The sequence below is a fragment of the Microtus oregoni genome, unplaced genomic scaffold (genome assembly GCF_018167655.1).
Source record: "Microtus oregoni isolate MIOR12 unplaced genomic scaffold, Mior012 000046F_ref0000063, whole genome shotgun sequence".
In the NCBI taxonomy this organism is placed as follows: Eukaryota; Metazoa; Chordata; class Mammalia; order Rodentia; family Cricetidae; genus Microtus; species Microtus oregoni.
The window spans coordinates 16,965,158-17,081,748 of record NW_024543220.1 but is presented as its reverse complement, the minus strand read 5'-3'; the positions used below and the strand labels follow the sequence as shown (position 1 = coordinate 17,081,748).

Below are 116,591 nucleotides of genomic sequence, written 5' to 3'. Positions count from 1 at the left end.
CGGTGACCCTGGGCAGACCGCTGCTTGTTCTGACTCTTTCCGTGCACTTTTCTCTCGGGTCAAGGTATCTACCTTGGCCCAGACAGGGGACAGGCAAGGACAGACTTGGTGGTGGCATCCAGATTCCATGTGCCCTCCAGAGGGTGCTGCAGCCCAGAGACCCCTTTCAGTGCTGTCCCTCTGCCACTGGGAAGCTTGTCTCCCAACCATCCATGTAGATACCTACAGTGGGAGTCCCTGGGAAGAGGGTCTGTCTGAGTGACAGATGTCTGGTGACCCTCCAGTGGATACCTCGGAAAGGTGTCCCCTGAGGAGCAGTTCTGGGAGGCCTGGTTCACTGTAAGGTTCTTCATAGAACTGTGGGCTCTGTAGGGAAGGCTTGAACCTGGTCCAGCAGTCTGGGTAGATGCTGCTGCCAAGGGGCCTTGAATGATGGAGGAGCGCCCTGGAGCGGAGGCACAGCTGGGCATGTATGTGCCAGTCCGTTCCTTTCCCATACTGAGTTACGCCCTAGTTAATGAAGAAGGAAACATTTTTTTGATGTGAGATGTTCTTCTGTATGTGTTGCTCTTATTGGTTAATCAATAAAGCTGCTTTGGCTTATGGCAGGGCAGAATATAGCCAGAATGGAAGGGAGAGATAGATAAATATAGAGAGAAGGCAGAATCAAAGAGATGCCATGTAGCTGCCAGATGCTACTGGAACCTTTCCGGTAAGCCACAGCCCTGTGGCTAATGCACAGATTAGTAGAAATGAGTTTACTTAAGATGTAAGAGCTAGCTAAGTGTAAAACACAGCATCTGCTTTTAAGTGCTATGGTACACAGGCTAGGAACCAGGATGGAGATTTAAAAACACACGCACACAGACTGAGACACAGGGACATGGATCATCCTTGATACAAGAGTGCCAACTTAATTTGTCCTCAGGGGCAGTTTACATAGGGCTCTAGCCACGCCCAAACTCTTGGGAATCTTTCAGCTGCAGACCCACCCTTGCCGTCAGTGTCTTGTGCTCAGAGCAGCTGCAGCAGGGTGGTTTTTCAAGACCAGGAGGATTTCTCTGTGTACCAGCTCTGGTTGTCCTGGTACTTGCTTCGTAGGCCAGGCTAGCCTCGAACTCGGGTCTATCTCTGCCTCCTAAGCTCTGGGATCAAAAGCACGTCAATGCTAAATCCATATGGATGGTTTTTGTCCTATGAACAGCGCCTGGTTTTCTGAGTGCTTTGTCTCATAGAGGAGCCTTCCCATTTCTACTGCCTCCATAACCCTCCCTGAGGTCGACTGAGAACCCTTCTCGACCCCCTCCCCCCGGACATGTGTCACTTTCTTCTGGCTGATGTTCAGTAAGTTCCAATCTTACAACATCTGGACCGTGGCTGGGTGCACGTGTTTTCCTCCTGAGGTGGAACTGGGCAGTTGTACTGGGCCACAGGTGCCCTGCTTTAGACACAGTGAATGGCAGCGGGCTTTGACAGTCCCAGTGCATCAACCTGAGCGAGGCCCGAGGAAGCCCACTAGCTCTGGGGGAAAAAGGGACAAGAACCTGCTATGTCCTCTTCAAACATGACTGAATTTTCCAGTCCCTGGCATGATAGTGGTTTCCAGACAGGCCTACATTTATAGACACCAAGTCAACATTAGAGACAAAGTTGAGGATAAAAACATATTTCTTTTAATTGCTCTTGGCTTTGATTTGTACTGACAAGCCCTGGAGAAACCAATACAATTTGATCGTAAACAAACTACACTGTGGGCAGTTGGTGATCCAGAGAGAACACAAACCTACTTCCCAGGGAGGCCACTACTTCCTGAGTCCTCAGGCTCCCTGTGCTTCAGTTCGGAAAGGGGACTGTGTCCCAGCACTAGGGAGGATGAGGCAGGACCACCAGTGTGGGGCCACATGGGATACATGAGAGCTAGTGGGGAGCTGGGAGAAAAAAGAAAGTTTGAAATTAAACTGTAAAAATGACCATATCCACACTCCTAAGACCATCATCTTCCCAAGTGCTGTTTAGGTCACCAGCACTAAGATCTGCTTCTCCGGTCTCCCCGGCAATTTTACTTGAGGAAATAACACACATCAAGGACAACCATGGCATCCTAAATGTACTCCTTCACGTGGCAGAGCCTCCGTGTTTGTGCGCATAAGAAATAAAACCAAAAATCTTGGTCTGGCACAGCAGTGCCCACCTGTAAACCCAGCACCCAGAGGTTGCCCTCTGCCCCGGGAGTAATTTCGGCAGGAATTACATGTGCTTCCAGGATGCTCACTGGTCCCTGAGGATGGGTAGCTAGCGTGAAAATACTGCGGATGTTTCTACCACCGCTGCCTGCTGCTTCACAAAACTTGGCTATATAACATAACTTTAAAATGAAAAAAAAAATTACTGGACATGTTGAACTTTGTAAATGAAAAGCTAGCGGCAGTTGCTGCCTTAACCTTAATCTTTTCTACACAGGTTTTGTTTTGAGTATGACTGTCAAACTCAGCACACTGTGGTCATGCCACCACAAGTTACACTGCACACGACCTATTCTGAGAACAGCATAATATCTCTATTTTTTATGGCCTATTGATATACTTCATTACTGAGCAGGCAAAAGACAAAGTCATTTCATTCCTCTCAGGAATGTTATCCATGAGTCAGTTGGTCCAACAACAGGAAGTGGACCCCTCGACTGTGTTTAGGAGTAAAGCCAGAGGCAGACGTAGCAACTCTGCGATCCCTGCAGTAGTGACCTGCCATCCTCTACTGGGGCTTCTGCACAAGGGTGCACAGAGTAGGAGGTACCTGGGCATACCCTGAGCATAGGGCAAACTGATAGCACTTTGAATGCTTGGGAGCCAGGGCCTCAAGGCAAAACCAGGAGGATCTGGGCCTCTGGCTGTGCTCCTTCCTGAGAGGCTCCACCCTTCAGACCCAAGGTAGTTTCCTTAGACAAGGCCAATTGCCAAAGCAGGCTTTGCTCTGAAAAAAAAGTCAGATTTGTTTCAAATGGAAGCCTGAGCATCTCCCCGGGATTCTGCACTAATGCAAGCTCGAAGAGTTGCAGAAAACCTGCGGATGCAGGTGCTTGTGTTCTAGGTAACAGAGCTGTCAGCACATGTACTTCCAGGCAGACAACTTCCTGTTCTGCCAAGAGCCTGGGGTCCAGACAACACTGGGGAAAAAAAAAAAGCAGGTGCAGCCAGAGAGGCCCTGGGCTCACTCACTAAGCTTGAGAACTATGCCCGAGGCCTGGGAAACTGTGCTAGTGTGGGCAGCAGCCTGGGGGCACTGGCCCTCCTGAAAAGACACTTTGGGCTTGCTATAGAGGTAGGAAGACAGGGACAGGTCAGGCCGAGGAGAAAAAGCCTCATGGACAGAGTGGCTTTTCTCCACCCCGCACCTGTCCACCCCGTGCTGGTCACACGTAGAAAGGCTACACTATTGCTCATTCAAGAGAAACAGCCAAACGCCCACAGAATCCACAGAATGGGCCCGCAGCTGACATGCTTTCACAAGGGCAGACTTAGACGAGTAGCCGGAACGGCACCGACTGCGGTAGTGCAGCAATGGGCACCGAGGAGAGGGGCTCCTTATATCACATCACTTAGTCCTCCTCTGAGTGCGTGCATGGACTCAGACCAGAACCATGGCCCGCACCTCAGGCAAGGACGGACAGGGACAGGCCTGGAACATTTGCCCCGTTCACGGGGATTTGTAAAATAATTAAAAAGCCCACATTTAAAAGTTATAATTTATAGAATATCCAGTATAAAAGCAGTCCTTAAAAAGGGATGCTGGCTCTCAGAAAAAGTCCGCAGCCCTTGGCCTTCTTTTCGGAGTGGTGGCTGGTAGCTTCATGGTTGACGTAGGAGTGCTGGCAGGGGAGCTGGTTGGCGTCTTCAGCACTCCGTGCAGCGGCCTCTGCTCAGGGTTAAAGGCCACTCTGGAGAGGCCTGTGGGGCTGACCAGGATACTCTTGTCTGTCTTCTTAAATTCTGTCCGAAGGAAAGGTTATTAGTTGGATGGACAGAACCAGAGAACACCGGGACAAATGGCTTCTCACCTCACCCCTTTCCTGGTGGCCTCAGGAGGCCCCAAGAAATCTTTCCCCGCCTTTAATCCCAAGACTTGGGAGGCAGAGGCAGAAGAATCTCTGTGAGCTCAAGGCCAGTATGGTCTACAATGAGCTCCAGGAATGCTACAACTACACAGAGACACCCTATCTCCAACAAAACAAAACACCCTGAAACCTCTCTCTTCCTTGGCACCCATGCCGGACTGCTTAACTGTCTGACCCCGAAATAGGCAGGGACAGGAGGGTCTTCGGCTACTGGAGAACCCTGAGCTGGCTCCAGCTGGTTGGTCCCAAGGAAGTTTCCCAGAAGCCAACCCACTCACCTGCAGTCATGTTTCTATTCAATCCAAAGGTGACTTTCTTGGAGCTGGAGGGTGTTTTATTCAGCTGCAGAACAAAGGAGTAACCATGGTAACACAGGTGCTCAGCCTCCTTGTCTGGGAATTTTCTGAAGAACTTACCCAGGGAAGGCCCTTGCAGTCTGTTTCCTGACCTGCACACATACAAAGGCTAATGGGGCAGCATGCTATGACCTAAACAGACTCCACTACCAGACTTCTGCCCATGGCCGTCACATTTTACAGATGCCCAGATTTTTCAAATGGATACCACATTCCCAGTGAAAAAAATAAGGATGTTTGGAATTCCAAATTTACCACCCAAAATGATAAGGACATGTTAATAATCATCATTTATTTTGTCCCAGGACTTAAAAAAGTTATTTATTATTAGGTGTATGGTGGATATGGATGTGCATGTGACTGTGTGTGTGTCTGTCAGAGGACAACTTCTGGAAGTCAGTCCTCCTCTTCCACCTTGGGCTCTGGGGATTAAACTCAGGTAGTGAGACCTGGGTGGCAAGCAGTTTTACCAGCCAAGCTATCGAGCAGGTCCAGAATGTCTAAGCTGCAACTTGTAGCTCACAGGCAACTGGTTAGATTAGACTTAAAACGGGGTCTAATTTCAATGGGCAATTGGTATGAATTTAAAATCTTTGCTGGAGATAGCACCCAAGGCCGTGAGAAGTACTGAGAAAATGCTCTACTGCTGGCACCCCATCACAGACCAAAATCCCCAAACTTTTGTGCAAAGGACCTCAAATTATTTGATTTCCCAACACGCTATCAGAATTAATGGTGAGCCTTTCTACTTGAGATGTCCCTAGAAGCCTGAGCCCTCCTGAGCTCTGCCTCCTTCTAGAGTTTGGGGCTCATCCACATGCATGTGGTCAGACGAGGAAGCTGGGCCCTGCTAGTCCCCAAGTTCCTTGCCAGGTAGACTTCATCACCTGTACCCAGAACTCAGTTCGCCTGTCTGCATGCCCCTGTGGGGGTGTGCTATGGAGGGCTCACCTGGACAGCAGGACTTTGGGGACGGATGGCAGAGCTGCTTTTGGCTTTCCTGAAGAACAGGGGCTTTGGTAAGAAGTGGGTGTCAAACTTCACAAAGTCATCCTCCGTTTTCAGCGGCTTTTTCAGAGTCCTGATGCTTTCCTGTGAAGATGAGAAGTTGGGAGGAAGGAGAATCATACCACAGGCACCTGGCCAGATTCACACCCACAGGGAAAGAAACCAGAACAGCATAGCAGAGAAGTGCTAGAGGCTGACCCACCCTAAGCCCCTTAGCCCACAGTTTCTTTTGTCAGCTCTGCCAGAAACCCTCCTGCTCAGTGGAGCAGACTTCACTTCTGGGCCCTGTGCCAGCAGGGATCACAATGTTGGGATATCTGCGCGAAAGCCCACTGGTCTAACCTTAGGCTCTATACCCCAGAGCCTACAGATGGAGTAAGCATCCCTTTCAAGGTCTACCTGTTAAGCTCTCACGTTTCTATCTGTGCCCAGATATGTGGGCTGCATGTGTAGTGTGGCTTTGGTTTGGGGATCCCCACATCTGGGAAGCTGAGTGTGGAAGCACCATGTGGGTTGTTTGGCTGGAGCTTGGTGGTGCCCCCTTGCTGAAGCATGCTTTTTGGCATGCTCCAGAGCGACCCTATACCAAGAGAGAAAGCAGCGACTTCCCTTGGCCCCAACTAGTTAGCAATCATCCCAATTCCAAGGGCTATGAAGTAAATTCGTGCCTCTACTAGGGCAAGGCTAAAGGCTGAGATGATATGCCAAGGCTAGCCCAGTGCTGTGCTCTCCTTCAGTAACCCTTTACTGGCCAGGAACTCAACTTCGATACATAGGCACCGCAAAGCAGTATGTGTAAGCACACACTGGTGCTGAACAGGGGTCACATGTTTCCCTGGACAGCCAGGGAGTCACTATTTTGGTGGCTTGGTGGCCACAGCAAAGAACACATGGTAGTGGGTTTGCCACCCGGACTTAGCCAGGCACAGAAGCAGCATGCTTCCCAGATATGGCAAAAACACAAGAGCCTGGGTTGCCCTTACAGCTCCAGAAGTCTACAGAGGAAGAACGCCCTGTCATTAACCTGAGAGTCTAAGAGCTTCAGGCTTCCTCTCTGCCACAGGGGCTAGACCGAGAGAGCAGTTTTGAATGGAGGCTTGACTCCGACAGTGTCTTAGCTCCATGCTTCCTGTCTGACCTGGCGAGACATCAGGTCTGTGAGGGAACAGGTAGACATATGGTGCCGAATGGGTCACCTACACTTGGCCACCTAGACAGGAACCTGCCATCTGCTTGGTGAGAGCTGTTCTAAAGCAGTGCATTCTAACCCTTGTGTCCCCTAAGTCTGGCTGTCCCTACGTCCTAGCCCTAGCAGACAGTGGAGTCCTCTGAGCATACCTGGTCAAGCCCAGCACTATGTTCTGGGTACTTCCCCCCTTACCAGAGCTGGGATCTGCCCGGCGCTGGACTCAGTCACTCTGTTGTGTTCCACCAACTTTGACATCAGCTTCATTTTCTTCTTCTTTTTTAAAATTGCTGATTTTTTAATGGACAGATCATGGAGGTCAAGACTGCAGGACACTGTCTTCTTCTGTGGCCTCTTGCACAGGGGCAGGATGGTCTGGCTATCTTTCTCTTCGCTAGGGCTTGTTGGGGTACCTGCCTTCTGCACAGTCAAGTCACCACTGTTGACAGGGACAGCCCCGAGTTTCCGTTTCCTCTTCCGTTGGACACCTTCTGAGGAAGAAACTTGGGCAGCAGAGCTCTGGGGCCGGTCACTGCTAGGATCATTCTCTGCTACATCCTCCTGAGACAAAGGGGTAGATTTCCAAAACTCTCTGTGGGCCCTCAGGCTCTTCTTTCTTGGCCACTTCCTTTTCTTGTGCGTGGGAAAGATGGGTGTTGGCTCGGAGCTGTTCTCTTGGATGCTAGCTGTGGGCTCTGCTGCAGGCCCAGTCACACTTGCCTGTGGGGTCTGCCTCTTGGCATTGTTGGGCTCAAGGTCAGTTCTATCTGCTGGGGGCATGATAACAGCACCCAAGTCCTGAGTCTCAGCCTGAAAGTGGCTCTTCTTCTTCTTTTTCTTTTTCTTCTTGGGAATGTTGCCTCCATTGTCCTCTTCACCATCAAGAGAGACTGTGTTTCCTACAAAGATGCAGACCAATGAGTGTGCCAGCCCTGCTGGTGACTCTTGGGCAGCCGGGCAGCCAGGGAGCCAGGGTGTTTACTTATTTTGAGATAGGGTCTCATGTAACTCAGAGTTGCCTCAAACTTGCTATACAGCCAAGGCTGCTGTAGGAAACCCTGGTTGTCATGACTACCTCTCATGGGTGATAGGAATACAGGTGTACTGTATCAGCGCACACTCCTTTAGAGGCAGGGTCTCACCAGAGTTGTTAAGGTCTTGAATTAAAATACCCCCATTGGAGGGTTGAGCAGATGGCTCAGCAGGTTAAGTGCTTGCTGTCAAAGCGAGAAGACTTGAGTTTGGATATACAGCACACACATACAAGCTAAGTGTGATGGCATAATGTGGACCTGTAACCCAAGTGCTGGGGACAGTGTGTATGTCCGTCCAAGGTAGAACAGGTAGATCCCTGAAGCTCAGTCTAGTCAAGCTAATGGAGGAAGACACCTACTGTCGACCCCTGCCTGGCCTTGGTGTTTGTGAACCTGCATATACCCGGCACATGTATCTGGACACTTGGCCCTCTGTTTGGGGAGGCTGTGGAACCTTTGAGAGGTAGGCCTAGCTGGAAGAAGTCCTTGAGGTTTACAGCCTGGCCCTGTAGTTTCCCCGTCCCCTTTGCTCCTTGGCTTGCCTACGCTCTTTTATGCGCCTGCTGCCATGCCTTCCCCACCAGGACTGACTGTACCCTGAATTATAAACCCACACAAGCTCTTCCCCCTTTAGGTTACACTTCCTGTCAACTGTGCTCACAGTAGCTCAAGCTGGCCTCAGGTTCCTGACTGTTGAGATTCTAGAGCCCAGCCAAGACTACTCTTTGGTGGTGTTGGGGACGGCACTAGGGCCTGAGACACACTGAGAAAGGTTTCTGTCGCTGAACCCACTTCCAGTCCCTGGATCTTGCAACCTTCACCATCAGACAAGTTCTGACCTCAGCTAGTTTTGTTAACCGGTCCCACTTCTCTCCTCTGGTGATCCGAAACCTTCAAGCATATCTTGATAGAAATGTGTAAATGGCAAGAGGTTTTCAATCATATGTTTTTCAGTATTTTCAAAACTTATTTTTACTTTGCTTCATATGTATGTGTGCTGCGTGTAGAGGCCAGAAGTGCTAGATCCCATTAAACTAGAGTTACTGACAGTTCTAAGTTGCCATGTAGGTGCTGGGAATCGAACCTGTTCTCTGTAAGAGTTGGCAGTGCTCTTTAGCCTCTGAGTTCTATCTCCAGGCCCTAATATTTAACATACAGCCGGGCATTTGGTGGCACATGCCTTTAATTCCAGCACTCGGGAGGCAGAGGCAGGTGGATCTCTGTAAGTTCAAGACCAACCTGGTCTACAAGAGCTAGTTCCAGGACAGTCTCCAAAGCTACAGAGAAACCCTGTCTCGAAAAACCAAAAAAAAAAAAAAAAAAAAAAAAGTTAAAATACAAAAATTATGTTTATTTTGTGCATGTGTAGGCACACGAGGAGGTGAGAGGGCAACTGTGGGATTCAATAATCTTCTGCCATATGGGTCCTGGGGATTGAGCTCAGGCTTGGCAGTAAGTGCCTTTATCTGCTGAGACACCTTGTTAGCCCAGGCTTCCAATAATTTTAAAGTCAGAAGACACACACACACACACACACACACCCGATAGTGTTTGGAACCCTATTCTCTCCCTGTACCATTCAATAGCACACACCTCTGCACAAACGAGATCAGAACAGCGGCTGCACAGAAAATAACCTCTAGGACCCCTGAATACAGGTGACAAGGGTGTGGCTTGGGCAGTAGGTGGGGCCACTGGCAGTGGGACCAGGATCTAAGTCTAATGCATGAAGTGATTTTGTAGAGCCTCAACCTAGGCACGTGTGTGTGTGTCTTGGTCCTGTCTCAACAAGGTGATGGGACAGACAAAGTGGACTTCCTAGGGGAGGCCTTACCCTCTCTGAGGAACAGATAGGGGGTGTATGGAGAGTAAATTAGGGGAAAGGGAAGATGAGGGAGGGGGCCGGGATTGGTATGCAATAACAAATAAATAAACAAAATTAATTAATAATTGTATAAAAAAGAAAATAAGAGAACCTAGGGGATCTGTGGATGTGATGCTGCTTGCATGGTATCTCAATACTCTGGAGGTGCAGGCAGATCATGAGTTTGAGGCAAACTGTGGCTACATAAGAGGGTTCTATTTCAAAGAACAACCCCCCCTCTCCCAACCACACCACACCAAACCCCAAAACACATAGAAACATTATGCTACGCCAGTAATTCATAAGAACACTGGCTCTCACAAGTCCCCAGACCTCATGGCCCAGAGCTACCCAGGTGTGAGCAAGAGGTGAGTCTTTTCAGGCCCGAGACTAAGACTTTGCAGCTTACCTTTCTCCTTGTCCAAGGCAGCTCTCTCTAAAAGCTTCTTTCTTTTCTTCTTGTCCTTCCTCTGACTGAGGGCTTGACCATTTTCATCAGCACTAACGTCCTGAGCAAAACTGAGTTGAGCACTATTGCCTGGTAGGTGGCAAAGGGACAACGGTCAGCTTCCAAGGCCCTTTTGCGTCTGCTGCGGGAGCCCAGGTCCTGAGCTCCTCGCTTACCCTCCAGCGAAGACTCCCCAGCCTAACTTCTGCTTCATCACCTGCACTACCAACTGCTTCTCCAAGCGAACTCACGGCTCTTGGCTGGAAAACACACTGATGATGACTGCCAGAGCTTCTCAGGTTAGTTGGCTTTACATCCCCCTGGTTCTATGAGCTCACAAGGGGCAGGGAAAGCTGGCTCACTGGCCCGCTCAGATTTACCAGGCTTTTAGCAGCTTACCCTGGGGACATGTGTCCCAAAAGAAAATGAAAGATACTGAGATGCCAGGATTTTCTTCTTGACAAAAGATTGTAATCGTCCTAGCCTAGCTTAAAAAAAAAAAAAATCTTTGAGTGTTTTGCCTACATGTATGTTTGTGTCAAGTGTGTGCCTGGTGCCCACAGAGGCCAGAAGAGGGCATTCACCGGATCTCTATGTGGGCTCTGGAATTGAACATGGGTCCTCATAAAGGGCATAAAGGGCAGCCAGAGCTCTTAACCACTAAGCCACTTCTTCTGCCTTCCCTTTCCCCATTAAAAACTTAACTGTAGAAAGCACCAATAAAAATTCAAATAAATACCATATCACCCACACACAGGAAACACCAGATGCATGGAAAGTGGGTGCAAAGGGTCTTCCCTTGGGTATGCCATGTGAACCTAATTGTGGTCTGTCCCCCGTGAGTCACTTTCCATGAAGGCCTGAAGTCCCACTTTTCAGAATCTGGCCGGGAGGCCCTTGGTGGGTGTGCACTGGGTGTGACTCACAGTTCGACTCTTCTTACCTTCAGAGGGGTCCCGGAACCTGAAAAGGAACACATGGAGTTCAGAGTGGTAGACACAAGTCCTGGACATAAGCAGGAATCTGAACGTGCATTCCCCATCCTCTCCTCCACAGGGGAGGCTAGGGGACAGCTCTACCTAGGGACGTGATGGGTCAGGAAGGAAGAAACCCAGAACAAAGGCACCTTCAATCCACCAACACTGCAAAGGACACAGTGGCTAGAGTTTCTCCTGGCACACAAGACACCAAGAGTGCCAGCATCTTCCCCACTTGTCTCTGAAGGCAGACAGTCCAGTGCTACTTCTGTTCAGGAGACATTGGCAGAGGGTTCTCTTATGCAACTATATGCATTAGGCCAAATAAACAAGCTGAGGATACGAAGGAGGTCATGGGGCTGGGCTGGGTTGCTGGGGTAGGCAGGTAGGATCCAGCATCCACACTGGAGACCTTGGCACACATTTAGTGACCAAGCTATGAAGTATAGGAAGCTATGAATGCTATTTTCCAGAGTATTCTTTCTTTAAAAGCCATGTTTTGGTATGTATGCCTGTCTTCACGTGAGCATATGTGCACGCAGACGTCAGATCTACGTGCTATCACCCGGGGCCGCTCTCACTTTCCACACAGAAGCTGGGTCTCTCACTCGAACCCAGAGCTTACCATTTGTAGCTAGTTTGTTCTGAGGCATTCATACCATAGAGGGCCAAGGTCAGGCCAGTGCCTGCTAACCCAATGAGGTGAGCAGACAGCTGTCATTCTCATGCAGTCAGAACACACCTACTGGCTTTTTGGCAAATCATCTATTATGGCTCCATGGTCCTAATGACACAGACGCTGACTACCAGATGACCCGACCCCTTTGGCACAACCCTGCTGGGAGGTGAGAGTGAAAGTGGCTAACGGAGCCCCTTGGTGTGTTGACAGGTGACATTCGAGGAGTATGCTGGCACCACCACCCTACAGCCGTATGGGTGAGCAGGGCTGCTTCCTTCCCTGGCTTAAGTTCACATATGTGCTATGTAGCTAATGAATAAAATTCATTAGCACACTGCACACGAAATAAAAATAAATACATCTTTAAAAGAAGAAGAAGAAAAAAGCATGCAGGAGAGCGCTGGCCCACAGTGCTATGGCCATGGGCTCTCAATCGCTGCTTACTTTCTGATCAGTCTGAAGAGCCGCTTCCGGTTGAAGGGAGGGGTGCTCTTTGAGTTGGCTATTTCCAAGAGTCGATCAGCAACAGCATTTAAATCAAACTACCAAGAAGAGACAAGACATATGAGTGGTAGCGAACCAATCTGGCCTACCAGAGCCGCCTTCTGAATGTTCTTGGGCGTGAGTAGTTCTCTCTAGACTGTGGTTTCATACATAGGGCAAAATTTGCCTGATGAACTTATATTCCTCCTGGGTTCTCAATCTTAGAACTTCTAACACTCGTACTTTTTCAAAGTATAACTGGGGAGGGTGTGGTGGCACACACCTTTATTCCCAGCACTTGGGAGACAGAGGCAGGTGGATCTCTGTGAGTTCAAGGCCAGCCTGATCTACACAGAAGTTCTAGGATGGCCAGAGCTACATTATAAAGGGACCCTGTATGAACCATTGATCGACTAACCAGAAACCAAAACTGGAAGAGTGGCATTGTGGTGCAAACCTGTATTCCCAGCACTTGGGAGGCAGAAGGATTGCCATGAACTCCAGCCTAGACTATAGAACAAGATCCTGCTTCAAAAAACAAATCAACCCCCCCCCCCAAGCAATGCAGCAGGGCCAGTGCTGCCACACCAAGGAAAACAGGCAGCCACGGGCAGAAAACGAGCATTAGTGCCTTTCAAAATTCTTAATTGTAAAATGTCTGCTATATATCATTAAGAGCTTTTCTTCTAGAAACACAAACATGAGAACTGAGCACCATGTCCAGATGTCCAGAGTGACTCGCCCCTGTGGCTAGGGAGACGCCAGGACAGAGATGGTGGGGCTTTCCTTGTACCCCAAATCTCAGCTTCCTCATTCACTCCAGGGCTCCAAGTCACCTCTGACCAAAGAAAGGAAACCACTAAAATCCCCAAGCACAGGACGGTCACAATAGTGTCAGTTAGCTGCTGACACTAACCGCTGTACATCCCAGCCTGTGACTCTAACAACAGTAGCAAAACCCACTGTCAAACAGCTGCTCCCATGGCCCTTCGCTGCTAGCCCCAGCCTGGCTTCTGCACACTGGAGGGCACAGGCGCTAACACCCACATGCAGTGTCCATATCAAGTGTTTGTTCAGGACAGCCCAAGTCACGTTCTTTTTTTTTTAAAAATATTTATTTATTATGTATATAATACTCTGCATCAGACCTCATTACAGATGGTTGTGAGCCACCATGTGGTTGCCGGGAATTGAACTCAGAATCTTTGGAAGAGCAGGCAATGCTCTTAACCACTGAGCCATCTCTCTAGCCCCAGTCATGTTGTTCTTAAACCTCTGTAGTGTCTATACTGTGGTTGGACCCTTGGGCAGGCTGGCCAAAGGTGGCACAATTTGTGAATAAATATGGATAATATCTCACCACCAAACTTGCTCTCCATCCAATATACACCACCCCAGTCAAGGCCAAATCTGGACATCAGTAGTGACATGGATGACTAAAGTTATATTCATGTGAAACCAGAATCCATTTCATTTCTTCTTTAAATGGAATTTTCCAAAGGTATCCATCCTTAGGAAGCATCTTGCAATGGCGCTGGAGAATCCTGGCTTTCAGATTCTGGGGCGGTGGGAGTGAGAGCTGGCACAGCTTCTTTTTGCTGGGCTGCCGGGAACTCATGGATTGCTCGTTCTATCTGTGGCCTGAAGATGTGATTTAGTTTGGGGAAATGATCCTGTCCACCCACTCCTGCTTCCAACATGCCTGACTGAACCACACTCTGCCTCAGCCATTTCGCAAATGATTTCTTGTTCACTGCAGGATTCCAGTCCTGTTTGCCCAGGTGTGTTGACACAAAATTATTCACTTTCTGCCTCAGGTTCTAGTAAGGGGGCTTGGTGTTCATAGCAGCCAGGCAGTTCCAGTGGAAGCTGTTGAACTGGCCGTAGCTCTTGAGCTGCAGGTCTCCCGGAGGCAGTGAAGCAGAGTTGACCGGGCCCCTTGCCACACTCAAGTCCGCCACTGGTCCCAAGCCAAGGTCTGGCCTACCATGCCTGCTCCCGTACAGTCTGCCATGGCTGCATCCCATGCCTGGGCCTGCGCTCGGTTGCTCCATTGGGAGCCGTGGGCCGCGACGCACAGACACCAAGGGCCCCACTGAGGTTGCGGTGACAACAGAGGACAATAGAGTCAGCAGGGCTCTCCCTGCTCACAGCGCTGCTGGCACCTGTCTCTCCTGTACTTACTGTCTATTTTTGAAATGGGGGTCTCTCTATGTAGTCTGGTCTGGTCTGGAATTGCTTGCTATGTAGATTAGACTGGCCTGGAACTCACAGAGATCTGCCTACCCCTGCCTCCTGAGTGCTAGGATTAAGGTGTGCACCACCATGCTTGGCTTCTTTTTGTGTTTTTCAAACAGGATGTTACTAAGTAGCCCAGGTTAGTCTTGAACTATGTGCTGAGATTCCACATGTGCGACACCATGCCAACTTAAAATCTCATTCTTTTAAAGTTGTTCCCAACAAGCTCAGAATGGTCACATTAATTACAGAGAGCATTATAAAGGACTTTACAGTTCAGGTCTTAAAGGCTTAATGAGCTCTGACCCTAATTCTCTAGCCAAGCACCCCCAGGCAATCCACATTCTATAAAAAGCAAAAACTGCCCCCACCTGGAGAGATGACCCTGAATTCTTGAATGCTGCACAGCCATCTCTTTCTCTGTTGCCAAGGGCTCCATCTCCGAGGCATTCACCCAGTGCTGTCAAAGTACACCCAAAGACAAAGACAAAACCTTGACATTCAAGAATAGACTTGTTTGATTCAGCTCTCCAGGCTCTGGGTTCAATCCCCATCACCAAGAAGAAAAATTACAGTGCACCAGCAACTGCTGCCTAGGGAATGATACAAATTACTCTCTTAAAAATGCTTGTCTTTAGCCGGGCGGTGGTGGCGCACGCCTTTAATCCCAGCACTTGGGAGGAAGAGGCAGGCGGATCTCTGAGTTTGAGACCAGCCTGGTCTACAAGAGCTAGTTCCAGGACAGGCTCCAAAGCCACAGAGAAACCCTGTCTCGAAAAATAAAAAAAAAAAAAAAAAAAAAAAAGCTTGTCTTTCTATTTTCTCTGTAAAGCTCCAGGTTTTACCCCCAGTACTAGGTCCATACTGAACAAGTCTACCCCCCACCAAACAACTAAAGGCTCCTAGAAGGAACCTGTGTGTCAGGGGAGTCATGGTGTGATCCTGACTGTAGGCGGCTCTCCCAGGCACAGGCCACACTTCACAAGAAGGTGAGCTCCTGGAGGGACAGAATCTGTCAGGCCTAGTGTGAGCAGCACTGGGTTTCTCCTGGGGGCCCCTGGTTGTGCACATGTCTCTTCTTTACCCTGCTTCACTCTTTGGTGGGAGGGCTATACTCAGTGAGATGCCAACCAAGTGCCTATGGAGATTTAAAAAACAAAACCCAGAGGTGCTGGGGAGGCTTAGTCAGGCAGGTGTACACCACACAAGTACAAGGGCCTGGGTTCAACCCTCAGAATCCACATAAAAAATCCGGGGCATGGTAGCACGGGGAAGGCTGAAACAGGAGGTCCCCAGGACTCCCTGGCTAGCCATCTAGCCTAAGCAGGCATCTTCCAGGCCAACAAGATGTGCCATATCAAAATAAGAGGTGCATGACGAGATGTGCCATAACAAAATGAGAGGTGCCATATCAAATAAGAGGTGCATGAAACCCAAGGAACGACTCCCAGCGTTGACATCTGGCCTCCACATGAAAGTATACACACACGCACACAACCACAGCTAAGACAATATCCACAAACAAGCAAAACACAGCCAGCTCTCAGAGAGAAAGAACACAGGAAATGCTCTCACCAGCCTTCTTCCCGCGGACTGCTTTTGTACAGGCCAGCTTGTCTTCAGGGGTCTCTCGGGTAGAGAGGCCACTGTCACCCACTTTGGTTCTCTGCTCCTCCACAGTCTCTTCAGGTACAAATGCAGACTGATCTATAATGACTTCAAAAACATCCCTAGCTATAGTCTGTACCAGTGCGTGGCTGAGGGTAGAAGCACAGCAGAGAGAATGTGATTAAAATACTCGGTCTGGAGCCTGTGCAGAAAGGAGCAAAGTGGAGAATGGCTCAGGGAAGTGCGTGCCTGTGCCTGCCTGGGGCCCAGGGTGCCCACCACTGCTCAGCAGAGATGCAAAGGCACCCTTAAAGCAGGTCCACTGCAGATTCTAGGGACCACTAACTCTGCTTCCTTCTGAGCAGGATCTTATTGTGTAGCCTGGGCTGGCTGGCCTCAGGCCTGTGAGGGGTATTAGGAATGGTGTTCTAGTCAGGCAGCAGTGATGTGTGCCTTTAATCCCAGCCCTCGGGAAGCAGAGGCAGGTGGATCTCTGAGTTCCAGGACAACAGAACCCTACCCTCAGGCATCACCGAAAGCAGTGAGAACATGTGAGCCACTTACTCCTTAGTTTTGGCGGCAATTCTGCAGAATGGATCAATTAGCTTGAGGTTCTGATCTGCTAAAAGCTGTAATTTAGACAGAAAATAGAGGGAAAATGAGGGAAAGATAGTACATGTTGTAGAAGAGGAAGTCCCTGCCCCCTCACAAGTAAGATCAGCTGCATTGGCGCTGTCACACACAGTTGCAACATGCTGCAGGAACTGCTCAGCACACTAAGCCAGCCTCTCTCTGGTCTTCTGGGTATCTTAGTGCAGTGAGCCAAAGAACCATCAATTGATCAGGGCGACCCTGTAGCACTCAAGTCTCCTGGGGCAGCTGGGTGTGGCACCTGCCCAGCAGTAGGCCCTGGCTATCTCCAGAAATTCAAGAAAAATATGAGTGCCATGTGGATACCACCTCAGCAGGAGACAAAGGCATTCTTATTTCTACCTACCTATCTATCTATCTATCTATCTATCCATCCATCCATCCATCCACCCACCCATTAGGTTTTTTGAGGTTTCTCTGTAGCTTTGGTGCCTGTCCTCGAACTAGCTCTTGTTGACCAGGCTGACCTCGAACCCACAGAGATCTGCCTGCCTCTGCCTCCCGAGTGCTGGGTTTAAAAGGTGTGTGCCATTACTGCCTGGCTGACAAAGGCATTCTTTACTTTTAAACTTCATTTGTTCATTCATTAATCGATTACAGTGTGTGTGTACATGTGCTGCCCCTCTCTTAAAAATATATCATTTATAATTTGACTTAATATATGTATAAATGGTTCACTATAGAACGTCAAATAGTAAAAACTGTTATATTCTCAAACTGAGATGACCACTTTTATCTAAAAGTATACCTTTTCTTTCCAGCTTTTTGTCTTCATACATGGGGTATAAGCTGTGTGGTGCTGTCTACTGCCTTTCCCCTTACAGCTTCTGAAACACTCAACATATCCTGCTCTTTTCATACTGGACTCTGTAAACTGTTTCCAGCTCTTTCTGCAGAGGAGGGAGGTAGGGTCTCACTGTGTAGCACAGGCTGCCTCAATGCTGAGATGATAGATGGATACCACCATGGCTGACATGGGGTCTCGTACTCCTGGATCAAGTGACTCTCCTGCCTCAGCTTCTCCAGCAGCTGTGTGGGGCTCAATCCTATTTTATAGGTTAAGACTGCCATACACTCATAGTGCGCAGTTCTGCTACAAGTCCACTAGCTGTCTGGGGCACATTAGACTCCAGGAGAAGTTACAGAGATTGCACTTCTGACAGAGCCCACGAGAACCCCGAACACGGTGGCCCCACCACACTGCTGGATGGCAGTGCTGCTTCTCACCTCTCTCCCTCCCACAATGGAAAGCTCATCCAAATAGGCATCAATCAAGTGGTTTCTCACTCCGTCGGAAGACTGACTCTCGGGACTCAGGATCTCCTTCATCAGGACGCCCAGGAAAAGTTTGATTTGGCTAAACAACAACAAAAACAAACCAACCACAGTTTTTCTTTTATGTTTTTTTTTTTTTTTTAAAAGACATTATCACTAATACTTCCCTCCTCTCAAAGAACAGACAGAAGCAATCAGTTTACTGCTCACACAGCATAACGGCCAATATGAGGCCTAAAGGGAGGAACAGTTATTCTGATCAGTATCAATGTCCTCACAACTACGGGGCTCTAACTCCCCTGGCTCAGGATCTACCGTGCTTCTCATAGCACTACATCGTGGTGCGCATACATCAGTCAATGCATGTTTTATTATCAGAAATCTTAGGGGGCCCTATTATTCTTTAAGGATTTTTTTAGGGGTACTAAGGATTAAAACCAGGCCCTCATACCCATTAGGCAAGCTCTCTACCACCGAGTCACCTAGCAACTCTGACGTGTTTTCAATGTCACCACGTGTTCATGTAAACAATTTAACGTGTTAATGGAAATGATGTACTGACCTTTCTTCCCAGGCCTTCCGCTTGAGAACTTCAAAGGACTGCCTCAGGACCAGGTGGATCAGCTAAAGGTCGACATTTTTATAATAAAAGTAAAAGGTAATCATCATTTTGGCAGAATGAGGAGCCCAACCCTGGATCCCCAAAGCAAGACAACTTCCTTAGGTCTATTTAACCCCTGTATCAAAAACCTTAAGCCAGACAGCAGTATGTGCCTGTATCCCGAGAGTCAGAAACTAGCCCACACAGCACACAGAGACTCTGCCCCAACAACCCCCAGAAAACAAAATTCAAGCCGGGACCAGGACATTCTGCCACACCTTGCCTGGCTTTCCATTGTTTTCTTGATGGGCATAGAAGCTAGGTCTCAATAATGCCAACAAAGCACCTATTGTCTGACGACCTCACACCCATATCCTGGGGTGTTGTTTATTTTTTTCCCCCAACAGCCTTCCTTTCTCTTAACTCTAGTGCTTACAAAGTATTTAAAAACTATTCGCAGGCCAGGTGGTGGTGGTACACCCTTTAATCCCAGCATTCAGGAGGCTGAGGCAGGTGGGCCTGAGTTCAAGGCCAGCCTGGTCTATACAGAATGAGTTCAGGACAGCCAGGGCTACAGAGAAACCCTGTGAAAAGTCAAAACCTACCTACCTACCTACCAACCAACCAACCTTTTCCCCCAAACCCTCTGAGCAAACTCCACCTTGGCTTCCAGAAGAGAACAGAATGAATGCCAGGGATGATCTTACCATGCAGTACTTGTCCAGCTGTAGCTCGTCTGTTGTCTCTTCCCACTCTCGGTTCATGGTTTGCCAGAAGGTCTGAAGGAACAGGTGTTCTGTAGAACAAGAGGCTCTCAGTGCTTGGCTGCCACATGAGCACGCAGCAAGAAGGAAGCGACAGGAAACACACCTGGTTTTCTTTATACATCTACCTCAAGAATTCTTAGACAGATAGAGTTTGGCCAATAATTAAATATGTTAATAATTTCCTTACAGCTATATAAAGACATTATAATGCAATACTATCAGCATCTCTTAACAGAATGTTCCCCAAAGCACTGTTCTTTATCTGCCTCAAACCCACATTTCTATTAGAAACCCACTGGCCCTCTCTACTACAGCTGCATCTGACAACCAATCCTGTCTACTAATCCTGATGAGCATCCTTACAATTCATGTATAAACACAGATTTTTCAATGTTAAGTGTTGGCTGGGTGGGACACAGCACAAGCTATTTAAGTCACAGAACTATCACTTTTAAAATTGGAAGTCTTTCCTGATTTACTGATTTTTGAACATCTCCACTTCCTTCTACATAGGGTTTGGCTGCTACCCAAGGCTGGTCTGGAGCTCACAAACCTCCTGGCTCAGCCTTCTAAATGGACTACCATGTCCAGCACAACTTATTAACAAATAAAATCTTTACTATACAACAGATGTAGAAGCTCCATGTTGTAGGTCAGCTAGAACCGAGAGAACCAACCAGGGTTACTTGAGTGGGGAATGTCAAGCAGGACAAACTGCTGTCCAACTTCAGAAAACTCATTTTTTCTTTTAGGTAAACTCATCTATGCTTTATTACAGTGATTTATCAGCACGATGGCTCTCATCTTGGCCAGGTCACTGTACGTGCTGGCATAGATGTCACAGCTTTTAAATGTGAACATAACTTGCATTTGGAGACTTTATAGAGGATTTTGATCTCTGTTCTCTTAGCAGTTAACATTAAGCACAGCATCTCAAAGCACTAACAGCATGTCACATCCGTACAATACTAGCAGGAGGCTCCTATGTCACCAACATCCAGAAGACAAACTTCACGGGAGGGAAGCACTGACTAGGTTCCCCAGGCAAGCTACCAAACCTGCTAATGAGGAAGTCTGAAAGCCAGGAAAACAGCGGGACTTACGAGCCTCTGAGCTGTGAACAACATGGATGAGTTGGGAAATAATGTTCGCTAGCTCCTCCTGCAAAAGTGGGTTGGGGAGAAACATCGGTTATTAGTGGTCAGGCTGTGGTGGTGGGGCTTTGGGTGGCGGTACCCTCCTCCCTCTGTAGCAGGAAAGCCTGCGTCTCTTGTCCTAGGTCTGTGGCAGACACCCTGGGTTTTTTCAGATGTGAAACTCCAAACTTTATAGAGAACTACTAGGCTAATGTGATGTTTCTGGAAAAAATGCTAAAACTCTTGTGTTCAAGAAAGCATCTCTGGTTAAGAGTTTGAATAATTCCAGGAGAAGTAACCTTACCGCCAAATTCTTGGCCTTTTTTTTTTGGAGACAGTATTTCTCTACATAGCTCTGGCTGGCCTCGAACTCACAGAGATCCGCCTGCTTCTGACTGAGTCTTGGGGATTAAAGGTGTGCATTACCACACCTCATCCCTGGTCTTAACATATAAACTAAACAGAATCTATCATGAATATCAAATGTTGCAAGCAGAAGGCACAGGGTCACCTTTCTGGTGCTTGTACAATGGGGTTTTCACTTTGGCCTTCTAGACCTGGTCAGAGCAAGCTGGAATGTCAACAGACTCCTCTAGGTTGTGCTTTGGCAAAACTGAAGAGCAGTGGAGGCACAGTAGACTCCATTTGGCAGCACTAACGGGCTTGGGCTAGGAAGAAGCCTTCCATCTTCCAACTATCTGAAGATGAGCGCCCTTACCGGTCCTCCTGTGCCCAGAGTTCCTTATTCATCTTGAATGAACTCCAAGACTTGAAAATGATGTTCCTTTTTGTTGGTTCTCTTCCTCCCCCCACTAAAGCTGCTTGTTGCTACTTCTGAATATAATCTTACAATATTTTGCCCTGCTATCCCACTCAAAATATGTTCAGTAGAATCAACAGAGTGAACTGAGACAAGTCACTACATGTCCTGAGAAAAGCAGCACGGCTTCATACACAAGGCAAGCGCTGCCCAGCAGGACTCTACACTGGGGCTTGTGTGTTGTGACCCGTACTCTCCTGCTACTGAGGAGGGTCTAGTTCCAGACATTAGAACAAACCTCTTCTATGGCTGAACTGGTGGCAGACTGAGTGGGCAGGGCTCGACTGTGTATTCTAGTCACCAGTGCAGCCCACGGCACTTTAGCCACAGGGCCTGGCTGCTCATTTGGGCACCAGGCCCTCCAGGCCCCCTGCTGTGCTTCTGCTCATGCGTTGACAGAAGAGAAAGCAGAAACATTAAAAACGTGTAACACCTACCACGGAAGCTATAGAATGATGAGAGCAATAGGGAATTTATGACTTAGGTGTTCGATATGTCTGAAAGCACAGCCTAAGTGCCTGCTGCTCCTTCCTGAGGGGACAAGGGCGGAGACAATGGCTCCTTGAAGCATTTACTTCCATCTGTCTGGGGATGGCAGCAGACTGGCAGAGCGTCTCTTATCCACTGTGGCAAAGGTCCAGGAACATGACGAGGGGCTGCGTTACCTGCAGAAGGGGTTCGTCCTGAACCCACATGCAGTAGAAGAGTCCTCTCCATATTTTTAGGAGTTCATCCTGACTGAAACCTCCTGCGGGAGAAAATGGCACATCCACCTTAGAGTCGACTCGTTTCTTAATATTTAGAGATGCCGTGCCAGCAGCAAAACCACCACACACACCCCCGTCCTCTGCGCATCTTTCCCTAGCCCTGAACTTCCAGGCATGCCATGTCTCACTAGTTCACATACCTATATACTTGGCGTCCTGTAAGAATTTCTCAGGTAAAAGGGGCGGTGAACAGAAAAGCTGGAAGAAGGGGGCTGGAGAGATGGCTCAGAGGTTAAGAGCATTGCCTGCTCTTCCAAAGGTCCTGAGTTCAATTCCCAGCAACCACATGGTGGCTCACAACCAGCGGTAATGGGGTCTGGTGCCCTCTTCTGGCCTGCAGGCATACACACAGACAGAATATTGTATACATAATAAATAAATAAATAAATAAAAAGAAAAAAAAAAGAAGCTGGAAGAAGCAAAGCCCTGGTTTGGTCAAGTCTTCCACTCTAAATATTTACTTTCAAAATTTAACCTAGGAGTTTAGTTGGTAAAAACAGGTATTGATTTTTACAGTACTAAAGAGGGATGAAAAAACAATATCTGATTCCTTTTAAAACTCAAAAGACGCAGTAAGTATCTGAAGTGAAGCAGTCTTAGTTGAGAGTTGCCCTCGAAGATGCTTTCTTCTTGGTGGAAAGTCTTTCTGAGGTGGCGGTCCTGCACATCACTTGTCAGATAAGCACTCTATCCCTAGGTAAGCCTCCTTGGGTCCCTCCTCCTCTGCTATTTTATTTTAAGACAGGGCTCTTCTATGAGTCCAGGCTGGCCAGCCTGAAACTTACAATTCTGCCTCAGTCTCCCAAGTTCTGGAATCACAGGCATCACTACTATAACTGACCATGGAGAATCTTTTTTCTGGCTGGCCTAGAACTCACTGAGATCTGCCTGCCTCTGCTTCCTGAGTTTGGGGATTAAAAGTGAGTGCCACCACTCCTGGCTGGGGACATTTTTTAAATCTTTACCTAATCTAGTTCCTGACAACAGGTTAGGTTTAGCTATTTTAAAAAGAATGACACGAATACAAAAGCTTCACAGGGAATACCATTGAGTTTTGAAATGAGAATGTCCACCAGCAACTCTCTCCACAAAATGAACACAGTACACGAACACGTCCCCATTCTGGATGGGGAGAGTATCATCATCTTCCAGATCACACCACAGTCAAAACACATACACCTCCTTCTAACTTTCAGGCGGAGAACCTTAACTCCTCACTTCCACAATACCTGTAGTATTCTAGCCGCCGCCAACCATAAATCCAGTCATTTTATGTCATTAAAAAGGAAACTGGGGCTGGGGAAATAAACGGCTTGGCAGGTAAAGGCTCTTGCCACACAAACCTCAGGGCGAGTTCTAGCTTTTGAACCTACATAAAAATGGGAGGAGAGAACTGACCCCATAAAGTTGTTTTCTCACCTCCAAATGTGTGCTGTAACACATCTATCTCCCGTATACACACTCACGCATGCGCGCGCGCACGCGCGCGCGCACACACACACACACTACTAATATTAACAAAAAAAGAGAAAGCAATGTCACAAATGAAACTGCCACAGGGTTGATTTGAAGATGCACCATGGCTTTAGTAAGCGTGAACCGTTCAAGGCTGAGAACCGCTAAGACAGGCAGGGACTGCCGGTTTGATTCCCTGCTGTATCCCCCTAGGCCGAGACTCGTTATATACAACAATACATGGTGTTTCACAAATGTTTGCTGCCTTTATGAATGACTGCACCAGGACACACGAGCCACCATGAACTAAAACACAGTGACCATTTCACGACAGCAAAGACCACAGAGCCTATCTATTCATGCTGCTAACAGACAGCTATGTGTTTCAGAAAGACTAAAATGTCAGATTGCCCAGCAAGATGCATGGCTGCAAAACAAACTGAGTTTGTCAACAAGATGCAAATGTGAGGTAACTCGTGCTTCTATCATGATGGGGCACAGCAGATGCTTTGGTTTTCTTGTCCCGTGACTATGAAAACATCCATTCTGCAAATTTTATTTATTTTCACGCACATACATATAGGCCAGAAGTCAATGTTGGGTATTTTCCTCAACAGCTCTCCAACTAATTTTCTGAGACAGGTTATCTCATTGAACCTTTAATTCACCAATTTGGCTAGACCATCTGGTCATCAAGGCCCCACCAGGACTTTACCTGGCTATATGGATGCCGAACACCTGAACTCAGGTGCTCGGGGGCTTGTGGCAAGCACATTACTGATAGAGCACTGTTCCTGGCCCCTGCAGCTGTTTTTAGTTTATTTTAGACATATGTGTATTTTACTTGCATCTGTGTATACCATGTGCTTCTGTAGTGACTGCAGAGGTTAGAAGAGGGTGATAGATGCCCTGGAGCTGGAGTTAGAGACAGTCATGAGTCACCACAGGGGTGGTGGGAACTGAACTCGGGTTCCCTGCAAGAAAACAAGTGTTCTAACCTGCTGAGCCATTTTCCCAGCCCCTCTACAATTATTATTATTATTTTCTTGAAGGCATTCTATATTCCACAAACTAGCCATGATGATGAATAGGGGACCAAGATAAGCAAATCTGGGGGGGGGGGGGTGCTAACCAGGAAGGAACCTGGGGTACTGGTGTGAGCCAACTGGCTTCAGGTCCTTGTGACATCTTAGTATTCCAAGACATCCTTAGTATTCCCGGGTCTGTCCCCAAAGGGGTCTGAGAAGCATGCTCTCTGGCTACCCGAGGTCCAGAGGTAGTGTTTGCCTCTGTCTCCTGAAGAACCTCCTAAGGCTCCAAGTGCTTTTACCTATGGCCAAGAAAACAAATGGAAGCTTATACTGCTGGAAGGAAAATGATAAAAGCCATGGAATTCAGAAACAAAGTAATCTGTACACAGCTGAGGCAGGACCACAAGGAGTTCAAGGTTACTCTCAGTTACAAAGCTAATAAAGACCAACCCTGGCTACAAGAAATTCTATCTCAAAACAAATAAATAGCACCCCCCGCCCCATGTATCTAAGCACTACATATTTTATAAAGGGACACGTGTTTTATAACTCTAGGGGTAACCAGGAGGTGGAGAGGTACTAAAGGGGGATTTCTCAGAAATGATGCTGCCAGGAGAGAAGGGGTGGAGTTCTTTGCAGAAATGCAAAGGAGTGGAGGAGAGCAATTGTTTGGTATCCTCAGCCTCCGAGGGTTTTATTGATTACTAAGGACTTAGAACAGCAGGTGAGGACACCCTGACTGACAGACTGTGACCTACAAGGAGGTGCTTTAGGAAAGTGACCTGGGCTAGTTTGTGAAGGACAGATTAAAGAGGCACAAGAGAAGCCTGGCTTGGTGGCGCCTGCCTTTATTCCCAGCATTTAAGAGGACTCCCAGCACGCAGATCTCTGGAAGTTCAAAGCCAGCCTGGTTTCCAGGACAGTCAGGGCTGATACACAGAGAGACTGTCTTGAAGAACAAAAACAAGCAAAAGGCACAAAGGAGTGAAGGAGACCAGTTAGGGAACAGGCAGGAAAGACATCTGGGTAAGGTAAGGGAAGCTCTGGTTAAGCAGGATACTGAGTAGGCAGGACAAAGGGATGTGTGTGGGTGGATGTGGAGGATGAAGAGAGCCCATGGCAATGTGGTATGTTTGTGTGGGGGGAAAATAAGGTAGTATGAGCCATAGGGAAGGAGCAGCGGCAGAGAATAGGTATTTTGGGGGAGCAGGAGTCATTCCCATTTTTGACACTGAGGCACTCATGGGACAGCCAGGTGAAGGATCAGGCTAGTAGCACTAATCTGAGGGGAGGGTAGCTAAAGCACACCTGGGCTACCAAGTTAGGTTTAGGAATTACCAGCACATGCATCTAGGGAACTTATTATAAACATGGGAGTAAACTGAATTCCTGGGGGCAATCCTTAACAAAAGGCATTGCAGCCTTTTGTCTACCTGAGTCTGACCTCTGGAATCAGGGTAGAAGAGAGACAGCTTTCAAAACCTAACTTCCAAAAGTGCACACATGTAATAATTTAAAAAAATCAAATTATTTTAGTTTTTATTTCTCTATCAGGCTCTCACCAAAGTTTCTCTTTCTTTTTTGGAGATAAGATCTTGCTTGTCCTGTGGCCCTGGCTGCCTTCAGCCTTCCAAGTGCTGAAATTAATGGTGTAAGCTAGCACATGGGAGAAGAGTTCAATTAAAAAACTTCTGAAGATTTATTTTAAGTGGATGAGTGTTTTGCCTGCCTCTACGTGTGTGCACCACGTGCATGCCTGGTGTCAGCCGAGGTCAGAAGGGGGCGAGTCCTCTTCAGGAACTGGTTATGAGCTGCCATGTGGGTACTGGGTCTCAAACCGCTGAGCCATTTTTCAATTTTAGGCAGATTTAGCAACACGTAGTTTAAACTTTAGTCAACTGTCTGCAATCTGAAACCTCCACAGCACGCTGCAGTCAGTCCAGACCTAAGTGTTCACTCAAAGAGTTAAAAAAACCTACTCAAGATCACTTAAGGAAAATCTTGCGTTTTGCTCCACGGCAGTTAAAATCCGAGAAAGCCAGTAACCTGGCCACACCGCCTCCAGGCTCAACTTCATCTGGACACGCCCTGCGCGCCAACTTCTGATTTCTCTGGCCCAGGGCACCCTTAGCTCTTAACTTGCGTCGGCCTGGCTGACTTCCTCCTGTCAAAAATCTCACAGAACACAGGAGGCTTCGTTTAGGGAGACTTCCTCTTGTACTTTTCCACACCTACTAGTATACATTCCCGCATTCACACATGCCCTACTGCCTCGGGTCCTGCCAGAGTTCCTCCGGGGCTGGAATGCAGCCTCAACTCTCTCCCGCACACCAGCGCCTGCAGGCACTATCCAAGAGAAGGAAACAAGAAACGCAAACGGGCCTCGGCGAGCTGGGCCAGGGCTGAGCGTGGAGCTGGAGCTCCGCCGCACAGCCCGCAGCAGCAGCTCCCGCACCCACAAGAGCGACCCTCGCCGAGCGCAGAGACGCGGACCCCGGCCCGCACCTGTGTCGCTCTGCGTCCTCGCGCTGAGATACTGCCGCAGCTTCCTCACTGCGCGGTCGCGGACACCCTTCTCGCTGGAGGCCAGCCGCTGGGCGAACTGGAGCTGGGCCGACTGCATGGCGGGAGCCATCGCACAAGCTCCTGCATCCCCAGGCTGAGCGCGTGCAGCTCGCCACCGAGCAGCCTGTATCGCGCCTGCGCACGGGCGAAACGGCGCGCGGGTGATGGCGTAACAGACGCGCCGCCGTATCTCGCCTGGGGAGCCCGCGTGGCCGTGGCGCCTGTAAAAGCTGCGGGCGCGCTTCCTGAGTACGTCCTGTGGGTGGTCCAAGTCATGGTGGTTGGCTTCAAGATTAGCTGGGGTCACGTCTCCTCCAGGAAGACGCCTACGGCTGGTTTTGACGCAGTCTAGAGTTTAAGCACAGCTAACAAAGCTCTGTCGGGGGTTGACGTTCCCGCGACCTCCCCACACGCTGTGTCTGCAGAACTCGGCGGGCTTTCCTGGACAGAATTGAGACCCAGAAGGAACAGTCATCCGGGCAGCCCCGGCCTGACGACAGCACAGGAGCTGTGCTCCCCCCGCCTCCACTTCCCCCAGTGTAACATAGTGCCTAGAGTCTGATGCAGGCGCAGCATTCTAGAGTGAACGATCCGCCCCATCAATGTCCTGCGACAAATGCAGAGGTGACGAGACCTTTGCAATGTTCTAGGGCAGGCTCGGGTTTAGCGAGGAGGGAAAAACCCATCCCTGCAGCATCAAGGGCACGTCCAGGAGTGTGGTGTGGAGAGAGCGATCCATTCCTGGGACAGAGTCAGGGGTGTGTAGTGGCAAGACAGCAAGCCTTCCTGAAGCGTCCTGGGACAGGTGTAGGCTTGTTGAATGGGGAGTTAGCAAACCCGTACCCACAGCCTCTGGGTCAGGTGAAGGGATGTCCCCCCCACATTAGAGGAAGATGACCTGTCCTGGCGGCATGCAGGGGAAGATTTTGGTATCTAACGGGGAGGGAACTTGGCCCTGTTCTTAAGTCCTCCTGCGTGCAAAACACACAGTTCTGAGCCGTGGTGTCTTAGGGTTTCTACTGCTACAGTGAAACAAAAAGCAAGTCCTGACCAAAAAGCAAGTTAGGGAGGAAAGAATTTATCTGGCTTACACTTCCATATCACTGTTCATCATCGAAGGAAGTGAGCACAGGAACTGAAGCAGGCCAGGAACCTGGAGGCAGGAGCTGATGCAAAGGTCGTGGAGGGAGCTGCTTACTGGCTTGCTCCTCATAGCTTGTTCAGGCTGTTTTCTTAAAGTACACTGGACCACCAGCCCATGGATGGCAACGCACACCATAAGCATCAACCACTAATTAAGAAAAGGCCTTATAGCCAGGTGGTGGCAGAGGCAGGCTGATTTCTGTCAGACAGATCTGTGAGTTCAAGGCCAACCTGGTCAACAGACCAAGTTCCAGGGTAAGGAGCCAGAGCTACACAGAGAAACCCCATTTTGAAAATAACCACCCCACCCTCACCTTATATGCCTGCCTACAACCTGATCTTATGAAGACGTTTTCTTTTTTAAAATATTTATTTATTTATTTTGTATACAATATTCTGTCTGTGTGTATGCCTGCAAGGCAGAAGAGGGCACCAAACCCCACTACAGATGGTTGTGAGCCACCAAGTAGTTGCTGGGAATTGAACTCAGAACCTTTGGAAGAGCAGGCAATGCTCTTAACCACTGAGCCATCTCTCCAGCCCCTGGAGATGTTTTCTTAATTTCTTTTTTTATTATTTTAATTTTTAATTTATTTATTTCGGATTTTCAAGACAGGGTTTATCTGTGCGGCCCTCGCTATTTGTTCTGGAACTCGTTCTGTAGACCAGGCTGGCCTCGAACCTGGAAGTCCACCTGCCTCTGTCTCCCAAGTGCTGCGTGATTAAATGCAACCCCCCCCCCAGAGATATTTTCTTTATTGAGGTTTCCTCCTCTCAGATGACTTTAGCTTGTGTCAAGTTGACATAAAGCCACCTGGCACCAGCACAAGTGGGGACATACTAATCCCACAAGAAAGAACTCGTCCCTCTTGCCCCTCCCCCAGACTTTCATTGCGGCTTTGGAGCCTATCCTGAAACTAGCTCTGTAGACCAGGCTGGCCTCAAACTCACAGAGATCCGCCTGCCTCTGCCTTCCGAGTGCTGGGATTAAAGGAATGCACCACTACTGCTGGCTTAGAAGTCTTTTTTTTTAATTATTATTATTTTTTTATTTTACATACCCATACCCACCAGTTTCCCCTCCCTCCTCTCCTTCCGTTCCCTCCCCCCACCTCCCTTCTATTCCCCCCTCCATTCCCTGTCCCCTTCCTTCTGTCCCCCCCTCCACCACCTCCATTCCTCCATCTCCATTCAAGAAAAAAAGTCTTAACAGCTGTGGTAACAACTTTAGGGACATTCAAAACCCTAGATTATCAAACACATTCTGTAGATTCATTAGCACCTTAAGGGAATTATTAGATTAGGATACTCTTTCGAACTTTGGTTATTGAGTTTTGCCCCCCCCCCCATGTAGCACAGGCTAGACTCCCCCTTACTTTGTAGCAAGGCTAGTTTTGGACTCCCTCTATCACCCAAGTGCTGGGACTACAGGTGTGTACCATGACACCCCGCTTGAGTCTTTGGTTATTTCGTATCTCAGTTACCTGGCCAAAATAGTTCAAAATACATCTCTCAATACAGAAGTGCTTTGGGCCAAGGGGCGATGTTCTGTTGGCAACTGCACGGTTTCTCACCAAGAGGATGAGGTTTTGGCTGTAGTATCCTCTCCCTGAACAGGAAAGGATGGATTCTGTATATTTTGACACCCAGACCTCATTTTGCAGGTGCCAAATTTGAACGGAAGCGGAAGAGCTTCAATAGAGTCGGGTCAACCTTATCCCTGGACCCGGAGACCGGAAACCAAGAGTGCGACGCGAACTTGGCGAAATTTGAACCTCGCGGCTTTCCGTCGGGTCCCAGCAGCTCTCCGTTCCCGCGCTTTCTAGCGTGTACGAGAGCTTCACGCAGGCGCAAAGAGCAGAGGCCTTGACCATGGCCACGAGTGGAGTGGTCGAGGCGTCCGATATTGATGAAGCCTGCCGGGTCAGTGGGATGGTTCGGGGTCCGGCAAGTGGAAGCTGCTGACACTCGCTCCCTTCAGGGCCAGGCCCTGTGGCTGTGAGGCAGCTCAGGGCAGGCGGCGCCAGGGCGAACCAGGGCGGGCGACTCGAGGCGCGCCTCCTGAGCCCTCTGAAGGCCTCAAGTCTAGTTAAGAAGTGGCGGTCAGGGTCTCAGGCCGTGAGTTTTTGGGAGAACCAGGGCTGTGTACTCAGTCATGGGGCCCTGCCCATGGTGACTCAGCGAAGAGAGGGCCACGGCGGACGCCCGACGCCTCTCCTCTGTGACGGCCTTGGGTGGTGGCCGTGAATGTTAGGGGGTTAGGGGTCGCAGAGGCCGTGTGCAGCCCGCAGGGATGCCATCCCCGGGGCGGCTCAGCCTTGGACACGTACATTGTAGGTGCTTTCTTTGGCTTTTAGGCTTGTGTACACGGTTTATCCCCTCCAGTATTTACACGCGCTCTTCCACTGTGTTCTTACTGAAACAGAGTTGATACGCTTGCCGCTCTAGGCTGGCTGCTAACGCTTGGGTAAAATCATCTTTCAGCCTCAGTTTCTTTCTTTCTTTTTTTAAATATTTATTATGTATACAATATTCTGTCTGTGTGTATGCCTGCAGGCCAGAAGAGGGCACCAGACCTCATTACAGATGGTTGTGAGCCACCATGTGGTTGCTGGGAATTGAACTCAGGACCTTTGGAAGAGCAGGCAATGCTCTTAACCACTGAGCCATCTCTCCAGCCCCAGCCTCAGTTTCTTGAAAAGCTAAGCATATAGGTGTACATCACCACCCTTGTCTCTCTGTATATAAAACCCGTGTGTACCCACATACACATACGCAGCACACCTATATCCAGACACACACACACACACACCCCTATATCCAGACGTGTAATAGAAGGTGCATCAGGTGCCGGGAATGGTGGAATAGGCTTGTAACCCCATTACTAGGGAGGCAGAGGCAAGCACATTGTTTCAAAGTTAAGGCCAGCATAGTCTACAAAATTCCAGAACAGTCAGGGATACGTAATGAGACCACCCCCCCCCCCAAAAAAAAATTGAACACACATGTGCACACACACAACAGTACATATGTAGACATGCTTGTGAGGTAATTAGGAATGTAAGAGGCTTGAAAGAAAAGGAAGCAGGTTGCCTTGGGTGCCAGTTCTGGTCACCTGAAGAGAGATATTGTAATGTTAAGATGTACTTGTTCTTCTTAGTGCCTAGAACCCAAAGAAGAATATGTGAAAGTCAGAAGGAAGGACCTGGAACAGCTGACGACCGAAGTGATGCAGATGCGGGACTTCTTACCCAGACTGCTCAACGTGGAGTTAACGGAAAGTTTGCAGAGCTTGAAGAGTGTAGAAAAAAGTGAGTCCTACCTCATGTATGTTGCTTGTCTACATGTATGTGGGCAAGAGAGCCAGTTTCCAGTGCTGAGCTAAGTTCAGGTCGCTAGGACTTCTTGTCCATTCAGACTTTTGGCGTTTGAGCAGTATATCAAATATGAGTCCAGGACCCTGTTACATTTCTCGGAGGTATTTAGAGATCAAGTCAGCACGTTCCCGACTGGGACTAAATTGCAATTAAATCTGTCTTTGGTGGTTACAGCTAATTTTCCACGTCACATTTGGTAACTTGATCAAAGTTGGATCACAGATGTTTGCTTGTGTTCCTGACCTTCCCATCTATCTCTGGTGATGTCCTCTCGGTCTCCTTTGTCCCTTTACCTTTCTTGAGAGCCTTTAGACAGTGCAGGCGCTTGAGGCTCAGCCTTGCCCACTTTCACCGTAGACTCCAAGGCAGTGTGATGCTCACACATAGCTTTAGTTACCGTTGGATGCTGGTGGCTGCTGGATGCATCTGTGTCTCCAGCGTCTGCCTTGCCCCTGCTTGTCATCTTTCCCCACTTGTTTTGTTACCATTCAGACTCTGAATGTCTGTCCTGACCTAGTCAGGAACAGATCTGAATTTGACAAGATACACATGATCATATGGCAGAGGAATTGGGAGGCCCCTATCAGACCTTGGGGGCAGGGTTTGAATTTGGTGGTTTGGAAATGAAGCAGTGTTTTTGTTAGAGATGGCTTCACTATATATCCTGGGCTATCCTTGAATTCTCTTTGGAGCCCAGGCTGGCCTCAAACTGTAGATATTCTTGTTTCTGTCTAGGTGTTCAAACAGTGTTTTGACAGCTCATGGCAAGGTGGAACTGTGTGTAAAGAGCCAACTAGAGTTTGAATGTGAAGTGGACCCAGGTCTTGTTTGCCTGTAAACATTGAAGTTCAAATAAATGGAAAACACTGTTTATACATACCTTACCCACACCTCTGAGGCTAGTGGGGAGTTAGGCTGTTTCTGTGTCACTGGAACTCTTCAGGGCAGGTCATGGTTTTTTCTTTCTGAAGGGAGTTTTCAATATAAATTTGATGAATAAGAAGTGAGCAGTCACTCCAAGAAAGGAGCACTGTGACACTTTGCAGTTAATGGGGGAGACACTGTTTTCTGTTTACTTGGCAGCTGGCTCTGTCTGTGCCCGCTGTTCCTGCCTGACAAATGGCAGGCCATATTTTCACTTAGCAATCTCTACTTGACATATGTTTCCCTTGTGTTTTTTCTCATTGGCCTGCCTTGGTCTTCTCAGAGAATAGCCCTAGATCAGACCCTTGGGGTTCTCCCTTTCTGCAGCGAGTTCTGTACGTTCTTCTTGGGAGATGTGCTGTGACAATATTAGGCTGTCTCCATCTCTCCTGCTCACGTGGGATCCTTGTACTTTGCCTTCTCTAGGCAGTGTCTGCTATTCCCAGTCTGGGTCATTTTTGTCTGAGTTTATTAAATAGCTGCTCTTTGTCCTTAGGATAAAGACCAACTAGCAAACTGCTGCTACCCTGGGACCTAAACAGATCTTACAATAGCTGTGAAGCCGTTGTATTGCTGGTTAAGCCTCATCCAGAGTGGCTATGTGCTCTGAATGCCCAGACATGAGCTCTATGTTAGGCATGGCCCCTGTGCTTTTCCTCCTGGGAGGTCACTATAAAATTTCAATTTAGGCTTACCCTGACTACCTTCGCTTTTCTGACTGAGGTGTGGTTGAAGAGACGGCCTTCTAGAGCACCCTTTACCTAGTTTTCTCTCTCAAATTCTCTTTTTCCCTCCTTCCCTCCCTCCCTCCTTTCCTCCCTCCCTCCCACTCTTCTCCCTCCCTCCCTTCCTCCCTCCCTTCCTCCCTCCCTTCCTTCCTTATTTCTTTTTTTGAGACAGGGTTTCACTTGGGGTAGCCCTCACCAGCCTGGGATTCTTTATGTAGTTCAGGCTGGCCTTTCACTCACAGAGATCCACCTGCCTTCCTGAGTGCCTGAGTTGATGAGATTAGTATCAAATAGTATGGGAAACCTGGTTCTGAGCTATCGGGATAGTTGCCTTTGAGAGCTGGGTAGGTAAGTAGTGGTTTGAAAAGCTACTGATCAGTGTCTTGCCTAAGCATCTTTGAAGAATCAACACTGAAGAAAAGACAGTTTCTTTTTTAAAAAAATCATGGCCGGGTGGTGGCGGCGCACACCTTTAATTCCAGCACTTGGGAGGGAGAGGCAGGAGGATCTCTGAGTTCGAGGCCAGCCTGGTCTACAAGAGCTAGTTCTAGGACAGGCACCAAAGCTACAGAGAAACCCTGTCTTGAAAAAACCCAAATAAATAAATAAATAAATAAATAAAATAATGAATTTATGTATGTGAGTTTTTTGCCTGCATGCATGTGTGTATATCGTATGTGCCATGCTTGAGGAACTTAGAAGAGGATGTTACTGCAGTTACAGACAGTTGTGAATTGCCATAAGGGTGTTGGGAATTGAACCCAGATCCTTTGAAAGAGCAGCTAGTGCTCTTAACCTCTGAATCAACTTTCTCTCTCTCCCAAAGCACAGATTCTTTTCTTTAGAAGGAAAAAAAAGATATGTGAAAGTCACAAATGGGAATAAGAATCAGTTGTGACTTAGCAGCTGGTTTTCCTGCCTTTGAAAGACTCGAGTATAGCACAAGTAAAGATGGTAAATATGGGGTGTTTATAGAGGATGGGCGGGAGTGTAGCTGAGGTGAGAGGCACTTGGAGCTTCTAAATGGACCGATACCAAGATGCTGATCATGTGATGCTTTCAGGGGGAATGGTTTGAATTAGAGTATGAGTTTGAAAGGTTGGTTGGGTGGAGGGACCAACTGAGAGTGTTCCTTGAGGCAAGTCCCAGGTTCCATTGTACTCTGTGTGGATGGGATAGGAAGAGCATGAGAAAACAGGATGGGCTCTGGTGATGAAGTGAAGGCACAGCCTTCTGAGTTAGGATCAGGAGTGATGGGAATGAGGAGGGCAGGACATCTGTGTCCTCCATGGTGACCAGCACTTCATTATGTGTCCTGGGACTATAAGGCCACACTAAGGACATCTAAGGACAGTAGAGCACTTGCCTGGTTACATACAGGGTTCAGAGTAAGATCCCTAGGACTATGCTACCCACCCCTAAAAGTCTCTTAGGACAGTACTTCTCAACCTCCCTAATGCTGCGACCCTTTAATACAGTTCCTCATGTTGTGATAATCCCCAACCATAAAGTTATTTTCAGTGCCACTTCATAACTGTAATTTTGCTACTGCTGTGAGTCATAATGTAAATATCTGTTTTCTTTTTTTATATTTATTTATTATGTATACAATATTCTGTCTGCGTGTATGTCTACAGCCCAGAAGAGGGCACCAGACCTCATTACAGATGGTTATTAGCCACCATGTGGTTGCCGGGAATTGAACTCAGGACCTTTGGAAGAACAGGCAATGCTCTTAACCACTGAGCCATCTCTCCAGCCCAATATCTATGTTTTCTGATGGTTTTAGGTGATCCCCGTGAAAGGATTGTTCAACCCCCAAAGGGGTAGCAACCCACAGGTTGAGACCTGCTGTCCTAGCATGTGGCAAATTTGAGATGACTTAATCCTTCTAAAGGGCTTGTTTGGTACCTGCATTGTAGGAATCTTGAAACTCCTTGAGCTCCTGGTGTAATGGAGAGAGCATTCTGGCGGATTCTCAGCCCAGCAGCTTCAGTTGTGACTAAGGCGCCATCACAAAGTGAACTTGGAATAGCCTTGACTTGGGGTTTGCCAAATTGGAAAGCGCATAAATATAAAATACTCCCATGAAAACATTATCAGCACTCTTGAGTATTGAGCATTGGAGGAACATTCTTGTATAGAAAGTCCTGCGCTGCTGTTTATCATGTTGAGATCGCAACTGAGAGTGAGCTAGGGAACGAGAACACTGTGGGGCTTTCAGTAACCATGTCAGACCATCCAGACAATAGGTCAGAGTCCATGACTACAATAGTCTGTAGTTTTCTGTCAGGTGCCCTCAGTTGTCTTTGGGTAGTACTGTAAAGGGTTGCCTGCTGACACCTGGGTCCTGGGCAGAACCAGCGTCAAGGAGCAGAGCCTTAGGAGGATAGGGAGCTTGTTTGGCAGTTCTAGCAGGGGAGCTACTTATATGTCCTTGACAGAAGAATGGTCCTTCTTAATCAGGTAAGGTTGTCCTCTTCAACTGGATGTTCGGTTTAGGAAGGGATGCACACGGACTGTTGAGGAAGGAGATTCCTGCCTAATGAGACAGACAACCCTTATGAAGAGTGGGACAAAATGCCAAAGCCACATTGCCCTTACATCCAAGAGTCTATTGATTCGAAATGGGACAGATGATTGGGGTTTTTAAATACTACTAGAACAGCTTGTGAGCTTGGGCTCTCGGTTTGTGAGGGCTCTCTACTGGTTACTTGAAGGAATCCACAAGTACATAAGATGGTTGTAATCCTAGGGAACAAGGATAATGAAAAAGAAACATAAACAATGACAGTGTAAGGGGAAGTATGTCACAGGTGCCACATAACCACAGAAAGCCACCAGACTTCCAAGGGGGATAGGGTGGGGCAAGTCAAAGGCTGCTTATGAAGGAGTAGACTTAGAAGACAGTTAAAGGCATCCTAGAAGTAGTTTATTAAAGAGAGATTGTACAGCGATCGCCTACATGGCCTTGTAGGCGAATGGATTTCAGTTTAGCATGTTGGAAAATGTAGGTCATGCTTGTGCAGTCGGCCCTCTCTTTAGCTGTGGATTGACTAAAGTGGTGTTCAGCAGGTGAGTTACATGGTGGACCTTCTGTGGACCACTGTATTCTTCTGTGAACCTGAGATATTTAACAGCTGCCCTTTGGTTGGGAGTGACCCAGAAATGAGTCTTTAGTTTGAGAGTCCTTGAGCCACTGTAACCGCTTATTTCTGGGAACCTTGTAGGAAGCAGAATTAGTCATTCTGGGGATGGTCGTTTGCTTTGGAAAACCATGTGAGTGGGAATGCCTACAAAGCACTGACAATTGATGGGACCCTGGCAAGTTGCAGAAGTATCTGTCAGGCGTTTCCCCAGGTCCTTAGCCTGGGACTTTGAAGAAAGGTTTTCACAGAGGTAAAATGAGGCCTGTTGGGCCTTATCCAATATGACATTCTTGTCAGGAGAATTTTGAACACAGTTGTGGAGTGAGGTCTGTGTGAAAATATAGGGAGGCTAGAAAGGGAAGACTGCGTCCCTCATCAGGGAATGCTGGGCAGAAAGAGGCAAGGAACAATTAATGCCGAGGTTTCACAGGGAGCTTGGGCCTGTCAACACCTGGACTTTTGGCTTGGAAGTCCTCAACCTTGGGAGATATACATTTCGGCTGTTCTAAGCTACCCAACTCATACTTTATTCCATATGCTAGGAAGTGAGTATACCACCCAAATCTCAGCTCAAAGTAAAGATGGAGCATGTCAGTGTTGCACCCACTTTTTTTCTGAACATGCCAGAGTGAAGGAAGGAAAAAGGTGATGTTATTTAAAGTATTTTTGTTTTCAGACAGCTGTTCACATGAGTGGAAAGCAACTGACAACTTGTTATAAACATGCCGGGATCTCAGGGTAATTTTAACTCTTTTATCTATGCTCCGGAAACCCTGCTTTTCACTGACAACTCTCCTCCCTCTCTCCGAACAGTCATTCTCCTGTTAGTTACCAAAATGGTTGAAGTTAGGTCCTGGTAGTACAGGCACTTGGGGCCTGACAATTGCATGCCGTTGAGGTAGGTTGCCAGCAATGCTCTCATCTGGCCACAAGGCGGCGGCCTGACATAACTGATACCCCTGGTGTGCCATAGTCTTGTGAGCAAGGGCTTAGAATTTTCTGGGGTTCCATATTGTCACAAAGGCCTTGTTAAGCCTGTAGAAAGTTCACATAAAACTACACAGAGAAGACTTTACCATAGTGAAAGCATTGAGTGGTTAAAATTAATTCCTATATATTTTTACGTGACAAGATTTGTAGAGATTTAATTACCCTCTTTCTTTCGGGTGTGTTCAAGTAGCATAGTTCAATAATAGAAGCAGACTTTAAGAATTAGCTGCAAAGAGAAAAATATAAACTATTGATAATTTATTATTTAGTTTCTGTCTAGTTATGTTTTTCATAGTCATAGGTATGTATTTTATAGTTACATGAATGTACATAGTCATATAATGTACATATGTGTAAGTAACATTCAGCATGGTTACATGTTTAGTAATGTTATTTTTAAGGCATAAAGCTGGCTCACTGGTTTCTTGGATGGTCTTGATTATTGGACAAAGTAGAGTTCATGTAGTATGACATATCTGAAAAGTCAGAGAAGAAAGCTCTGACATGGAGAGAATAAATAGCCCAGTGCAGCTTGCATGCTTCTAGGAAATATGAGTGGGAGCTTGCCAGCCCAGTTTCACAATCTCCAACTTGTCTTTGACCTTTGGGTCTAGTCTTCCTTCTTGGACAAGGTCTCAAGGAAATGTAGACACTCTCCTTATTCCTTTCTCCAGAACAGTTGGGATGCCAAGCAGCTCTAGGCAATCCCTGGATTTTTTTGTGTAAGTGTTCCCTTGCCTTCTCTGACCTCAGGAACACAAAGCTCTCCCCCTTCCTTTGCCTGCACTTCATTGAGCATCCTTGATGGTGGAGAATGTGTGGTCTTCCATATGTTCTTAGAGGTGTGCTCCCTTACCCAGTCCCATTTCCCTCCATTCATACTCTGTCATTGCTGTAGCTAAGCTTTCTGACCCACTGTGTTCCTTTCCTGTTGCTGGTGATGAGAGCTAAGACTGTTGACTTGAAGTAGTTGGTTTTAAAGTGCGATTTCCATAGTCTCACCAGGAACCTTGTTAAAAATGTAACTTCTTTGGGCTGTAGAGATGGTTCAGTGGTTGAGAATACTTGCTGCTTTTGCAGAGGACTAGATGCCTGGTAGCCCACAACTGTTTGTAACTCAGGTTCCAGGGGATCTGACACCCTCTTCTGTCCTCCATTGGCCTCAGACATGCACATGGTACAGATACATACATACATACACACACAGTGCAGGCAAAGCACACAGTTTAAGAAAAGATTTATTTACCTTTTATGTGAATATGTGAGACGTGAATGTATGTATGTGTACCACATTCATGCTTGGTGCTTAGGCGTCCAGAAGTGGGAGTCAGAGATCCAGGCAGTTGTAAACTGTCATGTGGGTGCTTGGAAAAAAGTCTGCAAGAGCAGCTAGTGTTCTTAACCATTGAGCCATCTTTCCAGTTCCCACATATAATTTTTTTATAGATTTATCTATTTATTATGTATATAATGTTCTGACTGCACATATCCCCGTGGGCCAGAAGAGGGCACCAGATCTCATTACAGATGACTATGGGCCACCATGTGGTCCCTGGGAATTGAACTCAGGACCTCTGGAAGAACAACCAGTGCTCTTAACCTCTGAGCCATTTCTCCAGCCTCTTATATGCAAATCTTAAAAAAAGAAATTCCAGCACTTGGGGTGAGTGGGGAAGTAGAGGCTGATGGATCTCTGTGAGTTCAAGGCCAACCTGGTCTACAACAACCAGTTCCAGGACAGCTAGGGCTGTTACACAGAGAAACCCTGTCTCTCAAAAATAAAACAAAAACAAACAAAACAAAACAAAATGTAAATTCTCTTTACCCCTAATGGCAGTTCCTGGCTACAGGGGAAGGGGAGTAATTTTCTTAGTGGTGTAGTCACTGGTGAGTTGCCCATGTTCCATGTTCATGCAGTACCGTTTAAACTCAGAAGATCACAGACAAAAACACCCAATCAAAACAGCAGCAACAAAGACATGAGAGCAGGTAGAGACTTCTTGACTATAAGGCCATCATTAGGAGTGGAATGGGCACGAGAATGGATAATGGGAGTGGAAATGAGCAAAATATATTACATACATTCATGAAATTATTAATAGAAAAAATTAACTTTAAAGAAAAGAGATGTAAGTTCTGAGGCCCAGACACACCCACAGAACCACAAACTTTATTCACTAGGTCCTGGAATCCTAATGCACATTAGGCTTTAGTTAGCCATTAACTCTTAGTACTTGTTCTCAGATCTTGGTACATGTTGGCAAAAAAAAAAAAAAAAAAGTTTAACTTCTCAGCCTTGAAACCAAACTCTTAAAAACCCAAATTAAGTGTTCAATTTTTTAAGCATCAGTATTTCTGCAGTATTTAAATTTGATATTTTTCATTGATTTATTGATGTGGGTATTTTATGGGTTTTTTTGTTGGCCAGTTTGACTCATAAGCTAAATGATTATGGTGGAGAGGAAGTGTTACGTAGTCGCTGCCCCCTCACTGTAGCGTTTTCTTGTCTTGTTCTCTGTGGCTTCCCACCTCCATTGACTACTACTGCAGTTGTTCCCATTGAGTCAGCCTGCCAGTTGGTGGGATTGCTTTGTGAGTCAGCTCCTGCTGGCACCAGCTACTCCTGAGATGCCTTCTGCTTTTTATGGCACAGATACACGTTTCTGCCATGAGATAGTCGGGCTTCTCAGCTCTGCCTTCAGTCCTTTAAATAACTCATTTTCTTGAAGCCTTGAGTACATGTCTGGCAGTAAATGAGGTCTTAAATCACAAAGTAAGGTAGCAGCAGAATTTCTTTCAGGATTGAAAGCAGTTCAGTACCATAGTGTGCTTAGTGTATATGGGCGCAGGGTTCAGTCCCCAGCATCTATTCTCCCCGCTCCCCAAAATAAAAAGTGATTTCTGGTATGGCTTGAAAATGGAAGAGAGCTTAGAAACAGGGCTTTAGGAATGTTGACTGTGATTTGACATGTCTTGAGTATTTTTCTGTCTCTTCTAGACCTGGAAAGGCGAGAACAAGAATTAGAACAGCTGAGATTGGACTATGAACACTTCAAAGCCCAGCTAGAAACTGTACAGACAGACAGCAGAAGGGAGAAGAAGGTAGGCACTTATGTGAGGCTCCTGCAGGGGGCTCGGTCCAGAAGGTACTGTTGGTTTGCTACCTTTTGCTCATAAGAAGCAACTAGTCTCACATTTTCTCTCTTCACCCTCAGGAAGTTGTAGTTCCGAATATATGTTTTTTAAGTAGGTTAGTAGGTAGGTAGGTAGGTGAACTGTTAATCGAGTTTATAAGCATTTAACATATAGATTATTCACTTCCTTTTAATGAAGCATTTTTTGTACATTTAGAGTGTGTGTATGCATGAGAGAACATCTGCGTGGGCTTGTTTATGTGTATGTATTCAGGCTTGTATATGCTTCAATCTGTATAGAGGTCAGAGGGCAACTTGTGGGAGTTGGTTCTCTTCTCTCCATGTGGGTTCTGGCTTGGCAGCAAGTGCCTTTACCCATTGAGCATCTCCCTGATTTCCTTTAAATTTTGTATTTAAAAGTCTGCTTCAGCTGGACATGATGCCTCAGGCCTTTAATCTCAGCACTTGGGAGGCAGAGGCAGGTGTATCTCTGTGTTTGAGGCCTGCCTGGTCTACAGAGTTTGTTCCAGGGCAGCTAGGGCTACATAGGGAGACTCTGTCTTAAACAAACCAAACCAAAAGGTCTGCTTTAATGCATATGCTTATAACATAGTAAGAATCTTGGAGAAAATTGTGTATATGATAATTTATAATTGGAGATAGATATTAAGTTGAAGTATTTCTAATTAGTTTGGATATGATTTATTGCTACTTAGGAAAAACTAATTATATTTTATTTTATTATTGGAAGAGACTATATTTTTCTCACAGATTATTTTATTTTATATGTACAAGTGTTTTGCCTGCATGTATATCTGTGTAGCATGTGTGGGACAGATTTCCCTGGAGGCTGGAAGAGGGTGCCAGATCCCCTGGAACTAGAGTTACAGACCACTGTAAACTGTCTTGTGGATGCTGAACCTGAATCCATGTCGTCTGCAAGAGCAACAAGTGCTTTTAACTGCCAAGCCACCTCTCTAGTCCCTATAATATTTTGAGATAGTTTTACAGTTGGATAGCATACATTATTTCATCGCCCATAAAACTAGTTCTGTTCTGTCACTTGTAAAATTTTGGGCTTCCATATCTTTGTATTTTAAGATAATAAAGCAATAATAGTGCTGATCAATGACAGCTAGTATGTTTTGGATATTTGCTGTCTGCTAGCAGGCACACAGCTGTTTGAGTCCCACGTACTTCTCCTTTTCCAGGCCTATCAGCAGGTATTACTATTGTTCAAGAGGTTGAATAGCTGGTCCAATGTCATATTGTCTGTGTGCTAATGTGTGTTAAGGAATTCTGAATATCTGTGGCTGTTTTTGAAAACTGGGAGAGTTGGCTTGTATTTAATACTGAGCAACCAGAACGTGGTAGGAAAGACTTTAATTGTAAGGCTGGATTATTATACTGAACAACACAAAGTTGAAGTTTTAGTTTTGCCATAATCTATTAAAACCAGGTGATAAATTGCAAGGCAGTCTGGTCAGTTTCAGACTTAACATTTTATGGCCTAAAAGTTGACCTGTAGGCAACAAGGAGCTGATAGACATTTAAAACACTTTAATCTCAGCCCTTGGAAGGCAGGAGCAGGCAGATCTCTGTGAGTTTAAGGCCAGCCTGTTCTACATAGTGAGATCTAAGATAGCCACAAACAATGAGCCAGGTGACCATGGACTGAAGTCTGTGAAATTGTGAGTCAAAAGGAGTTTTCCTCCTTTTGATTTTTTTTTCTCTCAGGTATTTGTCATAGCAATAGAAATACTGGGCTTTACACAGAGAGTTGGTGCTGGAGCAGGGCCATTGCTGTGATGAAACCTTTGGCCGTGTGGTTTGTAAGCCTTTGGAACTAGTTTATAGGAAGAATTTGGAAAACTGGACAATACTGTGTGTAGAGTTTAATGAGGACTGTGGTGGGTGGGAGCTCAGAAGACTAGGAATGCAGAGTGGAGACTGCTCATGAGATCGCAGATGGGATCAAGGGTTCTATGGGGATTAGAGCGCTGTTCCATTCATGATCTATTATGGCAAAGAACTTGTCTATCTTGTGTCTGTGCTCTAAGACTTTGTGGGAGCTGAGTTCAAAGATTGAGTAGTCTGAAAGAATTTTGTTTTTAATTAAAATATAATTTCTTTTTCTCCTCTTTTTTAACTTTTCTCATGTCCCTTAGCTCCTGCTTCTTCTCAAATTCATGTCCTGTTTTTCTTTAATTATTATTGTTATACACAGAGAGAGAGAGAGAGAGAGAGAGAGAGAGAGGAGAGAGAAACATAAATGCAAAATGTACTGAGTCTGTTTAGTTTTGCTTGTATTATATGATTCTAGGACTGACCACTTGTATTGGATAGTCAGTTAGGGGCCGCTCCCTGGGGAAGACTAATTCTTGCTCTCTCAGCAGTTGTAAATTGCTTGTAGTTCCTTTATGAGTTGGCCTTGTGAACTTCCCTCATTCATACTAGTATGTCAGCTGGTGCTGGAATTGTTCAGATCTTGTTTAAGTAGCCATATTGTAGACATTTCAATGGTATAGCTTCTCTGTCATAATTAGAAGACACAGTTTGACAGTGGATTTTGTGGCCCTGTGGTTTTTTACAGTCTTTCCAATCTCTTAGAAAATGAATTTGGTCTTTCATAGGGGTCTTGCTGTATAAAAAACCCTTTTAGCCAGATTAACAATGAGTATTTAAAGAAAAAAAACTGTCTAAAAAAAGTCACATTTAAAGTTGGGACTAATAAGTGGATAATCATTAGAGATTAGCACCATTGTATGTACCGGGTCAGTAGATAAGGTGTCTTGAGGGCACCTCAGTGATTAGGGAAAACCCACCCATCCTACAATCAAGTATATAACCTGGTGTTAATCCCAGCACTTGAGAGGCAGAGACAGGCTGATCTCTGTGAGTTTGAGGCCAGCCTGGTCTACAGAGTGAGTTCCAGCATAGTTGGAGCTATGTAGAGAGATCTTGTCTCAAAAAAAAAAAGTATAAAAGTTTAAGGTCACTGAAAAGATGAATTAAAAGATTGACCTGCAGAGGTACCCTTTTGCAAGATGTCCTATGGCATTTTCCCCCAAGTTTGTTTGTTTATTTTGTGCTAGAGATTAGAGATCAAACCTTGGCCCTTGTGCATGTTAGGCAAGAACTGATCTACCAAGCTGTAATATAGTCATGGTGTACCTGAATTCCTCCAGCCTTGCTCAGTTATCCATGTACTCATAGGCTAGCACAGCTTAACATACTTATGGGTGATTCTGTTGGAAGGGCTCAGAAGACCAGAATGACTATAGACACACAGAGAGTAAATACTGTGCTCAGGGATGTTGAAATGGGAACTAGACTAGAGAACATTAAGTAGATTTTTGTCTACACTGGGAACTGGTTATAGTTTAAGCTACTGGCAGACCTTTCTGTCCTCAGTCTGATGTTGTTTTTGCAAGGCAGGTCATAGAGGCTTCTACTCAGATTTCAAAGGAGTGTTGGGGAGGCCAGATGATGTATGACAGTGGTAAGAGTACTTGGATGTAGCCCTGGGAGAGCTGTGATGGAATAGACACCTTAAGAAGCTGAAGATGCTAGGAATGGAGACTGGCCAAGGAAAGCTCTAGTCAGTGAGCAGGATCAGCCTGTAAGAGTCATGTGACCGCAGTGTGGCATACTGTAGGGGCTGGACTGCCCCAGCATTTTGGCACCCAGATCATGGTACTACATGTCTGGGATGCCAGCCATGGAGCTACAGGAGGTTACAATTGCCATGCTGATTCCCATCTTACTTTGGTATCCTCCAACCTTTCCATGTGCTGTCTTTGGAATAGAAGTCTTTACTCTGCCTTGTGTAAAACTTTTCTTTTTGGCCTTACAGGGACTCACAGGTGAGAGTTTGCCTTGAGTCTTAGGAAACTTTGTACTTGTCTGTTGATCAGTGCTGGAGCTGTCAGCAATTTGGGGAAATAAACTAACGTATTTAGGGGTATACATAGGATGGTTTTATGAAATATGTATGGCCTTGTCACTTCCTTTGGAGATTAGGTATGGTTTTAGGAGATGTGGCTTAACGGGGGGCACATGTATTTGGGTGTCAAGTTGACAGAGGGTGGACTTGTGACAGTTAATCTAGGTTCTTGGACTGAGAAATACTGAGGACGTTTGTAAGGTACATTCCTGATGCACTTGTGAAGGTATTGCTAGAGGCGATGGGGAGCAGCTGCTCTGAATGTTGTTATGTCATTCAGTAGTCTGAGAACCCAGATGGAATGAAAAGACAAGGAGGAGTAAGCACAGAATTTTTCTCTCTTAATGCTTGCTGGTATCCTTGAGGTAAGCAACCCTACTCTGCTCTACTGTCCTGTCTGCAGGACTACAGCCATGGGATGGATTGACTATGGACTGAAACCTGAAACCCTAATGGAAAAGAAATCTTTTGTCTTTTGTTTGTTTGTTTGTTTTCTCGAGACAGGGTTTCCTCTGTATCTCTGGCTGTCTTGGAACTCACTTTGTAGACCAGGCTGGCCTCATAGAGATCCGCCTGCCTCTGCCTCCTGAGTGCTGGAATTAAAGGCCTGCACCACCACCACCCAGCTTAGAAATCTTTTATCCTTTTACCTTGTTCTGTCAGGCATTTGCCAGTGATGGAAGGTTAATAACATACCAGGTCACTATTGAAAAGGGTTGTGGAGAAGACACATTGTGAACAGGCTTATCAAACTAAAGTGGGATGGGAGTTCCTAGCATGAATGAGGCCTTGGGTGATGTGGGATTCCCCTCTGTATGCTGTGAATAACATTGGTGAATAAAGAGACTGCCTTGGCCTGTCAATAGGGCAGAACTTAGGTAGGCAGGGAAAACTAAACTGAATGTTGGGAAAAAGAAGGGCGGAGTCATAGAGAAGCCATGTAGCCCCGCCAAACACAGACTCTGGAACTTTACCTGATAAATCACAGCCTCGTGGTGATACAGAGATTATTAGAAATGGGGTAAATTAATATATAAGAGTTAATTAGTCAGTAAGAAGCTAGAGCTGATGGACCAAGTAGTGATTTAAATAATATAGTTTCTGTATGATTATTTTGGGGCTTAGCAGCTGGGAACCAACAAGCGGCCTCCTCCAATACTTGGGTTTGATCTCTGGTATTGCATAGACTGGGCATGGTGGTATACATCTTGCACCTAGAAGTTGGACACAGGAAGGTCAGAAGTTCAAGATCATCCTCTGTTAATAGTGTGAGATCTGTCCAGGCTACATAAGACCTATTTTAAAAACAACTCTCCCAAAAATACAGCAGCTAAGTCCTTCCCAGGTGTTTTGTATTCCCAATAGCTGTGCCTATATCACAGTGCTGAGACCTTTTACCATTGCCAAGGCCCTTCCCCCAGGCAGCCTCTGTACCCCAAGAGCCATCCAATCCCAACTCTTCTCTTCCCTTGATCTAACTAAGTTGCTGCATTGAAGAAGAGTGCACTGCTTCATTGTAGCTTTAGCAAAGTTCCTGTGCAGGACTCCCTATCCCCTAGGAATTGCTGCTTCCACAGCACACTCAGGTCTTTGGTTCCACACTTTTCTTACATTCTGGATTCAGTCATTTCTGTCTTTTTGTAATATTTTCTACCCGTACTGAAGTACTTACTGGCAGTAATCTAATTCAGTCTTCTAGTTGCTGGATTCTTTCCTGGTTCCTCAGCTCTTAAAATAAGCTTTCAGTCCTGCCTCATGATCTGTACAGGCCTGGGCACGGACCACAGACAGTGCCACAGAAAAGACAGCTGCTAGAGACAAGTGGCCTTATTATAGCCATCTTGCTTATCACTGTTCAACAGGAAACTTGAGTAGAAATAGAAAAATAGTCAAAGCTAAAATATTCCCTCATTTCCATTAAGGTCAGAGTACTAGGACAATGATAATTATTCTATTAATTTACTATAGCTCCTCTTTATTTATTTATTTATAAATTTTTTTGAGATGGGGTCTTGATATGGAGAGCTGCCCTCAACTCTATATAGCTTAGGCTGGCATTGAACTTTTGATCTTCCTGTCTCAGCCTCCCAAGCACTGGAATGAAAGGCATTCACTAGCATATTCGGCTCCATGCTTTTCCCTTTAGCAAACCAGCCATGATAGAGACTGCCAGTTTTCTGCTAATATTTTATTTTTTATATATTTTTTTACTTTGTTAGGTGTTTCTTGTTTTTAGCACGCTATAAAGAAAGTTGCAAACAGTAATAGTGCTTCAAAACACTTTTAAAAGTTTATTTTTAGATTCATGTGTATGGTGTGTGCCTGTATGAGTTAATGTGCACGATGTGTGTACTGGTGCCCCTTGAAGACCAGAAAAGGGTGTCAGATTTCCTGGAACTTGAAGTATAGGTGATTATCAGCTACCTGATGTGGAATGGAACCTGAATCCTCTGCAAGAGCAGTGCATGCTTTTAACTGATGAACCACCTCTCCAGCCCTTCAAGAAACCTCTTAAAGAAAAAATTAGCTGGTAGTATAATCCAGCTAAAATCTGAAATGAACTATAGAAAGATTTTAGAAGGGTTCTTTGATATTTGTTTAAAAAACTTAAATAGCATTTTATGTACTATTTCTCCATGCATATCTATCTTTCCCCTCCAGTTCTTCTCCTGTCATGTTTGCACCACTTCACTCCTAGCTTCATGTGCACTCTTGAGCTTGCACATGCTCTTTTACTCTCACAGGCCCCTCCTTCTCTTAATACCCATTGAGTTCATTTAATGTTGTCTGGCTGTGCATGGGTATGAGACTATTTATAGGAGCATGAGCTGCTGTGGGATTCCCTTCTGTATGCTATGAATATGTTTTATTACCTTTGGTTAATAAAGCTGCTTCAGCATATGGCAGGGCAGAAAGAACTAGGTGGGAAAACTAAGCAAAGATATAGGGAGAGAGTAGGCAGAGTCAAGGAGACACCATGTAGCTGCCAAAGGAGACAGATGCTGAACCCTTACCAGTAAGCCCCAGCCTTGTGCTGATACACAGATTAAGGATGTAAGAGTCAGTTAGTAAGAAGCCTGAGCTAATGGGCCAACCAGTGTTGTAATTAACATAGTTTTTGTTTGATTATTCGGGTCTGGGTGGCCGGGAAATAAAAGAGCAGTCTCCATCTACAAAGAGTAGTCTCTCATGCAGCATATCCCTGGAGAAAAGTGATTCTCTTTCCTTCAGCAGCCATCAGCTGCTAAGAGCTCTTCAGTTAGGGGTGGGATTTTATGAGTTCCTCATCATCCATGTTGGAATCTTGTCTGACTTGACCTTGCGCAAGCCCTGTGCTTGTAGCCCCAGCTACCATGAGTTCACGTGTGCAGCTGCACTGTCATGTCCAGCAGAAGCTGTTTTCTACAAACTCTACTTCTTCAAGTTCCCTCTTCCACAGTGGTCCTTGAGTGCTCGCCCTCCCTCCCTCCCTCCCTGTGTATGTGTGTGTAATATGGATATCCTATTTAGGGTTGAGCACTCTAGTATTCTGCATGTTGATCAATTGTAAGTCTCAATTGCCATATTCTCCAAAAAGAAGTTTGTTAATGCAGGTTGAGAGATATACTAATGCTTAGGTATAAAGAAAAGAACTTAGGGGAAATTTATTACTATGTCCATTCAACAGAATAGTAATACTATTCTTCCTTAAGGCCTAGGACTTAGCCAGGTATGAGTTTCACTCAGTACCGGGAAAAAATTTCATCTTGTGGAGTGAAGTTAATCCAATCAGAAAGTTACCCCCATAGCATTTGTGCTACTATTGCACCAGTGGGTCTAGCTTGTAGGGGTCACAGCTGAATAAGACTAATGATGCCTTTTCTCCCCTTGTAGCATCCATAGAACCTAAACACTTCTTCCCTGTTTGATTGGAGTAGTTGTCTTCTTTCAGGTACAGTTGTCCCTCAGTATCTGAGGGGAATCAGCTCCAGAACCCCTTGTGGGTAGTCTTAGGGTGTTCAGGATCCTTCCAAGAGAAAGTGTAGTATTTGCATACAGCCTACACTTACAGGCCTTAACTTATCAGATTATTTTTGCTATCTAATTCATTGTAAATGCTATTTAAATTATTACTAGGCTGGGGAGATGGCTTATTTGGTAAAGTGCTTGCCGTGTGGGCAAGATATAGTACTGAGTTTGAGTGGCTCAGTGGATCTGGAACCGGTAAGGTATGTATGGCAGACCTTTTATAAATATAAATAAATATATGATACAGTTTTTTTTTTAGCCTATGGCTTCCCTCCCCCAACTCCCCTTGATAGACTATTTCTATGTAGTTCAGTCTGGCTTTGAACCCTTTGGCTCCTGAGTGCTGGGATTACATGTGTGTACTACCATGCCTGGTTGGAGTTTGAAAATTTACCTTACTGCTTTTTAAAAAATGGATCAGGGTTTTGTTTTGACATGTTTTAGAAGTTCCTGTACCTGCAGTTTCAGATAAATGAGTTTATTAAGTATGTAGCAAGCAAAAGTAAAAGAGCAAAGAGTAAGTAACAGATAACATCATCAAATGTGACTGGTGTAGCCTGATTGAGAGTAAACAAAGGTACTGTCGTCCAGTGGAGTCTGGCAACACTTAGCAGAAATGGACTGGGGAAAAAGCAGGTAGCTGGAGCTACTGGTTGGAAGGCTCTCCATTTAGTTCCCACTGCAGGCATGTTATACTATGGGATCAACAATAATAACCTCTGTTGGAAAGGGTTCACCTTCTTTGTTCTCAAGAACACAACTACTTGCTGTTTTTCCTTCTCCCTGCTCCAGAGCTCTGGAGAGAGGGGTTTTGGAAGACATTTAATATAAACGTGTTGGAGTCTGAGACAAGGGAAGGCCTCTTCTTTGCCAGTATGTTTTCAGTAAGTTTAAAAGGCATGACAGTTTGCAAGTATGCCGTTGTAATGTTGCCACCTAGAATCTCCTGGGAAGAGAGTGGCACTTGTCAAGATCTGTTCAGGTCTTTGGAGAGTTGTCCTGGTTGCCTTAATTTAGCTGGGTTGGAAAGACCTACCCTGAATGGAGATGGTACCATTTCATGGTCTGGATTTAGAACTGTGTAAGAGTTTAGAAAGCTAGCTGAGAAGAAGCAAGCATGGTATATTTGTTTTTCTCTGGTATTGATGGTGGATGTGATGGAGGAAGAAATGAGAACAGAGTGGAATGATTCATATAAACATACCCATTACTTTGTCAGTTCAGTTACATAGGTGTGAAGGGCAGTCTAGGAATCCAGACTGTAGTATCATTAAGTCAGACATGAAAAGCATATAGTTTATATTTTGATTTTTAGAATTATTTATTTTTATTATATATGTGTGGATATTTTGCCTGCATGTATTTATATGTACCACAGGCGAGCCTGGTACTCATGGAGGTCAGAAGAGAGTGCTGGGACTGGAGCACAGGCATTGTTAGCCATAGTGTAGGTGCTGGGAATTTCCCACCCACCTCTCATTCTCTTGGAAACCCAGGCAAAAAGCCCTTTTCTTTTCATTATTGAATATTGACTTCTTTAATAATTTAAAAAAACCACCTTAGCCATCAGCATAATTTAAATTGTTTTTCTACTCATGCTTTATAGAAATGAATTTGCCTAGGTTTTTGTATTTTTCAGTTTATTGCTCTCAGTGGTGCTGGGGGTGGAACCCAGGGCCTCCTGTATGGTAGGCAAGTGCTCTACAACTGAGCGGTACCCCCATCCCAGTTTGTCTCTCAGGAAATGCTGTCTCCTTGAAGGGAGTTTTAGTACCAGAGAAACATGGTCACTGGGGAGGACGAGAAGAGAACTCCTTAGGCTGTATTAATGTGAGGGTAATCAGGAGAATGGTTCCCTTTTTCCCTTAATGGTCCTGCCAGAGACTAGCCTAGCTTTAGGTGTTCTTAGGAGCTGCTGTAGGGAGGGCAGGAAACCTTCCCTGGCCTGCACGGCCTTGTTATTCCTGAATTTGGGCCTGAGCATATCTGGAGTACCCACCTTCACAGCTTTTCTGCCTGGTGTTAGGGCTGGTGTTTGATTCTGGTGTCATTTCACAGCCACACATGCTTTTCATATTTTCCAGCATCTTTGATGACAGTCACGAGGGCTTCTTCATAGTCTGCCTACAGCACTGGTTCTCACTTTTCCTAATGCTGTAGCTCTTTAATACAGTTCCTCATGTTGTGGTGACCCCAAACTATAAAATTATTTTCATTTCTACTTCATAACTATAATTTTGCTACTTTTATGTTGGGGAATATTATTTTCAGATGTGTGACTTTTGTTTACACTGCATTTGTTTAATTCTGTGAAGCTGTGTTACTGTGCCTGTCTAAAACACCTGATGATCCTAATAAAGAGATGAATAATCAATAGTGAGCCAGGAGCAAGGATAGGCAAAGCTGCAGGCAGAAAGAATAAATAGAAGTCTGGGAAAGAAGGAGGAACAAGAGAACAAGGAGAGGATGACATCAGGACCCAGCCACCAGCTAGTCACTGAGTAAGAAGAAGGAAAGAAAGGTATACAGAAATAGAGAAAGATAAAAGCCCAGAGGCAAAAGGTAGTTGGGATGATATAAGTTAATAAAAGCAAGAAACAAGCTAAGCTAAGGTCGGACATTTATAACTAAGAATAAGCCTCCACTTGTGATTTATTTAGGAGTTGGATGGTGCCCCCCCTCAAAAAAAAGCCAAAAAAGTAAAAGTTCACATAACACTATTAAAAATAATAATGTAAATATCTGTGTTTTCTAATGGTCTTGGGTGACCCCTGTGAAAGTGTCATTCCACCCAAAAGGGGTTGAGACCCGCTGGCCTAGGAGACTTTGTACAGTTCTTTTCTTAAACTCAGTGTTGTGTTTGTCAGTGGACTGAATGTTGGCCATGGCAGCCTCCCTGATGAGAAGTGCTGTGCAGTCTAGGCTGCACGCTAGGTTGCTGCTTTGCTTCTGAGTCTGGTGTTGCTGCTCTGGGTGTGGTCGTTTGGCACAGATGCCACCGCTAGTTTTCTTTTTACTTGAATGAATGAATTTTGCTCTTCACAATTATCCATAAGCTGAAAAGAAGCCATGTGTTCTTCTCTGAGCTTTGAACTTTACTGTTTAGATGTGAATTGTGGCTCAGAAAGAGCTATATTCTACTTGAAGCTGTTTTCTAGAATTCTGAATGCTTTCTCTCTAATAAGTATCATTGTGAAAGAGCATGTAATAGAGATTATTGAGATTGAATGCTAGCTGTCTGTCATCTTGTTCTACTTTGTTGTGAATTTAGGAGAAGTTGGCTCTTCGACAACAGCTGAATGAGGCGAAACAGCAGCTCCTCCAGCAGGCAGAGTACTGCACACAAATGGGAGCAGTTACCTGTACCCTCCTCTGGGGAGTCTCTAGCAGTGAGGAAGTCGTCAAAGCCATTCTGGGAGGAGTAAGTTGTCTGGCACTGTTGAATGTGTCTTGTGACCTGAAAGAGACAGCACATCTGCTGTGACATTGATTGCTAAGTCCTGCCATGATGTAAATTTGCTTTAGTTCATTCATCAGGTGGTTGCCAGACACCTGCCGTGTTCATTGTGTCACCTGATGCTCTGAGGATGTGTAAAATGAAGTACCGTCCTTCTGTCCTGACACGCAAGGGGAATTTTCGATATATTAACTATTTTAATATTTATATATAAGAAATTTAACAACATTAAACGTGCCCATATGTGTTTTACCTCATGGATAATAGATAATTTAAGAATTTGGCATATATTTGTGTCTAGTATACACACACACATATGTATGTATGTTAGGGAACTTCATAAGGAAAGGAATTTGAAATGGACCTAAGAATAGGTAGAAATGGCAGTAAATTGTAAGAAGAGTTCAAGAAGACAGAATTAGGTGGCGGCCGCCATCGGAGAGGAGCAGCCATGGCCCTGCGCTACCCCATGGCCTTGGGCCTCAACAAGGGCCACAAAGTGACGAAGAACGTAAGCCAGCAGAGGCACAGCCGGTGGCACGGGCGCCTCACAAAACACACCAAGTTCGTGCGGGACATGATCCTGAAGGTGTGCGGCTTCGCGCCCTACGAGCGGCGCGCCATGGAGCTGCTCAAGGTGTCCAAGGACAAGCGCTCGCTCAAGTTCATCAAGAAGCCGGTGGGCACGCGCCTAGGCGCCAAGAGGAAGCGGAGGAGCTGAGCAACGTGCTGGCCACCATGAGGAAGGCGGCGGCCAAGAAGGACTGATCCCCTCCCCGTTCTCAATAAACGTTGCTGTGGCGCAAAAAAAAAAAAAAAAAAAAAAAGACAGAATTAGTCAAATCAAAGATATAGGTGGGAAATCTGGCTTGTGTTAGGACTGAAGGTCCCTTGACTGAGTGGAGGGTCATGCACTGCAGCTTGGGAGATAAGGTATAGGTGGAATGCCATTTTGTGATTGGAGGTAAGCAGTTGCTGGTCCCGTTCTCCCACCATCACCCCCCATCCATAGGCAGGAGGGCTGTAGAGTCTTCAAGTGTTTTTGAGTGAGGTGTGTGGCTCTCGGCAGGGCAGATGGGGAAGAAGGAGCCACTGAGAGCTGTATGATTGAGACAGGTGTGGTGTCAGGGTGCAGTTGACAGCTAAGAAAAGAAACCACCACCAGCAGGTAGGGTTTGACTCTGGGAGAAGGAATGGAAGTTGAGAGGGGGGATGTTTGGCTAAAAGCCAGAGCTACATTAGTTACTGCTTAGAGGACGCAGTGTTTGGCTTGAGGGAGACTTAAGTGTCCTTAACAATTTGTTGAACTTTAATAAAGCGTAATTTCCTGGGCTGTACGAGATTTTGTCTTAAAAATAAAGATGATTTCTATGTTGTTATTTATCCCCTGGGCTTACATAGTTCTTACTGGTTTCTTAGAAAATTTCTAGAGTTGGGAAACCATCCCTACAGTCAGTCATAGAACATTCTCTCACCCAAGACGTTCCCTTATACCGTTTTCTCAGGTTTTGTTTTTTGTTTTCACATTCTAAAATGTGCCTTGGTTCTAAATGGTTCTTGACAAATTTATACACATATGCACACACACATACAAGTAAAGTATATCTCAGTCATAGATAACTCAAATCTCCCTTCTATTTCTTATTTCCACTTCCTTTTTATACTTCACTAAGTCTAGTTAGTGCTGCTGTGCATGCATGGATGTAGCTACCCACTAGAGCATGAACCTACCAGTGTCCATGGCCCTGAAGAACAGTGACTCCTCCAGCAGCCATCAATCGTTAGTAACTCCTCAGTGAGGCATAGTGAGGCATAATGCCTCATAAGCCCATGTCCCATCCATGCTAGCATGGGGACTGGCTTGATTTGTCCAGGTCTTGTGGATTTTAGTTGGTCACGTTGGCTCCAATTTGTTGGAGGAAGCCACTTGTTGGTTCCCAGCCGCTCAGCCCCAAAATAGACATAGAAACTGTATTATTCAAATAACTACATGGACCATTAGCTCTAGCTTCTTATTGGCTAACTCTTATATCTTAATTTAACCCATCTCTATTAATCTGTGTATCACCATGTGGCTGTGGCTTACCGGATAAAGTTCTGTCCATCTGTCTCCGGTGGGGCTACATGGCTTCACTCTGACTCCACCCTTCTTTCTCCCAGCATTTGGTTTAGTTTTCCCTACCAACAGGCCAAGGTAGTTTCCTTATTAACCAATGGTATTTGCAGCATACAGAGGGGAATCCCACATCAGGTAACCACAGCAGTTTTGAGTTCATGAATGTTCAGAAGACAGCATTTCAAAGCATTCCTTTTTCCCTCCAGCTCTGACATTCTTCCACCCGGTCTTCTGTGATGTTCCCTGAACCTTGGTGGTGGTGGTGGACACAGATGTCCCATTTAGGGCTGAACACTCAGAAGTCACTTATTCTTTCTACTGTGGTCTGGTATGAGTCCCAGCATTGACTGCTTCCCTCCCTGGGAACTTTGAGCACAGGTTTTTTTATAATTGCTTCTGTAATTGCAGCTAGTCTTTCTTCTGTATGGTTTGCACATTTGTGATATTACATTGGCTTATGTGGAAAGATCTGACACTTGTATTCTTTTATTTTTAAACTTTCAGGACAAAGCATTGAAGTTTTTCAACATCACTGGTCAGACAATGGAGAGTTTCGTAAAGTCATTGGATGGGGACGTCAGGGAGGTTGATTCTGATGAGAGTCAGTTTGTATTTGCACTGGCTGGAATTGTAACAAGTAGGTAACTTTTCAGACATAGTGCCATATATCACGGTTGTTAATTATAGTTAGGGATTTGTGTGTGTCAGTGTCTGGAGCACCATGTTCACCCTGGAGTCTATCTCAGTAAGTTGATCTAGGTGTTGGTGTCTCTAGTATGGAAAAGCGCCCCAAGGACTTGTGGTCACCCACACTTATTAGAACTAACTGATCTAAAGGAAACACAGATTGATTTGATTGCTATTTATTTTTATTTATTTATTTTTGTTTTTTCATGACAGGGTTTCTCTGTGTAGCCCTGACTGTCCAAGAATTCACTCTGTAGACCAGGCTGGCCTCAAACTCAGAGATCCACCTGGCTCTACCTCTCAAGTGCTGGGATTAAAGGCGTGCACCACCACACCTGGCTGGTATTTATTTTTATACATCACAGAAGTAAAAGAATAAAAGCCACAAATTGTACATTTAGATGCTTGTCATTTGGAATCCTTGCTGTTTTATTCATGTCTGGCTAAAGCAAAAGCTGTGAGCTAAACTTAAACTAAATTCCACTTAAAGGATTCTAAAAACTTTGTGTTTTCAGTGAGTTTTTCCTGGAAGCTAATAAATGGAACCTCTCACTGAAGAAATGCTACAAAAGAATTTCATAGCAAAACTATAAAGGAGCTGGCATGGTGGCACAAGCCTGCAATTTCATCATTTAGGAGGCCCTAAGGCAGGAGGATTAAGAGTTTGAGGTCAACCTGGGCTGTATAGCAAGACTGTCTCAAAAAACGAAATAAAAAAATAACAGTAACATTCCAAACCTTCAAAATTTTTGTGAGAGATAGACTAGTACTGTACTAGAGATTCCTAGTACAGTAGGTGAGATGATCCAGTGGGTGTGGAAACTCTACTTTCATGAGGTTGACAAAGTGCTTAAATTGCCGGGCGGTGGTGGTGCACGCTTTTAATCCCAGCACTCGGGAGGCAGAGGCAAGCAGATCTCTGTGAGTTCGAGGCCAGCCTGGTCTAGAAGCGCTAGTTCGAGGACAGGAACCAAAAAGCTACAGAGAAACCCTGTCTCAAAAATCACACACACACACAAAAATAAAATAAAGTACTTAAATTGTGACCTTTCATCTCTGTTGTATCCTGTGTACTCTTAGATTGATTTTTGCTGTTAATATGAGAAAAAAGTGCCCTTTCCCCTTGCATTATGATGATGATGATGATGTGTGCTCACACGTTGGTGTAGGTACGTGTGCAAAAGCGCGTGTGTGTATATATGTAGCCTGAGTTGATGGTGGGTATCTTCTTTGGTTACTCCCCACCTTATTGATTATGGCAGGTTTTGTTGAACCTGGAGCTTAGTGATTCTGGCTAGTTTAGCTTGCCAGCTTGTACCAGCGACCTCTTGTCTCTGCATCCCGAGTGCTGAGATTACAGGAAGCTGCCATGCCTACCCAGAATTTACATGGGTGCTGAGCGTCTGAATTCCAGTCCTCATGCTTGTTTGGCAAGTACTTTGTACCGAGTCATCTTTCCAGCCCTGTGTTGTTACCTTCTTACTGAGATCAGTATGACGAAAGGCCTGTGTAGACTACCTCTGCTTCTCCTACTCCTTTAAATTTGAGACAAACTGTGCTCAAACTTGAAGTAATCCTGCTGCTTCGACTTCTTGAGTCCAGAGATTATAGGTACACTACTATACCTGGCTGGCATTTAAAAAAAATCCCTTAAAAGTTAGTGGTACTTATTTTATTTATTTTCTAAGATTTATTTTTATTTTATCCTTTAGCATAGGTTTTTTTTTTTGCCTGTATATATGCCTATGCACTGCCATGTATGCCTGGTACCTGTGGAAGCCTGAAGGGACTGTTGGATCCTCTAGAACTGGAATGAGCTATCATGTGGGTGCTTGAAATTAAACCCAGCTCTTCAAGAAGAACAGCCAGTGCTCTCAATTTCTGTGCCATCTCTCCAGCCTCCAGTGGTGTTTCTTGTTGGGTGGATGCTGAAAGTTCATTACTCTGGCGTGACTGGCACTTTGAAGCAGGGCAGCTCTCTGCCCATTCATCATAGCAACTATATTCTCAGTCTTCCTGTCTCAGCCTCCTGTGTCAGGCCTTAAAGGCTATATTTAAAAGAAGGCATTTGTACATTTGATTAGTTCTAAAAGTAACCTTAAAAGTCTACTATCCATGTATTTTGTCATTTTGCTGGTTGAGAATTTAAACTGCATGAATTTCTGGCTGGTGAGCCAAGAGGCAGACAGTCACTAGAGGGTAGAGCATCCTGTTGCCCAGCATTCAGGCTCACTTGGCTAAAATCACAGTCATGTACATGTGAAAAGAAGACTTATAGGCTTGCCTGAAAAAGGTTTTCAACTCTGGTGGTGCATTGCTAAAGTGGGTTTGTGCCACAGAAGTTTGTGCTTTTCAGCTCCTGGAGCCATTCAGTGGGTACAGCAGCACTGTGGAGACCATGGGCTAGCGGTCTACATCTCTTCTTGCTTGTCAAGCTGATCTTCCAATTTTACACACTCTCCCAGTTCCTTTTTATCTCTTAGAAGTTCTGAGAATTTCAATAAACCCATGTGCAGTATAACACCCAGGTAGGGAGTGGAGCCCTGTCCTTCTTCCATAGTCAGCCTCATGCAGCAGCTGTCCTGGTGGCCTGTTAAACATTTGATCTGGTTTGTTGTGACTTTGAGCATATGCTCCAGGTTGAACATGTTTGTCCCATATCTCTGCCTGGAAGTCTGGCTTCTTTCATTAGGTGTTTCCCAGCCAGCCTTAGCTCTCTGATGTATTTAAGAAAAGCTGTGATTTTGTAGAATTTTCCTTGTCTTCTCCTCCCTGGGGAAGAATGGAGCAGCTCTTATTTCTAGTTTACCATATTCTAAGTAAAAACTGATATGAAATTTCTTACTTGTTCAGTCATTGTTCTTTTGCTGTGAAGAAACACCATGACCACAGAAACTCTTATAAAAGAAAGCATTTAGTTAGGTACTTTCTTACAGTTGCAGAGGTTTAGTCTCTTATCATGGTGGGAGCATGGCAGCAGGCATGGTGCTGGAGAAGTACTTGAGAGCTACATCTGCAGACAGAGAAGATACTGGGATTGGATGGACTTTTGAAACCCTAAAGCCCAAGCCCACCCCAGTGTTTTACACTTCCGCCAAGGCCATACCTCCCAATTCTTCTAATCTTTTCAACTAGTCCCATTCTCTAGTGATTAAGCATTCAAACATATGAGCTTATGGGTATCATTCTTATTTAAACCACCACAATTTCTAATGACAGGTTAGGTGGAACATTGAAAGTCTGGATTTTAACACAAGATGGTTCACTTCCCAGGTTAGCTCCTTTAGACAGGGTTTCTTCATCTGCATGGGGGACCCTACCTGCTCTGATGGACTTACATCCTGTCATCTGCTGGTCTGTGGCAGGTCATAGCACATGTGAAGTGAGGGATTGTTCGGGGTAGGGCAGCCTGAGCAATAAAGCAATGAAAGAATGGTGATCTGTGAAGAGTGACTCACCTAACTCACAAGTAGAAAACTTGCTTTTCTGCCTACTCTTCCTACTGTTGTAGACTCATAAATCATAAGTGCATACCCTGCCTCCTAATCTAGCTATGCATTTTAGGTAGCATTTGGTAATCGTTGCCCTATCAATGTGACCTTTTTTCTCTTCTTTTTTTTAAGACAAGGTTTTACTAAGTAGTCTAAGCTGGCCTCAAACTCACTAGCCCAGGCTGTTATCGAACATCGAATCCTTCTTCCTCAGCATCTCAAATGTTAGGATTATAAATTTGTGACCATGCCCAGCTTTTAAAAATTCTGTATATTAATTCTTTTTCATGTTGCTAGGGATTGAATTTTGGGACTGGCCTCATGTATGCAAATGCCAAGCAGACTCCATCATCGTTCTCCAGCCCCAGCTCTAACATTACATTTTTCAGTTTTAAATAAATTTTGGGATTATAATATAATTACTTCATTTCCCCCTTTCCTTTTCTCTCTCCCAACCCTCCCATCTACCTTTTCTTGCTTTCTCTTAAATTCATGATCTATTTTTCTTATATTTTTGGTTTTGAGTCAGCCTTTTAACAGCTGAGTCATCTCTCCAACCTAGTCTATTTTTCTTTAATAATTTGTGTGTGTGTGTGTGTATGTGTGTTGTGTGTTCCAAATATATAAATACAAACTGCTCAGTTTGTATAATGTTAATTGTATGTATGTTTTCAGGGGTGACCATTTGGTGTTGGATAACTAATTGGTGTGCTCTTTCCTACTGTTTCTCCTACTCCAGCATTCCTTAGTTACCTGTAGTTCTTTGTTTAGGGTTGAGGTCTTGTGAGCTTCCCCATGTCCCTGTTAGCTTGTCTATGGGTGTCATTCTTGTTCAGGTATGGTTTAGGCAGTCATGTTGGTGAGACTCATGGGCATAGCTTCTTTGACATTTCTAGGAGACTTAATCTCACAGCAAACTTCCTGTTCCTTTGGCGCTTATATTCTCTGCCCTCCTTTCTACAATGATCCTGATCCTTAGGTAGAGGAGTTCTGTTGTTGATGCAGCACCTGGAGCTGGGCTCCATAACTGCATTTGACTATAATGGTCTCCACATGTTAGAAAGAGAAGTTTCTTTGATAAGGGATGAGAGTTATACTTCTGTGTGAGTATAAGGAAAAGCATTTAAGACTGTAGTTAGAATAGCAGGTTTAGTAAAGAAGTTTCTTCTCCATGACCCATGACTTTACTAGCCCCAGGTAGTTGGCTAGGTTCTCAGTACCAAGCATGATTTCTCTTTTGTTGAGTGGACCTTAAGTCCAATTTAGACAGTTCCACTAAGTACCAATAGGTACCACTAAGCCCCTTTAGGGATATCTTGCTGTGCCCGTCATTGTTGGGGTTCATAGCTATCATAGCTGGGTAGGGCTGTTGGTTGCTTCCTTCCTTTGGAAGCTGCATGGTATTTTCTGATAACATAAAGCCAGTCCCCCAAGGAGGAAGCCTTCAGGTAAGATTCTGCTTGAATCTTCTGGGTTCTGTGTCCAAAGTACATGGTAGCTTCAGCATTAGGGATTTATTTTCTATCTCTGGGGGGCAATCAAGGAAAACAGCAATAGCCTATAATGTTTTTGGATCTCTTGGATCAAAGAGGGTTTCTAATGACTGGTGTTGGGCTTTTGTCAGGTAGTCAAGGCTCTTGTGGGGGTGGGGGACACTCATTGTCAGTCCAGGTGGAAAAAATTCATTTAAACTGTGTATGTATATGTTTAGGTGTGTGTGTGTGTGTGTGTGTGTGTGTGTGAGATTCTTTGTGTTTTCAGACACCTTACTGTGGTTTTACTCTCCTCCCTCCTTCTGTATTTGTCTGCCATCTCTCCCTAATCAGCCTCCCTTACTTGTTCTGTGACAAGCCTAGGTTTCTGGAGCAGGGACAGGCTCTGGTACACACTGCTCTTTCAGGAGTCTTGCACACAGCATGTTTCCCACTTGGCACTGGCATGCGGTGCTGTAGGAGTACTGCGTGCTGTAGGAGGTTTGTGATATTCCTGCCACTCTATTGTGTGGGCATAGCAGACAAGTGTAACAAATGTTTGTAGATGTTGCAGGAGATGAAGTCATCCCCTATGACCCTGCCTGACTTTTCATAAAGATTAAAAACTTTATGTTCTGGGGTTGGTTGCTAGAGAGGTGGTTGCTAATTGATATTGTGAGATCACCAAAGGCTTTTTGGTTTTGGTATTCCATGGGCATGATTCTGACCTCTTTGATAATAACTCAGTCATGTTAAGTGTCTTGCTAACTTGGGAAAATTGGCATTGGTCACTTATAATATTCAGTTTATTATAGAATTCTTCTAATTGTCTTGCAATGTTTTGGCTTTGTAGTGTTTTCTTGCTGACACTTAAGTTAGTGGAGCTGACCCTACACAATGAAGCGGAGTTTTTGTTGGAAACTTGTGTTTCTCTGTAGTTGGATCAGCGAGGAAGTCCCATAGTCAGTATACTGTGCAGGATCAAATGCAAACTGCACACAGTAATGTTGCAGGACTGCATCTGGATTTTACATAGGTCTGTGAATTTCAGTTTAAGACGTGGGAGAGGTAACTTGGGATTTCATTCAGTCCTGGTAGACAGACCCTTCTGAGTGTTGATTTTGCAGGTGAAGGCAGATCAGAATTTTCACCTTTATGGATGAATCGCAGAAAATCTTGATGTGGTGTTCTCTGTTCTGTAAAGAACTTGGCTCCAGGATAGCTGCAGAGAAGGCTGTCTTGAGATTAGGTACCTCTCTTAGTCACTGTTCTATTTCTGTGAAGAGACCCCATGATCACAGTAACTCATAAAAGATAGCATTTAGTTGGGGGCTTGTTTACAGTTTCAGAGGATTAGTCCATCATCATCATGGCAGGGAGCTTGACAGCATGTATGCCATTGGAGCAGTAGTTAAGAGCTATATCCTGATGCACAGGTGTGGGTAGAGGGAGAGAGGGAAGAGAGAGGAGATGTAGAGAGAACACATTGTATACTGGGATTTGTATGAGTCTTATTTGTATAAGTATTGTGTACAAATATTTGCTGATAAATACTTGCAGTTATGTGTAGATACTGGACTGGTAGGGCTAGTACTGGCTGTACTAGCCCTGGGACAGTATAATAACTTGGTCTGGTCTCCACACCCATTTGCAGAGCTTGAAGTATGTAACAAGGTATTTGCTGATCACAATAGGGAAAAGCATTTAGGAAAGTCTGTTCAGATTGTTTTCATGCTCTACCTTTGACATATGATTCCCATTTATGTCATAGTTAGAAATCATTAGTCAATTCTTGAAGGATTTTTTAATACTTGATCTCAGCTAAGACTGATCATCAGTCCCACTTCCTGCTTGGACCAGATATCTATTGGTATGGTGTTCTGGGGCAGGATGCTGTAGACACCCAGGTCCCAGTGCTCTGTTCCATGGTTTATGACATCACTTTCTGATTTGTAGTAGCTCTTACAGTTGTCAGGTCCTCATTCATCATCATGTCAGCTCCATGAACAGCACCATTGTTTTTTTTGTATATCTATCTATCTATCTATCTATCTATCTATCTATCTAATCAATAAATGTATATTTTTTTTATTGATTGGTTGATTTTTGTTGAGCTCTACATTTTTCTCTGCTTCCCCTCCCTGTCTCTCCCCTCCCCTTTAATCCTCTTCCATGGTCCCCATGCTCCCAATTTACTCAGGAGATCTTGTCTTTTTTTACTTCCCATGTAGATTAGATCCATGTATGTCTCTCTTAGGGTCCTCATTGTGGTCTAAGTTCTCTGGGATGGTGATTTGTAGGCTGGCTTTCTTTGCTTCATGTTTAAAAACGACTTATGAGTGAGTACATATGATAATTGTCTTTCTGGGTTACCTCACTCAATATGATGTTTTCTAGATCCATCCATTTGCCTGCAAAATTCAAGATGTAATATTTTCTGCTGTGTAGTACTCCATTGTGTAAATGTACCACATTTTCCTTATCCATTTTTTGGTCTAGGGGCATTGACAAAAAATGCTGCTATGAACATAGTTGAGCACATGCCCTTGTGGCACGGTTGAGCATCCTTTGGATATATAGCCAAAAGTGCTATTACTAGGTCTTGAGGAAGGTTGTTTCCTAATTTTCCGAGAAATTGCCACACTGATATCCAAAGGGGCTATACCAGCTTGCACTCCCACCAGCAATTCAGGAGTGTTCTCTTTACCCTACAACCTTTCCAGCATAATTTGTCACCAGTGTTTTTGATCTTGGCCATTCTTACAGGTATAAGATGGAATCTCAGAGTTGTTTTGATTTGAATTTCTCTGATGACTAAGGATGTTGAACATTTCCTTAAGTGTCTTTCAGCCATTTTAGATTCCTCTGTTTAGGTCTGTATTCCATATTTTTTTATTGGATTATTTGTTCTTTTGATGACAAATTTTTTGAGTTCTTAATGTATTTTGGAGATCAAACCTCTGTCTGATGTGGGGTTGGTGAAGACCTTTTTCCATTCTATAGGCTCTCGTTTTGTCTTATTGACCATATCCTTTGCGTTACAGAAGCTTTTCAGTTTCAGAAGGTCCCATTTATTGTTTAGTGTCTATGCTACTGGAGTTATACTTTGGAAATGGTCTCCTGTGTCAATGCTTTCAAGTGTACTTCCCACTTTCTCTTCTATGATGTTCAGTGTCTTTATATTGAGGTCTTTGATCCATTTGGACTTGAGTTTTGTGCATGGTGATAGATATGGATCTATTTCCATTCTTCTACATGTTGATATTCAGTTATGTCAGAACCATATGCTTTCTTTTTTTCATTTGATGTTTTTTGCTTCTTTGTCAAAAATCAGCTGTTCGAGGGTATGTGGATTAATACCTGGGTCTTCATTTCAGTTCCATTGGTCCTCCTGTCTGTTCTTATGCCAATACCAGGCTGCTTTCAGTACTGTAGCTCTGTAGTAGAGTTTGAAGTCAGGGATTGTGATGCCTTTTATTGTACAGGATTCCTTTGGCTATCTTGGGTTTTTTTTCTTTTCCATATGAAGTTGAGTACTGTTCTTTCGAGATCTGTGAAGAATTTTGCTGGGATTTTGCTGGGCATTGCATTGAATCTGTAGATTGCTTTTGGTAAGATTGCCATTTTTACTATGTTAATTCTACCTACCCAAGAGCACGGGAGATCTTTCCACTTTCTGGTGTCTTCTTCATTTTCTTCCTTCAAAGATTTAAAGTTCTTGTCACACAAGTCTTCCACTTGTTTGGTTAGAGTTACTCCGAGATATTTTATGCTATTTGTGGCTATTGTGAAGGGTGATGTTTCTCTGATTTCTTTCTCAGCCATTTATCATTTGTGTACAGGAGGGCTACTTTTTTTTTTTGAGTTAATCTTGTATTCTGCTACATTACTGAAAATGTTTATGAGTTTTAGAAATTCCTTGGTAGAATTTTTGTGGTCGCTTATATAACCTATCATATCATCAGCAAATAGTAAGAGTTTGACTTCTTCTTTTCTGATTTGTATCCCCTTGATCTCCTTTTGTTGTCTTTTTGTTTTTAAAGATTTATTTATTATGTATGCAACATTCCTTCCATGTATGCTTGCCAGAAGAGGGCACCAGATCTCACCATAGATGGCTGTGAGCCACCATGTGGTTGCTGGGAATTGAACTCAGGACCTCTGGAAGAGCAGTCAGTGCTCTTAACCTCTGAGCCATCTCTCCAGCCCCTCCTTTTGTTGTCTTATTGCTCTAACTAGGACCTCAAGAACTATATTGAATAGATATGGAGAGAGTGGACAACCTTTTCTTGTTTCTGATTTCAATGGGGTCGCTGGGAGTTTCTCTCCATTTAGTTTGATGTTGGCTGGTGGCTGGCTGTATATTGCCTTTATTATGTTTAGATATGTTCCTTGTATCCCTTCTCTCTCCAAGACCTTTATCATGAAGGACGTTGTATTTTGTCTAAAGCTTTTTTGGTATCTAATTAGATGATCATGTATTTTTTATTTTTCAGTTTGTTTATATGGTGGATTACGTTGACAGATTTTCGTAATTTGAGCCATCCCTGCATCTCAGGAATGAAGCTGACCAGATGATGGTGGATGATGGTTCTGATGTGTTCTTTAATTAGATTTGCCAGTATTTTATTTAGTATTTTTGCATCAATTGAACAGCACCATTGTTAAATGCTGCTTTCTTTGAGTCTGTAGTCAGGGAATATACTATCTGCTAATCAGAATTTTTCAGATTGTGAAGCACCTGTGATCTTTTAGAAAAAAGCTTATTATTTATCATTAATTATTACTATTATTATTATTAGTGTGTGTGTGTGAGCAAGACAAGAGATAGGTAGAGTGAGAATGAAGGTGTGTTCACGCCATGATGCGTGTGTGGAAGTTAGTGGAAAACTGGTAGAGTCACTTCTCTCTGTCCACCGTTATGTGCTCTCTGTGCTGCACCTGTGGTCTTGATGCTTTATTCTGTCTTTTGCAGATGTTGCCGCCATTGCATGTGGTCGTGAATTCTTGGTGAATTCCAGTCGGGTGCTCTTGGACACCATGTTGCAGCTGCTGGGGGACTTAAAGCCTGGCCAGTGCACCAAACTCAAAGTGTATGTAGACAGTAACTCACAGTTTCTCAACTTGCGCAGTGCCTAGAATATGCTGATGGAACCTCTCTTTAAGTAAATGTGGTTGATTTAGTAGTAGTTCTAAAAAATAGGAAACAAATTGCCTGAGAATTTAAAGGATGTGTTATATCTTAGGTCATATTTTATCTAATTTTATTTGAGATAGGGTTGATGTGTAGCCCAAGCTGACCTTGAATTCATGTTCCTCCTGCTTTAGCCTGCTGAGTATTGGGTTAAACAGTATTTCAGGAAAAAAAAATGAATCAAGAAAAGGAACATTTACCCCTTAGAATGATCAGTGGATCCTAAATATTTTAGGGTCATGTTTCTAGTGGCCTCAGAATGAACTCTGACGTAATTTCCTACCCAGGTACTAAATTTTGTAGCTATTTTTTACGGAATCATTTTAATAAATCACAACAAACTTCTATTTCGTATCTCACAGTGTTGTAGGTCAGGATCTGAGGTAACTTGGCCAGGTCCTCTGCTGGGCATCACATAAGGTCAAAATCAAGGTGGTGCTCAGCAGGACGCTGTGAGTAGGCTCTGGAAGAGTCTGCTTCCTTGTTCTAGTCTTTTAGGTGGCCAGTTGAATCCTGTCCGGGCTTCATTGCATCTTTCTCACATGGCCCCTTGTCATTCCACAGCCTTTTATACTTGACATCTGTATTTGTTACCTTTCTGGTTACTGTGACAAGAGTAGTTTAAAGAATGAAGGTTTTGTTTTTGTTCACAGTTTGAGTGTATAGCTCCTCATGGAAGGGAAGGCGTTGTGGCAGGAATGTGAGGCAGCTGGTCACATGACATCCATAGTCAGGAAACAGGGAGAATGCTGGTACTCAGCTCTGTTTCTCCTTTGAAAATTATTTTAAATTATTTACTTATTTATATTTGTGCACATGTGTGCTCATGAATTTGTGTGCATGGTATAGTATATATGTGGAGCTTAGAGGACATCTAATAGGCATCAGTTCCCTCTATGTGGGCTCCAAGGAATACAAAACAGCCAGAATTAGTGGGAAATACTTACCCAAAGAACCATCTCGCCAGTCTACTTTATTCTTCTTTTCAGTCTAGAATCCCAGACCATAGGATGGTACCATTTATGTTCAGGGTGGTCTCTCCTCTCAATTCAACCTTCTTGGCAACATTTTCAGAGTTGCTTTTCCATAGTGATTATAAATCCAGTTGAGTTGATAATGATTATCCATCAAAGTGTGTATCAAACTTCCTCTGTTGCTTTCTATGGGCTCATGTGTTTAGATTAGGCATATTAGATAAACATTTTTAATCAGCTCAGAGCCTGTTGATTAGTAACGGTGATTGATTGCATCTGCAGAAACTCGTTTGCAAGGAAGGTAATTTAAGTTTATCAGAGTATGATGTAAATATAGTCTTGGAGATTAGGCCAGGAAATATTTTTTTCTTTTTTGGGGAGCAGTCCTGGGAATGGAACCTAGTGATTTTCACAAGGCAAGCATTCCTGTGCTGACATATAGCCCCAATCGCAGGATAATTAGAGGGTATTAGGGTTTTTCCTGTGATACATTCTTCCAAGTGTGTTGGAAATCTTACGTGTTGCAGATTTATCTTATTTAGTTCATTAGTCTCTTTAAAGTCTGTGGCAGATACTTCCAACACCTGTGTCCTCTTGGCCTTGGTGTCTCTTTTCCCATGTAGTGATAGTTTCTTTTTCTCTTTATATTCTAATAATTTTGGATGCATCCTGGGCATTGGGAATATTATGTTAGAAGCCTCATGTTTAAAACCTTTGGAAAATGCAGCAGTTCAGTTGGATTTGAGTTACAAGTTGCAGTGTTGTTTCAGTATCAGCCCCATATCTAGAATGCCTTTACCTGCTGTTTCCCATGCTAGTGGAGCTGCCTGCCAGGGACCTGTGGGAGACCCAGGGAATAGTGCTGTGTATGATGAGGTCCACACTTGCCCAGCTTGAGGTGAGGCTTGAAATTTACAGATAATAGTACTGTGGGGTCACTTTCCTGAATGGCTGACTCTCCATGATGCCTGTGCTGCTCTGTTATTCCCCCAAAGCTTCCTTTTTTTTTTTTTTTTTGCTTTTTCGAGACAGGGTTTCTCTGTGGTTTTGGAGCCTGTCCTGGAACTGGCTCTTGTAGACCAGGCTGGTCTCGAACTCAGAGATCCGCCTGCCTCTGCCTCCCAAGTGCTGGGATTAAAGGCATGCGCCACCACTGCCCGGCTAAAAGCTTCCTTTTTTAGTTCCCATCTAGAATGCTGAGGTGTGGTGTGGCCTAAAGTATTGTTGTGCCTTCTACTTAACTCTGTCTGCAGCTATTGAGATCTTCAAGATGGGGAAGCATTCCCTTCCGCAGCTATGAGTTGCCTGGAGCTCCTTCTATCATTGTGGCTGCCACTAGACCTCCCCTCTTTTCTTCTCCTTAAGACTGAGCTAGAGCCTTCTGTGCAGTCTGAGTGCAGGCCAATGGAAGCGATGGTTAGGTGGTACTTCATGTTCTGTTCTCATTGCCTCAGCTCATTTGCTGGTTCCCTATCAAAGATTTTAAGTAGCTGCTCCATGCATTCTGTTCAGAATCTATAGTTGTGTTCAGTGGACGTAAGAGCTATGTGTACTGTGACATCCTGTGTGAACCACACTGTAGTCTGCACTGGTGTTTTATACTGACATGTCTATGTGCATGAACAATGTGTGCTGTAATGGGACGTAGATTTCTTTATGGTAGTGTTAAAACTTGACTATGGATCTTATTTATTTCTTTGGGGGGGGGTCTCAAAAATTGCAAAAGTCCTAATATTTGGATCACCTTTCTCAGCCTAAGAGAATATTTAGGGTATTTTTTTTGTTTCTCTGCATATATGCTGCTACAGTGAACACTTGGTAAATATCTCCTGTGGACCTACGTGTGAGTTCCTCTAGGAATTTCCCCAGAAGTGAGATCTTTGAGAAGGGGCAGCCATACCACCCTGTAAGATGCTCCCATCTTGTCAGCATTTTGTTATTTATTCCTATAGAAAATATGTATCATCAGGCCATCCACCCACTTCCCCCCCTTGATTTGGAATACCAGTAAGCTGGGTGTTTTTTCTGCATGTATACAACCAGCTTCTAATCCCGTGTGTGACATTGGCATGTTCTAGTCTCAGGTGGCTTCCTCATGTGCCTGGCTGTCTTCTATGTAGGTTGCTTGCCTTTTTCTCTTTAGGGTTTTTAGTCTCTCTGCTGAAGTCCCTTTGTTTTTTTTTTTTTTAAATATTTATTTATTATGTATACAATATTCTGTTTGTGTGTATCCCTGCAGGCCAGAAGAGGGCACCAGACCTCATTACAGATGGTTGTGAGCCACCATGTGGTTGCTGGGAATTGAACTCAGGACCTTTGGAAGAGCAGGCAATGCTCTTAACCTCTGAGCCATCTCTCCAGCCCCTCCCTTTGCTTTTGCTAGCAGCCTAAGTCCTCTTGAATAGGGCCTTTGCTGTGCTGTGCTGAGGTGTTTTTTTTTTTTTTTTTTTTCTTCTGTGACTCACTTCTCCCCTGGGTCTTTTACTCTTATCACTTTACCTTCAAAAGCTGCTCACTTTCAGAATTGGTGCCTCAGGCCCAGAGATGGGTTCGGTTTTCTTTTAGCTGCTGGTTTTTGCATGTAAAACCTTCTTTAAAAACTTCTAAAAAAAAAATCTTGGGCTGGAGAAATAGCTCAGTGGTTGTGATAGTTTGAATGAAATTGGCCTCGTATGTTTGAATATGTGACCTCAGTTAGTGGACCTGTTTGGCCAGGATTAGTAGGTGTGGCCTTATTGGTTGAGATGTGTCACTAGGGTTGGATTTTGAGGTTTCAAAAACCCGTAGCATTCCCAGGTAGCTTTCTCTTTTCCTCATGCTTTTGGATCAGATCATATCTTTCTGTTCTACTTGCCACTCACTTTAACTGTCAAAGTAGATAAGATCATTGGTCAGAAATCACGTCACAACTGAATGCTGTTATACTTTCTCATTCCCTCCACCAAACAATTCCATTGCTTTTGAGTCCTCATTATCGGGGCAGAATGCAGCTAGATTCTTTGCCAAACTGTAACACAGATGGCTTTGTTGTTACTTTTTTGGGGGTGAGATGTGAGCATACTTAGCTCAGATAGGGCACTGACAACAGACAAATTAACGTTTATACCAAGTCTAACTTTTAGTGAACCAAAATTTATTGAGGTTCCTTACTGAAACATGTATGACTCAAAGGCATCTCCATCACTGAAATTCTGACCCCAGCTTGAGTGATGACTCACAGAAGCTGTTTTCCTTCAGTTCCTCACACAGCTAGCAGGCAGTGCGGCTCATCCTCCAGTGGTTGTTATATAATTCCAGGAGAGGCTTTCCTGAGTTTCAGGAACTTTCCAAAGAGAAAAAAAAATTTGTTTACTTCCTGAATTTTTCTCCCCCTGCTCTCGTGTGACACTGGTATTTCCATTTGACTCTTTATGAAAACAGGCAACCAAAACTCTTGCTTCTTGTTAGACATGTGGAACTCTCCAGCCTTTTAAAGGTGTTATTCAGTTGACAACATGGGAGAGAAGCAACACACTCCCTGGATAGTGGGCTTTGTCATTTTGTCTTCATGCTTGCTTCTCAGATACTGCTATTGTCTTAAAATACTTTGTGGAAATATTTCTAGAAGCATTTTAAAGTACAGTCCTGAGGCTGAGGCTATGACCTAATTGTTAGAGGACCTGCCTAGTACACAGGAGGCCAACCCCATCATCACTTAAATCAGGTACAGTGGCATACACCTGTAGTTTACACCCTGGAAATAGAGGTGGGAGAATCAGAACATAAGTTCAAGTTCACTCTCAACTATATAGAGAGTTCAAGGCCAGCCTACGCTACAGGAGACCCAGTCTTAAAGCAAACAGATAACAAAAACAGCAGTCCTCACCCTGACTAACCCAGAGATATTTATTGTCTTTGGCAGATAAGAGCTTTCTTGAGAAAGAGGTCGCATGGCAATCCACATGTGGCTGAGAGACCTGTACTCCAGAAAGCAAGGGAGATGTGATTCAGTGGGTTTGCTTACAAAGGTGGCCTGGCTTTCCTGCAGGACACATAGCTGCTGTGAAGTTTACTGTGAAGGCCCTGAGACTTCACCAGTACTTCCACTGATATCCACCTAGGTGGTAACACTGAGGACACTGTCAGGTGGGGGAAAGAGAATAGAAACTTCAAGGAGCAGGGACTAGGTGCAGCTCAAACTCTGTGACGTATTTTTACAGTCCATCATTTCTTGAGTAGAAATGGCCCTGTCCTCCCTCCTGCTCTCTTCTGACCTTCATGCATGTTTATTATGTTCTGAAACCCCTCTCAGTCATACACGGTATCTACTACCTAGGCTCCACACAGGGTAAGGGTATTTATTCCCTTTACTGGTCTGGCAACCCAACTGGGACCTGGGCTAGAGCCTTCAGCTGAGAACCAAGTGTCCACTTAGGAACAAGTCCTCTCCTGGAACCCTACTCCATGACACTTGTCGGGGATCCTCACTACAGGTGAGGAGCCCTTTACACTCAGCTTTCAGTCACTCCTTTCCAGAACCCCCTAATGACCCTTCCTTTCAGCCCCATCCTCTGGAAATTCCACTACCTCCTAGTATTGCCACAGGGTGGCATCTAGGCTTTTACCACATGGTCCAGACTATAACAACTGCCTTTCCAAAAAACATGCTCAAAGCACTGTGTGTGTGTGGATTTATAATCAGTGGGGCTGGTGTTGGTTTGTTCTCTTTGTGTTACACAGTGGATGAGCCTTAGCATACAGATAGTATGTTAGGACCCCATCACTTGTAAATCACAGTTTTAGATTCTTACTTGGCAGGGATGGGGACACCACATCTAAATAATTATGTTAAGTAGTTAATTATCAGGACTGAGGCTGCCTCAGTGGGAGAGCATCTGGCTGCTTAGTATGCACAAGGTCCTGGAACTGGGCCCCAGTGCTGTATAAAAATGTACTTCATTGTTGTGCTCCTTTTAAAAAATGAGTAGACCTCCAACTGTAGGTTTCTGTCACAAACCATCTGACCAGGGATAGGTGTGTAGGGTAGTGGAACATTGCCTAGTGTGGAAGCGCTGGGTCCTATCTCCAGCACCCAGTGAGATTAAACATCTTAACCAGTTCTCTCTCATAGTGCATGCAGTCTTTGAGGAGAAACTTGTTTCTATGCCTTAGACTTGGTCAGTGGTGTCGATTTGTCTTTGGGATTCAGCTGAGGATGAGTAACCCTGTGTCTGTTTCTGGTATCTTTCTGTCTTTGGCTGGCTTGTTCTCTAGTACTGGGTGCTCATGGAGCAGGTATTGCTTTAGGGTGACGAAGGTGGTCTCTTGCATCACTTTCTTTTCAGGCTGAAGAATAGCAAGGGAGTGCTTTCTGTCCTGTCCCAGGTCTCGTCCCTAGAAAGGAGACAGCTTCCATTTCATTAAGCAGAGTTACTGGGTGGCTTCCCAAGATCATCCCCTTCCATTTAAAACATTTTTTCTCCTTTTAAACATTAAGGTACCTCTTAGAATACTTCTGTTACAGAAGATTTGTTCTACTAAGGAATCCAGGTTGATAACTAAGTACTTTAAGGCCACAGAATTAACAATACACAGGTCTTGCAACATGTTTGTTTTCTGTTTTGCCTTTATTCCTTCTGCAGATTAAACCATTAAACATGGTTTCCGCTTTGTAATTGTTCTACCTATATGTTATAGTTGGACATGTGAGATGTAAATATGTTTAGGTCCTTTAGGGAATGATTCAAGATGAAATACAATGTGGATAACACATAAAGTCAGCACTGTATTCTTTTGCATTTCAGTCTAATGCTGATGTCTCTATACAATGTGAGCATCAATTCAAAAGGCTTGAAATACATCAGTGAGAGCCCTGGATTTATCCCTTTGCTGCGGTGGCTTTTGAATGGTAAGCAGTATTCTGCTATGTTCTTGTATAGTCAGTCATATGCTAACCCAACTGGAGGAGGTATTGGTGTATTAGAAATCAGGAACCATTTTCTTACAATGTTTACTCTTTAAAAATAACTTTTCTCTTTTGTTGGTGTGGCTTCTGGGGATGGAAGAGGAAGAATATTCTTTTGTGGTGGCAGCTTTTAAACCTTGGTACCCTCAGACACTGGGTTCTCAAATCCCTGCTCCTCCCCAAATAACTTTCTACTCTAGAAAGCCAACTGGTATACTAGTAGTTCCTCATTATGTTTCTCAACTATAGGTTTTAGTTTTAGTTGTCACCTTTGAAACAAAGATCATTTTATAAAACAGCACAAACATTCTCCTTCAGAATAGTAGATATGTGGTGGACATGGAAGGAAAAGTCAGAAGTGTAGGCAGAATGAAATAGGAGACCCATGAAGTTGCATATGGATATATCTTCAATTGTAAATAAAATGAATCTTACCTTAGTGCTTCCTTTCTTGTTTACCTTCACCACTATTTTTTTTCCAAGTTGTTTTGACTGTTTTTAAGACTTTTGCCATGAATTTGAGAATAAATGTGTCACTTAGTACAAACAAGAAACCCTTTTAGAAATTTTATTGGGTGTCTGTTGAATCAGTAGTTTATTTAGGGGAGAATTGACATATTAGCAATATTGAATCTTCTAAGCCAGGAGCCCAGGTGTGTAGGTAATTCTCTTGTGTCTGTTTGTCCTAGGGCATTTGAAGGATGTATGTAGAGTGGACATCCTTGCAGTGAGTGTAGAGGTATTCTCTCCTACCAGAGCAGAATGTGTTTGGCACCATTGTCATGAAGATATATAACTCTAGGGGACAGATCAGGCACATTACTATTCATGTGAAGAGATGTGGGTTCTCTAAGCCTGGAGTCCCTGCGCTGAAATGCAGTCTATGTCATGTGCAAAGTCTGTCTCATTCATGGATCTTGAGCCAGCACAAACATGGACATTCTGGCTGTAGCTATGACTAAGAAGTTCTGTCTCAGACAACAGTGCATCCTCTGTCAGGATCCTTCAAAAAGTAGCATATATCTTGTAAACATATGAGTAGGGTGAAACCCTAGGGTTCCACAGCTTAAAGGCTGGTTAAATAGACTTTAGATCCATGTGCCCCAAGCCTGAATACTCAACTAAACAGCTTTTTTTTTTCTTGAGAATGCATCATGGAACTAGGTGATTCCTGAACTTAGTGTCTGTGTGCAGATCCATAGTACTAGCCTGTAGGACTAGGGGAGATACTTAGGGAGAAGATAATTGAAGAGGAAGTCCCAACTGAGCCATAGCTGCTGCCGCTCTACATGGACCACATATGTACCCTGATCTATTTTGTCAGTGTTCCGTAAGGCAAGGCATTATTGCCTCCTTCTCAGATGAGGAGGCCAAGTGGCTTGCTGGAGGTTAGCAGCTGTGTGGCAGTTGAGTTGGGTTTGAACCCTGACTGCCTGCTCCATGACCCTGTACCTTACCCTAGCTGCTCTGCAGGCACTGGACAGGGCTATAAACCTCCATTCTGGAGATGGTCTACTTTAGCAGCCATTGGAACTGGCATTGCTTGGTTTTGCAGAGACTTTTGTCTCAGACAATATGTCTGGCTCTGCTTGCATCAGTGACCTTCCAGCAGCCTTTATGAGTTGTGTTCTCTGATGCCATAACTGCTGGCCTTGAAGTGTCTGTGAGGCGAGTAAGAATCTCGGCTGAGTTTATGCTTCTCTCCTGGGTGCTCTCTATGCCCGTAGACTACCTGCCTTGACACAATAGAGTGGTTCCTAAGGTTTCTTAACCACTTTGCTACTGGGGCTGTTTGACTTTCTCGACCTTGAAGACCGTTCCTTGTTCTTTGAACACAGCAAGCACATCCAAACCCTGAGATCCATTGCAACTCATCTCACTTGATGCCTTTAGCTGCATTCCTTGTAAAGTCAAACAAAACATGCTGGACTCAAGTCCCAGATGCTTAACCACTGAGTTGTGTACTTTCTATTTTATGTCACTTTAATTTTAAATGTTTTAATTTTAAATGTTAATTTAATGTGTGTTTAAGTTGGCTTTTGTTGTTGCTAGTACTGTAACCTGGAACTGCAGGCGGTGCTTAGCAAGTCTGCTACTGAGCTCCTTCCCCAGCCCTGCCCTGCAGATTAGAAAGTTGAGAGTGTGTTTTATTGTGAAGTAGGAAACAGGAGCACACTGGCTACCTGAGAAACTTTGCTGCTTGTGCTTGGTGACTGCACTGTTCCTCTTAGGACCTGACCCCTTGACCTCTGACCAGGAAAGAATTTGAAGATTGGCTGTCTATACTCTTATACCATTAAGTAGATTCAATTTGTGAAAATGTTCTCTATTTTGCTCAGGATTAATAATTTTTTCAAAGGTCTGAAGCAAAGAGATTGCTAACTCTTAGAAATCAATTTCTGTGTTATCATATAATCCCATTACGGAGCTTGATGTGTTTAAAGAGAGCAGCTTTAGACTCACTACACAGATGTGAATTGAAACTTTCGTACTGGTAAACTGATCTAATCTGTTAGAACTTCACTTTTCTGATCTGTACAGTGGGAGTCCACCTCAGGGTTTTACCATAATCCAGCAGGTGTCAGCTCTCCCCTTTATTTCTGATCTAAGTATCCTATGGAAACTTGTTTCCCTTTACTTTGCTTGACTTAAGCAGTTACTTCTGAGTTTTCAGACCCTCTGCTTCAGAGAATAGTTGCTGCTGTGCTTATCTCGGTGAAGCTCATCTCATTCCCTCTAACCTTTGCTGGATTTCATTTTTCTTTCATTTGTTCATCTACGTGGCTACCTTTTTCCCAGGCTGGGTTCAAATTCTTCACATTCCTCTTAAACCACAGAACTGGCACAGAACTCTAACAAATAGCTGATGAGGACAATGTGTATTTGGGTGGTGACCACAAGTTATGTAACTGCTAATGCAGACTAGTGTCAGAATCCCACTGGCAGCTGTGGTGCTGCCTTCCCTGCCTGAAGATACAGTGCTGAATGGGCACACAGCATTCACACCCCATCACACATCCACTTACTTCTCTGAGTGACCTAAAGCATGGCACGCTTTACAGACTTTACAAACTTGACCTCAGAGCTTCCTCTAGCGCGCCATTCTCAGAGCCAGCTCTGTTTGATGAGTCCACATGCACGTCAAATGGACATTCACTTCCAATGTGTATGCCAAATTACAACCTTTTCCATACAAGCCCTGTCCACAGTCTGCCCAGTCTCAGTAAATTTCAGCTCTCCTTCTCAACTTATCAGGCGTTTAAGTCCTCCCAGCAACTCTTTTTTTTTTTTTTTTGATTTTTTGATTTTTTGAGACAGGGTTTATCCGTAGCTTTCGGTTCTTGTCCTGGAGCTAGCTCTTGTAGACCAGGCTGGCCTCAAACTCACAGAGATCGGCCTGCCTCTGCCTCCCGAGTGCTGGGATTAAAGGCGTGCGCCACCACCACCCGGCCCAGCAACTCTTGATTTCTTTTTAGTCTGTCACATCAAGATCTAGTCTGTTTGGAGTCCTGAGACCGTGCTTTTAAATTGTACCTGGGATTAGAATAGCAGGAAGTGTCCTCCGTGTCCCAAGCAACCATCATCTCATGTGAGAACCTTCTGCAGGGCTCCTTGTGGTCCAACTTCCATGTTGTGATCCAACTCATGTTAGGAGCCAGGAATAGGAGGGAACAGACCACCAACCAGCTTTCTTCATTGAACCAAGAGCTGAGAGAGAAAAATACTGTTAAAAATTCTTTTAGCTAGAATAGTAAATTGTACCTAAAGAACAAAACTCAAGTAGGACCTTAACTGTATTAACTGAGAACTACTTGTTTTATAGTCTAGTTTAGCTTCCAAATTGTGATCCTCCTGCCTCAGTTTACTGTGTGCTGGGATTAGAGGTGTGTCAGTATAACTGAACTTCTTCAAACTTGAATTCAGATTTTGTGGCTCAGGTATTGGATGAAGGAGATAAAGCCTAAGTTCAATTCTAGGTAATAGCCTAATAGAGAACTCCACAGATTCTTACTAGACATGGTCCTCTGTAGTGTGAATTTATAGAGGCCTTAGTAATAAAAACCTGGAGTCAGCTATCGGGGTCAAAGCTGATAGATCAGAGAAACAGAGCAACCAACCACCAGAGAGTTCTTACCTCTACCAATGCTCAGACCAAAGGGGCTATCCTGTCTCTATGAATCCTCAAACTGCTGCTGTCTCTACAAAACCTCATGCTGCATCTGTCTCTATGAATCCTGAATCCTCAGACTACATCTAAGCTCCTGTCTCCTCCCGCCTTATTTTCTCCTCTCCACCCATCCATATCACTCCTGTCTCCACCTCCCTAGGTCTGGGATTAAAGGCATGTGATCCTAAGTGCTGTGATCACCTTTGTGTGAGCTCTGTTTCTCTTTTATACAGATTCAGTCTTGTATAGCCCAGGGTGTCCTTGAACTCACAGAGTTCAAGTCTCCCTCTGTTGAGTGCTGGGATTAAAGTTGTGTGCCACCACTGTCTGGCCTCTGGCTAACTAGTGGCTTAGCTCTGCACTCTGATCTTCAGACAAGCTTTATTTGTTAGATTATAAACAAAATACTCACTATACTCCTCCAGCTCTGGTCTTTAGGATAATATGTTTCTTTGACCCTTGAGTGCGGTAGGGGGAAAGTTTCTTTGAACAGTGAATAGCCAGGCTGATTTTCATGCTGGGTTGAAGGCTTGCTTCCAATCAACTTGCCTAGGCCACTGTATCTACACATTTAGTTAGACATTCTCACATACTTGCAAAGATGTTTTGAGATGAGATTAACTTTGAAATTGGTAGACTTGAGTAAAGCAGGGGGCCCTAGCTGGTTCAGTAAGCTTTGTCCAGTCAGATGGAGGCCTGAATAGGATACACAGGCTTGTTGCTTGTGTGAGTTGGAATGTGGCCCTTTCCTGTCTCACCAGAAATGATAGTACTAGGTTCTGGTCTGGAACTGTGTGTTGTTTTTATTCACTCTCTATTTCCTGCCTTTACTGTGTGCTAATTTTTTTTGTACTTTTTTAAAAAAAATATTTTTTTCACTTTACATACCAACTGTATTCCCCCACCCCCACCATCTACTCCTCAGAGCGGGTAAAGCCTCCCTTGTGGAGTCAACTAAGTCTGGCATACTAAGTTGAGGCAGGACCAAGCCCCTTCCCTCTGTATCAAGGCTGAGCAAGGTATCCCACTATAGGGCTCCAAAAAGCTAGTTCATTTAACACCCCATTTTTTTTTTTTTTTGATTTTTCGAGACAGGGTTTCTCCGTAGCTTTTGGTTCCTGTCCTGGAACTAGCTCTTGTAGACCAGGCTGGCCTCGAACTCACAGAGATCCGCCTGCCTCTGCCTCCCGAGTGCTGGGATTAAAGGCGTGCGCCACCACTGCCCGGCTTAACACCCCATTTTGTGTTACACCCTTGGTACAGTTCTCACGCCACTGTACTGTATGCGAGTCGGGCAAGGGCCTGGAGATTGAAAGAACACACAAAGAGACCTGGGTCGTTCGAAAGGAGATCAGCCGAATGCCGATTATTTAACTTTGGGGAAATCCTTATATACCTCACTACTGCACAAGGATTTCCTCCCAGGCAGGTGGGAAATTACCATACCAAAGATGGAGTCAAAAGTGCTCTACAGCTAATCACCAGGCGGGGGGCAGAGGGAGCACAGGAACAAACAGAATGCTTTAGCTGACTGACCAGAAACTGTCCTCAAGATGCTCCCCAGGAACAAGGGTAGACCTGGGCCCTACAGGTCCACCTTTTATATAAATTATATGACTAGGCCTGTCTTGGGTGGCATTGGATGTCAGGCAATACCCCTTAGCTGTCATGGGAAAGCATCCAGGTCAAAACACATTTCCTGTGTTAAGTTGGGGCAGCCCCCCAAAAACTTTTCCCGTAATTGGCTCACTAGTCACCCATCACCGAGTTCAGCCAGATTTGTGCTGAAAGATTCTCTGGGGCAATAGCTAAGAGGACTTGCCATGTGGCAACATTGACCTGAACTTGCCTTTGTCTCTGGCACCATGAAAACATGAGGATGACGCTTCAGCACATATAAGCACTCTTTAAGGAGACTGTGCCTGCTCAATTCTAAATAAGTCTGTCCAAATTGGAGCCCTTTAAGTAAGGTCTCAGCCAAAAAATTTAAAGACACAATAACATACAGGATCCAGACTCTGGCATTTCCCATCTTTACATGGCTTTTTTTCTTTTATATTACTTTACTCCCTTTTTAAAGACTTTATTATTTTCAATGAGAACAATACGTATTTACAGTGTACAAAGATTGTTCCACAAAGAGTGCTGGGATTAAAGGTATGTGCCACCACTGCCCAGCTCTCCAAATTTTGAAAACATTTAATAATTTGACCAGGCAGTGGTGATATATCCCTTTATTCCCAGCACTCAGGAGACAGAGGCAGGGAGATATCTGTGAGTTCAAGGCCAGCCTGATCTATAAATCTAGTGCCATGGCAGTTAGGACTGTAACACAGAGAAACCCTGTCTAGAAACCCCCACCCCAAATTAATAATTTGAATCAGCAGCTCACTAAATTGTCTAGTTGGCTTTGAATTTGTGATCTTCCTGCCTCAGCCTTCTAACTCTCTGAAATATAGGCTTTTGTCAGTGGGTCTATCTTATTTTCTGCTTATCTTTTTTTTTTTTGTTGTTGTTTCTTGTTCCATTAAATTACTGTTCTCTTCTGGATTAATTTAGTAGTAGTAGTAATTCTTTGTCTCTCCATTATGGACTTATTAGCTTTGTGTTTTTTTCTTTTGGTGGTTTAGAAAATAAAGTCTGTCTTTTTAATGTATTCTAGCCACATTCTGATGCTGTTACAACCATATAAGTACAGATGTGGTCTTCTAGCCTTCTGCTGTTGTCTTCGTTCTTTCTTAGCTTCTTCTCCTTTTGCTGTGGCAAAACCGTGATGAAAGCAACCTACATGGCAAAGGTTTATTCTGTCTCCAGTTGAAGTAGTCCATTATGGCAGGGGTGAAAGCATCAGGAGCTTGAAGTGGCTCATTCTATCCACTGTCAAGAAGCAGGCAGCAATGAAAACTTGCTTGTTAGAGCTCAGATACATTCCCATTTTATAAGGTCCAGGACCAGAAGGATCACAGTAGCCAGAAGTGTGCTGCCAAAGGTCTCTCCCCACAGTAGGGACTTGTGCCTGACACCCTCTGCCTATCACGACCCATCAAGCTATGTGAAGCTCTGAAAGAAACTTTTCCTTTTTCCTACTAGGAAGCCAACTCAAAACAGGAGCACTGCTTTCCCTGCTCAACCAGGAGGCACCATTCTTGTTCTGGTCCCTCTGCCCGAGCTTGTGGATTTGTCTGTGCCAGGCTGAATTCATTAGTTAAACCTGTTTCTATTGTGAATGTGAAAATTCATGCTGCTGCCACTTTAATAGGTGACACACCATTCTGAAAGCTTTGTTCCCATGGCATTTCTGCCCACTTTAATGTATTGGAGTAGGATTCAGGCTCTGCATGTATATCAGAGTAGAGCCACCTGCCACACCAGTGTGTTTGGAAGAGCAGCCTTGTCTCTCTGCCTAGTTGGCTAAGCAGCCCCTATCCGCTGCCTTCCATGTGATCTGCTGACTGCAGTATCATTTGAAAAGTAGGGATTTGTGAGAGGGAAATGAGGAATCTGTTGCTGGAGTGTGATTGCGAAGCATCAACACTGCTTGTGGAGTAAGTCAGGAGGCTGCATTCCATCATAAGATGGTTTAATTTACTCTAAAGTGTGAAGAACAGTGTGTTTTGGATTTGGAAAAGAAAACATTAAAAATATAAAGTAGCTGGTACTTTGGTTTTATCAGCGTGTCTCCTAAGTATCTGAGTGATTTGCTTTGTTATCTTCCCAGACCTTCACAGTCCTTGAAACCACTCACTAGGGAAGCTTTTCCACATTCCCTTGTTCTTTATTTCTTGGGGAATGGCACTGTTGTGTGGTTGATCTGTCATTTGTTGATACCTGTGCTGCTACCTTGGAAGTTGATGGCTTGGTGAGAAAGCTGGCATTCTGAGTCATGTTTCCTTGGTCTCCTACAGCATACAGTGATAGTCTTCATTGCTTTACCAGCACTGCGGTGAGCCTTCCTGTGGGTATGTAGAAGGTAGCTGCATTCAGGAAATAACCAGGCTAGCTAAAAGATAAAACAATTATATTTTTATTGATTATAAGGGGGAAAACTCAAGAAATAGAAATGAGAAGTCCAAGCTCAGCTATGCTGTGAGGGAACCACAGAGAGAGAGAGCACCTGGGCCATGTGCCCATTTTTTTCTCCAGGTCACAGAAAACCACACCCTAACTTGGTCCCGCCTCTTAAAGATAAATGGTTAACAAAGCTTCCCCATCACCTTCCCCTTTTGTCTAAACAAGAGTGATCCAAACCCAATACAAACTATATACAATGGGAACAGATATCAAGTATAAATTACAACCAACATAAATAATATTAAGCAAGGAACACATGACAAATGTTTTAATAAACAATCTATTCCAAAGAGTCTAAGTCTTGCATCAAAAATAAGCTTGTCTAAATCATAAGAGGAAGGTAACTATGACTATCTAATCTTCAACCCCATCGAAGGCCTGAGAATGGAGATAATATTACTTGAGTAGGCAGGAAGTGCAGTCAAGCAGCTTCCAAAGAGACCAGTATATTACAGAGACAATTGACTACCTGAGCAATCACCCAAAGTCATTTGCAACGAAGTAACCAACTTTGGGTAAGGCTAGTGTAACTGACAGACCATTTTCAGAGGCAGGGAATTTTTCAGAACCATCTTACCCTGCCTTGACAAGGTTTGGCAGTCCTTTTCCTTGTGTTCTGCTTATTTAGTCTGGATACCATGTACTTGTCAGTGGTTGAGGCATGGGCAGTTTCTTGCCCAAACACCAATTGTGCCAAGAAGAAAACAAACTCCAAGTGGAGTGTCTTTGGTGCTCAACATCCTCTCGGGAATAAATTGGTGCTTTCAGGAACAATCATGTCTTAGGTCAACAGAACCCTAAGTTATTTAAATGCCATGTTCTACAAATTCTTGGAGTGGTTGAAGATTAGCTATCTAGGCAGAATACAATCTGTGTATCTAAAGAACCTAATTAATCTGACTGTATGTATAACAAACATGAACAACTATTGACCTATAATATTGAATACCTGTGTAACTTAAAGACTAAAACTTCATGTCAGAATATAAAATAATCTGTACACAAATGTGCAGCAAATCAATACAATGACCTCAAAATGTAAGCAATGTATAAATATCTTGATCAGAGGTAAGAATAATATATAATGCGATATGAAAATATATCCTAAAAATTGTATCAATATACAAAATGTCCTAAACAGAGGTAGAAACATGCATATATTCAGTCTGACAGAATAACTTTGCATAGGTGTACAAATATTGTAAGTGGAAATAAGAAATATAATTTTAACTTGTATCAATATACAAAAAGTATACCATTGTAAATTATCCATAAATAGTAGCTCACAAGTATTCACTCTATTACCCACTATTATTATCCTTTTTTTTTTTTAAATCTCAGAACCTACATAGTTTGCACCCAGCCCTCTACCTTATACAATCCCTAAACAGTGTTCCTAACCCTGAGGACAAACTTTTGGGAGAGGATGTAGGAGAATGGTTTGCTTGTTTTGCTCGGCCACCTAGCTTGCTTAGCCCCAAAATAACCACACAGAAACTGTATTAATTAAATTATTGCTTGGCTCATTAGCTCTAGCCTCTTACTGGCCAACTCTCACATCTTGAGTTAACCCATTTCTATTAATCTGTATATCGCCACGTGGCAGTGGCTTACTGGGAGAGATTCTAACCAGCATCTGTCTAAGGCGGAGGATTCATCACTTCTTCCTCCCCATCCTTTCTCCCAGCATTCAGTTCTGTTTTCTCATCCTACCTAAGTTATGCCCTATCAGGGGCCCAAAGCAGTTTCTTTATTAACCAATGAAAGCAACACAAAGACAGAAGGACCTCCTCCACAAAGAGGGGACATCATCCTCTAGAATTGCTTCCTGCTGTCATGGGGGTGATGGTCTCTTTATGGGATCCTGCAAAAGTAAAGTGGTGGTTAAATTTCAAGATTACTGTCTAATATAGTTGCAAATGATTTCTGAGCAGTCGATAGGGTTTTTCCCAAAGTTCTTATTTGAAGTTCTGGCCAGAATGTCATGAGAAAGTGCACCATTTTAGCAGCTGGTACCCCCCACCCCAAAAAAAACAGTCTTATAGTAGCTCTATCAGCATCATGATGTCATCTCAAACAGGTGGAGTTGTTGCTTTGGGGTCCTATCTTCTTTCTGGAAGCTTCAAAGATTACTGCAGGAAAAGGATCTGTAGGAAACTCTATTGTTCATCACGGAAAACTTAAACATTATTTATATAGACATACATTTAGTGAAGAATATGATATAGACAAAATAGGCTTGGAGAAAGTAAAATTTTTCCTAAAGTCTTCTTTCTATCTCATGCCAGATGGCTCCTGACATGAGACAGAAACTCTTAATATTCCTTTAATAACAAACTTGGATTTAGAGAAGAACAGAGTCATTCTCCAACTCCAAAACCAGCTCTGTATATTCATAAATATATATTTAAATGTATATGTTTTGATTATCTGTTCTCATAAGTTATATTCCTTTTTCTTGATGATCCTTACTGGAAAGTTATTTTTCTTCTGTCAGCATCCAAACATCCACTGTCTTTTGAATTTTTGAAGATGTGTATTTTTCTGTAAAGACAAGAGCAGAACCCTACCCCAACCCTATATGGTTTCCCTACCACCTATATGGTTGTCACCATTGTGGATGAGCTGTCATTTCTCTTTCTCAAGAGGTTTCTCTTTTTTAAAGTGAATGTTTATTAATTTTGATTGGTATCCATAGTTTTTCTTCTCCTGTGGAAACAAGAACAAAACCCCTTCCCTAATGTACCATATCTCTTGGTTTTTATTTTGAGGGCAGCACACTTTGAAATACACTGGTTGATGCAATTTAGAAGTTTTTTTTTTCATTGTGCAACATTGCCGTTGTTCCTGTCACGGCCACCCTCGACCCGCAAGAATGACGCGACCACCGGAGCTCTTCTCACTGCAGTTTATTCCAGGACTTTATTCACAGCAATCTATCTCCTTCTCCTTCTCTTTCCCTCTCTCTCTCCTCTCTCTCCTCTCTTTCCTTCCTCTCTCTCCCTCTCTCTTTGACCTCTCTGGGCAAACCTCTCCCAGCCCTTAAGTAGGCATGGGCTGCCAATCCCGGATTGCCAGGTGGGCAGTCCCATAGGCCCACGCATATGCAAGCAGCTGATAATCATTGCGTGATCATAGCATAAGTCAGGTCTTAGCCGTCTCAGGAGTTGATTATACATCTCCATCAGGTGTGATTCCACGCAGCTTGCTACAGTTCCTTTCTCATTAGTGTTAAGAAAATTTGAGGTTAATAAAGCATTATGCATTATATTTCTGGGGGTATTTTTTATCCTTTTCTGTTTGTTTAGCATATCCCTTATAGTTTGATTTGATCTTTTTATAACTGCCTGACCTGTAGGATTATTTGGTATACCTATAATATGCTTTATATTATAGTAAGCAAAAAAACGTTTCATTTCCTTAGATACATATACTGGACCATTGTCTGTTTTTATTTGTGCAGGAATGCCCATGATGGCCATAACTTCTAATAAATGTGTGATTACTAGTCAGCCTTTTCTGAGCTCAAGGCCCATTGAAAACCTGAGTACGTGTCTATAGTGTGGTGCACATATTTTAATTTTTTAAATTTTGTGAAGTGGAACACATCCATCTGCCAGATCTCATTCCTTTGAGTACCCTTTGGGTTACTCCCTGCAGGCAACAGTGTTTGGTTATAGAAAGAGCAAGTAGGACATCTCTTTGTAATCTTCTTAACTTGTTGCCATGTAATAGGAAACTTTCTTTAAACTTTTGCTATTGACATGTTGTTTTTGTGGAATTTTGAGGACTGCAACACACTTCCAATCAATAATTGATCAATTTCTGCATTACCTTGTGCTAGAGGACCTGGCAGACCCATATGGGATCAGATGTGTGTTATGTGTATAGGACAAAGCCTATTCCTGATTATGTGTTGCACCTGAATGTATAATAAAGTCAATTCTGTATCATCTGGTATAAATTTAGCAGTTTCCATACGCAAGACAACTCTTTCTGCATATTGTGGATCAATACCTATATTGAGAGGTTCTTTAAAATCCCTTAGTACCATTAGAATAGCATATAGTTCTGCCTTCTGGACAGGGTTATAAGGACTTTGTTCCACCTTACTTAATTCTTCTGACTTGTAACCTGCATTTCCTGATTTATTTGCATCGGTATAAAATGTGTGGCCTCTAGTTATTGGAGCATCATGTACAATTCACGGAAGAATCCAAGATGTTCTCTTTATAAGTTTAAGTCTATCACTTTTGGGATAATTGCTGTTAATTTCTCCCAAAAAATTAGCACAAGCTCTTTGCCAAGGTTTATTGTCTTCCATAACTTTTTATTTTATCAGTAGTAAAAGGCACTATAATGTCTGTTGGGTCTGTATTTGTTAATTGATGAAGTCTCAATCGACCTTTTATAATTAATTAATTTAGAGACTTTGTCCATATAAGTTTTTAATTTTTTACTTGTTTTATTTGGTAAAAAGATCTATTCTAAGATAATATTGTTACTTTGCATTAAAATTTCTATGGGAGAAATTCTGGAAGGCAGTATGACTAGAATACAATTAAGATTTGGATTCGCCCTATTCACATGTGTCTCCTGTAATTTCTCCTCAACAACTGTCAATTCCTTTTTTGCTTCAACTATTAATTCTCTGAGACTTTTTAAGTCTTTGTCACCATCTAAGGTTTTGATTAAATGCACTATTAGATCAGGTGTTATCCCAACAGCCGGTTGTAGATGGGAAATGTCTTCTAACAATCTTTGAAAGTCTCCTAATTTTCTGTAAACCTATTCTGTAACCTAAGTAATTAATAGAATCTCCTCTTTGAATCTTTTTAGGAGCAATTTGTAATCCCCGTTTTGGCAAATCTTTCTCTACTTCTTTAAACATTCCTTCTAAAGTATCTGCATTTGAATCAGATAACAAAATGTCATCCATGTAATGGTAGATTATAGACTTAGAAAATTGCTTATGTATTATTTCCAGTGGCTGACTGACAAAGTATTAGCACAGGGTGGGGCTATTGAGCATTCCCTGTGGGAGGACGGTCCATTGCTATCTCCTAGTAGTCTGAGAATTATTATAAGTAGGCACTGTGAAAGCAAATTTTTCTCTAACTTTTTCTTGTAAAGGTATAGTGAAGAAACAGTCCTTTAAATCAATAACTGTGAGAGGCCATCCTTTTGGTAACAGAGAAGGCAGAGGAATTTTAAATTGTAGAGGGCCCATAGATTGAATAACCTTGTTGATAGCTATAAGATCTGTCATCATTCTCCATTTTCCAGATTTTTTTAAATATAGGAGAATTAATTCCAAGGGCTGGTGGATTCTTCAGTATAGTGAGCATCTAGTTGCTCCTGTACTAGCTGTTTTAAAGACTGTATCTTTTCTTCTGTTAGAGGCCACTGTTTAACCCATATTGGTTTCTCAGATACCCATTTTAAAGGCATGGTCAAACCCTATCTCGAAAAATACCAAAAAAAGAAAAAAATAAAGGCATGGCCATTAGTACCTCTGAAGGTTTGTCAATTGCTTTGTGTTCTTGTACAGCCTGAATAGCTGGTGACCTTTGTCTATAATATCTTTTAATATCTTCCCCAGAAATATAAGTTTTGGGGGCTGCAGGGTGGCCCTCAGAGAGGCAAGCTTCACCTATTCCTGTAGTATTCTACATGAGCAAAGCTGAGCTTTTCCTTCAACATCTCATATCCAGGTAGGGATGCTTGACAGTAAACAAGCAGATGTTTATGATCCAGTAACAAGATGAAATGGATGTGGGCTAGAGAATGACGCATGAGGCTGCTCCTCTTAGTGTTTGATTGGAGCAAAGAACAAACTGTGCAGAGAGCTATGAGCTGAGAAATAGGATGGTGTGTGGACTATTGGAGAGGTGAGCAGCAGTGGGCATTTTAGGAGTCACTGTAGGTCTATGTAGTTACAGAGGGTAGTGTCAGGAGGGGTGTCCAGAGGGACTGATGGGCTAAATTGCCTGTGAAGACTCAGGCATTGTCTGAAGAGGCCTTTACCAGATCTGGTTCTTAATCCTGCAAGGAAGCTAAGAAGAATCACAGGGACCTTGTAATGTGAGAGGGCCAGTGTAGCCTAGAACCAGGGTAGTGGTAGTGGTCCTGAAGAACGAAGGGAGTTCATTTGGCAGGTACCTGGGTTTTCACTGATACTGCTATCGTAAGGAACAGGAAAGAACCAGTTCAGGTTGGTTCATTTAAGTCCAAGATATCCACTAGCTGTTTTCAGGAGGGCAGAATCCACAGCTGAATTTATAAAAGAAAGGCAGGAAGGCGCTGGTCTTCCAGAAGATACAACCTTGGGAATCACTGTTATACAGAGAGGACTTATATCCAGACAAGAGGTCACATGATAGAGAAGATAGGAGAAGGCTGGAGACAGAGCCTGAGGCTTCCTAGTATCCTCAATAAGGTTTCTTCTCTCATCAGTTCTCAGCTGAGACAGGATAAGGTTTTTGTTATGGCTTAAATACAAATTGTTACCCACAAGCACTTCCCTGAAAATTTTATTTTTCTGTATTGATAATTTCATTTTATATGTATACCACATTTTTATCTCTGTTTTTCTTCAAAAGTTTTTATTGTGCCGGACAGTGGTGGCAGACGTCTTTAATCCCAGTACTCGGGAGGCAGAGGCATGTGGATGTCTGTGAGTTTGAGGCTAGCCTGGTCTACAAGAGCTAATTCCAGGACAGGCTCCAAAGCTGTAGTGAAACCCTGTCTCAAAAAACAACAAAAAGCTTTTATTGCATTTATTTATTAATGCACATAGTTGTTTTTTTTATTTATTAATGCACATGGACATGATACATATGAGGAGGTCACAGAACAATTTATGTAAGTTGTTTCTTTCCTTTTATTATGTGGGTCACAGGGATCACACTCAGGTCTTCAGGCGTCAAGGGAAGTGTCTTTACTCACTGAGCCATCTTGCTGGCCTCATACGTACCATATTTTCATTATCTATTCAGCAGTTGTTAGACGTAGCTGATTTCATTTCTCTGCTTTTGGGAAGAGAGCAGCTACAAACATGTATATGTAAACATTCCTATAGAAGGATAAAGGAATACATGCCTGGAGTGATATAGACAGTATATATAGAAATCCTCCCCAAGTCCTTTTTTTAATTTATTTTTTCTTATTTTTTATTGAGCTTTACATTTTTTTCTGCTCCCCTCTTTGCCTTTCCCCTCCCCTTCAACCCTCTCCTAAGGTCCCCATGTTCCCAATTTACTCAGGAGATCTTATCTTTTTCTAATTCCCATGTAGATTAGATCTATGTATGTGTCTCTTAGAGTCCTCATTGTTGTCTAGGTTCTCTGGGATTGTGATTTATAGGCTTTTTTTTTTTTTTGCTTTATGTTTAAAAACCACCTGTGAGTGAGTACATATGATAATTGTCTTTCTGGGTCTGGGCTACCACACTCAATATGATGTTTTCTAGATCCATCTATTTGCCTGAGACATGTCACTGCCTGGGCAGTCACCCAAAGTTCTTCTGTATCGTTGGGGCATCCATCTTCAGCCTTCAGGCCCAGTAGACATTTTCATGAAGCAGGAAATTTCAAAGACAGTTCCACCTATATTGGCAGTTTGTCAGTCACTTTATCTGTGTCCTCCAGAATGTCTAGCAGACTCTTTCATGAAGCAGGAATCCCGAAGGACCATCTCATGTTTAGGCAAGTTCAGCAATCATTTCTCTGTGGGTTGTGTGTGTCCAGTTAAGCAGTCCAGGCAAGAGCAGTTTCTTGCCCAAATGGCTAGCAAACTCCATAAGGAGCCTCTTCAATACCTATCTTTTTCTCAAAGTAATTGGTGCTGCCAGGAGCAGACATGTCTCATTGTCATGAAAAGTCCTAAGTTATTAAAATATTTTAAATACCATATTCTGTAGTGTTTGAAAGGTTTGAAGAATACCCACCTATCTGAAATACATCTCTGTACATCTAGAAAATCTAACAAGCTTGACTATTATAGATGGCTCTCTATTTATCTATATTTCTTAATTATACATTACATTTTTAAATGAGTTGCACAAACACAGTACCTTAATCAAGAGCCAGGAAAGTTTCTTTATTCATTAACCAATAAAAGCAACACATAGAAGGATCTCCCAAGCCACAATGATGCTTCTCTTTTTTAAAATATCTATCTATCTATCTATCTATCTATCTATCTATTTATTTATTAATTATGTATACAATATTTTGTCTGTGTGTATGCCTGCAGGCCAGAAGAGGGCACCAGACCCCATTACCGCTGGTTGTGAGCCACCATGTGGTTGCTGGGAATTGAACTCAGGACCTTTGGAAGAGCAGGCAATGCTCTTAACCCCTGAGCCATCTCTCTAGCCCCCGATGCTTCTCTTTAAATCATTTTTTCTGCAATTATGTTCATAACTATAGAAACCAATTAACATAGTATGCCTTCATTTACACAATTTTCAAGAGTAGATAAAAAGTCACCCTCAAATCAGATGAGAACTTCAGTTGCTTACAGGTTGACTGAAGGAAAGGAGATGAGGGAACTTGATGGTGATGGAATTGAGTGTCAGAACTTGGTCATTATCTGTACCTCTAGTCTTGCTTCATTGAGACCACACGAGAAGACTGTTCTTAGCTGCTAAAGTCTACACTGTGCACACCACTAATCCTTGTCCATGGACAGCAACTCTCACCAGCCCCAGTAAAGCTTTGCTGGCCTTTCCCTTCTCGTCACAGCACAGCTTCTTTTTCGCTTGTCTAAGATTCCTTCCATTCACCACTTCATTCCTGTTTCATTGCTCAGATTTATAGAAGTTTTTTTAGTCAGGGCTTTCTAGAGTAGCAGAACTGTTAGAGTGAATGAATGGTGAGTCTGTGTGTGTGGGGGGGGGGGAAGGGAGAGAGAAGAGGAGAGGAGAGGAGAGAGAGTGAGTGAGTGAGTGTGACTAAACTATGGTCTGGATAGTCCAACAGTGGCTGCTTTATGATGGAGAGGAAGGCCAAGAATCTGGAAGTTGTTCAGTCTAAGAGACTATATGTCTCTACAATCCCAATCTGTCTGTATGTGGGAGAATATCTGGACAGATGCTCATGTTCAGTCTGCACTGGACTACTAAAGAAGTTGGATTGATTGGTTTGTTTGTTTATATTGAGGCAGGGTTTCTCTGTGTAGCCCTGGCTGTCCTGGAACTCACTCTGTAGATGTCTGGCCTCAAATTCAAAGATCTGCCTGCCTCTGCCTCCCAATTGATGGGATTTTAGGTGTGCATCACTACCACCCCAGCAAGAAGCTGGATTTAATACCAGATGCAACCATAAGCTAGATGAATTTGCATTATGAATGGGGACAAGTAGACAAAAGCAAAAGCTTATTCTTCTGTGTCCTTTTATGTGGGCTGCCAATACAAGGTGTGACCCAGATTTAGGCTGGGTCTTCCCACTTTAAACAATTTGATCAAGAAAATCCCTCACAGTAATGCTCTTGAAATTTGAGTTTTAGTTGATTCCAGATGTAGTCAAACTGACAATCTAGATTGGCAGTCATACGAGTGTTAGTGAGTGACACAGTGGCAGGATGGTTAAGGAACCAGGAAGTTAGCTCTGGTGGGATTTACTGCCTGTTTTGTGTGCCCTCATCGGAGCATTCTACCTTTTCCCTCATGCCCTTCCACTCGCATTTTCAACATTTATCCATGTTATGATCCGGGTCAGTGTTTTCTTCCTTTTTATGGCTACAGAATGTCTACAGTATGGATGTCCATATTCATTCATTCGCTGTTTGATGGGCATGTGGGTCATGTGCTGTGAGCCATGCTGTTGGAGCGAGCCTGCCTGCACGTTTGTGTCATCTATTCGTTCTTTTAGAGTGGGGCTTCAGGCAGTGAACCCAGTTTTCCCTCACCTGAGTATGACTAGAGCTCTTCTTCGTATTAAAATGCTGTTCCCCTGGAGACAGTTTTCTAGAGCTGACAGTTCTCTTTTGTTCGATGCGTGGGAAGTACAGCATCACTTCCTCTGAGAAGCCAGTTGCCACTGTTTAGGGAGGGGTCATTTCTCTTGCTGTATTCAGCATAGCCACCCGGGGTTTGGATATGCTATGTATCATACTGTTTTCTGTTAGGCTCTCTGGCAGCCTGTCTTCTGCCTGATCAGGTTCACATTCTGTCAGTGTTTCTCAGCTGTTTGCAGCCTTCCTAGTTTTTTTCTTAGACTACAGTGACGTGAACATTGACTCACCAGTTCCCTTCATGTTTTAATACCACCTTTCTTTTGCTAACTCACATTGGCTCATTTCCACTTTTGTTGTCCCCTTTGTACTGATCTTTTTCATTTTTTTTCTCTGTGTGTGTGCACTACCACCTCCAGCTTTTTTATGTGGGTTCTGGGGATCAAACTTGGATTGTCAGTCTAGTTCTTTTCTACACTGACCCATCTCTCTGGCCCTCACTGCTTTTCTTGTTCTGTCCCTTTCATTCTCTCTCCACTAACACCTCAGTAATTGTATTTTCAGTTTCAGCTTTTCCATTTGTTACTCTGTATACCTTCTGTTTATTTGCCGAGATGATTTTAAAACTTAACCCCTTTGCTCACTGAGGAACCTTTATGGTGGCTGCTTTAAAAGCATTGTATTCGTCTGTGCTATACTTGCATATCCGAAGCAGGCTTATTTTGGTTCATGGGTTTGAGGTTCAACATCCTAATAGTTCTGTATAGGTTCTAGTGAGGGAGGGACCCTGAGCTAAACCATGCTGTGGTGGAGACACTCAGGTCTATGTCTGTCTCTAGCTCTTCTTCAGTCACTGGACTCTGTCCTAATGATTGAATCACTTCCCAAAGGCCTTACCTCTAAAAGCTATCGATAGATTATCTACACTTTAACCCCATTAACTTCTGACTGGTGTTTAAACTCTTGCATGAATTCTGGGAGAGAGGCAAGGCCTGTTTAGACCCTTGTGAAATAATCGTATCTTCAGTGTCCTCTCTGTGTGCAGACAGGTGGCGATCCTTTATTATTCGCATGCCTTACCTGGCTCTAAGCCCTAGGTTTTTGTGACTGGAACTGAGCTCTGTATTACTCTTTTGTCTACATGGTTTATGATATTTTCCCTCCATGATCTGTCTCCCCTCAAATATTGTCACAGTGACTGAGCCCTTATGGTGCTATCATGAGGTCATTCCTGTTGGCTGCACCCTTGGCTGCATTTGCCACACTACTTAAGTGGTCTGTTTTATCTTTTGTTGGGTCCACACTCTCGAATGCCTAGTGTAAGCGAGGATGCAGTAAAACCAAAATCTAGACCATTTCATGGGCAGAAAGAAAAGCTTATTGGTGAGCCAAGCCGCTAGAGCTATAGCAAGATCAGGGGAGAACAGCAAAAAGTGGAAGAAACCTTGACAGTTTTAAGGGTACAGGTAGCAGTCAGGGAGGCTTGTGAACCAGAACAGCCTGGGAGTTAGAGTAAAGGGAGGTGTGGTGTGGGTCAGAACAGCCTGGGAACTAGCTTGGGGACTTTAATGTGTTGCAGGCTTGTTTGAGCTAATCAGGAACTAGATGCCCCTGCCAGTGGATAAGGATAAGGGAAGTGATGGTTTTTCCTGACAAACAGAAACCGGCTTTACAAGGTTTCTGAGGAATGCTGAGTTTAGGCTTTTGTTTACCTGATAACAATCCTTCTGTTTACCTGGTCAGAGTCCAGACTTTCTTTCAGGACATTGTCAGCAGCACTGCTATTTGAGGGCCTGCTTTGGACCCAACACCTAGTTATTTTGTTCATCCTGTAATTTCTTTATATTTCTGTTGCAGTAGCCTTATCCACATAAACCAGTCTCATTACTTAGAGAGTAAATGAGCTTTACTCTGACTATTCCACATGCCATGGATACTCTAAGTACTGGCAAGACAGCCTAAGTCCTGCTCTCATGAAGCTTTCATCTGGTGGGAAAAGAGAGAAGAGCCTTTGTAGCAGAAGTGGTGTGCACTGAATATGAATGTCTCATGGTCTGCGGCTGCTGGTGCTGTTTTGAGAGGGTCTGGGAATTTTGGTGGAGAGGCCTAGCTGGTAGAAGTAGGTCACAAAGGTTTCTTGGGAGTGTCTTGTCCTTGGCTTCTTCCTCTCTCTCTGCTCCCTATCCACCATGAGGTAAAAAAGCCATTCTACCATTTGTTTCTATCAACATGATGCTCTGCCCAAGCACACCAAGTGCAACCATGGGCTAGACTTTCCAAAACTGCAAGTCAAAAGCAATCTTTCTTCAGTTTGTTTCTGCTAGATACTTTGTCACAGAGAAAAGTCATATAAGCTTTAGGGAATGAAGACTGATTGACTGGTGAGTGAGTAAAGTGATAGGATATTTGATACATTCTCAGAGTTTCCATCTCTGTTTAAATCCATCTACTTTTATTTTGTTATGTTTTGTTTCTTGAGACAGGGTTTCTCTGGTGTAACAGTCCTGGTTGTCCTGGAACTCACTCTATAGGCCAGGCTGACCTCAAACTCAGAGATCTGCCTGCCTCTACCACCCAAGTGCTGGGATTAAAAGTGTGGACCACCACACCTGGCTCTCAACTTTTTCCAAGGTCTGAATTGTGTCCTACAAAGTTTATAAGCTGAAGCCCTGATTGGAGAAGGTCACACGTACTTGGAGGCAGGGTCTTTCGGAGGTAATTAAGTTAATTAGTTCACTATGATAGTCCTCTGTCCAGTCTGACTGCGGTCCCCATAAGAGAACAGTCACCAACAAAACAGAGGGCTTGCCTGCCTTATGAGGACACAGGGAAAAGATGCTGACTGCATACTAAGGAGAGGCCTAAGGAGGAGCCAGCTGCTGGCACCAGACACTCTGACTTCAGCCTCCAGGACTGTGATGAACAACTTTCTTTTGTTTATACTCTTCTCTGTGGTATTGCTGTGGCAGCTGGAGCTGCCCTGAGCATATTAGTCATCTGTGTAAATTCCCTGTGTTGTGTCTGCATCTGTATCTGATGCTCAGTCACTCCTCACACCTCTTCTTTTCAAAGATTTATGTTATTTGTTATAATTTGTTTTATTTTATCTTACGGGATTTTGCCTATATGGATGTCTGTGCACCCCCTGCACACAGAAAAGGGCATCTGATTCTCTGGAACTGAAACTGTATGTGATTGTGAGCTGCCATGAGGTTGATGGGAACTGGACCCAGGTCCTCTGCAAGAGCAGTGAGTGCTCTTAATGGTTGAGCGCCTTCTTTTTCTTATTATGCCATGTAAAGTTTTAGTTAAAATCTGGTTAATAATCAACAGGGCAATGCTCCTGAATACTGACATTTATTTGAGACCAGGTGAGGACTGCAATGGGAACAGGTGTCTCCTAATAAACTATGGCATGATAAAGGGCTGAGGCAAGGGAAGTTTTCAAAAATAAAGTGAAGATTGCATAAGATCTTGGGAAACAATACTCCTTCGCTACAAGGATCAATACAGTGACTACAGTCCAAGGTGGCAGGCTGTCCTTGAAGAAGTACCTTCTGGGCAAGGCTACAGTGGCCTCAGTGCAAAACTGGTCCCAGCAGTGTATTGTGAATGGCTCTTGCCATTAGGCATGCCATCGTGAGACCCCCCCCCCAATTGTGAGGCCACCTTCATACCATCCAAGCATTAATGATTAATCTGGTTTGAGCTTGACAGCTCAATACAGTACTGTTTTAATTTTGACAGCTTTTGTAGGGAGCATGTTTTATTGTGTAACAGGAACTGAGGGAAATAGGCCTTTACATTGAGATTTTCTATTAATCTAGCTGGGATTTAGGCTGGGCCTGATGTTGGTGCTCTTGTTTCTTCTTCCATTGCCTTTCTGGTTTCCTGAGACTTCTCCCTGAAATGGGATCTGTGCCTGGCAGTTCTCTTGGCTATAGACCCCTATATTACTGTAACTTGCAGTTGCTATTGGTGTGAAGTATAGTGTGGGAGAGGAACAGAAATGTTGTCAAAAGACAAAATCTCAGTCGTAGTGGCGTGTGCCTCTGGGCTGTGGCTGTCACCAATATTTCAGGGTTTTCTTCAGGTTGACCAGGTCCTGGAATCTTCTTCTGAGGACCAGCTTTGCTATGTAGAGTATCCAGGGCATGGTGCAAGATAGGGGGCCTTCCTTTCCCTGTCACAGCTGCCAGATCACCACGAGAATCTGGTGAGATTCCTATGCAACCCAGTCCCTATGGCTCTAGCTGTTTCTTTTCCAGGGAAGTAGATCTCAGTGACTCCAGATTTCACAGTGATGGTTAGGTTGGACTCCAGTCCTCTGATGGACCAAAAAGTCACTCAGCTGAACTGTGGAAGAAGGGCATTTGAAATAGGGAAAGGTATACTGGGTGAAAGGACAGAGGCTTACTGGGGAAAACAAAGGCAAGCCAGTGTTCCTAGTGTTTAGAAAGGACACCACAGCTGGGCGGTGGTGGCACACGCCTTTAATCCCAGCACTCGGGAGGCAGAGACAGGCGGATCTCTGTGAGTTCGAGTTCAGCCTGTTCTACAAAGGGAGTTCCAGGACAGGCTCCAAAGCTACAGAGAAACCCTGTCTCGAAAAACCAAAAAGAAAAAAAAAAAAAAAAAGAAAGGACACCACACAACATGAGGGGAACTGTGGGGAAGCAGTCGAGCTGATTGGGTAAGGCTTCTTCTGCCATACATAGGGCTGTGCTTTTATCTCCAGTGCGAAGCAGAGAGGAGTCCTTTGAGTTCCATTTAGAAAGTGTCATTCTTGCCACAGGAAGATGCAGGAGCTGAGTGCTAGCTGAGGAGGCCTTTGTAGCTCAGTGGGCAAGGGAGCCCTGTCTGGGGTGTGGTCCTTGTGGGCTTTAGGGTGTGCTGGGAGGAAAAGCAGGCGAGATTTCTGATGAATAAGAGAGTCAGTACCCACATCTCTCTCTGTGGGTGTCTGGGGAGGAGCATGGAGAACTGTGAATTGGAATTTGATGTTGTGCAAGCAGATATGGTATCAGGTTCCCAAGGTGAGCTTTCTAGAAGGTTTGTCAATAGGAAACCCAGAATTCAGAGAGAGAGGAGTGTTAGAGAAACAAAGTTGAGCATCACTGGAAAGCATGTGGGATTTGAAGACTTGCCATGGGTGAGGCGGTCACCTAAGGAGAAAAGGGAAGAGAAGGACACCGGGACAGAGGCAAGCGCATGGAAGAGGACCAGTGAGGAGGACATGCTGCAGAAGCTATGGAACAGGTCTTCACGATCATCTTCCAGGGATGGGAGGTGGGGGTTAGCTATATCAGAGAACTAAGTAAGAACTGAGCAATAACAGTGTGGAGATCAGTGGTGACCTTGAGAGGTACTATGTGAGGGAGAGAAGAGACAGCAGTGTGACTGGCAGTTAAAGGGGCAGTGTGAGGCAGAGCAGGAATGTGGCAACAGCAGCCAATCCCTAGAGTATTCTAGAAAGAAGCAAAGGCAGGCAGGATCTGGACATGAATTGGGGCTCTGGAGGATGGCTTTTCACCTTTTCCCTGTTTTCTCAAAGTTTGGAAGCACAAGGCTCAGGCTGCTGCTGGACCAGACTCTTGATGGGTGTTCATGGTGGTCTTGGAAGTGGCCAGTGATCCCAGAGGAGGATGACTGTACAGGTGTGCTCTGAGAGCTTGGCTGTTGTCTGGAAGTCCTGGTGGGAACAAGTGTGGTTGCAGTTCAAACACATGACCTTGTCTCAGGTGAAGGAGAAGGCCTGCTGGATTCCTTCAAGATAGTTTTAAGTATTAAATACATTGAATGGTTGAAAAAAATCATAAACTATTACTAATGTGTGGACAGAGAATTTTTTGGTGATTGTGAAGAATTTTTATTATACATTCATTGCATATTCTCAATTAAGTTAATTTACTTGTGATTTGGAATATGAAATCTAATATATAGAATATGTGCATAGAAATAGGATTCTCATTAAATTAATTCATATTTTATTTAAATGCTTTGTGCAGATTGATTTATTATTTCCATATTAGAGTCCTGCTGGTCCTTCTCATATGCCCTGTGCATCCTGCTGCTTGCCTCTTACTGGACACTGGGGCTAGGATTCTCAGGCTTTCCCCGTGACAGCCTTCCTGAGAAACTTCTTAACATTGCTTGTTGACTTCTAGTAACAAAGGAAGACAGTCATCTGTCATCCCACCATCTCAGAACAGTCATAGCTTGAGTCAGATTAACATTCATCTTTTGCATTATTATGGTTGCAGTTATTCAGACCTGAGTCTTACATTATTTCCTTATCTTCCAGGTTCTTATATTGGCTAATAATTTTTTCATTTTATATAATTTTCTTTATTATTATTATTTGATTTTAAATTCTATTAAACTTTTTAAATGATTTATTGTTATTTTTTAATATAATAGAGGAGACCTCAGTTTCCCCTCCCTTCTCTCCTCCCAGCCCCTCCACTGCACCTCCCCTCTTTCCACCTCCATCCACTCCTCTTCCATTTCTATTCAGAGAAGGGCAGGCCTCCCATGGATATCAACCAAACATGGCATACCAAGTTGCAGTAAAACTAGGCACCTCCCTTCATATTAAGGCTGGACAAGGCAACCCAGTAGGAAGAAAGGGTCTAAAGAGCAGGTAGCAGAGTCAGAAACAGCTTAGGAGTCCCTCAAGAAGACCAAGCTACACAGCTGTCATACATGTATAGGGCCTGGATCAATTCCATGGAGGTTCCCTGGTTGTCGGTTCAGTCTCTGTGAGCTCCAGTGAACTAGGTTAGTTGATTCTGTGGGTTTTCTTGTGTCTTTGACTCCTACAATCCTTCCTCCCCATCTTTTGCATCTTTTCCTAAGTTCCTCCTAATGTTTGTCTGTGGGTCTCTACATCTGTTTGCATCAGTTGCTGGATGAAGCTTCTCTAATGACAATTGGACTAGGCTCCAATCTATGAGTATAGCAGAATATCATTAGGCATCATTACATTGCCGTTTTTTTGCCAGTCATGTTTGGTTCTCTCCTAGGTCTCTAGGCTGTCCTGCCTCTGGGTCCTGGTGTGCCAGGCAGTGTCAGGGATGGGATCCCTCTTATGGAATGGTCTCAGGCTGGACCAGTCATTGGTTGGCCACTCCCACGATTTCTGTGCCACCTATTTTACCTCAGCATATCTTGTAGTCAGGACAAATTGTAGGTCAAAAGTTATATGTCTGGGTTGGTGACCCAGTCTCTTCACTGGAAATCTTGCCTGATTACGAGAGATGGCCAGTTCAAGCTATATCTTACCTGTTGCTAGGCATCTTAGCTGAAGTCATTCTTGTAGATTCCTGGGAGTGTCCATTGCACTAGGTTTCTACCTCACCCTGAAATGGCTTCCTTTTCCAGTTGTCTCTTCCAGTACTCTGCCCCTCCATAATCTCCCTCCACCTAGTCCCTTTTGTTCCCATTTCTACCCATCCCCAGTCTACCTTTAAAATCTATTTTTCCTTTCCTGGGAAGATCCAAGTGTCCTCCCTTTAGCTCTCCTTGTTACTTAGGTTCTCTAGGTCTGCAGATTGTAGCATGGTTATCCTTTACTTTATGGCTAATAGCCACTTATAAGTAAGTACATACCACATTTGTCTTTTTGGGCCTGAGTTATCATCCAATTGCCTGTAAATTTCATGATGTCTTATTTGTTTGTTTGTTGGTTGGTTGGTTTTTGGTTTTTTGAGAGAGGGTTTCTCTATATAACAGCCCTGGCTGTCCTGGAACTCGAACTTTATAGACCAAGCTGGCCTTGAACTCACAGAGATCCTCCTGTCCCTGCCTTCTCGAGTGCTGGGATTGAAGTCATGGGCCACCACAACTGGCAATGATGTCATTTTTTTTAAACAGATGAGTAATACTCCATTGTGTAAATGTACCACATTTTCTTTATCCATTCTTTAGTTGAAAGACATCTAGGTTGTTTGTAGTTCCTAGCTGTTACAAGTAAAATTGCTATGAACATGGTTGAACAAATGTCCTTGTGGTATGCTGGACCATCCTTGGGGTATATACCCAAGAGTAGTTATAGCTGAGGTAGATTGTTTCCCAGTTTTTTGAGAAACCACCATTTGATTTCCAAAATGGCTGTACAAGTTTACACTCTCACCAGCTATAAGTTCGAGACCAGCCTGGTCTACAGATCTACTACAGGCTCTGTTAGTCGAGTCACAAGACCTTGACTTCTTTTTAAATTAGCTCAGCTATCCCAGTCTTTTGCCTTTCCAATAAACTCAAGAACAGCTTATTGATTTTAAAACTTTATTATTTATTTTACGTTATGGGTTTATGTGTATCTGCATACCATGTGTCTGCCTGGTGCCTGCAGAGGCTAGTAGGGTACATTGGAGTCCCTGGAACTGTAGTTACAGACATTGCCAGCCACCATATGGGTGCTGGGAATTGAACCTAGATCCTCTGTAAGAGCAACCAGTGTTCTTAACTGCTAAACCATCTCTCTAGCTCTGGTTTGTTGATTTTTTTACAAAAATGTTTACTGTGACTTTGGTTGGAATCACATTGAGTATGTTGGTAAAGTTGAAGGTCTGACATTGTAAGCCTCTCGAGACTTCTTATCTATAAATGTTACTATGTGTTGGTTGGCTTGGTCCTCAGTGGGTGACACTACCTGGAGATGAAGGAAACTTAGGAGATGGGGCCAAGTTGAAAGAAGTAGGTCACTTCAGGGAGCTTGCTTTTGAAGGAGACTGTGGAACTTTGGCCCCTTCCTTTTCCTCCCTTCATTTCCTGTCCAGAGTCAGGTGAGCTGCTTCTCCTACCATGCACTTTCACTATGAACTGTTACCTCATCATAGGCCCCGAAACAACCAGTCCAAACTGCCAGTGAGCCTCGTGTGAGTTTCTGCTGAGTCTCAACATAGGACGTGTCTTCATTTCATTGCCTCTGGTCCTTACTTTGGTGTCATGAGGGTTTTATCTTTTGAAGCTTCCAAACATTCTATGCGATGTTTTGCCCAAATTTTATAACCTTTTGTCATCGTTAGTGGTCTTCCTTTAAAAATTTGATTTCCAGTGCTTTTTATTGTCAATATGTGAATAAAATTAATAATCTTTATGTGCTGACTTTGTAGTCCTGAAACCTCATAAAACTCAGTTCCAGTGGCTTTTGTATCTTTTGAGATGTTCTATACAGGCAGTCACATCATGTGGAAATAGAGACAGTTTCAGTTCTTCCTTTTCAATCTGCATGTCTCTGTCACAGAGGTTCAAATCTCTAATGTGATTTGGAAGGACGTTGTAAGGATGGTGTCCTTGCATCTTAGAGAAGCATTTGGTCTAACATTATGTGTGATATTGGCCACCTGGTTTTGTAGTATGGTTCAGAATATTTCACTCTGTTCTTGATTTGATGAACATTTTTATAATAAAATAAATATTAAATTTACCAAAGGACTTGTCAGCATCTGGTTGAAAAATAAGTATTCTTTACTCTAAGATACAAGAAATATTGGCATAATTAAATGCTGAGCCCATTTAGCATTCCCAGAATGCTAATACATATTAGTTTTGAAGTATTGTCTCTATATATTCCTGGTTCTGATTTGCTAATATTTTGTTCAGGATTTTCACAAAAGATGTGGGTCTGCTATTTACTCATAAATGTCCTTGCTTAAAAAGTTGAGATTTGTTCCTTTTTTTCTTTCTTCTGTAAAAAAAAAAAAGTGTGTGTGGCAGCGGGGTGGGGGGTTGTGCACCTGAGTGCAGTGTCCACAAAGTCCAAAGGGGTGGGATCTTCTGGAATTGGAGTTATAGATGGTTGTGAACCAGTTAATGGGTGCTGAGAACCAAACTCGAGTCCTGGAAAAGCATTGAACACTCTTAACTGCTGAGCCAGTCTCTCTAGTTCCATCTATTTTCTAGAAAGCCTATATAGAATTACTATTCTTTTAAAATGTGTGATAGGACTTATAAATGAAGTCATCTGTGTCTGGGTTCTTATTCATTATTTAAACATCTTTAGCTGCAAATTCAATTTTCTTAGTAGATGTAGGATTAATTTAGGTTATTCAATCTAAAGAAAAAAATCAGTGTACTTTGAAAGTTTTTTTCTTATAGACAATTTATTCATTCCTCCAATTTTTAAAATTATGGGCAGAAAATTGTTTATATCCCTTCTGATTCCTTTACTATTTGTAGAATTTGAAGTTAAAGCTATTGCCTTATTCTTGATACTTATTTCTGACTTCTCCCCCTTTCCACTAGTCTGACTAGAGTTTGACTAGTTTTAGAAATTACTTTTTAAATGACAAGCTTTTGCTTTTACTTATTTTTTCTCCTCTTGAATTAATTTTATTTATTTATCTTTTTGTTTTTCATTTGGTGGTCTTTGAGACAAGAAACTCACTGTGTCTCCTAGGCTATCCTAGGAATTAAAGTTCAGTTTTGCCTTAAACTCACAGTGGTACTCTTGCCTTAGCTGTGAAGTTGCGGGCATTGAGCCACCATGCCCAGCATCTTTATTCTCAACTGTATTGATTTCTACATGTATCTGTATTATTTTTACCTTTACATGTTTTGGTTTATTTTTCCCTCCTCAGTTTTAAAGGTTAAAGCAAAGATATCTAGAAATGATTCTATCTTTAATATCTATACTTAGAAGTATGGTGTTTGAAGATTTTTAAAGATGTTTTTATGTTCTTGGTTATAGAACTCTATATATTTCCAGCTTAATCTCTGTGATCACAGTATATACTTCGGAGTCATTAAATTATTTTGAGATTTGCTCTGTGACCCTGAATAGGTGTTTCTACTGGTGCTGTCCCACAGGTCCTAGGGAAGAATCTCTTATGCTAATTTTGGGTGTAGTGTCATCTAAATGGCAGAGAAAGTAGGATGGTAGCATTGTTTAGAAATTCTATCTCCTGCCATGTGTGATGACCCTCAATCCTAGTTGATCTCCGGGAGTTTGAGGCCAGCCTGGTCTACAAAGTGTGAGTTTCAGGACAGCCAGGGCTTTCTATCCCCTTATTATTTTGTTTCATCTTAAAAACAAACAAACAAACAAACAAAGAAGCCAATGATAGAATAGTGTAAAGTTCCCAGATTTGGTTTTGACTGTTGATTTTCCCTGGGCACTTTGCCCCATGTGCCTTATCACTGGACACTCTGTTGTTAAGTACATACATATTCAAGAGTGTTAAATCTCTGAATGCATTGAACTCATAATTATTCAATAACCACTTCATTCTTTTTTGTTTTTGTTTTTCAAGACAGGGTTTCTCTGTAGCTTTGGAGCTTGTCCTGGAACTAGCTCTTGTAGACCAGGCTGGCTCACAGAGATCCACCTGCCTCTGCCTCCCGAGTGCTGGGATTAAAGGTGTGTGCCACCACTGCCCGGTCCTCTCTTCATTCTTGATACTTCTTGTTTTGAAATACTAGATACTGGTGGCCATGTCACAGGAACAGCAAATGGCAGTTGAAGTTCATGATGTCCGCCCACAGGAGGAAAACTCTGCTCAGTGATCCTCGTTAAGCAAGGTTGCCGGGCTGCAGCCCCCCGAAAGTCTTTTGCTTCTGCTGTGCCTTTATGTGTTACTGCTACAATCTTTCCCTGCTATCTGGCATGGTGTGAGTGATGTGGAGAGAGACCATTTTTAATCTGTGGATTGTCAAGAAGATGACCCATCCCTAAACTGTACTGTCTAATTGACAATTATAATGATAGCTTATACAGAGTTTTGATGAATAAAAATATATATAAGGGGCCGGGCGGTGGTGGCGCACGCCTTTAATCCCAGCACTCGGGAGGCAGAGGCAGGCGGATCTCTGTGAGTTCGAGACCAGCCTGGTCTACAAGAGCTAGTTCCAGGACAGGCTCCAAAACCACAGAGAAACCCTGTCTCGAAAAACCAAAAAAAAAAAAAAAAATATATATATATATATATATATATATATATATATATATATATATGGATATGTTTCACAGCTAAGGCCTATGAGTTCCACTTAAGGAGCTGTTTTAGATCAGGGCTCTGGTTAACAATCAAAGCAAACATTTGAATTTCCCCAGGAGCCAGGCTGGTTCTAATTTTCTTAATGCTGAAAAGACTCAGTCACAGATTTCAGTGTGTACCATTAACAGAAACAAAGCTTTAAAATTACTTTAAGTCAGACCAGAGGCTTTGCTAATGGTTTGTAAGATAATCAGTCCCAGAAGATCAATCTTAAAGTTTATAAAGACATATAGCTGAGCTGTCTGATTTGTTGGCCAGGATTGAAAGAGCAAAGCAACCCGATTGCTACATTTACTCTCCTTACTAGGTCTGGTTGATAACCTAGGGCAATGATTAATTCTGCACAGATTTCTGACCTCAATTTTTTGATATGGGTGTGTACCCTGAAGACTGAAAGTTCAGCCAACTCAACGTTTTTATAGTAGAGAACCAAGGTCTAGAAACAGAAACAGCTTTTGTTCAGAAACACTTCAGGGAAACAGATTCTAACTGTTAAGAATAATTTGACTCTATAGCCCCATGAAAGGACCAGAAGTTTCTTTTTGTGGTCAAGGGTTACACACAGGGCAGAAAGTACATTTTGATATTTAAAGCGCTATAATGTCACAATGTCTTGGGAGTGCCAACTCGAGCTGAAGCTAAGAGATTTACCATATCTCAGGAATGTTGATTTGAGCCCACATTAGAGGATTTATGACATACCAGTGTCTCCTGTGTCTGAAACTTAGCACTTTCTGGACACTTTGGGGTCTGAGAAAATACAGAATTTACAACTCCTGAATACAAGGTGTTAGTTATAATGTTTATATAGGATATCAGTGCACAGTTTTCTCATTTTCACTAGTTTAGGTTAATGATTCTTAAAATTCCTTATAAGATTACCTCTCAGGATAGATAATAAAGTGACTGATTCTTTATAGTCACGATGTGCAGTCTGCCAATAAAAGAAAAAAAATGCTCCTTTCTTGCTCTGTGACAGTTACTCATATTTATTGCATGTGAGTTGTCAGGCTATTCTTTTTCATCTATAATCATTCATTTGAGAAATGGAGTGTACTTCATTTGTTACTCCTGCATTGCCTGAAAAATTTCTGTGAGGTGTGTAAGCTGTGGAGAAAGAGAGAATGGAGGAGAATAAAAAAAGGAACCATCAAGAGAGTGTGTGAATGTTTTTTTCCCCTAACAAAGTCTCAGCTTTTCAGTTTGTGCCAACGCTGTGGATTTTCCCTTCGAGCCCTATGCAGCCTGGAGGCTGGTCCCCCAGACTGCAGTAACAAATGAAGACTATGATACTAACAGAAGCACCATACCTTTCTTGCAGCTAGTGTTTGCATGACACAGTTTTGTTACTTAAACATTGTATATTGATTTTTGAGACAGGCTGTCTCATCCTGTGCCCAAGCTGGGCTGGGACTTGTTTCCTGCCTTGGTCTTCTCATAGCTGTTGTTACAGGTGAGACTCCAGTTCTTTTGACTCTTGTGTTCATCTCTAGAAAGCATCTAGAGACTTTGTTCCCTATGCAGAGTGTGCTCTGCCTGTTGTGCTTATGTGATTTCTAAAAACTCTAAAAATTCATCTTTATTACTGTGTATACGTGTGCTTGCTTGTCTGCGTATGTAGTGTCCGTGGAGGCCATAGAGGGCACTAGCTTCATACTGTTTCTTTTAATGTTACTATTAGATAGCTTAACAATTAAGAATACTTACTGCTCTTGTAAAAAGTCTGAGTTCAGTTCCATTACTTATATATCAGGTGACTCATAACAGCCTTTAATTGCTATTCCAGGGGATCTGACACCTTTTTCTGACCTATATGGGCACCTACACACACATGGCACAACATACATATAAGTAAAAATAAAATCTTGAAGGTAACCATTGAAGTACAGAAGGGAAGAACCATGGGTAATTGACTTCTGGAGCAGAAATATCAGTGTTCTTCAGATGTAGCCCCTGAGAAGTTACCACGCTTCCCTGGGTAGCCCCACATTGCACACATATTGTTATTCTTTTTTAAAGATTCAAGGGTGGACTGGGGGAAGGCCAGTCCCAAGGCCAGTCCCACGAGGGGCAACCAGTCCCACTCCCACGAGTGGTACAAGCGGGTGACCTGAGGCCTCAGTGGGTCACCTTGGTGGGTGAAAGACAGACAGATACATCATGCAGAGAGGCAAGTTTATTTAGTGAGTTATGGAGGGGAAAGGAGAAAAGGGAGAGGGAGAGAGGTAAAGAGTGGAGAGAGAATAAGGAGCAGAAGTTACCTCTTCAGGAAAGAGAAGGAAAGAAAGAGAGCATAGGCTGGAGGAGGCAGGCTATCTGCTTCCCTTGGTGGAAGGGGATGAGTTAGGAGAGGGCGGGCTTGTTTCTTAAAGGGACAGGATACCCAGGTGACAGACTAGGCCAGTAGCTCATAACATGCCCATCTCTTTCTTATAATAAAAAGGTGGGAAGTTAGGCACAAAAGGTTAAAGGAATTGGGACGGCGGATTCTCAAGACTGCTTCCTGCTTATTTGTGGGCGTTATCTTCCCAGTGGAACCTGAGAAAGCTGTGTGCTGGCCACATCCTGGGGTAGCTGGTTGCTTTACTCCTGTCCAGGGTTTGTTGTATGGAACTGTCCAGTGTCTCTTGGACCTGGCAAGGTGTTGGCAGAACAGAGGACAAAGTTAAGTTTAGGAAGATTAAAAAAAAAAAAAAATTCAGGACCAGGGAATTGATTGGGGTGTATCTGACCTGTTTAAGGTGTATCCTTCAGTTTGGCTCCCTGGAACTCACAAGAATTCTTTAGGTTTATGAAAACATAAGTTTTAGACATATACGTTGTATAAACAGTAGCATATTTATGTCAGAATGACTGTGACAAATGTTTTTGCACAATGAAAAGTACTTTTTTTTTTTTTTTTTTAATATTTATTTATTTATTATGTATACAATATTCTGTCTGCGTGTATGGCCAGAAGAGGGCACCAGACCCCATTACAGATGGTTGTGAGCCACCATGTGGTTGCTGGGAATTGAACTCAGGACCTTTGGAAGAGCAGGCAATGCTCTTAACCTCTGAGCCATCTCTCCAGCCCCCTGAAAAGTACTTTTAAGACTATGAAAGGGAGCATAAGAGAGAGATTTGATAACTTGCATTTGTCCTCACACCTTTATAACTTGTAGTACACGCCTTAATAACTTGTATTTGTGTTTTACTGAAATTTATTTGGTGAGGTTGTCCTTTTAAGCAAACAAAACCTCTCAGCTGTCAAACTTCATCAGAGATCTTTGAGAAGGAAAAAATTTTATTTACATTATTGATTAGAAAACAGCAGAGAACTTATGGCTACCTAGATCCCCTCCTTAGGGTCCTCCATAGACGTTGAGGGTTATATTTGCCTTTTGAAGTTTAGTGCAGGGTCTGCCCGGTTTTAGATGATCTTGTGGGTTAGAAATCTATATCTATAGGAAGACAAGCCTACCTTTACCTGAGCAGCTAGGCTGTCAATTCCAGTGATTCTGTCCAAGCCTGGAGATCTTTAGTTTAGATGAAAGACAGTTTTGCCCAGTGTTCTGTCTTCTTTGCCTGCTTTGGAGGAAACAGAGTCTGCGAGGTAAGTCACCTGTTAATGGCAAGTTTAAGAAGATAAAAAACAAATTTCAGGACCAGGGAATTGAGAGGGGTGTACCTGACCTGTTTAAGGTGGATCCTTCAGTTTGGCTCCCTGGAACTCACAAGAATTCTTTGGGTTTGTGAAAATGTAAGTTCCTCAGGAGGGAACCGGTGGAGGCCCTTGCTTATCTAAATGCCTTACCTTGGGAAAAGGACTTGTGGGAAGCAGATACTGACTCTTAAGATTTCTTAGTCTTACTAGGTGGACCTGTTCTCCTCAGAATGCCCCCAAAAGGGACTTCTTACCCTTTTCCCGTGACACCTTATCCTTCTGATCATTCAGTACTGATTAACAGAACTCTTACCTTTAACAACCTCAGGCTTTGCATCAGAATCATAGGCATTTCATCCTTGTGTCTAGTCAATCCCTGACATTCCTGCTAACATTCCTGTTCTTGGTGTAATTAGGAGGAATTACATAGTGAAATTTCTGGTTCTGTGGTGTCAGGGATTTTTTCCCCCAAAGAAGTATATTGTTAAGGGAGGCTACCGTTATATACACTTTTATCCTCTACCAAAAGCCCACCCCCACAAAATTTCCCAGAGGGAAATACTGAGAATCATTAGAAATGAAAATAAAAAGGTACTGGAGAAGTATGGTCTGCAGTGTTAAAATGCTAGAATGTTGTCAAACAGCAATAGTCACCATGTCCCTTCCTCTTGACCCACAAGGCCCTCTTCTACTGCATACTCAATAAAATAAACAAATACGTGAACAGATGAATGAAAGAAGAATTTTTAAAAAAGGAAAGAAAGAAAGGTCCTTTGGAAGGCTTGTACTGATAAGAAAGAGGTGCTGATTGTAAGCTCCTTATACAGTCCTCAGCCCACAGGGTATCCACCAGAGAGAAACTGTTAGAATTTATCCTGGTTAAAGATTATTTTGATTTGGGCTATTGTTTTGGTGTATTTTTCAGAGGTGGTTCTACCATAAACAGGGCTACCAGGTTCTGTAACTCCTGTGCAACATTCAGATGGAAAGCAAAGGAATACAGTGTGGTGCTTGTAGCCTTGTGTGCGGTTGTTTGAATGAGAATGACCCCCACAGGCTCCCACATTGGATTCATTCCCAGGTGGTGGACTGGTGATGGAGATCTGTCTATCTGTTGTTTTCATTGGTTAATTAATAAAGAAAATGCTTGGCCTGATAGGTCAGAACATAGGTGGGTGGAGTAGACAGAACAGAATGCTGGGAAGAAGGGAAGTGAACCAGATGCAATGGAGCTAGCCGCTAGGTCAGACAGGCTGAATCTTTCCAAGTAAGCCACCACCTCGTGGTGCTACACAGATTATTAGAAATGGGTTAATCAAGATATGAGAGTTAGCCAATAAGAGGCTACAGATAATGGGCCAGGCAGTATTTAAAAGAATACAGTTTCTGTGTAATTATTTGGGTGTAAAGCTAGCCCGGTGGCAGGACGCAGCCTACCGCTCCTACTACAGACTGGGAAGGATCAGCAGGCGTTTCCTCTTGGAGGAGCCTCTCATTGGTCTAAAGCCCATTCCTTGTGAATAGGATGTGAGCTCTTAGCTATTGCAACAGCACTATGCCTGTCTGCCTGCCGAGCTTCCTCCCGTGATGGTCCTGGAATAACCTCTGAAACTGTAAGCAAGTTAAATGCTTTCTTTTATAAGTAGTCTTGGTCATGGTGTCTCTTCACAACAATAGAATAGTAACAAAGACACTGTGATATTGTCCATCTCAAAGACCCTGTGTATGAGTGTTTGTCTGCATGTATGTATGTGCACCAGATATGTGACTGGTACCTGTGGAGGTCAGAGGAAAGTATTGGATCCCCTGGAATTGGAGTTATGGATGGTTTGAAACAACCATGTGGGTTCTGGGAATTGAAACCAGGTCCTCTGAAAAATAAAGTGCTCTTAACTGCTGAGCAATCTCTCTATGCTTTAGTGTTTTAAATGATATAGTCATGACATTTGAAGATGGCTGCTTATTAAAGGCTGTGATTATGTTCAGTCATGAACATAGAAAGCTATGCTTTCTGTTTCTGGACTAGCCCACAGCTTCCTCAACTGTCAGACCTGTCATTCAGAAAGACCCCCTTTAGGTTGACTTTCTGAAGAGGCTTTTTGATTTTAACCAGCAGCATCTCCTCTCCCCAGATCCAGATGCAGAAGTGTGCCTTCATGCCTTGCGACTTATCCAATCTGTGGTTCTAGAACCAGAGGTCTTCTCCAAGTTGGCTCTGGAACTCCGAAGCTCCTTACCCCTACAGCGCATCCTGGCCATGTCCAAGAGCCGCAACTCCCACTTGCAGACTGCTGCCCAGGAGCTCCTGGAAGACCTCCGTGCCCTGGACTGCAGTGTTTAAATGCACTTGACCAACAGGGGCTTGGTGAAAATGCCAGTGGCCCTTTCCCTCTCCAGGCCCTTTACCGTTGTGTTCACAACTAGATGGCACTGTGTGTCATGTGTTAGCCATTGAAGGCCTTGACTGACTTGAGATGGACATGATGGGTAAGGTAAGCATCGTGCATTTCCATCCTGAGAGGTCACACTTGTTAGATACTTGGTTATGATTAATCTTGCCAGAGCAATAACCAAAAAAGGTTGTATTCTCCAGTAAGAAGTCCTCTCTGGACACCTGGAAACTCTTCCAGAGCTTTCTCAGAGTAGCTTCTTGCTGCCCTAGAGGCTGCCCACACCAATAGGGTCACTGTAAAGATGGGACCAAGTAGTCAGTGTTTCCCAGAAGCATTTCAGTAATAGTTCATCCTCTTTTTCTAGTACCCATAACCCCTACTACACAGGCTTACTTTGTAACCTTTTGATGAACCTGTTACTTCACATGACACTGGACACTTGAACTCTGTTTTGGTGCTTCTTTTATTTTTGAATAAAGTTGAGTCAATATTAGCTATTACATTGTAAAATACAATCTTGCAGTTAGGAAGTTGGTGTCCTTTGTATATTAACAATGTCATTTGTATAGCAAAACACACTTTCCTTACTTTGTTCTGGCCCTTTGTGAACTTAAAACAAGTATAGGAAAATTACCTCAAGATAAGAAAGACAAAAAGTAAATTACATTAAGCCATCTACCTGCCTCTGCACTCCTGTGGTATGTGTGTGTGTGTGTGTCTGTGTATCTGTGCAGCCATCACACTAGCTTATGTTCTGAGACACTGGCAGAGACATAAGAAAACATGCTGTACCTGTCACAGACAGAGAAGTGTGTGAGAGAATTCCATTTAAGTCAGCATACATCATTCTTTCTCTGGGTTGCTTCCTTGAAGGCAGGGCAAGTTACTGCAGGACATTGAGCTTGGCCCCTGTAAGGGAAGATGTGAATCTCTGTGTCCCCATGCAGTGGCAGCCTCAGCACACATGTTGAGCTGTTTCTATGTGTGTGGTGTTGTAGAATGACTTCATTGTCTTTTAAAAGAATATGTTCTTTATGTTGAACAAAGAACTCAGAGAAAGGTATGGCTACTTGGATCTCACAAGGCAGCCTTTTGTGGAGCACTAACTCAGCAGAGCCAGGGAGATACAAAGCAGCTTAAGATTCATGGAGGGAGATGTGGGTCTTTCTGTGCTTGGTGGCTCTGTAGGTCCGGTTCCAATTAAAAATGAATGAGTACAGCTGGGCGGCCATGCCCTTAATTCCAGAACTCAGAAGGCAGAGGCAGGCTGATCTCTGTGAGTTAGAGGTCAGCCTGGTCTACAGAGTGAGTTCCAGGACAGGCTCCCAAGCTACACAGACAAAACCTGTCTGGAAAAAACAAACAATAACAAAAACAAAGCCAAAAAGTAAAAAATAAGTACACACCTCAGAATGGCATTCCCTTCTTTCTGCTTGCTACTCATCCTAGCAGGAGGAAGCTGTTGTGATTGACTTATGCTTCTTTCGCGATTGCTGAGATTGCTCTACCAAAAAAAGTCTAGCTTTCTGTAGATAAGAAGAAACTGCCAGCCCTATGAATACCATGTGGGTTGGTAGTTATTAGATGGTCATGAGGGTAAGGACTTGATCATTTCTACTCTTCTGAGGTAGGTTCTAGGCAAATGTTCCAGGCAGATTCTCCTAGAATTGCTGTGACATGTTTCCTTTGTGAGTACCATAGGGTGTGCCAAAGGGCCCAGGCAATCGTCCCTGCCCTCCACTACAAGGCCAGCAGGAAAGCATGGCTTCCTTGATTTTTTTTCTGTATCTAGTAAATTGTAGAAAACCCACTTAACTACAAAATAAAAAATATACATTGAAGCATATACGTTGCAGGGACTAAACCCTTGTGCATTTAAAATCCAGAGCTCTTCTTCCTTGGTACCATCAGCTTTTATGAGGAGGTGAGAAACCTGGCAGAGAAATCCAGGCTGTACCGACTCCTGCCCACTGAACCTCTCTGGCTCTGTTCTTAGCACCAGCCTAGGCATCTGCTCCGTCAGGTCTGATTGATCCTGGGTAATGCACAGAGCCATGCGAGGTCTCTGGGGATGGCTTTAGAGACCTGTCTCTTCTCTTCATGGGATAGTCTGAAATCGGCCTGGTGTGAGAGCGTTCTAGTGACAGAGATATGCAGCTCATGTACCGGAAGCTAAAGCATAGAATAACAAGTTTGTGGCCAGAAGAAAAGAATCATGCCAAGGCTGCAAGTCAGTCCATGGCCAAGGAGCAATGTGAAAAAGGTTATAGATTGCCTGCTACACCTGTTCTTCCAGGCCTGCTGTGTGCTGCTGTGACATTATACAGAATGGGAAGGATTGGCAAGTATCTTAAGGAGTCATTATTTTATATCTTTCCATGGCGTAGCTGCTTCAAGTGTCCCAGAAGGGTTTATTTGACCCATGATGATCCCAAGTAAGATCCTAGGGTATCATGGAATGTAGTGTCAGACTCAGCATCCTACCAAGACAGCTGTAAAGATGGTGGGGATCCACTGAATGGTCCTTAGATACTTTTCTCAGTTCAAGCTGGGGGAGTGGTGAGGGCAAAAAACAGTTGGGATAGCCAGCCCCACAAATGTCGCAACTGTCCCATCTCTGAGACTCGGCTGGTTCTGTTCTAAACACGTTCACTTTTGGATTTATCTGGGGATTTAGGATAAGAAGTTAAAGTGTGCTATACAGTAAAAACTGTCTTTGTGATTTTTTTACAAAGTTTTCAAAGCCACAAAATAAATTTAACATAAAATCTTACCATTGTAAGTATAGAATTCAGCAGTATATCCATCACCACCCTCTGTTTCCACGACTTTGTTCTTAACTTAGGTTGAAAGATCCAGTAACTAACTCCCACTCCCCAAGCCTCTCTCTCCTAGCTTTTGGTGTTCCTGTTCTGTTGTTGTGTCTGTGGGTTTAGCTGAAACATTTGTCCCATTTGGTCTGGCTTATTTCCTCTGCATAACGTCAGGGTTCGTGTTTGTCTAGCATTTGTCAGAACCTCACTCTTGTAATGGTGATACAGCCATGTTTATATGACCGCAATGTATGTGTACAAAGGTCTGCTTGAGTTTCTGCTTTTGATTCTTTGGGCATATTCTTTTTCATTCATTCATTCATTTATTGTGTTTTGGGGTAGGGTTTCTCTGTGTAGCCTTGGTGGTCCTGGAACTCGCTCTGTAGACCAGTCTGGCCTAAAACTCACAGAGAACCGCCTGCCTCTGCCTCCGGAGTGCTGGGATTAAAGGCCTGTGCCACCACTGCCCAACTCTTTGGGTGTATTTTTAGTAGTGAAATTGTTGGACCATGTGGTAACACTGTGTTTAATTGTTTTTGCTTGCATATGCATATGTAGTCACACATGCATGTATATGTGTGTTCAAGTGCATGTGTGAATTTAGAGGTCTAAAGTTGATGTCGGATGTTTCCCTTAGTCTTTACTACATATGAGGTGATGTATGTATGTATGTATATATATATACCAAACCTGGATTTCCTGATTCCAGCTAGTCTAGCTAGCCAGCTTGCCATGGGGATCCCCTGACTTTCCTTGCTGAGTGATAAGTATTACAGTAGCTGCCACACCACCTGACTTTTTTTATGGGTTATAAGGATCCAGGTTTTGGTCCTCACATTTTCATGGCAAATTTTTATCCCCGGAGCCATCTTCTCAGTCCATTCCATGGTCAACTTTTTGATGAATTGCCAAACTGTTGTCCACAGAGCAACTGCACCAATCTCCGTTCTCACCAGCTGCAATGCAGGGAGTCCTCATCTACCCCCTCTTTGCCAACACCTTCCCTTTTCTGTCTTACTGAGAGACCATTGATGATAGATAGTAGCTGTGAGCCTGGTCCCACGGTGACCACATTTGTTTTCATCTCTGATGGCGAGTGCTGCCTCTAGTGGCCATTGACGTGGCTGCTGGGGAGAGGAGTCTGTTGAGGTCCATGAGATGGTTTGGGGGCTTTTTTTGTTGCAGAGCTGAAGAAGTTTTTGTGTTTAGGATTCTTCATCAGACTCAGAATTGCAAGTGCTCACCGTCACTTTGTGGGGCGTCTTCACTGTTTGTGGTGTCCTCTGACACGGAGGAGTTGTTCATTTTGATTGCATGCAGCTTTCATTTCTTTCCTTGCTTTACATTCAGTGTCATAACTAAGAAATCAGCAAGTCTGCACTCATGAAGGCAGCCTCTGCTTTCATTTGACACCTGTGGTTTTCTCTATTTGGTTTAGATCTTTCATACACTTGGGTTTTGGGGTTTGTTTTTTTTTTTTTTTTTTTTTTTTTTTGAGATGAGGGTCTCACTGTGTTGTCCAGTGTTGCTTTTGCTTAGACTTAAGCAGTCTTCCTGCCTCAACCTCTTGAGTAGCTGAGGAACCTGACCTGTCACCACTTCCAGCTCATGCATTTTTACATATAGTACAAGGCAAAGGTCTGGGTGTGTAGATATCCACTTTTCCAAATACCATCTGTTGAATTTTATGATTGTCATTTTAACATGTCATCACAAATGTCATTTTCAGAACTTAGAAAGTGATGTATGTTTTTTTAATTCGGCTTCATGAGTAGCTCTTGTTCTAAGGATTATGCCCAGGGGGGCTCCCTGACTTGTCTTGTTCTCCACAAAGATGAGTCTAAAGTTCCTAGAACACACCTGGCACGTGACTGGCAGTTGAAAATGTGATGCCTACTCACATAGTCTAACGTGGTTTTTTTATTGAAGGCATTTTTATAGCTCCATCTTTATGCAGAATATTTCTGTACATGTCCGTGAAGAAAATTCCGGGCAGCAGGAAGAGGCAGAAGGCCAGAGAATACTCATCCAGGGCCCACAGGTAGGGCGACTTGAGTGCAGCTGTGGGAATCTTTGTGATGCGTGTTGTATGACAGCTGGGTGTTTGAAGGTAGGGCAGGGACAACTCTGTATTACATTTACATATAAAAGGATGGGATGTTTTGAGCATCAAATGGGCACAGTATCTGTCTTTAATCATGCTGCCCTTTCCTATCCTTATACATGATCAGAAACCATGATGTCAAGATGAGCAGTGGGCTTGGTATCTGCAAACACCTCCCCAGGATAAAATACTCTTCCTCCTTGGTTCTCAGGGAGCCAGGGGCCCTGATGAATGAAGCTGGACTAGGCAATGAGGGCAGCCTCCAAGAGGTGCAGCATGGATGCAAAGGCTTGAGCCAGCCTGAGCATGGTGGCTTTTCTTTTCAAGGTGAATCACAGCCACAAGAAGCAGGCATCACAAATAAACGCCACATGCTCCTGTGCAGCCAAGTGTGTGGGCTCCTCTCATATGATGTATTGTATCCCCACTGCTTTATGCATTGTGCTCAGGACATTTCCTCTTCCTGTCCTCCCTGCAGACTACATCCAAGGCCCACTCTGTGGATTGCTATTGGATACTGTTTTTGCCTGGCTACTATGCATACACATGTACCGTATAGCATGGATAGCATGGGCCAACACAGAGGCAACATATTCCTTCCAGAGTAGGGACTGTAGCCCTGCTACCTGCTCGGGCCTGCCCCTCTAGTTATACTAGCCACCATATCTCCCTGGTGAGCCTCATGACTCTCCTCTCTTTTGCATTATGAACTGTGTCCAGTTTCTGTGTGGGATCCCAAGAATACTAGCCCTCTGGTCATAAAGAAAGAGCCCTTTGCTCTTGCATGTAAGAATCACCTTAGTTGACTCTGGAGCACAGTGCAGGGTTAGGCACATCATGTGACATGTTAATGATGTCACTGTTACAGTGAAATTGAAGCTTTCCCTCTCATTGTTAGCCCAGAAGCTTTGTACAGAATGTTGGCTTTCTGTACTTAATTTGCTTTAGTTTCCTGCTCAGCACCATTCTATGAGGTGGCATTGTCAGCCACATTCTACTTAAGGGGACTACAGAGCCCCAATGGCAGCACTTTAGTTTATATCTGCACTTTTCTGTTTGGCCCTAGGTCACAACTGGTGTCATCTGCCCCTTCCTGGGCCAGTGTCTACATCTAGACCCCTGTAAATTCCAGAACACTATCTGTGGTTCTTGTGGTTAAGAGTTGAGATCCTCAGACAGAAGATCTACAGCCTCTGGCCAGCATTGCTTGCTTTGTTGTTCCCAGCAGGCTATCAACATGAGAGAAGGGAAATAAAAACTGGACAGCGAGCTCTATCCACTTTAGCTTTCTGCTGTTCAGGCTGGCGCTCGGGCATGTGCAGACTTGTAACAGGTTCCTGTGGCTGCCTGATGTGCCAATCTAGAAAGAATGGAGAGAGACATGGACTTACTAATACTAAACCCAGATTGTTAAAAGATCTACTCAGTACCTGCAGATCATCTTGTAAAATTAATGTTTATTCCCACCCTCTTGCTCACTGATGACTACATCCTGTTTTGCCTTTGCTTGGAATAACCAAATATGCCTCTTTCTCAGTGTTTCTTTGCAATTCCATGTAACTGAAATAAATCATTGCCTGGATCAGGACAAATCCAGTCATCCTCTTCCCCCCCCAAACACATGCCTTGACCTAAGCCATAAAGTGCATCAGGCTTGTTGCTCTGGAGATAGCAGCTGTTTTACCCTTGGAGTTGCCCCTCTGCCAGCATATTAAACCCAATCCAGGTGATAAGATCTTACCTGAGGGACAGAGAGCGGAGAATTCTACAACTACTATGCTTTTGAGGTTTCTTGCCCTTTTGTTTTACAACCAAATGCTGCTAGAGGAGGAGGAAGAATGGAATGGACGGATGGGCCAGAAGAGAGTGAGGGCATATGGGGCACACACCCCGGAAGCAGCATAGCTGCTTTTTGGACAAGACTGTTTTTAGGGCATAGAGAAACCTCTTCACACAATGCATTGTGCTCAGGACATTTCCTCTTTTTGTTCATCAATGCCCTGCCTTCCATCACTGGAGAGAGGGAATGAGCATCCTTGTATATAGAGGAGACACCCCAACTGACAAGAGTAGAGATCATCCCTTCCTGGCTCTCCCAGAGGCCTTCAAGGTCTACAGAAGACACGTTTAAAGCAGCTCAGGAGCTTGTGGCCTTTATTTGTGATGCCTGCTCCATAGAGAACCCTGTCACGTGGCTGTGATTCACCTTGGAAAGAACCACCCGTGCCCAAACTTGCTCAAGCCTTTCCACCCTCGCTGCACCCTCTTAGGGACTGCCCTCACTGCCTTTTCCAGCCGCATTCATCAGGGCCCTGGCTCCCTGGAAACCAAGGAGAAAGAAAGGTCTTTCTGGGGCTGTGTCCTACCTTTAAGATCTCTGTGATTGCTGAGCTATCCCCACCCATCCCCTGACCCTTGTTGAATCTCCCTACAGTCTCTAACCCTGACTCCAAACCGGTCGGCTTTTTTGTTTTTGTTTTTCCTGAATTAAATGTGAACACAGTTCAGGACTTTGTAGTGTCTCTGACAAATCAGCCAAGCCAGTCACGGATGTCGCATGTGTCTCCATGCCTGTCTTTATGTATGTGTCTGTATACTTAAGTATCTGCATGTAATGTCACATATGCCTGGAAGTCTTTCTGTATGTGTCTATCTCTATGTGTACATGTGTATGTCTGTGTGCCTATGTGTATGTGTGTATATATATATGCCTCCATGTGCATGTGTGCAGATTGAGTAAATGATGTGTCATACATGTTAAACATACTGTGTCTAGCCAGGTTACCCTCTTATATCTATTCAAGCCCACAAAATTTTCCTCCAGGAATAGAAGAGAAACACACAGAAGAGGGGAGGCATCCTTTGGGGATTTGGTCACCAGCAGGATGCCCACACTCTGGTGATGGTCCCACAGTCATGCACATATGGGCAGCACTAATAGGATTCAGCGGGTCATAAAAAAAGGGGGGGCTATGAATCTGTGAGGGTACATGTTGGAATTCAGGAGGACTTGGAGGGGAATATAAGAGTGAGAAGGTTAATGATACAGATAAATGCATAATGACATTATATACATATATGAAATTCTCAGAGAATGCATTTAAAAAAGAGTAACAATTTAGAAGAATCAATACCCTCAGAGCTTTCCCCTCAGAGAGAAACCCCAAAGTTGAGAATGTGGCATGTTCTTGTGGTCTTGAGTAAGAATGAGGCCACTGAGCACTCATTTGGTACATGAGGTCTGTCCTCCTTACCTGGGCTGTGAGTGGCACAGTCGTGAAGGATTGGTCCACGGTGATGTTACTTACAGTCCAGTCAGCATTCACTGTGGCACTAGGGAACCCATACCCAACCTTTTTGGGGAATGTGCATAGGCTTGATAGGGTTCAGGAATACTATACATGTCTCCCGTCATCTCCCTTCAGTTATGCCCGTTGCATCTGGTGATGCTGTGGGACATTGTGGCTGTAAGACTCTGTGGGTCCAGATAGGTTTTAAAATGCCGTGTGTTCTGCAGACAAGGCCTTTACTATCAATGTAACTAACTATCTGGCTGTCGACCACATGTACCTGCCAGACAGATACTTGGTCAGGTCTGCCGAGGTGGTGACAAGTTATCATTGTCCTGCAGGACCTACCTAAACGA

The 116,591-nt window shown here is 43.9% G+C and overlaps 3 protein-coding genes across 3 annotated transcripts; 2 read left to right on the top strand and 1 right to left on the bottom strand.

The window, feature by feature from the left end:
- Window positions 1–1,660: 1,660 nt before the first annotated feature.
- Window positions 1,661–27,167, bottom strand: Rrp1b (ribosomal RNA processing 1B). The gene is made up of 16 exons (XM_041635014.1): window positions 27,001–27,167; window positions 21,908–21,990; window positions 20,390–20,447; window positions 19,227–19,315; window positions 18,481–18,542; window positions 17,871–18,000; window positions 16,557–16,621; window positions 15,960–16,141; window positions 14,756–14,844; window positions 12,108–12,205; window positions 10,951–10,970; window positions 9,969–10,097; window positions 6,857–7,560; window positions 5,419–5,559; window positions 4,390–4,453; window positions 1,661–3,986 (listed from the first exon to the last, which is right to left on the bottom strand). The coding sequence occupies exons 1-16, from the start codon at window positions 27,128–27,130 to the stop codon at window positions 3,793–3,795; spliced, it is 2,238 nt and encodes a 745-aa protein (XP_041490948.1). The 5' UTR covers window positions 27,131–27,167; the 3' UTR covers window positions 1,661–3,792.
- Window positions 27,168–30,075: 2,908 nt separating this feature from the next.
- On the top strand, window positions 30,076–108,543 carry LOC121435517 (heat shock transcription factor 2 binding protein). Its single transcript, XM_041634910.1, has 8 exons — window positions 30,076–30,126; window positions 31,364–31,514; window positions 40,370–40,473; window positions 51,731–51,880; window positions 54,537–54,669; window positions 64,658–64,775; window positions 71,634–71,737; window positions 107,768–108,543. Exons 1-8 carry the CDS (start codon window positions 30,076–30,078, stop codon window positions 107,974–107,976), a joined length of 1,020 nt encoding a protein of 339 aa, XP_041490844.1. The 3' UTR covers window positions 107,977–108,543.
- LOC121435518 (60S ribosomal protein L36-like) lies at window positions 51,751–53,293 on the top strand. The gene has a single exon (XM_041634911.1). The coding sequence runs from the start codon at window positions 52,368–52,370 to the stop codon at window positions 52,635–52,637; it is 270 nt and encodes an 89-aa protein (XP_041490845.1). The 5' UTR covers window positions 51,751–52,367; the 3' UTR covers window positions 52,638–53,293.
- Window positions 108,544–116,591: the final 8,048 nt, after the last annotated feature.

What these genes read in the sequence shown, in the direction of transcription:
- LOC121435517 (XM_041634910.1), top strand. Translation starts at nt 30,076, where the DNA reads ATGGCCACGAGTGGAGTGGTCGAGGCGTCCGATATTGATGAAGCCTGC. An exon ending in CTTGAAGAGTGTAGAAAAAA is followed by an intron (nt 31,515 to 40,369) that starts GTGAGTCCTACC and finishes TGTCTCTTCTAG; the next exon opens with ACCTGGAAAGGCGAGAACAA. An exon ending in ACTGGCTGGAATTGTAACAA is followed by an intron (nt 54,670 to 64,657) that starts GTAGGTAACTTT and finishes TGTCTTTTGCAG; the next exon opens with ATGTTGCCGCCATTGCATGT.
- LOC121435518 (XM_041634911.1), top strand. Translation starts at nt 52,368, where the DNA reads ATGGCCCTGCGCTACCCCATGGCCTTGGGCCTCAACAAGGGCCACAAA.
- Rrp1b (XM_041635014.1), bottom strand. Translation starts at nt 27,130, where the DNA reads ATGGCTCCCGCCATGCAGTCGGCCCAGCTCCAGTTCGCCCAGCGGCTG. An exon ending in CGGAAGGCCTGGGAAGAAAG is followed by an intron (nt 18,001 to 18,480) that starts GTCAGTACATCA and finishes GTTGTTGTTTAG; the next exon opens with CCAAATCAAACTTTTCCTGG. An exon ending in TGCCTTGGACAAGGAGAAAG is followed by an intron (nt 7,561 to 9,968) that starts GTAAGCTGCAAA and finishes GCATCTTTGTAG; the next exon opens with GAAACACAGTCTCTCTTGAT.